This window comes from Triticum aestivum, chromosome 7A (genome assembly GCF_018294505.1).
Source record: "Triticum aestivum cultivar Chinese Spring chromosome 7A, IWGSC CS RefSeq v2.1, whole genome shotgun sequence".
Taxonomy (NCBI): domain Eukaryota; kingdom Viridiplantae; phylum Streptophyta; class Magnoliopsida; order Poales; family Poaceae; genus Triticum; species Triticum aestivum.
In genome coordinates this window covers 99,057,165-99,201,343 of record NC_057812.1, presented here as the reverse complement: position 1 = coordinate 99,201,343, position 144,179 = coordinate 99,057,165, and positions in this window count along the sequence as shown.

The window sequence follows — 144,179 nt, the reverse complement described above, 5'->3', positions numbered from 1 at the left end:
GCGTGCTTTCGCTAACCGCGCTGCTACTAATTAGCAGCAGCGCCTCTTTTTGTGCCGCGCTGCTGCTAAGATTCTATGTATAAGGTTTTCCGTAGTAGTGGTGGGTGAACAAATTACTATCGAGCAATATATAGAATTAAGCATAGTTATGAGAATATCTAGGTATGATCATGTATATAGGCATCACATCCGTGACAAGTAGACCGACTCCTGCCTCCATCTACTACTATTACTCCACACATCGACCGCTATCCAGCATGCATCTAGAGTATTAACTTCATAAGAACGAAGTAACGCTTTAAGCAAGATGACATGATGTAGAGGGATAAACTCATGCACTATGATATAAACCCCATCTTTTTATCCTTGATGGCAACAATACAATACGTGTCGTTTCCCCTACTGTCACCGGGATTGAGCAACGTAAGATTGAACCCAAAGCTAAGCACTTCTCCCATTGCAAGAAAGATCAATCTAGTGGGCCAAACCAAACTTATAATTCGAAGTGACCTGCAAAGATAACCAATCATACATAAAAGAATCCAGAGAAGATTCAAATATTGTTCATAGATAATCTTGATCATAAACCCACAATTCATCGGATCTCGACAAACACACCGCAAAAAAGATTACATCGGATACATCTCCAAGAGAATCAAGGAGAACTTTGTATTAAGATCCAAAGAGAGAAAAGAAGCCATCTAGCTAATAACTATGGACCCGAAGGTCTGAGGTAAACTACTCACACATCATCGGAGAGGCTATGGTGTTGATGTAGAAGCCCTTCATGATCAATGCCCCCTCCGGCGGAGCATCGGAAAAGGCCCCAAGATGGGATCTCACAGGTACAGAAGCTTGTGGTGGTGGAATTAGGTTTTCGTGGTGCCCTCTGATGTTTTCAGGGTACGTAGGTATATATAGGAGTAAGAAGTAGGTCAGTGGAGCCACGAGGGGCCCACGAGGGTGGAGGGCGCGCCCAGGGGGGTAGGCGCGCCCCCCCGCCTTGTGCCCTCCTCGTTGATTGCTTGACGTCCCCTCCAAGTCCTCTAGATAACATTTGTTCCAAAAATCACGCTCCCGAAGGTTTCATTCAGTTTGGACTCCGTTTGATATTCTTTTTCTGTGAAACACTGAAATAGGCAAAGAAACAACAATTTGGGCTGGGCCTCCGGTTAATAGGTTAGTCCCAAAAATAATATAAACGTGTATAAATGAGCCCATTAAACAGCCAAAACAGAATATATAATAGCACGGAACAATAAAAAATTATAGATACGTTGGAGACGTATCACTCCTCCGAATACTCCAAAGAAGTTGATCAAAAGAACTATATCCGGCCCTGTACAATAGTTACAACCCTGGTCCACGAGGGCAAAACACTTTAAACAAAAATAGGTTATGTCTTCTGACAACTTTTTCGGCGAGGTATTGTGATCCAACTTTATTATTATTTTGAACCGTTTTCCAGCCTCCCGTTTCGTGTTTCGAGACACGGTATTCATTGACACGTCTTGTCAAAGCAGAGATCGTGTCCCCTTATTGCGGGATTCTCATCAATATGGATTTGGATAATCCAACCGTGCCACTCGCACGACTCCTAGGGAGTAGGCAAGTTTTAAGGCTCGTGGGGAGGGGACGCTTGATATTCACTGCCTTTATAAGGATACAAGGATCCACCTTTTTACCCCACACCTTCTTCCTCCTCAGCCCATCTGCTCTCGAGCTCCAGCGCCCAAGCTTCAACCCTTTCCGTCCCCAGCAAACGCTTCAACCATGTCCAGACTGGAGCACAGGGCAAGTGGATGGCCTCCTCCATCATGGAGGAGCACATCAAAGAACTCCGGGATGTGGGGTATTTAGCCAAGGAAATCGCCCATCGGCTCCCTGCCAAAAAGCAGGTCATTCCCACACCAGAGCCCAATGAGAGGGCAGTATTCATTCCCGACTTCCTTCGCAGGCTAGGGTTTCCTCTCCACCCTTTTGTCCGTGGACTCATGTACTATTACGGGCTAGATTTCCATGATCTAGCCCCAAATTCGTTCCTCAACATGTCAGCGTCCATCGTTGTTTGTGAGGCGTTCCTCCGCATCCCCCCACTTCGGCCTATGGCTCAAGGTATTCAATGTGAAGCCTAAGGTGGTCGAGGGTCAACACGCGGAGTGCAGCGGCGCCATGGTGAGCAAGCTCCCTAACGTCACCTGGCCCAAGGGGACCTTCATAGAGACCGTGAAGGGGTGGAAACAGGAGTGGTTCTATGTTACGGAACCTCGCGACGCCACATGGGCCGCCACTCCTGAGTTCAAAACTGGTCCACCAATGCGGCTCACATCATGGCTCAAGAAGGGCCTAGATTGGGCGTCATCCCACGAGGTGATGACCCTGCAAAAGTGCATCAAGAGCATGGTGGACAAGAACACCAGCCTTGCCAGCATGATCCAGGTGATGCTATTTCGCCGGTGTCGGTGTCAAAACCGGCGGATCTCGGGTAGGGGGTCCCGAGTTGTGCGTCTAGGCCGGATGGTAACAGGAGGCAAGGGACACGAAGTTTTACCCAGGTTCAGGCTCTCTTGATGGAGGTAAAACCCTATGTCCTGCTTGATTAATATTGATGATATGGGTAGTACAAGAGTAGATCTACCACGAGATCAGAGAGGCTAAACCCTAGAAGCTAGCCTATGGTATGATTGTTGTTCTGTATGTCCTATCGACTAGCCTGGCCCTGGTTTATATAATGCACCAGAGGCCTAGGTTAACAAGAGTCCTAGCCGAATACGCCGGTGAGGAGAAGTCCTTGTCTTGATCGCCAAGTCTTGTGGAATCTTCCTTGTATGCGGCAGTTGTCCGAACTGGCCCATGAGTATACGGCCACGGGGGTCCTCGACCCAATCTATCAGATCGGGAGATGACGTGTTGAGTACCCCCTAGTCTAGGACACCGTCAGTAGCCCCCTGAACCGGTCTTCATGTTAGGGACGCTCCTCGATTATTCCAAACTGTTCTTCATCTTCGGTCGTCGGTCTTAAAAACTGGTTCAACAAATCTTCTTTATCTTCGATCTTGAGGATCGCCGAAATGCATTTGACGGGTTTACACATCGGGTATCCGAGGAGCCCCTTTAAGTTTCCGTCCTTTATCAATGCCTTGTTATTTTTATGCCACACCTCGGGTTTGAAGTTGTTCTCGGGCGGCAGCGTCCTCTTGCGTCCGAGCTCCAATGCCGGACTGTATTCGAGGTATCTTTTGCAACCGAGCACCAACGCCGGACCGCTTCCCAGCTCTAACGCCGGAATGTATCCGAGCTCCACCGCCGGACTATGTATCCGAGCTCCAACGCCGGACTGTATATCCGAGCTCCAACGCCGGACTATACCCAGGTGTCGTAAATGACCTTGGTTCAAAGAAGTTTGAAGGAGTTTAGCCGAGCTTAATGCCGGAAATTCCCTCTATGGTGCCAGCCACTAGCGCCTGAGCTTTATGCCGGGCTACTTCCGAGGTGGTGCACCACCCTGAATGTGGGCCGATTTTTGTGAATATTTTTTATTGGTGCAATTTATTCTCTGCCGAGATATATAGCCAGTAGCCCTCAAGGTGTGTATCGGTCTAAAACCCGAGATGCACCTGAAGGATGACGTAAGACCGCTGATCCCAGTAGCCGCTGAGACTCAGGTTGATTTGGAAAATCGGCCTGAGGATCAAGTCCAAGCTCGCCAGAATACTTCGGGACACTAAAAGCGGCGTGCTCAGTCCTCGAGACTCAGGTTGGGTGCAGCCGACCAACCTGAGGATCAAAATCTCCTCAGAAACTATATTGCACATAAAATTTTCTGCATTGGACAAGCAATGCAGTAGCCCCCAAGACACTGGTCGGGTGGTAACACCAGATCAGGGTATCAATGTGCCCCTTTAATATTTGTAAATAATAAGCCCGAAGCCCAGTAGCCCCGAGCCTTAATGCGGGCACGGGTGGCCGAATTAAGGATCAATATCCATAGTAAAATCACAAATTATGTGTAATGACTCTATGTATCCAAGTACTTTACGTCATTAATGCTCAGATCCGCATTGTACAAAACTTTGTTGACCGACCATCGGCTTCCACCTCCTCGGCCAGTAGCCGAGGAGTGTTTGTCCTACTTTATAAAGCCTTTATGAGGGCAAAGATTTACAACAAACAAGGCAATCTGGCCATACGGTTTTATAAACAAAGGTACGCAGAGAGTTATATTACTGTTTAACAGAAGAAATGTCTTCCAATGAAAATAGTCCCGCTATCGGTTCCTTTATTTGGGTTGTCACGCTAAGCATGATCATTAAACCTCAGCTCTAATGTAAGAGCAAAATATTGAGGATTTAGTTTGGGAGGCCAGTTAATAGCCCCCGGTAGTGTTTGGCGACAGTCGGGGTCAAGCCATAAACACTTCGGCCAATGTTATGAATGGCCCATCATTTAACATAGTCATCGGATCGCTGACCAGTTTACGCTTATTGTGAAAGTCAGTTTTCGGCTTTCTCCACTAAGGTGCTTAACCATGTGAGCTGGAAGCACAATTGCAGTGGTTCTCCCTTTGCACGCCTAGCCGAACAAAACGGAACGTAGGAAGCAAGTGCAAGAGCCGGGCAACCCAACTATTGACCGAAGACACAATTCGAAACCGACGCATATATAGCAATATCTGAGAATGTTTTTGCCGAATCCCTAAAGGTGTCCGGCGTTGCACTGCGAGACTAATGCTGGAAAAGCACAAATAGTTTAAAAGTGCCAAAAAGCTTGGAAAACCAGGAAACGTCAGTAAAAACATGACGTCCGAACAATATCAAGTGTTCGGTGCCAATCCGAAAGTTGGTCTTAGAAAAAAGAAGTGCTTCTGTCGTGCTTTAACATGATACATCCTATCTCAAGACTTCGAGCGGGTCAGCCTACGGCTTCAACCTCCTATCCTGAGGGCGGAGTACTTCTCATCAGGCCAGTTTAGCAAACTAAACTCTAGCGGATTTGAGAGAGAAATTAGGCTCCCTGGCTAGTGACCGCACACTCGTGTCGAAAAAAGGAGTGATAAATAATAATAATAAAACTTTGCAACGACTAAGAAGAAGAACACTTATTATGAAACGGCTCAGATAAACTTAAGAGCCCCCAAGTGACTTGGGTAGAAGAATGATTGCATGTACCGAAGTACTTACATCATATCTATGTTCAACCGAACTTTAAATGCGTCTTAACCAACCGTCAGCTTCTCCCTCTTCGGTCAAGGACCGAAAAGTGTTATGTACTCCATCGGTCGAGAATATCGACAGTGTTTCCAATAACCGGGCAATCAGGCCATAAGGCTGTAATAGACAAAGCGCGCTCAGGGAACTTATGCTATATTACCGTGAAGTGTAAGAAGCATCTTCGAAGAAAATAGTACCCCCACCGATACCTTTCTTCGGTGCTCATTGTTATTATGAGACTTGTGCAATAGATTTTTTGTACTCATGAGTTCCATTGTGTGTCGACCATCATTGAAAACTATAAGAGCGCTAGCTTTCGGCTTCACCCAGTCTGAGGTCCGGCTCGGGCGACCCGATCGTGACAATCGCAGAGGTGCTCCCTTTACTCCCTAGCCGAACAATCGGGAACGTAGGGGTAAACACAGGAGCGAGGCAACCCAGCTTGCAAATCGCTTAAGTCAATATGGTGCATATTGTGGCGTAATACACGAACAAGGAGCGAAGCTGTACAAGTATAATCATATGCAAGTGGAAAAGCTTCATGAAGGAAGCCCCCAAATGAATTGGGTATTTGAATTTATGCGTCACAAACAAAGTTTGGACAAGGAAATTTTTTACAAGCAACTTTTTTCCAAAAAAGTATAATGCTTGGTCGAACCGAACACAAGTTAGAAATTAAAGCTTTGAGCATGAAAGCAACTTAGCTGGTTAATGTGTTCGGTATTGATGACGTCGTCCGAGCTTGATGCGGGGCAAGGTTCCATCCCCCAAGATGGTCCCGAGGTGGTAGAGCGGGGAGCTCGACACGCCAAAGTGGTGACATAGCACTGTCAATGTAGACCGGCAGAGTGACGCCGAAGTCCCTGGATCATTTTCCTGTGCACAAAAAATAGTGCAAACCGGAGATAATAGTAATAATGATAATAAAAAAATGTTGCATAATAAATAATTTATAAAGTGAGGAATAGAAGAAATATGGCCTGGCACCGAAGTCAATGTCGATGCAGCGCATCGGCGTGATGCAGTAAAGGCGTGGCAAAGCCTGAATTCACAGGTCAGTCGGAGCTCCGGATGCGGCATTCGCCGGACTATGTACGAAAACTGATCGAACTACCACGCGACCATCGTTAATGCAGTCACCATTTGATAGACCTGTGTACATATCATGGACAAACCAGAGTAATAATTCGTTGGGAAAAATGAACCCAAACAAGCAAAAAATACTGGGATTAATGGCACCTGGTTTATTTGTTGTAGCAATCCGAAGGAAGGTGATTCCCAAAATTGGGACTCACTCCGCACACCCATTGCCTGATGGGCGATAAAACGACGGCATGGCAATGCTGGTAAAAGTTGACTCGCCGAGGCAAAGCCCTCGGCCCAGCTAATGTGACGGAGCTGGTCGGCTAGTGACGCCGAAGTGTCCGGAGTAGGTTGATGAAAAGATGGCGAAGCCCCCGGTCCAGCTGAGATGTCGAAGCCTCGACGTCAGCCGATGAGTCGAAGTAGGTCGGCGTGATGGACACCATCTTGAAGAAGCAATAGTGCGGCCCTGTCGATGCAGGTCGTGACGTGGTCGATGCCGGCTTGATGAAGCGACCGTGCGGTGATGCCGGTATGCCCGCTCCGTGTAATCCGTGGGGCGGCGATGTTGATGATGATTTATCCTTCGCGATGCCGGACTTTTGTTCGGCTTGCTGAGATGATGATCCAAAGAAGTTGAGCTCGGCTAAAGTGACGACGTGTCTAGCGCAGGTTGGCAGCCGTGGAGTAATATTGCCGGACTGGTTTGACACCAGCATGATGTTGAAGATCATGTTCAAAAGATCTTAAAGTTAGTGGGATGTGTTCGGGAACAAAACACAATACCCCATACAAAACTTCCTTCAAAAGGGATGTCCGAAATCCCGTTCATAAAAAAGATGAACTCGGGTCGGATTCGTTTTCGCGCAGAAAACAGATCCGAAAAGTGATGCACTAATCGGAAGGTTTCCGGAGTTTGGACTGTCGGATCGAGCTGAAATTTTGAAAGGTAGTAGATATAGGAATTCCGCAGCCGATCAACGGTTGGATCTTCCAAAGGAAGTCCGAGCTAGAAGCTGGACACCACGCCCTAAACTCATCCAAATTCCCGTCCAGATTTGACAGGGCTACGGTATATCGTGCATTGCCAGAGATTACTCCATCGGAACTCGACGAAATTTTCCAGGGTTGTTATAGACTCAATTCCGCACAATTCCACCAAAGCGATCGTCAAAGCGATAATCGAGGAGGTGGTGGCGGCAGATACGAGTTCGCTGTCTAAAAAACCAGCACGGTCGCTTGAGGGCAATGTTGACGTTGAGCCCCCGAGCTCCATAAATGATTCCTCCGTGATCTTGATAGAAATCGGAGTTGATGTTTGATGAATGCCCTCGTCCGAACATGGTGATCCGAACACGGGGCACAATTCTTGGTCGAACCAAGGTGACCAGTCGAACTGGTGACGAAGACGCTAAAGTCGCAATTGATCTGCAGGCGAGCCATCGATCCTTTTGTCGATCACATAGCGGAACTCTCAATGAAAGCACCAATGTCGGTGTCAAAACCGGCGGATCTCGGGTAGGGGGTCCCGAACTATGCGTCTAGGCCGGATGGTAACAGGAGACAAGGGACACGAAGTTTTACCCAGGTTCGGGCCCTCCTGATGGAGGTAAAACCCTACGTCCTGCTTGATTAATATTGATGATATGGGTAGTACAAGAGTAGATCTACCATGAGATCAGGGAGGCTAAACCCTAGAATCTAGCCTATGGTATGATTGTTGTTCTGTATGTCCTATCGACTAGCCTGGCCCTGGTTTATATAATGCACCAGAGGCCTAGGTTAACAAGAGTCCTAGCCGAATACGCCGGTGGGGAGAAGTCCTTGTCTTGATCGCCAAGTCTTGTGGAATCTTCCTTGTAGGCGGGAGTTGTCCGAACTGGCCCATGAGTATACGACCACGGGGGTCCTCGGCCCAATCTATCAGATCGGGAGATGACGTGTTGAGTACCCCCTAGTCCAGGACACTATCAGCCAGATTCTCCCCTGCCAACGCCAGACTCCCCATATGTGGGAGCTTAATCCAGCAAGTCCCCGGACCTTGCAGCGATTCTTCGGCACAAAGCACGAAGATATATGGAAACTGCTGTTCAAGGCCCAAAAGTCGTGGCCGCCAATGATCGAAGACCTCGGCCATGACTGCGCTCACCCAGCCACTCCAGTAAGTTTTTCGGATTCGTAATCATATCCTTGATTTGCAGATTCAAGGAGTAAGTTTAAACCTTCCTCTTGTCTCCCAAGGCTGGACAAAGAAGGGAGAGCGGATCAAGTGTCCGGCTCCCGTGCCCGAAGACCCAGCTATTCCTCTTCTGACGAAGATGCTGGTTCCGGCACCGTACCAGGTGCCAGAAAATAAGGCCAAGAAGAAGAGCAAGGAGGTCCGAAGTGGCCTTCGCCACAAAGGTACTTCGGACATATCGTCCGAAGATACCAGAGTTGTCTCCTCCCACGATGAAGACGAGGAGGAAGTAGAGGATAACAATTCTCCCCCTAAGGGGGAAAGAAGAAAAGGGGGGCTTCCACAGATCTAGAGGCAGAGGCGTCCAAGAAGGGGAAACTCCCCCTTTCAGACGATTCGAAATCGGACGCCGAAGCTGTCCCCGAATGGAACCCCAGGCCGAAGCCTTCGGCCGAATCATAAGCATTTAAGGATAATGCATGTATCCGGCTTTATGCCTTGTGATCCTAACACACAGAATCACGCATTGTAGTTTGGCCCGCGATCTCCCCCGACAATTATCATCTTCTGGGAATTTGCTGGGCTCACACATGATGGAGAGCGAGTCACCTCCGCCAGCGTCCCCACCTACTGCTACGAACAACACCGAAGTTTTTCCCCGAGGGACCTTTCCTGGCCATGGAGAGGTGCGGGAAGCCGTCAAGGTGGCGCAGAGGGTAATACCTCTGCTGCCGAAAACATGGGGGAACTGACCCCCATGGAGGCCAGCGACGGGGCCATGCCCAATTCAGCTCCCAACCGAATATCATTCCGGAGACCGATACGACTCTCGAATCAGGCAAGCGGCCTCCTTAGAAAGTAGGAGGTGCGCCGATTCCACCGGCGACCTCTATCAATCTAGAGGCGCTGGACACTCTGATGGAAGCACTTCAGAGCGCCTCCATTATTGAGGAACATCGTACCCTTATGGGTACGGTGGTTGAAAAGGTTCGGTCCGCTAAAAGCGGATTGAATGAGGCCTACACTAGCCTTCTGACATGCTTTGAGGTACGTTCTGTAATATTTTTTAACTATAAAAAGAATGCCTGTGTATAGTCAATAGCCCCTGATACTCTGTTCGGTGTTCGTTTAAGAAAAGCCAAATAGAGGATTAAATAGTTTTCGCAGGAGATTAACATACACGTGTATTTGAACAAATAGGCGTCAAAGTTGGCGGCAGCCGCCCATGCCGATGAGGTTTCTGAACTGAAGTGGCGGCTAGAGCGGGCCGATGAAGAGCTCATCTGCACCAATGAACTATTGGCGGAGAAGCAAGGTATGCGATTCACATTTGACATGATATGGCTTGTTGTTATGCTATCTTGCTAAGTTTTGCAATTATGCTCACAGGTGACGCGTCTGAGGTCAAGACCCTCAAAAACACGCTGGCCGAGGCCAAGAAGGAGGCGGAGGGGAAACAAGGCACCCACCAAAAGCATGAATCACGGGTGGAGGAAGTCCAGCAAGAGCTCCGGGATGCCATAAACAAATGTGAGTCCTTGCACTACAAGAAATATGTCAACTTGTGACCTTCACTATTGGTCAGTGAAAGGTCATTGTTTTTCATTTGCGACCTTTTTTGACCAAAAACAGAAGGTCAAAAGCTGGCGGTCGTAAGCTGAAATTAACGACCTTCTCTGTGAGAAGGTCGTGGACGTTTACGACTAAAATATGCCTACTGTTTTGTTTTGGTCACTAGCAGCCTCCCCAGGCCACGTATGCATCCACCGTGGCAATCTGATGCAGCACAAGATTCAGCCCGGTCCGATTAGGTGTTTTACATGGGCCGAGCCCAATAATTCAACCTATTTGTGTTTTTTCTGTCAATTTTTGGTCAGGTTCATGGGCCAAGCCCTACAATTCGGCCTTTTTATTTTCTAGGCTTAGGCCATTTTGCATTCCGTTTCATTCAACCTTTTGTTTTTGTTTTTCATAAATCCACAATATTCCAGTCCATTATTGTTTGGGCCATAGCCTTTTTAGAGCCCAAATATTATTCGATCCAATAGACGAACATTCAGGATTTTTCATTCATAGATTTCAATTTTACACATTTCAACAGCAAGCAATCAATAATTCTCACAATTAAATGATCAAATCCAAAAATCACTCTATGAAACTCAGAACAGCACATCTGGACGATCCATCAAGTATACATACAATCAGAAACAAATACAGAGGCACCAAAACTATTATGCACATCTCCAGGCTTCTTCTGATCTTCGGTCACAACAGCAGCCACCTCGGTCGCTTGCCTCGCGCTGGCGGAACTTGTTGGTCGTGTTAGTCAAGCATCATCCTCTTGTACTCGAAGGCCTATACAATAAAATGGATAAGTTAGATTGATTACTGTAGGTGCAGCACATTTTCTGGAAGAGGCATAAACATGAATGGAGCATTATACTTGGAAGGAAAAAACAACATCCTGTCACCAAGCAAACACTACTTGACAGGAAACTATGCATTTCGTCCTTGTATCCATTAGTAGCAGGATAGCAGCAATGATTCACATGGCACGAATAATTCATTATGAGGAAACATGTTGCTAGGTATGAAACAAACTATTTACAGAGGTAAAATGGACACATGTACAATACATAGCTTGCTGTAAGCAAGAAACACTAGTGCTCATATACCAAAATCATGGCTATACTTATGGACGATAGTAACAAGGTTAAGCATCAAAGAAAGAACTTGCTAAGATATTGAATACAAGGGAAACAATCACACTAAAGAAATGAAAGGCACGCACTGTGAAAAATTTGACAGCACGAATATTTTTTATATTAGCATAACAAACAGAAATGTAATCTGATTGCACAAGACACATGGCATTATCACACACCCGGATGAGCGAAGCATTAACTTGTGAGGATCAGACAAACAAAGCATTCACGCTGATGATTAACTTATAAGCCCGGCCACCCTCAATCCTCAATACAACACTAAGTTTTACTACTCTTGCCAACCTAATACACTACAGTCTAGACTCTAGAGGCACCTCAATTCGACCACCGACCTTGGAGCATAATAGAATCATGACGTCCATTTGCATCCAGGGCTGAATTTGACCACGAAACAATAGTGATTGAGTAAATCATAAAGCAGAACAACAAAATCATAATTAATTCCGTCAGTGATCATGTCGCGACACCACGCTGGCCACCTTAGTACAAAAATTTAGGCTTTGCACAAGTCTACACAACTACTGATCTTTTCTACAAAGGAAGCTGTGCACAGCACCAGTTCTCTGTGGTTAGCTGAAGACATTCCTCCAGCAGCTTATGCATGTAATGCTCAAGTTACTGGTTATCTGATGTGAGCCATCTAAATGTTTGAAACAAGTTTAGCTTGCTGAGCTCAAAAGTATGGAACTGAAATGCAGAGACATATGAAATATTGTTTTTTCCTTTCTCTTTTGTGAGGACATATGCTGTCAAAATATACAGTATACGAGGAACTCGACCAAATTCACGAAAATGATTTGTTCCAGATGATTTATATATCGCAAATAAGACATGAAGGCGCGTGTGTTTGCCCTGGTAAGAGCAGCCCGCGTTCCTCAACATAAAAATAGGACTCCACACATGCACATGAAGGCCTGCAGTACAAGGGGGTTCTGAGGAGGTGGGAATCATACCTAGCATTAGCGTGGCCGGACTCTACCCAGCAGCAGCAGTAGGCCTGGCCTGGCCTTGAGGTCCGGTGCGTCCACATGAGGGGTGACGGTATGAGTACCCCTCCTGATTCCTCAGCCGCCTTGTTAGGGCTTCGGGGTGGCAGGCCAGGCCATCCCTTGTCGCTGGGCGTCGTCGTCCACAGCCAGCTCTAGCCACTCCATGGCGCCGGGGCAGCGGATGAAGCGGCCATCACGTCCATGGCGCACTGCATCAAATGAATGATGACCGACTCCTAGAACAATCAGAGAATGAATGAATGAATGTGAAGGCATAGCAACACATTAGTACAACAAGCTGCATTATCCTACTATTACTAGTACAACAAGATGCAGGTTGGCATAGTTAATGAAGAAATATTATTCATTATCCTGCTACAACTAGTTCAACAATGTATGTAGTAACACCAGACACATTACACCTAAAGAATTATTATTCATTCAAGAGACTAAAGCTAAACTACGATGACTGAACCAGATTTGGGTTTTCAAGTTCTGAAGTTTCGTACGGCATATATAGATTAAATTGAAGAACTGGATTCAACCAAATCATGGACAGTTCAAAACCAATAATTTTCAAATCAACTAATTAGCTTCAGACCACTGTATAGCATTCAACTACTTCTACTTATATCAAACACAACAGTTCAGACAAACTCCCAAGTTTTAACTGAACCAGAGTAGCAGAAGTTTCAGTAAACTGTTTTTGGAATTAATTAATAGTTTCATTACACAAGCTGAATAGCACTCCATTAAAACAAAACCGAAGATGCATCGACCAGTAGGAAGCTGGGGACATAGAGATGAGTAGGCCTGTCACCTAGGACGACGACGATGTAAAGAGTCCGCGTGCCGCCCGTTAGTTCCTATTGATGTATGGAAATTTGAATTTTAGAGTTCATCGGATTTTACTACTGAAGGATAGTGTGTAAATTCCATTAGTAGTTTACCGCTTAACTTTGTTTCTCACCAGTTCAGAAACTCCATAAATGGGATCTTATATTCAGTTAACATGCATACGATGTATGGAATTGGAAACAGGTATGTTCAGTATGCGCACCATCAAATGCGCCTGATTGCAGAACAGACATACACATGCAAAATCCTTTACACATTTACAAGGACAAAATCCACCCAGGCAATCTGTCACATACCTATCTCAAATTCAGGTAACACAGGACTACAGGAGTGGTATATAAGATCAGACCAAATCCCTTCACCCTTTGCACCTACCCCGAAACTGTCAGGGGATTAAACTGAGCAAGAATAAGAGAGGAGACAACGTACCCATCTTGGTCTGCAGCAAGCTCCTCCTCCCGGCGATCCAGTGCTGGCCTGGGACACGCTGTCTGGTCAAGCACCAAGAGAACAAAACAAACCTATCACAATCAAATTCGCGCAAATTCGGGAAGAATCAAGAAGCGGGTTCACCTCAGGCATGCCCTCCCTGGACGGGATGCGCTCCATGACCCAGTGAGTCATCGTGCTAACGGTGTTGAAGTCGTCGACACTGGCGCCATTGTTTAGGGGAGGCACTTCCTGTTGGCGCGGAGGAAGCGGCCGCTGGCGTGGCGGAGCAGGATGTAGACCCTGGGCACGAGCCTGACGGGCTGCCATCTGACGTCCTCCTCCTCCCGTTTCTCATAGTCGCGCTGCTCAACACGGCGCCCGCGGTGGCCTAGCGATGCCGGTGCATCCATGGCCGTCAGGTAGCCGCCTACGGCGGCGCTGTGGAGGGCGAGGCAGCGGCCGAGGGTGCAGGGTGGGACGCGGGAGAGGGGAGGAGGAGACGCGGCGGATCGAGATCTGAGGGAGGGAGAGGGCGGGTTGTGTTAGGATCTGGATCGGGGAGGAGGCGGCGGCGCGTTGGATCAAGGAGGAGGCGTTTCGCGTGTTGTGGGACGGAAGCGAATGGGAGAGGAGAGGCCATCGGCGGCGAGCTATGGGAGGGAGAGGCAGGGAGAGGAGTGGATCGGGACGGGGGCGGCGGCGGCGAGGAGATGGGAGGGAGAAGGGTGTGACGGGGGGATGGATCTGAGCTAGGGTTTGGGCTGCGGGTGGGGGGTATCTTTTCTTTTTTTTCTTTTTTTCTGTAGAAAGATGGATGGATGTGGGATGGAGAGATGGATGGATGGATGGATGGACGCCATGTCATCAATCCGTGAGAAGAGTTTTGATTGGTTCAGAAAATCAGTGACTTAAAATAGTTTTCAAGTACTGAAAACAGAGGGATTTTGTGAAGTAGCTATAAAAAAATTGCAAAAGAGCACCACACAAATTTTCACTAGAGTTAGACCACTTGTATGCATTTCTGATCTTTCTAGCTATTTTTAATCATTTTCTAGTGGCAAAAATGATTTTTTTGTGAAGAACCTACCAAATATTTGTTACAAAATTGGACCAAATCAATTTTATAAAATACTAGTCCATATTTAATATACAATTGACCAAATGGGTGGGTGACAAAAGCTTTTATCCACCTCTCGTGAAAAAGACAAATTTCCGCCGGTTCAGCTGAAAGCGGGTCAAATTTGAACTGCAGCTGCCTCATAGTTTGCTCTTTATTTTTTCCAAAAATCATTTCTAGGTACATAAGTATCTATTTAATCAGAGAAACATCAAAAGTTTTCCAAGATTCAACCACTAGTTAGGAACGGTCAAGCCTGCCGTTTTGACCGCATTTTGAAACGGGCATAAAAAATTCAAAAAAAATCAAAAAATTGGAAAACCTTGGCATTGTGTCATTATATGTGACCAAGTATCTAGGGAAAATAATAAACTTGTAATACGACAATTATTTTAAAAAGTGTTATCATAAATGAGCTATCATGTGTGAAGATTCATGACTTTCAAGCCAAATGATCAATCTTATGGCCACATTCATGGCATAGTTTGTTCAAATGGTCTCATATTGTGCACAAGGGTGCATCTTGGAATTCCAAGCAATGTTGCCTAAGGGGGTTTTCATTTTCTTTGCATGGAAAATTCATTTTCCATTTTCTGAGTGCCTGAAATGAGTTTTTTGTGAAGGACCTACCAAATAATTCTTGCAAAATTGGACCAAATCATTTTTCTATACTAGGACATATTTAATGCACAATTGACCGAATGGTTGGGTGTAAAAAGTTTTGATCCACCTCTGGTGAAAAAGAAAAAATTTCGCCGATTCAGTTGGAAGCGCGTCAAATTTGAACTGCAGCTGCCTCATAGTTTGCTCTTTATTTTTTCCAAAAATCATTTATAAGTACATAAATATCTACTTAATTAGAGAAACATCAAAAGTTTTCCAAGATTCAACCACTAGCTAGGAACGGTCAAGCCTGCCGTTTTGACCGCATTTTGAAATGGGCATAAAAAATTAAAAAAATTAAAAAATTGGGAAACCTTCGCATTGTGTCATCATATGTGGCCAAGTTCCTAGGAAAAATAACAAACTTGTAATACGACAATTATTATAAAAAAAGTGTTCTGAGAAACGAGCTATCACGTGTGGAGATCAATGGCTTTCAAGCCAAATGATCAATCTTATGGCCAAATTCACGGCATAGTTTGTTCAAATGATCTCATATTGTGCACAAGGGTGCATATTGGAATGGAAACAATGTTGACTAAGGAAGTTTTCATTTTCTTTGGACGAAAAAACCACTTTCCATTTTTTGAGTGCCCGAAAGGAGGGTTTTTTTTGTGAAGGACCTTCCAAATAATTGTTGCAAAATTGGACCAAATCATTTTTATAAAATACTAGGACATATTTAATGCACAATTGACAAAATGGTTGGGTGTAAAAAAATTTGATCCACCTCTCGTGAAAAAGACAAATTTCCGCCGATTCAGCTGGAAGCGGGTCAAATTTGAACTGCAGCTGCCTCATAGTTTGCTATTTATTTTTTCCAAAAATCATTTCTAGTTACATAAGGACCTGTTTAATCATAAATACATGGTTTGGTGGCAATACGTCGAGGTTTGGGCGGTGGCAGAGGGCCCCAACTCTAGAGCGCGTAAACTCGCATGCCCGCCGCGTGGTCACCGCGTGACCGTGGCGTTGCCATGTGTTCTGGGCGGCCTAGGCATGTCTAGTGGGTTGGGCACTCCCCAGGTTGGTGCTAGGAAGAAAATTACAACATAAGATTCTCACGAGGAGACCGATCGATGCTCGAACATGAATTAACAGCCAAGTGTTTGATTAGCGGTACGGGAAATGTACATGGCTAATGGGCGTGAGTTTTGGCTGAGGATGATCAGTTACTAAGAAGACCGTCTTCACAAATTTTCAACTCAAAAGGAGGAGCCTAGGTGGTACTTGCTTTGCAAACTACCACACTGGACATAACTACGAATGTTGAAGCTCGGCTCAAAATAATGAATGGATTGAGCTGGAATTAGGTGGAGGATGGTTATTTGGGCATAGGAAACCACTGTAGAAAATGGATACTATTTGGACATGCCAAAGTGGTACTTTCTTCACAAACTGTTGTTCGGAAAAGAATAGGAAAATGAATATTTTTGAATTATTTTTGAACTAGGCAAGGAAGGTTTTTACATATTTGACGAAGATATGACCCAAAGAATTTATGAGATTTTTTTGGGAATTTTGGGAATGACAGAAATATAGGTTGCTTCACAACCTAGGGCGAAAACTGCCACATGGACATGACACATAGGCAAAACTGATGAGATGGCGCCTAGTCATCGCAACCCACCACAATTTACAAGGCTATGACCATCTATATTGGTCATTAACAACTAGAAATAAGGCAGCGGACTAGCGTTGTTTGCTTTATGACCATTTCATGTAAGGAAATTACGACCTTTCTGACCAAAATGGTCGCAATGGTTTAGGGTTTGGAGCCCCCCGAACAGCTTTTGACCAATTGGTCTGAAATGGTCATAGATCTATGACCATTTCTTCCAGGGTCATTGACAGAAGGTCACTAGTTGACATATTTCTTGTAGTGTTGGAGCGCAAGATTACAGATCAAGATACCGGACTTGCTAAGGCCCTCCAAAGCGCGGAGGAGGCCCGGGTTGAAGCCCAAAGCGCCTGCCAGGAGATTCAAGAGGCCAAGAAGATTGCGGCGCGTAAGGCCTTTAACATGCAAAGCAAGTTTGTAAGGAGGAGGTACATATTACTGACCTGCGTTTGGAGTTCTCCAGGGGCGTTTGTGGATCTACCTCGGAGTACAGCCGATGCTGCGAGTTCTTCCGAGCCGAAGAGGGGAGTTCAATGGTCGCAGTACCTTGCACCAGAGCATCCGGTTCCCTTCAGCGATCAACTGAAGCAGCTGACCGAGCTGCATAGGGTGGCCGAACTGGCCATGAAGGATGTTATAGTCCGACTTTGGCCAGCCGAACCCATACCCGGCAGTTACTTCGGGCTCGTGAAGCGGCTCGTCAGCGCCTGCCCCCGGCTTGATGCCATAAAGCGGCCGGACTGTATCGAAGGTGCCCGGATGGCCTTCGCCCGTGTGAGGGTGTAGTGGGCGGAGATGAACGTTGTCAAGCTGGCAACCGAGGGACCACCCACGGGCAAAGACCACTGCATGCCGGAGCGGTATTTTGATGAAGTCTTGGAGGGTTCCCGCATTATAGATGGCCAGTGTTCAAAGGACACTATTTTCAAATGAATGTACCTGTAATGCCTGTACTTTTTATATATAAAACAAGGCTTATGTATAATGTGTTGCTTGTTTTACTTTGAAATCCTTTCCTCCTGTGCGGCCGTTTTACGGTATCTGAGAGTTGGCCAGTCGTCAGCCTCATCCCCCACGTAGGTAGTACGGGGGTGTTCCGAATGGCACCTAGACACACTTCACCCAACTGGCGTGATCCTTGAAGGAGGTGTCAGTGCAACGAACCAGGCAATCAGACTATGTGGCTTTATCGCTCTCACTTAGCCATAGGAGTTTGACAATGAGGTTATAGGGGCACCCCCTGGTGTTGCTCGATTATCCGAACTTGGGTGTTGTAGACGCCTAACCAGGCGTAGACTGGTCCTTCGCATAATACAGGAAAATCGCAAGAGATTTGTAGCTAGTCACCGAATAGCTGACCAGCTCTTGCCGCACCATGACAGTCAGTTTTTGGCTTTCTCTACTGAGGTGTTTATCCAGATGAGCCAGAAAACAATTGCAGTAGTTCTCCCTTTACTGCCTTAGCCGAACAAACGAAACTTAAGACAATAACCACAGGAGCCGGCAACCCAACTATTGACCAAAGACATCATTCGGAGCCGATGCATATAATGCTATATTCGTGACGCCGAATTTGCACTGTAAAAGTGTTTCAGACTTATTTTAAGACATGTAAGTGGCCGAATGGAGCCCCTGGCGATTTAGGTCGTACCAGGGTGTACATGACAATTAGACAAGAAAAAAAGAAGGAATACAGGTTAGGAAATAAGCCAATACCGAATAGGTTGGGCGAGAAACTGTTTCCATTATGGTCTGATTGATACGTCAAAACATATTTTTACAGATGATGCGGCAAGCCTCGAGGCTGTTTTACACGCCATGCACCAGGGAAAGCTGTGTACGGGTCCTAAAGATCCGGTAAATGTTCTGCCACATGTCTATGCTATTTTTCCTCCTTGGTGTATTATCCTTCGAAAGGATCAACGAGCGGGTTCTCATGAGGGACCTAGAAAAGGGCCCTTGGTACCGTCGGAAGGTGATGGTGGTTGTAAGGAACCTGGAAAAGAACAAATAAGAGAAAAGAAACATGAGGGTCCAGATAGGGTCGAGCCGTATTTTGGGCATTGTTTTTTACTATGCCTCTGTCTTGGCCCATGGTATCTTTACTGCGTAGTTATGTACGCGTGTCACATATGCCACAATTCGGTTGGGGCTGAGACGGATGCCGAATTGCTAATCAAGCTCCGGACGAGCTGGACTGTCACTCTGCTGAGTAGTCCGGACGCGTTTAACAGTGTCCAGTTGCTTGACTGCCGATGTAGTGTTTGTCTTGATAAGGCCGCCCTGGACTTCCGCTGCAAGGGCCGTGGTGTGCTCCTCAGTACGGAGGGAGCTCTCTGTGTTTCCATTGACTGTTATAACACTGAGTGGTTTGGACATCTTCAGTTTGAGATACGCGTAATGCAGGATCGCATTGAAGCGAGCGAACGTGGTTCGTCCGAGAAGTGCATGATAGCCGCTACGGAAGGGGACAATGTCGAAGATCAAGTCCTCGCTTCAGAAGTTGTCCGGTGAACTGAAGACAACTTCCAATGTGATTGAGCCCATGCACCGGGCCTCTACACCAGGTATTACTCCTTTAAAGGTAGTTTTGGTGGGTTTAATTCTTGACAAATCAATACCAATTTTGCGGACCGTGTCCTGATAGAGCAGGTTAAGGCTGCTGCCGTCGTCCATGAGGACCCGCTTAAGGTGGAATCCGTCGATAATTGGGTCGAGTACCAACACGGCTGAGCCTCCGTGATGGATACTAGTTGGATGGTCTCTCCGACTGAAAGTGATCGGACGGGCTGACCATGGATTGAATTTTGGGGCGACTGACTCTATTGCATAGACGTCCCTTAGAGCGCGCTTGCGCTCCCGCTTGGGGATGTGAGTAGCGTATATCATATTCACCATTTTGACCTCGAGGGGAAATTTCTTTTGTCCGCTGGTGTTCGATGGCGAGGGTCATCGTCATCGTCCTCACAGGGCGACCCCTTCTCCTTTATGTCTGGTGTTTAGCTTACCGACTTGTTTAAAGACCCAACAACTTCTGTTGGTATGGTTGGTAGGCTTGTCGGGGGTGCCGTGAATTTGGCAAGGTCAATCGAGTATTCGGTCTAGGCTAGATGAGCCGTCGTTATTTCTTTTAAATGGCTTCTTCCGTTGACCGGATTGGGAGCCACTGAATCCGGCATTAACCGCCGTGTCTTCGGTAGTATCATTGTTGCTTTGACGCTTGTGTCTGTTGCATCGGGGCACTACTAGGGAAAAGGCTAGCAGCAGCGCGGGTTTTAGGTGTATCAGTAGCGCGGGGACTAGCGCTACTAATAAGGCGCTACAGCTAACACGTAGCAGTAGCGCGTGCTCACCCGCGCTACTGCTACACAAGTGTAGCAGCAGTGCGCTTAAAGGAAGCTCGCTACTGCTAATAGCTATAGCGCGTTTCTCCTGTGCGCGCTACTGCTACTACCGCGCTGCTGCTAACTTTTCTCCACTCGCTACTGCTTATTTTAGTAGTTTTTTGTTTTTTTCGGCATATTTGTTTTGTATTTGAACAGGTTTAATAGAAGAATCTTTAGCAGATACAAATGTCATCATGATACACATACAAATGCCTGCGAGACCACAAATGTAATCATAGCATATACATACAAATAGTCTCGTCATAATCATCATCCAACACAAAGTGGTATCTTGTCATCATCTCGAAAATAGCGATACATGCAAGTCTCGAATACTTGCAACTACAACATCATCCATCTAAACAAAGCTATACGCGAGAAGAGCTATCACTATGAGTGAGAGCGGAACTATGCAATACATGAGATGGCGGTTACGAGTCCTCTCTCGCTCTAGCGTGAACCTCAAGTAACTAGCTTCTCCTTCTTGTCTGCTTTTGAAGCCTTTATGGCTGGCGTCCGAGAACCCATTCACTTGCGCCTGACACTCATGCCACTCATTGTACACCCCCAGAACCTTCCCTTTGTACACGACATAGCAGTTCCATCTCGCCATCAAGAAACTAGGTACCTGTTAGAGATGCATGTTCATGAAGAGGATGTACAATCATATATATGCAACAAAATATACTAGAAAACACCGAAAAAGAAAGAGTTAGCAACTAGATGCAACATACAGTGTGCAAATTAATTAACTAGAGGTACGCAGGTCATCGTACGCAAACTAACAAAGTAGCGTTACACAAGTTCGGCAGGGATCATGGACATCACAAAGTTTCATCGCTACAAATAGTATACAAGTTCAACCGACACATATCATCATCATCGGCATCATAAATCACTAGAAGTTCCATCCTTCCATATCATCGAGGATGGACCCTAGCTTCTTGAACGGCGTGAGGTCTAGACGTTGCATGCCTATGCGAGTTCGGACGTCAGCTCGCGATATAGGGCCGTGGTGGAACATCCCCTTCTCATCGACGACTTCTTTCATGATGATCGTCGCAATGTCGCTTTGGATGCGAAAGAAGTCATCTGTAAGTTTATAATCCGCTACTCCATGAGATTCTAGCCACTTGTGGATATGATCATCATTTCTGCTTCTCATGCGAAGCTTTTGGTGATCCATGTTGAACTGAATCATGAGATGGAGGATGTATAATCCATCCTTCTTGCTTGGTTTTGGGACATGGATGCAGGAGAAGTTAGTTTTATGCGCGAAACCCATCTTCTTGTTCCTTTGTTTCCTGATCTGCATGTGGCCACCTCTAAAGCTGAAGCCTTGGAGAGCATCATCTAGAATATTCATTATGTGGGTGTAGTCTTTTTTCTCGTAGTCTCTAGAAGGGTCAAAATACACATGCTGTACTGGAGGAGGCAAATCCTCATACCCGGTTTTCACACTTGACAAGCTAACCCTGAAGTGCCCAGCAGGGATCGGCTGGTTGTGGAACGTGTGTTGCAAGGGGTCCATTATCATCCCCTTTCCCACGTCCACCATCTGGCCTTTGATCAAGTAGAGTATGGTGCACGGGGTTTCTTTCGCCTGCAAACACATATGTCTGTGGCGTAAAACATCCGAAAGGCAACAAAAATGGAATATTATATATATGGTGGTGCGACCTGTAATTACCGTGATGGCGTCGAGCTCAGCCAAAGACGAAGGCCCACCGAGCGCGCCAGAGACTGAGGACGGGCTGCTATGAGCGGGAGCGGCTGCGAGAGGAGGCCCGGTTGCATGGGCAAGTGATGGTGTGATGAAACTGGGCAACGGGAAATCATGTACCGTCTTGTTAGGATTTTCCTTCGTCTAGTTGATGATAACTGGAACCAGGTTAGTAGCAAAATCATTTCTGCAGGCAGTTACAGCTGCATTGACTGCCTGCTGTAACAACTCATATTTGTCCTTGGCTGCTTTTTTCGCGTCCTCAGCTGCTTTTTTCTTGACCACAAGCTTCACCTTCGCGTCGATGTCTGCCTGACTAAACTTCTTTTTCTGCTTCTTGGCCTCTGGGCCCTCGTTGTAAAACACCTTCCACGTGGCGCCGTCTCCAGCTCCGTGCACACGACCATATTGCGGCCGCTGGCCCAAAGGGAGCCCCTTAAGTTCGTTCAAGGCCCGGTTGAGAGGGGTGTCCCACTTGGGCCTCATCGGAGAAGTAGGGCTTTCGGCTGCAAGCTGGTGTTGCTTCTCCAGTAGTCTAATCAATTTCCTCGTGATCTGGTCCGTGTAAAAAACCTTTTTCTCCTTGTCCCACTTGTAGCGGGCCCTGATGAAGTCACGCTCCAAGGGGTTGGTGAACTTCGCGAAGGGGTCTGGGAGACCCGCAGCTTCACGTTCCGCGTCCTCCTTATCCCGTATGGGCCTTCTACCAAGGTAGCCACGGCTTCTGAGGCGATGCTTCCCCGTGTTCCTTTGCTGAAGGCTCTTGAATTTCGCAGCCTTAGCCTTTGCGTCCTCGGTAGCGCAAGTGTCCTTGAACTTTTCGAACTCCTCTTCCGTAAGTGTCAGATTTTCCTCCAGAATCTTGGACAGGGGTTCCTCAGCCTCAATAGCTCGTTTCACCCTCCCTTTCCAGGAGGCCAAATCATATCTGAACATGCCCATGGCGTGATTTTCAATCTTTTTCATCTTCGGATCATCCCACGATTGTTCTATGTTATCATCCCGGTCGGGGAACTTGAATCTCTTGTGCAACTTCGTTAGGAGCAACTACGTCAAATTTTATTTACTCCTTAAGTCATCGTCGTTGATGCTCGCACATTCCCATAGGATGCATCCTACTTGGTTCCCATAGCACTTGCGATGTTCTTCCGGCTCTAACGGCTCAAACTTGCCAAGTGCCATCTTTGTGATCACAAGTCGTCCAATCCCTAGTTTGTTAGGTTTTCGTATCCTCTGCTGCTTATGCTTCCTCTTTTTGGTACCGGCATCGGCGCAGGTACCTTCCCCGCCGGTATCTTCCCCGCCGGTACCTTCCCCATCGGTCTCGGCGCCGCCATCGGTGCCGGCACCGTCGGTGTCGATGTCGGCGTCAGTACCATCATCGAGGCGGACCTGCAAACCTTGCTTAGTAGTCAAAAAGTCGAGGTAGTCTTGTTCACCCTGATAATCCATCTCGTATGCATCTTGGTCAGAAGGCCCAGTTTCTTCGTTGTTCGACATGTTTCCTATGAAGAAGTGTCCTCATTTATTTCTAAAAGTATGAATAAATGAGAAATGACATAAAAAAGTAATCTATGTGCCAGCACTCGATATGCCAACTATGTAGCACAAATCATGCCTTTATTCACGGCAAATTTTGGCATGACCTTTGCTAAAAAATGGACATATCGAGCGCCTGAAATTCATCGGAACGGAAATGAATCAACATTGTAACATAGGCCACTCGGATCATTTACCAAAACATGACATGTCCAAAACATGACATATCCACATATCACATGTCCAGTTCAAAATTGCATATAAATTCAGCTAATTTTGAAACCTATCTAAATTCATAACTAAATAGATAACCTAATTAACATAACTAAAACCTAAGTAAATTAACCGAAGAACCCTAGCTAGTAGAGAGAGGGGGGGGGGGGTTTACAAAGGGTGCAGGGGCGAGGAGGCAGGCCTGACGACGACCGAGGTTGGGAGGGGAGGAAGCAGAGGAGGGAGGCGAGGGCCGACGGGTCGGGGGCGAGCGCGCCGGGGTCAGGGGCGAGTGCCAGCGCCGGGGGCGAGCGTGCCTGGGTCGGGCGCGGCGAGGTCGGGGGCGAGCGCGCCGGGGTCGGGGGCGAGCGCGCCTGGGTCGGGCGCGGCGGTGCGACGGGGCCGGGGAAGAGAGTGGGGATTTGGGGGAAAAGAGGTGGGATGAAGTAGGGAGAGTGCGAATTTTGGGTTAAGTGGATGTAGCAGTAGCTTCTTTACACGAAGCGCACTACTACTATTATGGGCAGCTATAGCGGTTTTCTACAGAAACCGCTACTGCTACCTTGACTAGCTATAGCTCTTTTTCAGTAAAGCGCTACTGCTATAACCAGTTTCCCTTTTTCTTTTCCTCAGCGCTGAACGAAGGGAAGGCGATATATATTGCATCATTTGACGGTTAAATATGTATGAAAAATAGGAACATATATATTACATCATTGGACCCTTGCATAATAATGGCTAAGTGTGTATACAAAATAGGAACATATATATATATATAACATCATTGGACCCATGCATAATAATGGCTAAGTGTGTATACAAAATAGGAACATATATATATATATATACATATATATATATATATATATATTACATCATTTGACTGATTCCTCAGCACTGACGTTTTCGTTTTTGAGTCAGCTTCTTTCCCTTCTTGTTCGTCGAAGAATAATTGAGCCCCTCATTGTGACTTCGCCTTTTCCATGGAGTACGATTTTTCTTTGGTAATGTAGTATTGTTTGTTCTTTTGACGTACACTTCATCATACTGATCATAGTCTTCCTCGTTGGCGACTCCATCCATTCCAATGATGTTTCTTTTGCCTTTCCTCACGACAACACGACTGGGATTGCATGGGTCGGTTATGAAGAATCATTGTGTCACGTGCTTAGCGTGTACCCATGGCTCGTTTTTTGCGATAGCGTTCACGGTAGCGCTCTTGGCGTCAGGTATAGTCATGGTAGTGAAAATCTGGCTTTCTCTTTCGACATTCTTGGCCCATCTAACACGGAACATCATCGTGTCGTGCAGTACAGAGTAGTAAAGCTCCCAGATCTCCTCGACCCTTCCATAAAATCGTTCAGTTGCGCCGTTGTCGCTGCCGGTCATGCATTCCATCGTCACCCCTGAGTTCTGATCATCACTGTCCATATCTTTGGCCTCCGTGTAGAACGTGTATCCATTGATATCATATGCCTGATAGGTTACGAGGTTGGGTGAGGGGCCATGTGCTAAGGCGTATATGAGCAATCCGTCCTTAGAGCCCTCCTCCAGGGGATTAGCAATAATATGCTCTTTGAACCAATGCAGGAAAGTGGAGTTGTGCTCTCTAGTAACTTTAGCGTCCGTCCTGCATACCCCCCGGCCACGATACTTCTTTGCGATAATTTCTTTGTGCAGTGCCACGAAAGGATCTACCACGTCTAGGTGTTGTAGCACTACCAAGTTTGCTCTGTCAAAGTCGCTGCATCGATCTGAGTATGCCACGTGCAGTTCCCTGCGACCATTGCAGTGACCTTCTCCTTTGAGCCTCCCATCGTGCTTGTTAACGGGAAAACCAACACTAACACCAGGCGGCTGGTCTGCGCCATATAGAAAATTCTCACAGAAAGAGATGCACTCTTGTGTCAAATAGCCCTAGATGATGCTTCCATTTGGACGGGACATGTTACGAACAAATCCTTTGATGATCCCATTCATCCTCTCAAACGTCATCATGTTGTGCAGGAATGACGGCCCCAGGTCTATTATGTCATCCACAATATGGACACACAGATGCACCATCACGTCAAAGAACGCGGGCGGGAAGTACATCTCAAGCTCATTCAATATCACAACGATCTCTTCTTGTAGCCTTCGGAGCTGCTTCACACTGATCGACTTTCGAGAGATGACGTCAAAAAAGTTGCAGAGACCAATAAGCGTGTCACGGACGTGCTTGTCCATTATCCCTCTAAGGGCAACAGGTAGTATCTGCGTCATCATCACATGACAGTCATGAGACTTCATCCCGCTGAACCTTTTCTTGTCCGTGTCTAGATATCTACTTATCTTGCCACAGTAACCGGAACTAACTTTGACTCCGGTAAGGCACTTAAAGAATTGATTGATCTCAGCCTGACTTAAGGTGAAGCAAGAAGGGGGGCAATAATCCTCATTCTTTATTTTCTTGCCCTTCTTCTCCCGTGCCTCTGTCTCCGTCTCTGTCTCGTCTGACATTTTACGGGGTGACATGTGTAGATCTTCCCTGATTTTCAAATCTTGCAAGTCTTTTCTTGCCTTTGGCCCATCCTTGGTCTTATCCGGCATGTTCATCAGTGTTGCGAGCAAGCTCTCAAGGACATTCTTACAGATATGCATTTGATCAAGGCAATGAGGTGTATCGAGTTTGTGCCTGTACTCCAAGTCCCAGAACACAGACCTCGTCTTCCATACCTTCAGTAGCGGCTCCGGCGCCTTTCTCATCGTCTTTCCCGGTGCGGGGCACTCCTTCCAGTTTTTCAACAGCTCATCGATTTTGGCACCGCTACGCTTACGTGGAGGCCCTCGATGCTCAGCGTGACCATTGAATAGATCTCCATGGTTTCTCCACGGGTCGTCCTGTTCGAGCCATCTTCGATGCCCCATGTACATGATTTTCCCAGACCCACCATCTTTCCTTGACGTTAGCTGTTGAGACATTGTATCATCCATGCACCACGTGCATCCGCAATATCCATGGCACACCTGGCCTGCCACATATCCGTAACCGAGATAGTCATGCACTGTCGTGATCAGCACGGCTCTCATGTTGAAATACTCGCCTTTGCTGGCGTCCCATGTCTTGGCCGGTGTTTTCCATAACATGTCTAACTCCTCCTGAAGTAGCCCCAGATACAAATTAATATTATTTCCTGGTTGTTTTGGCCCTTGAATAAGCATGCTCATGTGAATGTACTTCGATTTCATGCACAACCAGGGGGGGAGGTTGTACATCCATACAAACACAGGCCATGTGCTATGGTTGGTGCTCTGGTTGTCAAACGGATTCATGCCATCGGTACACGCACCGAGCACGATGTTCCTTGCATCACATTCAAAATACCAATAGAAGCTATTCAATGCTCTCCACTGGCTTCCATCCTTGACGTGTCTCAGCTTCGGATCATCTCCATCGCCGGGCTTCCTCCTCTCCACGTGCCAGCGCATTAGCTTTGCTTCCTTGGGATCTACAAAATACCTCTGGAGACGAGGAGTGATCGGTAAGTACCATACCACTTTCTGGGGACATTTCTTCCCAGCCTTCTTGTATCGAGAAGCATTGCACACCGGACAACTTGTTTTTTCCGCGTGCTCCTTCCGATAAATTATGCAATCGTTGATGCATGCATGGTATCTAACATGTGGCAGATCAAGAGGGCACACGATCTTCTTGGCCTCATTAACACTACTAGGACATAGATTACCCTCAGGAAGAACATCCTTTAGGTACTTGAGATGCTCATTGAGGCTAGTGTCGGTCCATTTGTTTTTAGCCTTCGTCTCCAGGAGTTGGAGCGTGAAACTCAAGCGGGTCACCTCAGGATTGCAACCATCATACAATGGAGTGTTCGAGTCTACCACCAGTTGCTCCAGCTTAGCCTCCTCTCTAGAAGCAGCTCTCTCAGTACTCGTCTCCTTGCGAAGCAATGCTTGAACATGAGGGTCCCGCACGATTGAACTTAGTACCAACGAAACTCTACTGCATGGAGTCCATGTCGTTCTCTCCGCCGCCATGTCCGGCCTCTTCCCCGCCGCCATTATCGATCATCCCTTCGTCTTGCCCCGTGTCATCATTGCCTGCCCCGTCGGCATCCTCAACATCGTCATCCTCATCTTCAATTATCCACCGAGTATAGCCATCCATGAAACCAGTCATGAGCAGGTGCGCTTCGACACGACCATCGTCATGGGGGTCAAGCCAAACTATTCCTTTACATTTTTGACACGGACATAAAACCTCTGTCAGGTTATTTTCCTTCATGTCCTGCACCGCCGACCGCAACCACCTGTCCACCATCGTTCCACTGACCATCGTCAACTCTGCACGGTAATAATAAACAAATTAATTATAAAAATGCGTGCATTCATCAAAGTCATACAAAAATTCGGCATGACCTTCCTTAAAAATAGGACATATATAGATCTAGAGTTTGCCCGGAATTCGCCGAAACGGAAATAAATCGACATTTCGGCAAAACATAGGCAACTCAAAAGCACAATTTGGCGTCAACTCATGCCACACACACAATTTCCATAAACATATCACACACACATAAACATATTTCCATTTTGCAAAATCATGAAATATTAATCACACCACTATCTCGAGATCGAGCACACGGTGGAGATGATGATGTAGGGAGGTCAAAAGTGCACAAAGCTCTTCTTGACAAAGAAAGATCTAGTTAGGGGGCAAATAGGTCACTTAACTAAATGCTACATCTACCTAGCTAGCTAATTTGGGAGGAGACAACTTCAACTAGTGGACGGGGGAGGAAAAAGAGAAAGGAGATGAATTAATGGAGGTGGTGTAGTTATAGCTAGGAGTAATGAAGAGAGAGAAAGGTAGGTAGAAGAGGGAGAGTAATGGGGGGGAGAAGTATTGAGGAAGAAGAAGAGTGAGAGAGGGAGGATGTGGGAGGTAGGGGAAAGGGAGGAGAGGAGATGGGGAGGGGGAGGTGGAAAAAGGTGGTGGGTGTTGTGTCTTAGCAGTAGCGTGGGAGCAAAAGCGCGCTGCTGCTAAGAGCGTAGCAGCAGCGCGCTTTCCTGTCACGCGCTACTGCTAAACGGGCCAACCCTGTGCACAATTTCAAAATTAGTAGCAGTGAAGTGACAAAAAAGCGCGCTACTACTATGGCATTAGCAGCAGCGCGCTTCCTGACGTCGTGCTACTGGTAAACTTATGTCGTTGTGTACTGTCGGTGTATTTTTGTAGCAGCGCGGTTTAAGCATCACGCGCTACTACTAAGTTTGCACCAGTAGCGAGCTTTCCATAGCCGCGCTGCTACTATTTAGCAGCAGCGCCTCTTTTTATGCCGCGCTGCTGCTAAGATTCTGTGTATAAGGTTTTCCCTATTAGTGGGGCTTGCCATTGCCGTTTCAGGTTTCAGAAGTACCAGGGTCGCTGGTGCCGTTGTTGCTACGGGCTAACCAGCTATCCTCTCCCGTGCAAAAGCGGGTCATGAGTGTTGTAAGTGCTGCCATGGATTTTGGCTTCTCTTGGCCGAGGTGTCGGGCGAGCCATTCGTCACGGATGCTGTGTTTAAAGGCCGCTAGGGCTTCAGCGTCTGAACAATCGACGATTTGGTTCTTTTTGATTAAGAACCTTGTCCAGAATTTTCGGGATGACTCTCCGGGTTGTTGGACTATGTGACTAAGGTCATCGGCGTTCGGGGGTCGTACATAGGTACCTTGGAAGTTCTCTCTAAAGGCATCTTCCAAATCTTCCCAGTTGGCAATAGAATTTTCTGGGAGGCTGTTTAACCAGTGCAGAGCTAGTCCCTTAAGCTTTAGGGGGAGGTATATGATGGCATGTAGATCGTCACCGCGGGCCATGTGAATGTGGAGAAGAAAATCTTCAATCCATACCGCGGGATCTGTTGTACCATCATATGATTCAATGTTCACGGGTTTAAACCCTTCTGGGAACTGGTGCACTATTACCTCATCGGTGAAGCATAGGGGGTGTGCGGCGCCTCTATACCGGGCGGCATCATGGCGTAATTCGTACGGGGGCCGTACACGGTGTTCGGCCTATGCGAGGTTGTGTCTGTCCCGCCAAGTCTGAAGGCCGCCCTCGCGCATTGGAGCACGCCCCCTGGATCTGTAGATTGATCTTGTCAGACCAGCTCTATTGTCCAGGTCCTTGTGTAAGTCGTAGGTATAGCCCAGGGCCGTTATCTCCTTGCCTCGAGGCCGGGGTGGTGCGGGCTGGTGTTCGGCATGAGTAGTCGGTCTGTCCCGTCCCTGTTGGGGTCAGTCGGGCTCGTCAGCAACTTTATGCTTTGGCGGTATGGGATCAAGGGCCTCGTCATCGAATTGAGGCAGTAGCTTGCGCTTTGGGTAACTCTTAGTTGGGCGCTCGAGGCCATATTCCTCGGCCACCAGGACGTTAGTCCATCTGTAATTGAGTATATCCTGATTAGCTTGAAGTTGCTTCTGCTTCTTTTTAGGATTCTTGCAGTGGCGATTAACTGGCATTTGAAGCATTCTAGTTCGAGGGGTTCCTCCGGCATGATGAAATTTTTGTCGCTGAGGCTCACATCCTCTTCGAAGATCGGTAGGTAATTACTGTCCTCCGAGTCTTCATTCCCGATAGGACCGTCTCGATTAACTTGCCCATCCTCCCACTCATCCTATTCGGATGTTGGCTCGACAGGGGCTTCGGGGTCTTCGATGTTCTCCGGAGTGTTATTCTCTTCGGTGCCGGTATTGCTGTCTCTTTGGCGACGCAATTTTGAGCGGCGCTGCTGACATCGATGTTTTGGAGGTGCTTCGGCAGGCTTGTCCTCAACCAGATTCTACTTGCCGTTGTCGCCGTCCTATTTGGGTGTGTCCACCATGTACACGTCATATGTGGAGGTACTCGTCCATCATCCGATAAACGGAGGGTTTTGACCTTGTTCGTCTCCGGCATCGTCGTCCATGCCGTTGATACGTCTCCAACGTATCTAATTTTTTTTATTGTTCCATGCTATTATATTTTCTGCTTTGGATGTTTAATGGGCCTTAATATGCTCTTTTATATTATTTTGGGACTAACCTATTAACCGGAGGCCCAGTACCAGTTTCTGTTTTTTTGCCTATTTTAGAGTCTCGCAGAAAAGGAATACCAAACGGAGTCCAAATGGAATGAAACCTTCGCGGTGATCTTTCTTGGACCAAAAGCAATCCAAAAGACTTGGAGTCGAAGTCTGGAACTCCATGAGGCAGCCACGAGGTAGGAGGGCGCGCCTAGGGGGGTAGGCACGCCCCTACCCTCGTGGGCCCCTCGTAGCTCCATCGACGTACTTCTTTCGCCTATATATACTCTTATACCCTAGAAACATCGCAGAGAGCCACGGAACCACTTTTACGCTGCCGCAACCTTCTGTACCCGTGAGATCCCTTATTGGTGCCTTTTCTAGCGATCTGCCAGAGGGGGAATCGATCACGGAGGGCTTCTACATCAACACCATTCCCTCTCCGATGAAGCGTGAGTAGTTTACCATAGACCTTCGGGTTATTAGCTAGATGGCTTCTTCTCTCTCTTTGATTCTCAATACAAAGTTCTCCTCAATGTTCTTGGATATCTATTTGATGTAATACTCTTTTGTGGTGTGTTTTCCGAGATCTGATGAATTGTGGGTTTATGAACAAGATTATCTATGAATATTATTTGGTTCTTCTCTGAATTCTTATATGCATGATTTGACATCTTTGCAAGTCTCTTCAAATTATCGGTTTAGTTTGGCATACTAGATTGATTTTTCTTGCAATGAGAGAAGTGCTTAGCTTTGGGTTCAATCTTGCGGTGTCCTTTCCCAGTGATAGTAGCGGCAGAAAGGCATGTATTGTATTGTTGCCATCTAGGATAAAAAAGATAGGGTTTATATCATATTGCTTGAGTTTATCCATCTACATCATGTCATCTTGCTTAATGCGTTACTCTGTTCTTATGAACTTAATACTCTAGATGCATGATGGATAGCGGTCGATGTGTGGAGTAATAGTAGTAGATGTAGAATTGTTTCGATCTACTTGACACGGACGTGATGCCTATATTTATGATCATTGCTTGAGATATCTTCATAACTATGCACTTTTCTATCAATTGCTCGGTAGTAATTTGTTCACCCACCGCAATACATGCTATCTTGAGAGAAGCCACTAGTGAAACCTATGGTCGCCGTTTCTCTTTCTTACTATATTGCATCTCTTTTATTTACATCGCATCTTGTTTACTATTTTGCAATCTTTACTTTCCAATCTATACAACAAAAATACCAAAAATATTTACTTTACTATCTTTATTAGATCTCACTTTTGTGAGTGGCCGTGAAGGGATTGACAACCCCTTTATCGCGTTGGTTGCAAGGTTCTTGATTGTTTGTGCAGGTACTAGGTGACTTGTGCGCTGTCTCCTACTGGATTGATACCTTGGTTCTCAAAACTAAGGGAAATACTTACGCTACTTTGTTGCATCACCCTTTCCTCTTCAAAGGAAAACCAACGCATGCTCAAGAGGTAGCAAGAAGGATTTCTGGCGCCGTTGCCGGGGAGATCTACGCCAAGTGAAGACATACCAAGTACCCATCATAAACTCTTCTCCCTCGCATTACATTATTTGCCATCCGCCTCTCATTTTCCTCTCCCCCACTTCTAAAATGATTTTCGAAAACCTTTGCCCTTTTCTTCGCCCCTTTTCCGTTCGTCTCTTTTCGCTTGCTTCTTGTGCATCTTTGTGTTAGATCGTTTGTTTCGCCTTCATGGCTAGTCCTCCTATCATTGTTAATACTCCTGATAATGAAGTTCTTAATTTTAAACAAAGGGAGGGAGAAAACTTAAAAGATGCTTGGTATAGAATTTGCAATGCTCAAAATAGATCTACTAGAAAGCAATCTACTTCTGTTCTTCTTCGCAATTTTTACGTAGGCATCACTCCTTGGAATAGATATGTTCTTGACACCATTACTGGAGGGAATTTCTTGGAAGCCATACTTTTGATTCTTATAATGCTATGATAGATTTGTTAGGCCCACCACCTCTTTTGGTCAATGGAACTATTTTAACTTTGGAACATGTGATGCAAAGGCTTGATATTATTGAAAATAAAATTGCCACTGTAGAGTTAATTGAAAATTTAGATAAAAAGATCCACAACCAAATTACCCAATACGGATCTAAGGTAGGAGTTACTCTGAAAAATCTTAGGGAAAAGGAACCTTTTGCTACAAATGAATTTCTTGATTTCTTGCCTAGGAGTTTGATCATTAACAAAAACAAAGAACCTCCTAGGGGTTATGTGTGTTCAATTGAAGAATTGCATACCAAAGATGGCAATACCTAGATCTATTCTTTTTTTATGCCTAGCTAGGGGCGTTACATGATAGCGCTTGTTGGGAGGCAACCCGATTTTATTTTTTTCTTTGCTTTTTGTTCCTGTTTAGTAATAAATAATTCATCTAGCTTCTGTTATGATTCTGTTTCTTATGTCTTAATTAGTGTTTGTGCCAAGTAAAGCCTTTAGGATCTTCTTGGGTGATTGTTGTTTGATCTTGCTGAGAAAAACAGAAAGTATGCGCTCACGAAAATAATTATCATTTTTTACCACAGAGTGATAAAATACCAATTCAAACAGCAGTAGATCAATATACTTTTTATCCTGGTCATCCTATTTTTTCAGAAATTTTGGAGTTACAGAAGTATTCAAATCTCCAGATTGCTATAGATTGTTCTGTTTTTGACAGATTCTGTTTTTCGTGTGTTGTTTGCTTATTTTGACGAATCTATGGGTAGTATCGGGGGGTGGGGGTATGAACCATAGAGAAGTTGGAATACAGTAGGTTTAACACCAGTATAAATAAAGAATGAGTTCATTACAGTACCTTAAAGTGGTGGTTTATTTTCTTATACTAACGGAGCTCATGAGATTTTGTGTTGAAGTTTTGTGTTGTGAAGTTTTCAAGTTTTTAGGTAAAGATTTGCTGGATTTTGGAATAAGGAGTGGCAAGAGCCTAAGCTTGGGGATGCCCAAGGCACCCCAAGGTAAAATTCAAGGACAACCAAAAGCCTAAGCTTGGGGATGCCCCGGAAGGCATCCCCTCTTTCGGTAACTTTACTTGGGGCTGTATTTTTATTCACCACATGATATGTGTTTTGGTTGGAGCGTCTTGTATGATTTGAGTCCTTGCTTTTTAGTTTACAACAATCATCCTTGCTGTACACACCTTTTGGGAGAGACGCGCATGTGTCGAAATTTATTAGAATACTCTATGTGCTTCACTTATATCTTTTGAGCTAGATAATTTTGCTCTAGTGCTTCACCACTACTGTAGGATGCTGCTAACGCGACACTACGATCAGAGACCCTTAGACGAAACTGTGTGCGATGCCATAATTGCAAACAGTGGTGTAAAAAACCCATCAAAAAAGGTGCTAAACTTTTGCAATGGAGGATGCATCAAACACGGTTCAGACTTTAGTTGCGTGTGTGATGCAGGGCATATGGTTCAGCTCAATTAACTGTTTGCGATGAGGAGGAACAAAAGAAATGGGCAGCCAGATGAAGGTGTGTGCGATATACAGCATACGGTTCACTCGGATGAACTCTTTGTGATTATGCAACATAAAAGAAACAGGCAGCCAGATGAAGGTGTGTGCGATATACGGCATGCGGTTCACTCGGATGAACTGTTTGCGTTGAGGCAAGAGAATAGAAACGGTTCAATATAACAAGATGCTTGTGATACGCGGCAAATAGGTCTGTAATCAGAAATGTGTGCGAATACCGATAATAACAGAAACGCTTCCCTAGTGTGGTTTGTGTTCATCTGATCATCATCTCCTTCTTGTGCTAGCTCGATGTTCCTTCTATGCTAAGTTTCCATTAATTGATGGTGTTTTATGAACACGCCACCATTTCCCGCCATTTCCTCACCTGTCCATAGGCTCGACCACCTCCTTGTCCCAGGTGTCCATCTGGGCGCAGTAGAGGAACATGGTTGTCGCATCATCGAGCTGGTGATCTCTGATGAAATAGCCAACTTGGAGCTCGAGATCGCGCTCCAGATGTACCGTGAGCTTGCCGACCACTTGGATGAACGCCTGCACGAGTTCAGGTAGGGCCAAGAGCTACCGTAGGCAAGGGCTACTGGTCATGGTCTCATGGACGCGTTTTATTTTGAAAAGTTGTTTCGACGTGGATAGCTATGTATTAATAGCAATCATACTATTGCTCTGTTTCAATGTGTGTACTCTGTTTTCCATTCTTATATGTTCTGTTTCAATGTGTGTATATACGCTTTTTATTCTGTGTATATGGATGATAACAGCTAGATTCAATTAGTATACAAAAACATATAGAAAATAGAATTCATAATGAAATTGAAAACGCATCGTATACATGATGATACTTAACTACTAGATACAATGCATAAAATTGAAAACGAACAATAGCAAAACTAATAATCCCTCCTGGGGCTAGTATTCCAGCAGCCCCTCGCCAGCAGCTCCCTGGTGCGTGGCGTCTTCGCAGTGCGGAGGCAGTACTCTGCCTCCTCTGCCTCGCAGCGCTTGACGTACCGATCTGCCTCTTGCTGGCGGACGCGTGCGACCGATCTTGCCATTTCGTTGGGTGCCCATCGGAGCTCCTCGTCGGTGGCACGCTGGAGCTTATTGGCCCACCTCCATGCAGTGACGAGGCGCCCAGCGCCTATGACCTTCCCTGCGAAGTACCCGTCTTCGTACACCTCCTCGGCATGATGACGCGCCCGCCCCCAAAGCTCCGCCGCCTCCTTTTTCCAGGAGGCATCACGGGCTTCACAGGCCGCCTGGTACCTAGCTTCCTCCTCCGCTATCTCCTTCTTGAACGCCACTTGCCTGGCTTTCTCAGCCGGCGGCAGCGACCTCCACAAACAAAGATTGTACTGGCCCCAAAACCAATCCAAACTTGGGGGGTCCGGCGCAACCTCGTCAGACGGCGCGTAGGGGTCCTCGTCGCTGCTAATCAAGTGAGCGTCCTCGAGAGGCGGCGACTCCTTATCGGTGCGTGGGCAGACCGGCGGTGCCATGGCATATATTTGAGAGAGAGAGATAGAGAGAGATAGAGATAGATAGGGAGAGAGAGAGGGCAAGCGAGGGGAGGATGTAGATGAGAATGCAGGCGGGACGACGTGAGCAAGGTAGTATTTATTGGCGGCCGGAATCTAGATCGACGGGGACAGTACACACGCCGGTCGCCGGAATTTACGAGTACTATAGTTTGAATTACACACGATTCCCGCAGCAAAATTTGTGTGTGAACATAATAGCCAAAAATCCATGTGTGAACATAATAGCTGACGGTTTCCAATGCAGAACCGTTTCTGATTGATGATCCCCGCTACTCACCTACCAAACTTTGAGCCGCGAGATAGAGTGCCAATCATGTGGGGGCCGGTTGTCTTGCCAGATCTTTACATTTTCTTTTTTGACACCAGATATATTACTTAAATGTCTTTAAAAGGTCAAATGACCACTGAAATTTTCCAAATTTTCACATGACAGTTGTATTAGTGCATGTTAAACATAGAAAAAAATTTGAAGGCCGTAAGAGGAAGCTATATCCCGTTCGTCATCAAACATGCATTGTTCCCTCTCGGAACCACGAACCTTCTAGTGAGTTGCTCCGGTTTGTGAGGGGTGTGTGTCCAAACTTTCATCAAACAGGCCAATTTTTTTACCACATCATCTTGGTGGCATGACATTAAATCAAGCAAGGTTTCATGTTTTTTGATCATTTTTTAATTTTTTTGGAATTAAAATGCCATGGCACTCCATGCATGTGTGCCTATGCCTTGAGACCAATATGTTGGAAAATTCCTTCTAATTTACTGCACATGGAATTAACTCGCACACAAGTACACAAAAATATGATTTTTCAAACCGTTATGGTTAGGCATTGCATGTAGATGTAGTTCAAATTTGAATTACGGTCATTAAATGGCTAGAAAATCACTTAAATGTCTTTAAAAGGTCAAATGACCCCTGAAATTTTCCAAAATTTCACATGACAGTTGTATTAGTGCATGTTAGACGTACAAAACAATTGAAGGCCGTAAGAGGAAGCTATCTCCCATTCGTCATTAAACATGCATTGTTCCCTCTCGGAACCACGAGCCTTCTAGTGAGTTGCTCCGGTTTGTGAGGGGTGTGTGTCCAAACTTTCATCAAACATGCCAATTTTTTTACCACATCATCTTGGTGGCATGACATTACATCAACCAAGGTTTCATGTGTTTCTGATTTTTTTATTTTTTTGGAATTAAAATGCCATGTCACTCCATGCATACATATGCATGTGTCCATGTCGTGAGACAAATATGTTTGAAATTTCCTTCTAATTTACTGCACATGGAATTAACTCGCACACAAGTACACAAATATGATTTGTCAAACCATTATGGTTAGGCGTTGCATGTAGATGTAGTTCAAATTTGAATTAAGTGGCTAGAAAATCACTTAAATGTCTTTAAAATGTCAAATGACCCCTAGAATTTTCCAAATTTTCACATTACAGTTGTAGCAGTGCACGTTAAACATAGGAAAATTTGAAGGCCGTAAGAGGAAGCTATCTCCCGTTCGTCATCAAACATGCATTATTCCCTCTCGGAACTACGAGCCTTCTAGTGAGTTGCTCCGGTTTGTGAGGGGTGTGTGTCCAAATTTCGTCAAACATGCCAAATTTTTTTCCACATCAGCTTCGTGTTATGACATTACATCAACCAAGGTTTCATGTGTTTCTGATTTTTTTTAATTTTTTGGAATTAAAATGCCATGTCACTCCATGCTCAATTAATTGTGTCATAGCCTTGAGACCAATATGTTTGAAAATTCCTTCCAATTTACTGCACATGGAATTAAATCGCACACAAGTACACAAAATATGAGCTTTCAAACCTGTATGGTTAGCTGTTGCATGTACATGTAGTTCAAATTTCAATTACGGTCATTAAATAGCTAGAAAATCACTTAAATGTCTTAAAAGGTAAGATGACCCCTGAAATTTTCCAAATTTGACATGACAGTTGTATTAGTACTACAAATTTTTTCGTATATTTAAAACACCATCCGTTGCCACTGTACTCCAAATTCTTCTTTCACAGCTAATAAAAAATATCTACAACATCACACATAGTTGTTTTCTAGGAACCGTTTGCGATGAAAATACCTGGGTCTATTTAAGTCTCCCTCCTTAAGCTTCGCCGGCTCGTCTGCTCCAGTGCCGGGAACCCCCGAATCCAGGAATCCCGGCCCCCATTCCCGCACCCCCTTCTTGCAAAGACGACGCCGTGGAAACGCTTCGTGAAGGCTCATACGATGGCCGCGTCCCCCCGAGCGTGGCCACCTGCGCCGAGAGCGTGGCCGCCTACGCCGAGAGTGCCGCCGCATCCGCATTGAGTGCGTCCTCTTTCATCGAGAGGGCATCTGCAGCAGCTGACAGGGCAGCTGTAGCGGCCGAGACGGCTGCAGCTGCTGCTGCGACGACGGCTGCAAACGCCAAGAGCGCTCGAGCTGCCGTCCGTGCCGCTGTTGTCGCCCTGGCCCGGGTCGAGGTCATCCATGCCAAGATAAAGGATGCACATGCCAAGATATTCCAGGCCACCTCGGACTCCAGCATGCAAGCCACGTCTGAAAAAGGCGGTAGTGTCCATGGAGCACCTGCTTCCTCATGAGGTCGCCGAGCAGGAGCTGGAGATGCAGGAGGCGGCGGAGATCGAGGAGCGCCAGGAGGAGGAGTTGCGCGTGGCCATTGTCGAGGTAGAGAAGAGTCTGTCCGTCGATGAATCGGCGGTCGAGTACCAATGCAAGCTCTGGCGTAGCCACTACTACGAGTACTACAACCTTGAGGGCGGCGTCAAGGATGAGGACGCGGTCGACTTCAGTAGGGGGGACGCGGAGTCCACCAATGGCGGCATGTCACCAGGACAAGTCATCGATGTCTCATCTCACACCGGCGATGCATAGGCCGGCGCGGCAGCAGATTTGTTAAAATTATGCGTACTTAGGCTTTGTTTTTAATGCTAGTCTTTTGTTAGAAAATGTTTAGGTCAACTGGCTTTGTTTAATTACTAAAATTGCTCGATTCAGTAAGTGTGGTCTGTCTGCTGTATGCTCTTTTGTGTGCCCAAATTAGCAAGCAATGTTAAACTATGCAATGATGTACCCGGAGAAATTTCCACCAAAAATTTGAATTATCAAACTCATCCCATGCACGTAGAGCAGAAGAATCGTTTGTGATGCACACAATCGTTCAAAGTGAATGGTCCGGCGGCACCGCGCGCAAAGTTTCCCTCCACATTTCCAAAATTTTGGCCTACCACCAAAATATCAACCGCCGCCCCCCTTCCCCCCTTCCCCACCCCTTTTTATCCCCGAACACAAGTCACATTTCCCCTGTTTCCTCCTTCCTTCCTTCCTTCCTTGCTAAGCTATAGCCGCTTCCTCGCTCTCGTCGTCTTGCATCCTACCACCGGGGTCGCCATGGTCTTCTTCAAAGACCTCTCCAGCGGTTCCTCCTCCGGCGACTACTCCTTCACCAGCTGGGTATGCCTCTCTTCTCTCTCTCGGGCTATGACTTGGAATGAAGGATTTTTACCAGGCGGTAGATTTGAGTCATTTCTTCCTCTTATAGTCCCATAAGACCATCACTAGCAACGAATGGAGTGGGGTGGCTGAAGATCTATCTGCTCGTTGTGACCATCAATCTCCATGGGTGAAGCTAGTTGCGTTTAATTTTGTGGATAGTGGGAGGAAGTTTCTGGCATGTGCAGAGAAGGTTAGACCCTCTTTCGTTGTTACAAATCATTTGTTAGATGTGATTCAGACACTATCACGGTCCCAACCCATTCATACCGCACCTTCAACCAAACACGTCCTAAGACAGTGTCACAGTTTGTACCTACACTGGTACAATGACGTCCTAAACAAACGGTTTAAAACCCATTTCCGCGACAGAATTTGGAAGCCAAGTGAGTGTGGGTGATAGGGGGTCCTTCCCACATGACCCAGAAATCGTCGGGGATAGGCCCTCGCGGGACACAGGCTGGGGTCGTGTGCGAACGGGTGAGGCATGGAAACCCAATCATTTCCGTAGGTATGTACATCCCACATGGTGAACCCCAGAAATCATTTCCGTAGGTTTGTACATCCCACACGGTGAATCCCAGAAATCATTTCTGTAGGTATGTACATCCCACACGGTGAATCCTAGAAATCACTTCCGTAGCTATGTACATCCCACACGCTGAATCCTAGAAAATCATTTCCGTAGGTATCATCCCACACAGTTCTTTGTGTGGAAACATTTGTGCAAGGTGGACTAACGCAAAATTTTCACTGCTGAAAGCCGTGTGTGATTGTTAGTTGGTCGAACACGCCTACTTTCTAGAAACCGTGCGGGTTGTTTGAGTTCATCGCCCACGGTGCTGTCTGAGTAACCGTTTGCAATAGAAAACCCCAATAAGTAGGGTAATTAACCTATTATTGATAATCCATGTACTAATCAAACTGATATTTCTTATAAAACACGCCAGATACTTCATATTCATATAAAAGCAACCAGGATTTCATAATCGAATTACATCAGATAGCTTCGGCACTCAGTTACGCCATTACACAACAGCGCCAAGTTTCACATGCAGCATAAAAAACCTTTGGAAAGTTGCATCATATACGGTAAATAGACAGATGAATCTCATCTGGGAAACTGCAGAAGCGAAAGGCAAATATTGAGCCTTCAGTGATGTTGAATCTCCTTGCAACTTTAAGCCAGTGGCTATGGATAATTGCCCGCCCAACCTTCGTCCTCTTCAGCAAGACTTCAATATTGTACCGTGGGTGTTGAATGAATACCTTCCTCGCCTCTTAACCAAGCAGGTGGTTTGAGAGGTAATCATCGGTGAACTGCTTTGATAAGTACTGAAAACCAAGGTATGCATAAATCGCTATTGTAAATTTTGAAATGGTGCAAGGGGTGAAAACAAGGTAAAAGAGTTGGTACCATCCTATAGTTGATTGATGTCTTCTTCATTGTGCAAACAAAGATCTTGCTATTAGTCGTCACAAGTTTCTTCATCCTAACAATCTTTCTGAGTTTCTTGACTTGACTGATATTCATGGACATCTCATTTCCCCTTATGCAAAATGGGTTGAACAGTGGGTCTAAGCCTCTGACAGCAGGAACTACATGTGCAAGACCAAATTGTAAGAAAACTAAATATTAGAATGATTGCTGCAACTGCACAATAATGTGCTATTAGCCAAAGGACCCTACTTGAACAAACCTCGATGGTAAACCGCAGTGTCTCCCATTGTTTCCCTGCAACACACATAAGGAAGATCTTGATCAGTGTAACCGAGAGTTGCCATACTATTAGTAGAATATGTATTGAGTACATCCAAATTCGATTGGTGTCACATGCATAACAATACAAAATTGTACCCACATCAAATGAAAATCAAATTGCAGAACTGAACCAAACAGTTAAATGGACATCAGACCAAATGAACCAAAATAGTTAACTAAGCACGACATTGCAGAATAGAACATGTACTAGAAGATAAGATAGTTAACAAAACAAAGAATGCTTGAGAACAGTACTACAAAATGTAGCAATTGTTGGACCAAAGTGTTAACTGGACATTACATTTTAGAGGACCAAACTTCACTAGAATGCATTGGCGGTGGCCTCGAGAAAAGATCACGAACTGTATTTTAAAGTAGACAACCGTGCGGTGGTGTCAATGGTGGCCTTGAAGACGAGGTGCTCCTCCAAGATCTAGCGGTCGACACGCATGTTAGCCATAGCAACCTCGTCCGCACGTGCGGCTGCATGCTACTCAGCTCCATGTTATACTGTGTGTAAAATGGCTGTGGGCGGAGCTAAATTGGAGGAGGCGGGAAGTGATTTCGGTGGAAGGTGTCGCTCCGTCAGTCGGGGCATGTGGGATGGGAAAGGAGGAGGATGGTGTGGGTGGGGTGTGGATTACCTGACCATATCGACAAGGCCACGCAGCAAGAAGAGGGTCGCCGGCGAGGAAGCAGCGCTGCAAGAAGAAGGGTCACCGGCGAGGAGTCGGCGCTGCAAGAAGAAGGGTCGCCGGCGAGGAGGCGGCGCTGCAAGAAGAAGGGTCGCCGGCGAGGAGGCTGAGCTGCCAGTAAGCAGAAGTGAAGGTTTGAACTTGGAAAGCAAGGAGGAACAATGGAAATGCGGCTTTTGGTAGGAAGGAGGGGGCGGGGAGATAGATATTTCCGCGGTGGCAATATTTTTTTTCTCGGTGCCGTGAGAAACTGGCGCGCAAGTGTCGTTCAAGCGGGGACGGTGGACTGTATACGACAAAGCTTCCTGCGTAAGCCAGACAAGACGGTGCACCAAGATATTTTATATTGCATCCCACACGATTCTTTCTAGTAAACTGTTTGTGGTATACCTGATTTTTTAATTATGTTTTGAAAGACAAAATGGTGTTACGGAGGGAAAGGATGGTGTTTGAATTGCTAGAACATTTACGTACAGTGAACATGCAACTAGTACATGAGTGTCGTGTTTAAATTTGGAATTATTCCAAGTTCGTTTGGCATTTTTATGCATTAATTGAGGTTTTGGGCATTTATTGTGCATAATTCAAATTTGAACTACAAGCACATGCTCCAATGCACCAAAGTTTGCTGAAAAATCACATGCGTGTATTTGGGTGAATTTATAGGTCCCATGCAAGAAATGGGAATAAAATTCAAACATCTGGGTGTTGTGGCTCGACTGGAATGATTGACAAACTTGGTTTTTTAATTCCTATAAATCCAAAACACGGCTGAAAATCATGAAACTTGACATGGTGTCATGACATGGCACCAACATGCTGCAGTAAATTTTCTGGCCGAATTGGGACAAGCTTTGGTGTAAGCTTCTTGCAAAGCGGAGCTTCCCTCAAGAAGGTTCGTGGTTCCGAGAGGGAGCGTGTCACCTCCGTGTGCGAACCGACATACGTACACTACGTTCTCCCGCCTTAATTTTTTTACACAGCCAGATTAGACCAAATAGAAGTACCGTGCTAAATTTTGGAATTATTCAGGGCTCGTTTCGCCTTTTTATACATTAATTGAGTTTCTGGGCATTTAATGTGCATAATTCAAATTTTAGCTACAAGCACATGCTCTAGTGCACAAAAGTTGTTTGAAAAATCACATGTGTGTCCTTGGGTGAATTTCTAGGTCCCATGCAAGAGATGGGAGGGAAATTCAAACATCTCGGCGTCATGGCTCGGTCGGAAAGCTTGAGAAACTTGGTTTTTTAATTCCTGTAATTCCAAAACACGCCCGAAAATCATGAAACTTGGCATGGTCACATGACATGGCACCAACATGCTACGGTAAATTTTTTGGCCAAATTGGGACAAGCTTTGGCGTTGGCTTCTTGCAAACCGGAGCTTCCCTCAAGAAGGCTCGTGGTTCCGAGAGGGAACGTGTCACCTCCTTGTGCGAAACGACATACGTACACTGCCTTCTCCCGCCTTATTTTTTACACAGCTAGATTAGACCAAATAGAAGTATGGTGCTAAATTTTGGAATTATTCCATGTTCGTTTGGCCTTTTTATACATTAATTGAGTTTTTGGGCATTTAATGTGTAGAATTCAAACTTGAACTACAAGCACGGGCTCCAGTGCACCAAAGTTGTTTGAAAAATCACATGTGTGTCCTTGGGTGAATTTTCTAGGTCCCATGTAAGAGATTGGAGTGTAATTCAAACATCTGGGCGTCGTGGCTCGGCCGGAAAGATTGAGAAACTTGGTTTTTTAATTCCTTAATTCCAAAACATGCCTAAAAATCATGAAACTTGGCATGGTGTCATGACATGGCATGAACATGCTGCGGTAATTTTTTGGCCGAATTGGGACAAGCTTTGGTGTAAGATTCTTGCAAACCGGAACTTCCCTCAAGAATGCTCGTGGTTCCGAGAGGGAACATGCATGTCACCTCCGTGTGCGAAACGACATATGTACACTGCCTTCTCCCGCCTTAATTTTTTTACACAGCCATATTAGACCAAATAGAAGCAAGTGCTAAATTTTGGATTTATTCCGGGCTCGTTTTGCTTTTTTATACATTAGTTGAGTTTATGGGCATTTAATGTGCATAATTCAAATTTGAGCTAGAAGCACATGCTCTAGTGCACCAAAGTTGTTTGAAAAATCACATGTGTGTCATTGGGTGAATTTCTAGGTCCCATGCAAGAGATGGGAGTGAAATTCAAACATCTGGGCGTCGTGGCTCGGCCAAAAAGATTGAGAAACTTGGTTTTTTAATTCCGTAATTCCAAAACACGCCTGAAAATCATGAAACTAGGCATGGTGTCATGACATGGCACCAACATGTCGTGGTAATTTTTTTGGCCGAATTGGGACAAGCTTCGATGTAAGATTCTTGCAAACGGGAGCTTCCCTCAAGAATGCTCGTGGTTCTGAGAGGGGACGTGTCACCTCCGTGTGCAAAACGATATACATACACTGCCTTCTCCCGCCTTAATTTTTTTACACAGCCAGATTAGACAAAATAGTAGTACCGTACTAAATTTTGGAATTATTCCGGGTTCATTTGGCCTTTTTATACATTAATTGAGTTTCTGGGCATTTAATGTGCATAATTCAAATTTGAACTACAAGCACATGCTCCAGCGCACCAAAGTTGTTAGAAAAATCACATGTGTGTCCTTGGGTGAATTTCTAGGTCCCATGCAAGAGATGCGAGTGAAATTCAAACATCTGGGCGTCGTGGCTTGGACGGAAAGATTGAGAAACTTGGTTCTTTAATTCTTGTAATACCAAAAGACGCCTGAAAATCATGAAACTTGGCATGGTCTCATGACATGGCACCAACATGCTATGGTAATTTTTCTGTCCAATTTGCGAAGGCCCACACATTAACAATCAACAAAGTCATTTTGGAACAAGTGCTGTCACGTTACAAATCAGAAACACAAGTATTATTGAAACCATGGGCATTCGACTTACCAATTACGTGCGGCCACGCGTCACCTTTTTTTATTGGCTAGGAGGTGCCGTGCGGGGTAGCTATTTGAGTATGGGAGGCGTGCAATCAGACCTCTACGCGTGCTCATTGGGAGGAGAGCCCTTTGACCGCTACCCGCCGCGCACCTCCCACCCAACGTCTCCATTAATGGCGCTCGAGCACCTGTTCTACGACGTGGCTATATGTTAGCACACGTCTTGTTCCAATAACCGTGCGCGCTCATTATTACCATCGTGCATGCTTCTTTTAATTAGAATGGGTGTGCCCGTCTAGCAAACACACGTGGATCTATCTAACAGTTTCAGTTTGTTGTGGCTAATCGCAAATAGTTCATCCATGTGAAGTGTATGCCATCAATCGCAGAAACTTTGATCTGGCTTACCCATTTCTGTTCTGTTGCCTAATCGCAAACAGTTAATCCTTCTGAAGCGTATGCCCTCAATCACACACACCTTGATCTGGTTGACCATCTCTTTTGTGTTGCCTAATCACAAACAGTTCATCCGAGTGAACCGTATGCTGTATATCGCACACACCTTCATCTGGCTGCCCGTTTCTTTTGTGTTGCCTAATCACAAACGGTTCATCCGAGTGAACCGTATGCTCTATAACACTTACGCCTTCATCAGGCTGCCCCATTTCTTTTGTACCGCCTCATCGCAAATAGTTCATTGGACTGAACCGTATGCCCTGGATCGCACACGCAACTAAAATCTGAACCGTGTTTGATGCATCCTCCATTGCAAACGTTTTGCACCTTTTTTGACAGTTTTTTTACATCCCCTTTTGTGATTGATGCATCACACACAGTTTCGTGAAAGGGTCTCTAATCGTAGTGTCGCGTTAGCAGCATCCTGCAGTAGTGCTAGTATCTTAAATTGTTGCCATCTCATCAGCCGTGCCATTAGAAAATTATTTGGCACCGCTTCAACAGTTTTTGCAGCCAACTTTGGTCCACACATCGGAGCAGCCAAGCAGTAAAATACTAAATCTTTATGGCATGAAGGAACTGGGCATCGGAGCAACTACGTGCTCCCGAGTCCAGGTCCCTAATTTTTTTCCGCTGCATCGGCTCGCCAGTTCAGGGCACCGGTGCGAGATGTAGCAAGAGTTGTCTTTACCCTAGTTTGGGCATACATAGTGGACGGCCTCAGTGCTATTAGTTCTATGTTACTAAATTTGTGCATGTACACACCTGTTAGTATCAATTTGCTGTCATCCAAACACTGTCGCTATGTTGTTGTAGTTATATTTACCTTCCTCATAAAATGTTCAATTTGTTATTTATTGTACATGAGTAAGAACTTGTAGCGTCGTTGTAGTTAATTATAGCTTCTGATGTTCCAGAATTTGGTTGTTGTCTCAATACCAATTATTTCATTTGCACATTGACCTTTTTGAGAAGATATGACATAATTAACATGTTTCTTCAGTTTTTCAAAATAAGCATAGGTGATTTTCTATATTGCTATAAACCCATTTCCCCTACAATTGTTACTGATCTAGTTTTAAATATTATAGGATGAACGGAAGTGTTCTTACTTGGAGTGGGTTGATCAAGAGTGGCCACAGTCTTTGAAGATGTGCCTAGCGAAGCTCTGGAGCATGTATGAGGAAGAGAACACACGTAGGCTTAGAGAAAGTATTGTCAACGCTGAAGCATATTTCAAGATGGGGGATACAAAGTTGAAGGTAGAGAATGAGCTCAGATTTTTTAAATCAGACTTTGCTAAGATGGTGTTGGCGAAGGAGGCACTTTCCCAGTTGGCCCGTGCAAAACGGGTTCTTACTGAACTGAAAGCAGAGGTGGATAAGACGAGCCTGGATAATCTCGATTAGGGAAATGAATATATTGTTCTTATGAAGTTGAACTAGCTATATGTTGTAGTGTGCTGTTTTCATGTAGCTACCGTACTGTGATGTTATAATATATTTATGTGTCTGATATGAAATTGGCAAACAACTATTCGATATGAAATATGAATTTGCGTAATACTTGAATTATTAATTGTAAACTAATAAACCTGCTAAATGTGTCATGGATCTTTGCAAATGGTTCTAGCAGTAAAAGCGCTTGTGATAGATAGCCCAATACCACACGGTTTTCTTCATCAAATTGTGTGTGATATAGTTGATAAAAGCAAACAGTTAAGCATGGCAAACCGTGTATGATAGTTACACCTTTCACACACGAGCCTACACATAAAACTGTGTGGGATATACATACAAATAGAAACGTTTTCCCTGGATTGACTGTGTGGGATGTACATAAGAACGGAAACGTATTCCTTGGATTGACTGTGTGTGATATACATACCTACAGAAATGTTTTTCTGGGAGTCACCGTGTGGGATGTACATACCTACGAAAATGATTTTCTCGGATTACCATGTGGGATGTACATACCTACGAAAATGATTGGGTTTCGATGCCTCGCCCGATCGCACACGGCCCCAGCCTGGGTCCCAGGAGGGCCTATCCCCGATGATTTCTTGGTCGTGTGCGAAGGACACCCTATCGCACATACTCACTTGGCGACAGTTCCAAATGCCGTCGCGGAAAGGGGTTAAAAACCGTTTGTTTAGGACCGACGTGCACCAGTGCACTTATATCTTTTTAGAGCACGGTGGTGGTTTTATTTTATAGAAATTATTGATCTCTCATGCTTCACTTATATTATTTTGAGAGTCTTTTAGAACAGCATGGTAATTTTCTTTGGCTATAAAATTAGTCCTAATATGATGGGCATCCAAGATGGGTATAATAAAAACTTTCATATAAAGTGCATTGAATACTATGAGAAGTTTGATTCCTTATGATTGTTTTGAGATATGAAGATGGTGATATTAGAGTCATGCTAGTTGAGTAGTTGTGAATTTGAGAGATACTTGTGTTAAATTTTGTGATTCCCGTAGCATGCACGTATGGTGAACCATTATGTGATGAAGTCGGAGCATGATTTATTTTTTGATTGTCTTCCTTATGAGTGGTGGTCGGGGACGAGAGATGGTCTTTTCCTACCAATCTATCCCCCTAGGAGCATGCGTGTAGTACTTCGTTTTGATAACTAATAGATTTTTGCAATAAGTATGTGAGTTCTTTATGACTAATGTTGAGTCCACGGATTATACACACTCTCACCCTTCCACCATTGCTAGCCTCTCTAGTACCGTGCAACTTTTGCTGGTACCATAAACCCACCATTTACCTTCCTCAAAACAACCACCATCCCTACCTATTGTGGCATTTCCATAGACATTCCGAGATATATTGCCATGCAACTTTCCACCTTTCCGTTTATTATGACATGCTTTATCATTGTCATATTGCTTTGCATGATCATGTAGTTGACATCATATTTGTGGCAAAGCCACCTTCATAATTCTTCCACACATGTCACTCTTGATTAATTGCACATCCCGATACACCATCGGAGGCATTCACATAGAGTCATATTTTGTTCTCAGAATCGAGTTGTAATTCTTGAGTGGTAAGTAAATAAAAGTGTGATGGTCATCATTATTAGAGCATTGTCCCATGTGAGGAAAGGATGATGGAGACTATGATTCCCCCGTAAGTCGGGATGAGACTCTGGAGGAAAAAAGGCCATAAAAATGGAGAAAGGCCCGAATAAAATAGAAAAATGAGAGAAAAAGAGAGAAGGGGCAATGCTACTATCCTTTTTCCACACTTGTGCTTCAAAGTAACACCATGATCTTTATGATAGAGAGTATCCTATGTTGTCACTTTCATATACTAGTGGGAATCTTTCATTATAGAACTTGGCTTCACTAGTAGAAAACAGGGCTTTGGTCCAGGCCGGGTCAGCCCATTAGTCCCGGTTTAGTCCAGAACCGGGACCAATGTGGGCATTGGTCCCGGTTTGTGAGCCCAGGGGGCCGGCCAGGCCACGTGGGCCATTGGTCCTGGTTCATCTGGACCTTTTGGTCCCGGTTGGTGGGATGAACCGGGACCAATGGGCCTCGCTCCTGGCCCACCACCATTGGTCCCGGTTGGTGGCTTGAACTGGGACCAAAGGCTCCCCTTTAGTCCCGGCTCATGTCACCAACCGGGACCAATGAGATGCCTATATATACCCCTCGCCCGCGAGCAGAGCACCTCAGTGCTCTATTTTTCTCTAGCCGAGGGGGAGAGGGCTTGGTGGTGCTCTAGCTCACCTCCTATGCACACAAGGTGTTCGATGGAATGCCCGAGCCACACTACTTAAGCTTTCTCCTCTCCAAGCTCGACCTCCAAGCTCCATTTTCCATAATATTTGTCTAGGTTTAGCGGTCCGTCATGCCCCGTCCCCGTCTTCACCGCCGTCGATCACCCGCACCGAGCTCATCGCCGGCACCACCGTGGTGAGCCTCTTGTTCTTATCTTCTTTCTGAAAGGAAAAATATTCTTACTTGTATGTTTACATAGATACTTGTATTATTTTCTTACTTTTATTATTGCATCTTATATAGTGCGATGGTTTTGGTATCCGCCCCCGTCGGCCCTCGTCCTGTCTATGATTCGGATGTGGTATATATATTATCTTTATAACTATTGGTTCATTTATTGTTTATGAAAATTATGCCGACCAACGTGACATAGATTTTATTTATGTAGGATGTATGTGAATCGGAAATGCCAACCGACCCTATTGTCGAGAGGTTAAATTTAGTTGAAGAAGAAAACAATTTGTTGAAGGAAAAAATAAAAAAAATTGAGGAGGAGAAGATGATATTGGAGTTGCATGTTGCGGATGTCGTCGATGATCACAAGATCAAGATGGATGCAATGCGCTTGAAGATTAGAAAGATTAGAAAATATGCCATTCATACCGAGGCTTGGTATCATTATGCCGTTGGATCAATTGTTACCTTGGTTGCGATTATGATCGCATTTGTTTTCGCATTGAAATGTTTTACATAGTTTCAATGTATGGTTTAATTAATTAGATGCTCTGGAGAGCTATATGTTGTTAGATGAGAACTATGTATGCACTTTGGTTTTAATGTGATGATGAACTTCTATTAATTTGGACACTTAATTATATATAATGCACGCAGATGAACCGGCAATGGATGTACGGTGACAGACACACCCGCGAGTACATTAAGGGCGTGCATGAGTTTCTCGATGCGGCTGAGGCAAACAAGCAGAATGGTTTTATGTGTTGTCCATGCACTGAATGTGGGAATACGAGGTCTTACTCTAACCGGAAAATCCTTCACTCCCACCTGCTTTACAAGGGTTTCATGCCACACTATAATGTTTGGACGAGGCACGGAGAAATAGGGGTTATGATGGAAGACGGCGAAGAAGAAGAGTACGATGACAACTATGTGCCCCCTGAATACGGTGATGCTGCAACGGGGGGAGCTGGTGAAGATCAAGAGGAACCAGACGATGTGCCCAATGATGCTGCAACGGGTGAAGCTGCTGAAGATCAAGAGGAACCAGACGATGTGCCCGATGATGATGATCTCCGCCGGGTCATTGTCGATGCAAGGACGCAATGCGAAAGTCAAAAGGAGAAGCTGAAGTTCGATCGCATGTTAGAGGATCACAAAAAAGGGTTATACCCCAATTGCGAAGATGGCAACACAAAGCTCGGTACCGTACTGGAATTGCTGCAGTGGAAGGCAGAGAATGCTGTGGCTGACAAAGGATTTGAGAAGCTACTGAAAATATTGAAGAAGAAGCTTCCAAAGGATAACGAATTGCCCGACAGTACATACGCAGCAAAGAAGGTCGTATGCCCTCTAGGATTGGAGGTGGAGAAGATACATGCATGCCCTAATGACTGCATCCTCTACCGCGGTGCATACAAGGATCTGAACGCATGCCCGGTATGCGGTGCATTGCGGTATAAGATCAGACGAGATGACCCTGGTGATGTTGACGGCGAGCCCCCCAGGAAGAGGGTTCCTGCGAAGGTGATGTGGTATGCTCCTATAATACCACGGTTGAAACGTCTGTTCAGAAACGAAGAGCATGCCAAGTTGATGCGATGGCACAGTGAGAACCGAAAGAAAGATGGGAAGTTGAGAGCACCCGCTGACGGGTCGCAGTGGAGAAAAATCGAGAGAAAGTACTGGGATGAGTTTGCAAAGGACCCAAGGAATGTATGGTTTGCTTTAAGCGCGGATGGCATTAATCCTTTCGGGGAGCAGAGCAGCAATCACAGCACCTGGCCCGTGACTCTATGTATGTATAACCTTCCTCCTTGGATGTGCATGAAGCGGAAGTTCATTATGATGTCAGTTCTCATCCAAGGCCCTAAGCAACCCGGCAACGAAATTGATGTGTACCTAAGGCCATTAGTTGAAGAACTTTTACAGCTGTGGAATGGAAACGGTGTACATACGTGGGATGAGCACAGACAGGAGGAATTTAACCTTAAGGCGTTGCTGTTCGTGACCATCAACGATTGGCCCGCTCTCAGTAACCTTTCAGGACAGACAAACAAAGGATACCACGCATGCACGCACTGTTTAGATGACACTGAAAGTATATACCTGGACAAATGCAGGAAGAATGTGTACCTGGGCCATCGTCGATTTCTTCCGACCAACCATCAATGTCGAAAGAAAGGCAAGCATTTCAAAGGCGAGGCAGATCACCGGAAGAAGCCCGCCATGCGCACCGGTGATCACGTGCTTGCTATGGTCAATGATTTACACTACGTAATCTTTGGAAAGGGTCCCGGTGGACTAGCTGTTCCGAATGACGCTGAGGGACACGCACCCATGTGGAAGAAGAAATCTATATTTTGGGACCTACCCTACTGGAAAGACCTAGAGGTCCGCTCCTCAATCGACGTGATGCACGTGACGAAGAACCTTTGCGTGAACCTGCTAGGCTTCTTGGGCGTGTATGGGAAGACAAAAGATACACCTGAGGCACGGGAGGACCTGCAACGTTTGCACGAAAAAGACGGCATGCCTCCGAAGCAGTATAAAGGTCCTGCCAGCTACGCTCTTACGAAAGAAGAGAAAGAAATCTTCTTTGAATGCCTGCTCAGTATGAAGGTCACGACTGGCTTCTCGTCGAATATAAAGGGAATAATAAATATGCCAGAGAAAAAGTTTCAGAACCTAAAGTCTCATGACTGCCACGTGATTATGACGCAACTGCTTCCGGTTGCATTGAGGGGGCTTCTACCGGAAAACGTCCGATTAGCCATTGTGAAGCTATGTGCATTCCTCAATGCAATCTCTCAGAAGGTGATCGATCCAGAAATCGTACCAAGGCTAAGGAGTGATGTGGCGCAATGTCTTGTCAGTTTCGAGCTGGTGTTCCCACCATCCTTCTTCAATATCATGACGCACGTCCTAGTTCATCTAGTCGACGAGATTGTCATCCTGGGGCCCGTATTTCTACACAATATGTTCCCCTTTGAGAGGTTCATGGGAGTCCTAAAGAAATATGTCCGTAACCGCGCTAGGCCAGAAGGAAGCATCTCCATGGGCCATCAAACAGAGGATGTTATCGGGTTTTGTGTTGACTTCATTCCTGGCCTTAAGAAGATAGGTCTCCCTAAATCGCGGTATGAGGGGAGACTGACTGGAAAAGGCACTCTTGGAAGAGACTCAATAATATGCAGGGACGGATATTCTTGGTCTCAAGCACACTACACAGTTCTACAGAACTCTACCTTGGTGACCCCGTATGTCGATGAACACAAGAACAGTCTGCGCTCCAAACACCCGGAGCAGTGCGACGACTGGATTACATGTGAACACATCAGGACTTTCAGCAGTTGGTTGGAAACACGTCTCAGAGGTGACAACACTGTTTGTGATGAGTTGTACTTGTTGTCCAGGGGACCATCTTTGACTGTATTGACTTACAAAGGATACGAGATAAATGGGAATACATTTTACACGATCGCCCAAGATCAAAAGAGCACCAACCAAAACAGCGGTGTCCGCTTTGATGCAGCAACCGAGAGCGGAAAGGACACATATTATGGTTACATAGTGGACATATGGGAACTTGACTACGGACCTGATTTTAAGGTCCCTTTGTTTAAGTGCAAATGGGTCAATCTGTTAGGCGGCGGGGTACAGGTAGACCCACAGTACGGAATGACAACAGTGGATCTGAAAAATCTTGGGTACACTGACGAACCGTTCGTCCTAGCCAATGATGTGGCACAGGTTATCTATGTGAAGGACATGTCTACCAAACCGAGAAAAAGAAAAGATAAGGAAGCGAATACATCATACGATGAGCCAAAGCGCCACATAGTTCTTTCAGGAAAAAGGGACATCCTGGGAGTGGACGGCAAGACAGACATGTCTGAAGATTATGAAAAGTTTCATGAAATTCCTCCCTTCAATGTCAAGGCTGACCCAAGCATCCTGATAAACAATGAAGATTATCCATGGTTACGGCGCAATAAGCAAATGACACAAGCGAAGAAAAAGTGAAGACTTTCTCCCGCAACTATTATGATGATACCATGCCAACTTTGTAACACACGAACATGCTACCATTGTCCGTTTTGTACATGCACATGCTATGTGGGTGAAATTATGATACCATCCCAACTTTCAACTTTTTCAGAGTTCATTTGAAATGCTTTCATGTCTTATGGTTCAAGGTTTTATGTGTTGAGGCAAATGGATCAATATGTCAGGAGGCGGGGTACAGGTAGACCCACAGTACGGTATGACAACAGTGGATCTAAACAATCTTGGGTACACAGACGAACCATTCGTCCTAGCCAATGATGTGGCGCAGTTATTGTCCGAAACTTTGATACTTCGAAAGTGATTGTCCATTTTGTACACGAAGTGCATCAAGTTTTTGTCGTAACCCTCTCTACTTTTTGGAACATGCTATGTGGGTGAAATGATGATACCATGCCAACTTTCAACCTTTTCAGAGTTCATTTTAAATGCTTTCCAATTTCAGGGTCATTTAGCTCAAAGAATGAATTAATAGCAAACAGAATGAACTACAAAACTTTTATGAAAATAAAAACAATCAATTAAAATATTATGTTAGGATCAACTAAAATAAAACTATAATATTCTTCAATAGCAAAAAGAATATAATTTTTGTGACCTAAAATCAAACTATAAGTATTTAATTGTAAGTATAAATAAAAAATAAATAGCAAAAAAGAAAAAAAATCTATTTTTATAGTAAAGTTATTCATAAACTAGTGATTCACACAAATTTTAAAAAATACAAATTTAAACTATTCAAAATTTTAAAACTAATGGCACTAACAGAAAGTTTATAATTTTTGTGACCTAAAATCAAAAAGAAATCACTAAAAAACTATAAGTATTTAGTTGTAAGTATAAATAAAAATAAATAGAAAAAAAATTCTATTTTTATAGTAAAGTTATTCATAAACTAGTGATTCACACAAATTTTTAAAAATTCAAATTTAAACTATTCAAAATTTAAAACTAATGGCACTAACAGAAAGTTTATAATTTTTGTGACCTAAAAGCAAAAAGAAATCACTAAAAAACTGTAAGTATTTAGTTTTAAGTAGAAATAAAAAAAATAAAAAACCAAAAAAATGTAGAAATAAAAAAGAAAAAACCAAAAAATGCCACCTACTGGGCCTCCACGGCCTGAATACGACTAGAAACCCTACATGGGCCAGGATTCAGGCCCACAGAAGGCCCAATAGGCCCACAGGCAGTAGCAAGTTTAGGCCCGAAAGCCTGCATAAGAGAGGAGCTCGAATGGGGAGGCACACCAGCGCTTATAAACAAGTGCCGGCGCCCTTCAGCTAGCGAGGTGGGACTAAACTTTCGGCCACGCCAGCGCTAGCACAAGGCCATTGGTCTCGGTTGGAGGCACCAACCGGGACCATAGGGGGGGCATTGGTACCGGTTCGTGGCACCAACCGGGACGATTGCCCCCAAATGGTCCCGGTTCGAGCCACCAACCGGGACCAAAGGCCTCTGCTTCCTGCCCTTTCGGCTGCTGAAAAGAGACCTTTGGTCTCGGTTGGTGGCTCCAACTGGGACCATAGGTAGGCATTCGTCCCGGTTCATGCCACGAACCGGGACCATTGCTCTGGGTATATAAGGTAGCACTTGTGAAAATTTCGCCAACCGCTCCCATTCCCCCCCCGACGCTGCCAGGCCGTTCGTCGTCGTCGTCGCCGCCCCGAGCCCGTCGTCGCCCGCTCCCCGTCACCCCGCGCCGCCGCAGGCCTTCTCCCCGTTGCTGTGTGCGCCGTCGCCGGCCTCCTCCTCGTCGCTGCGTGCGCCATCTCCGGCCCCCTCCCCGTCGCCCCGCGCCGTGTCGCCGGCCTCCCCCGCGCCGTCGCCGGCCTCCTTCCCCGTCCCCGGCCTCCTCCCCGTCGCGCCCCCAGTGAGCTCCCCCCTTCCCATCGATCCCTGTCGCTCTGACCATCGCCGCCGCCGCCGCTGCTCTCTGTGTGTGATAAAATTTTTCATATGTGTATATGTATATGCTCATATTTATTTGGATTTGGCTATGTATGTATGTATATGCTCATATGTATGTATGTATGTATATGCTCTCTGTATATGGACTTGGCTATGTATATGCTCTCTGTATATGCTCATATGTATGTATGTTCATATAGAATTTTTTCTATATATGAATTATTTTTTTGTTCATGGATATATGCTAAAGAAAATGAGGGGGGTGATAGATGATGATGATGAGGGGCCGAGAGGGGGACGAGAGGTCGAGAGGGGTCGAGAGGGGGACGAGAGGTCGAGAGGGGTTGAGGGGAGAAAAAAAATGTTATCAGGGACGAGGGTCGTCGAGGGGTCGAGAGAGGGACGAGGGGTCGAAAGAAGAAGAGGAGAGGAAGAAGAGGAGAAATAAATAAGAAGAAGAAAAAAGAAGAAAAAGAAGAGGAGAAGAAGAAAGGAATAGTGGAGAAGAAGAGAAAATAGAATATATTCTATTTTTTCTTCTTCTCCACTATTCCTTTCTTCTTCTCCTCTTTTTTTTCTTCTTTTTTTTCTTCGATCTTCTCCTCTAGCTATTCCTTTCTTCTTCTCCTCTTTCTTCTTCTTCTTCTTCTTCTTCTTCTTCTTCTTAATTTTTATCGAGAACGAGGGTGTCGAGGATCGCCGAGGGGTCGAGGGTCGGGAACTAGGGTAGAGGGTCGAGGGTCGTTAAGGGGTCAAGGGTCGAGGGTTTCAAGGTCCAGGGTTCGAGGGTTCTATAGGGTCGAGGGATCGAGGGTCGAGGGTTCCAGGGTCGTCTAGGGGACGAGGGTTCCAGGGTCGTCGAGGGTTCCAGGGGTCGAGAATCGCTGAGGGGTCGAGAGAGGTTTCGTAGTGTCAAAGTATTGAAGAAATCCATGGCTTCATCATTAGCCGGAAGTAACCAGGGCATGACGAAGTCCTCCAAAGTTATTTTGGAATGGTGTCCCAGATAGGATAATTTGCCTTTTTGTATGAATTTCAGCAAAGGCCTTCCAAATAACGATATCTGGAAGGTTCTTGCTGAACTTTGTACCAAAAAGCGAATTATCCTATCTAGGACTCCGTTCCAAAATAAGTTTGGAGAGCTTCGTACCATCATGCACCTGTTACTTTCGCCTAATGATGAAGACATGGTTTTGTTGAATCCTTTGACACTAGGCAACCTCCCGACCCCTCGGCGATCCTCTCGAACATGAGAGGAAGAAGAGGATCGCCGAGGGGTCGAGGGTTCCAGGGTCGTCGAGGGTTCGAGGGGTCGAGGATCGCCGAGGGGTCGAGAGAGAGATTTCCTAGTGTCAAAGTATTGAAGAAATCCATGGCTTCATCATTAGCCAGAAGTAACCAGGGCATGACGAAGTCCTCCAAAGTTATTTTAGAATGGTGTCCCGGATAGGATAATTTGCCTTTTGTATGAATTTCAGCAAAGGCCTTCCAAATAACGATATTTGGAAGGTTCTTGCTGAACTTTGTACCAAAAAGCGAATTATCCTATCTAGGACTCCGTTCCAAAATAACTTTGGAGAGCTTCGTACCATCATGCACCTATTACTTTCGCCTAATGATGAAGACATGGTTTTGTCGAATCCTTTCACACTAGGCAACATCCCGACCCCTCGGCGATCCTCTCGAACATGAGAGGAAGAAGAGGATCGCCGAGGGGTCGAGGGTTCCAGGGTCGTCGAGGGTTCGAGGGGTCGAGGATCGCCGAGGGGTCGAGAGAGAGATTTCCTAGTGTCAAAGTATTGAAGAAATCCATGGCTTCATCATTAGCCAGAAGTAACCAGGGCATGACGAAGTCCTCCAAAGTTATTTTGGAATGGTGTCCCGGATAGGATAATTTGCCTTTTGTATGAATTTCAGCAAAGGCCTTCCAAATAACGATATTTGGAAGGTTCTTGCTGAACTTTGTACCAAAAAGCGAATTATCCTATCTAGGACTCCGTTCCAAAATAACTTTGGAGAGCTTCGTACCATCATGCACCTGTTACTTTCACCTAATAATGAAGACATGGTTTTGGTTTTGTTGAATCCTTTGACACTAGGCAACCTCCCGACCCCTCGGCGATTCTCTCGAACATGAGAGGAAGAAGAGGATCACCGAGGGGTCGAGGGTTCCAGGGTCGTTGAGGGTTCGAGGGGTCGAGGATCACCGACGGGTCGAGAGAGAGATTTCCTAGTGTCAAAGTATTGAAGAAATCCATGGCCTCATTATTAGCCAGAAGTAACCAGGGCATGACGAAGTCCTCCAAAGTTATTTTGGAATGGTGTCCCGGATAGGATAATTTGCATTTTGTATGAATTTCAGTGCAGGCCTTCCAAATAACGATATTTGGAAGGTTCTTGCTGAACTTTGTACCAAAAAGCGAATTTTCCTATCTAGGACTCCGTTCCAAAATAACTTTGGAGAGCTTCGTACCATCATGCACCTGTTACTTTCGCCTAATGATGAAGACATGGTTTTATTGAATCATTTGACACTAGGCAACCTCCCGACCCCTCGGCGATCCTCTCGAACATGAGAGGAAGAAGAGGATCGCCGAGGGGTCGAGGGTTCCAAGGTCGTCGAGGGTTCGAGGGGTCGAGGATCGCCGAGGTGTCGAGAGAGAGATTTCCTAGTGTCAAAGTATTGAAGAAATCCATGGCTTCATCATTAGCCAAAAGTAACCAGGGCATGACGAAGTCCTCCAAAGTTATTTTGGAATGGTGTCCTGGATAGGATAATTTTCCTTTTGTATGAATTTCAGCGAAGGCCTTCCAAATAACGATATTTGGAAGGTTCTTGTTGAACTTTGTACCAAAAAGTGAATTATCCTATCTAGGACTCCGTTCCAAAATAACTTTGGAGAGCTTCGTACCATCATGCACCTGTTACTTTCGCCTAATGATGAAGACATGGTTTTGTTCAATCCTTTGACACTAGGCAACCTCCCGACCCCTCGGCGATCCTCTCGATCATGAGAGGAAGAAGAGGATCGCCGAGGGGTCGAGGGTTCCAGGGTCGTCGAGGGTTCGAGGGGTCGAGGATCACCAAGGGGTCGAGAGAGAGATTTCCTAGTGTCAAAGTATTGAAGAAATCCATGGCTTCATTATTAGCCAGAAGTAACCAGGGCATGACAAAGTCCTCCAAAGTTATTTTGGAATGGTGTCCCGGATAGGATAATTTGCATTTTGTATGAATTTCAGCGAAGGCCTTCCAAATAACGATATTTGGAAGGTTCTTGCTGAACTTTGTACCAAAAAGCGAATTATCCTATCTAGGACTCCGTTCCAAAATAACTTTGGAGAGCTTCGTACCATCATGCACCTATTACTTTCGCCTAATGATGAAGACATGGTTTTGTTGAATCCTTTGACACTAGGCAACCTCCCGACCCCTCGGCGATCCTCTCGAACATGAGAGGAAGAAGAGGATCGCCAACGGGTCGAGGGTTCCAGGGTCGTCGAGGGTTCGAGGGGTCGAGGATCGCCGAGGGGTCGAGAGATTGAGATTTCCTAGTGTCAAAGTATTGAAGAAATCCATGGCTTCATCATTAGCCAGAAGTAACCAGGGCATGACGAAGTCCTCCAAAGTTATTTTGGAATGGTGTCCCGGATAGGATAATTTGCCTTTTTGTATGAATTTCAGCAAAGGCCTTCCAAATAATGATATTTGGAAGGTTCTTGCTGAACTTTGTACCAAAAAGCGAATTATCCTATCTAGGACTCCGTTCCAAAATAACTTTGGAGAGCTTCGTACCATCATGCACCTGTTACTTTCGCCTAATGATGAAGACATGGTTTTGTTGAATCCTTTGACACTAGGCAACCTCCCGACCCCTCGGCGATCCTCTCGAACATGAGAGGAAGAAGAGGATCGCCGAGGGGTCGAGGGTTCCAGGGTCGTCGAGGGTTCGAGGGGTCGAGGATCGCCGAGGGGTCGAGAGAGAGATTTCCTAGTGTCAAAGTATTGAAGAAATCCATGGCTTCATCATTAGCCAGAAGTAACCAGGGCATGACGAAGTCCTCCAAAGTTATTTTGGAATGGTGTCCCGGATAGGATAATTTGCCTTTTTGTATGAATTTCAGCAAAGGCCTTCCAAATAACGATATTTGGAAGGTTCTTGCTGAACTTTGTACCGAAAAGCGAATTATCCTATCTAGGACTCCGTTCCAAAATAACTTTGGAGAGCTTCGTACCATCATGCACCTGTTACTTTCGCCTAATGATGAAGACATGGTTTTGTTGAATCCTTTGACACTAGGCAACCTCCCGACCCCTCGGCGATCCTCTCGAACATGAGAGGAAGAAGAGGATAAAAAAAGAAGAGGAAGAAGAAAAAAAAGAGGAGAAGAAAGAATAGAGGAGTTCTTCTCCTCTATTCTTTCTTCTCCTCTTTTTTTTCTTCTTCTTCCTCTTTTTTTTATCAGGAACGAGGGTCGTCGAGGGACATAGATGTAGTGTCGTCGTTGTCGATATATACCCCCTCCCGATAGCTTCAACACGTGGGGGGGTCGATATTACCCCCTCCTTGAAGCGTTCTCGAGGCCACCCCAAACCCTTGAAGCGTTGTCGAGGCCACCCCAAACCCTAGAGAAGCAGCATCGAGGCCACTAATTAATATATATGATTCCTTACTATGATTAGGTAGCTAGTTCTATGTTTGCCACTAATATATCCATCTGTCATGTTTGAATAATAATTGCCATGTTGTAAATATTTGTAGAAACTATGGACACCGCCCGAGATGAAGTAAAAGAAGCGTTGTTGAGGGACATAATCGCAGAAGGAAGTGATGCCGTCTCATTGTTTCTCAACGACACCGATGTTCTGAAAGGAGAGGGTGAAGAAGCTGGCTACGGTGACCTAATGCCGGTGCAAGAAGAAGAACATGAGGACGGCTCCGGTGACCCAATGCCGGTGCAAGAAGGAGACTGTGATGACGGCTCCGGTGACCGAACCGAGTCCGGCCAGGTATACATATTAGTTAAGCCTGTGCTGACTAGCTGATTGATGCATTCATTGTTTTGGTATGTCCACATATTAATTAAGTCTTCGTTCTTTTTTCTAGCCCTCCGGATCGAGCACAACTTCGGTAAAGAGACAAGGCCCGAAGAAAAAGTTGAGCTCGGATGAAAAGTTTGAGATCATAGCAATCGCGCCCGATGGCCAGCCGATTGAACCCATCCGAACAAAGAACGCATTTATTGCTCAGTGCGGGGTTCTGGTTAGGGACAAGATCCCGATAAGCATCCAGCAATGGTTTAAGCCGGCTACAGAAGACCCTGAGGTGTCTTATGTCAATGATATGCAGAAAAATGATCTTTGGACCGAGCTGAAGTCAAATTTCACCCTACCGCCAGAGGATAATCCAGAGAACCCAGTTAAAGAGCAATTAATCAAGTCTTTTGCTCTTAATAGGATGGCAGAACTATTCAGGAGATGGAAGAAAGAGCTGAATAAGTTTGTCGAAAATAATGAGACACCAGAATTCAAGGGCAGATATGAGAAGATTAGAGATCACTGGCCCACATTTGTGGCCCACAAGACATCGGAAAGAGTAAGAAGATGTCGGCGACAAACAAGCAAAATGCTGCGAAGAAGAAGCTTCACCATCGCATGGGGTCAGGTGGCTACCTCGTAGCCCGGCCTAAGTGGGCCAAGACTGAGAATGATCTGGTTGATAAAGGGATCGAACCAGAGACAATTAACTGGCCAGACCGTTGCCGGACTTGGTTCTTTGGGGCTGGCGGAACCTTGGACCCTGTAACAGGGAAGTGCATTTGGACGAACGATCAAATGGACATACCAGTCAGGAAGCTTAAGCAGTATATCGAAGCAGCGCAGCAAGGGATGTTCTTTCCAGAAAGAGAGAACGACGAGCTCACAATGGCCCTCGGGAATCCTGAGCACCCTGGACGGACACGAGGCATGCCAGGCTCCATTATGTGGAAGGTTGGGTTTCCGAACGCAGGCGATTACAAATCCCATGAGAGGAGGAAAAAAGTGCAGTAGACCCAAATGCAGGTGCTGCAAGCAAGGGTAGACGCGATTGAGGAACGAGAAGCAAATCGCAGCAAACGTACTGCCGAAGCTTCCCCCGAAGCTACCCCGCCATCTCAGCACAGAAGCAGCATGGCTTCCACCAAGCTGCTTCAGACGGAGCATGCCTTGATGGCTCCTGCCGGCTATCCCGTGGATGCTATCACGGAGTCTCAAAATTGCCACCTTATGATGCAACAGATGAATTTGAAGGTCAAGGCGGCAGTTGGCTCTGTTTATCCTACTGAACCCGACGCAACTTTTCACTGCCGGCCGATTCCAGAAGGATATGCTAGGGTGATGGTGGATGAAATAACGGAGGGATTTGAGGACCTCCAGCTTGACCACCCTACCGGTGAAGGGGAGACTCGGCTGGGGTCTGCTCTGAAGACTCCATGCCTATGGCGGAAGGAGCTCATCAACCTTCCGAACTAGACGCCTCCGCCTCCTCCTCCTCCTCCGGCGAGTCAGGGCACTCTGCCTCCTCCTCCAACGAGTGACGATCAGGGCACTCGACCGGCTCCTTCTCCAGCGCATGGCGGCACTCCGCCTCCTTCTCCGCCTGCGCCGGCGCGCCCGAGCAGCCAGCCTCGTCCTTCTCCGCCTCGTCAGCAAGGGCGGAAGAGACCTGCCGCCGCTCCGGCTGCTCCGGCACGTCGTAGTCCTTCTCCTCCGCCTCGTAAGCAAGTAAAGAAGACAAACGCTCCGGCTGCTCGGCCGGCGTCTAGAAGTACAGCCAGAGGCGGGAGGACATACATATTCGGTCCTTCTCTGAAGACTCCAGAGAAGTTACCATACGAGAGGACCCCGGAGGAGAACGCCGAGATCGCACGAACCGAAGTGGATGACTGGTTTCAAGGGTTGAAAGCAAAGAGACATCCACTTCCGGAGGAGAAGGTAGATCCGGTGAAAGCGAAGCGCACTCTGGCTGCCCTGACAAAACCACCGAAGTCTCCGCCGAAAGGAAACTATGAGCGCATTATTGGAAAGGAATTTGCCGAAGCGGAGCGGTCGGGAAGTACTGTCAGTGATCAAAGGCTGAAAGAACGACGAGCTGGGAAACAAATTGCCCAGCTCGGCGAACAAGCGAAGCAATCATGCCCCCCGCTCAAGGTGCCTAGCCACAACGTCGCTAATGATCCAAGGATGGTGCCCGGTTATAGCAATCTTGCAGATTACCTGCCCGACGATGTACATTATGAACCCATGGACGTGCAGATACAAAGATACGAGTACGGGAAGCCTCTCGTCAAAGATGAAAGATCTCTATCAACGATGATGCGAAGATTGCATGATTGGTACTTGAAAATCTGCAGAGACTCTGGGGGGAGGAGTACTTTGTATGTGAAAGTTAAAAAGGAGCATGACCTCGTTGGAATTGAACTGTTGCCTGTTCCATTTGAGGAGTTCTATCAGTTTTTCAATCAATTGGCCCTCGATAAAACAACGGTCGCCTGCTACTGTCTGTAAGTAGTACTACTTCTGTCATTAAGTCTCTCTATATAGCTCAGCTCTTTCATTGCATGTATTTATAATCATCCTCACTATATTATGCAGATTGAAGATCGCCGAATTGAATAAAAGACAAGTCGGTGATATTGGGTTCATTAACACATGTCTCATAGATGCAACTCAGGTTAAATTTCATGCCGCAGCTACTGAGGCCAACTTGCTACGATCGTTCGTAATAAATGAAAACAAAGATATAATACTCTTTCCTTACAACTTCAAGTGAGTGTTACTGTCTTGTGCGTATTCGGTTTCCCTTATATATTAGTCAAGGTTATAGTAATGTAATTGATGAGTTATGCATGCGTGTGCAGTTTCCACTATATTCTCCTAGAGATTAAGCTTGAGCAGGGACTAGTAACCGTCTTAGACTCAAGACGAAAAGATCCCCAGGACTATGCAGACATGACTCAAATACTCGAGAAGTAAGTTAAATCGATCATTATCCACCATATCAGCAACTTTGTTCATTTCCTGATATATCAAGTAATTGTTTTCTTTGTCCGGTAGGGTTTGGAGAAAATTCACCAGAAAAGCTCCGGGACTGCCGAAGGAGCTGCAATTTAGACACCCGAAAGTAAGTACTATAGTAGCATGTTCCGCGCATCTACTAGTCATTCAAGCGCTAGTTTCATCAATACCATTTGGCATTCTTGCTTATCAGTTTGATTGACCTCTATTTCTTGTAAAGTGGTTGTGGCAGGAACAAGGGAATGATTTCTGTGGATACTACATTTGCGAGTCCATCCGCCACACGACCTGTGAGCGGGGCTACACTGACGAACAATATGAAGTACGTAAATAACAACATTCACAATTTTATTTTATTACCATCATTTGTGTTGAGTTTCATTCATTCATATATATATATGTATTGACCCCCTTCTTTAAATTAGATGTTTCAGAAGCGGGATGAACTCCTAGCACCAGCTCGCATGCGAGCAATTCAAGAGGAATTGGCGGCATTCTTTCTTGACCACGTGATCCCTGAAGACGGAGAATTCTATCTGGACCCTGAGTCCGTATGATTATATTTGTAAGACATAATTATTGTATATATCTAGCCGGTAGTGTCGGATAGGTTCGACCAATCTCTCGGAGAAGGAGAGGTGGTCGATATCACTTCTCTCTGTATGCATATATGTTCATGACGATCTTCTGTTTCCTTCGTTTGCTTACTAGCTAGCTAGCGTGTCTAGTCCTCTCTATACATATGTATAGTACGTAGCGTAGACCAAGAACGGACATAAGAGAGGACACTTCTTTCTATTAATTATAGCTAGCTAACACAATATATGAAACACCTAAATTAACCCCCCAAAACCCCCAAACCCCCCCCCCTTTCAAAAAAAACAAAAACCCTAGCCACAGAAATGCTGACGCGTGGATGCCTATTGGTCCCGGTTGGTGCCACCAACCGGGACCAAAGGGTCTCCTGCCTGAGCTCCGCGCACAGGCCACGTGGAGGCCCATCTGTCCTGGTTCTAGATTGAACCGGGACTAAAGGGATAGGGCATTAGTACCGACCCTTTAGTCCCGGTTCCCGAACCGGGAGAAAAAGCCCTTACGAACCGGGACAACAGGCCCTTTTTCTACCAGTGCTTGTATATTCCAATGATGGGCTTCCTCAAAATGCCCTAGGTCTTCGTGCGCAAGCGAGTTGGATGCACACCCACTTAGTTACTTTTTGAGCTTTCATACACTTATAGCTCTAGTGCATCTGTTGCATGGCAATCCCTACTCACTCACATTGTTATCTATCGATAGGCATCTCCATAGCCATCGATACGCCTAGTTGATGTGAGACAATCTTCTCCTTTTTGTCTTCTCCACAACCACCATTCTATTCCATCTATAGTACTATGTCCATGGCTCACGCTCATGTATTGCGTGAAGATTGAAAAAGTTTGCGAACATCAAAAGTATGAAACAATTGCTTGCCGTGTCATCGGGGTTGTGCATGATTTAAATATTTTGTGTGATGAAGATAGAGCATAGCCATACTATATGATTTTGTAGGGATAAGCTTTATTTGGCCATGTTATTTTGAGAAGACATGATTGCTTTATTAGCATGCTTCAAGTATTATTATTTTTATGTTAATATTAAACTTTTGTTTTGAATCTTTCAGATCTAAACATTCATGCCACAATAAAGAAAATTACATTGATAATTATGATAGGTAGCATTCCACATCAAAAATTATGTTTTTATCATTTACCTACTCGAGGACAAGCAGGAATTAATCTTGGGGATGCTTGATATGTCTCCAATGTATCTATAATTTTTGATTGTTCCATGCTATTATATTATCTATTTTGGATGTTTAATGGGCTTTAATATGCTCTTTTATATTATTTTTGGGACTAACTTATTAACCGTAGGCCTAGTGCCAGTTTTTGTTTTTTTTCCTATTTTATAGTGTCGCGGAAAAGTAATACCAAGCGGAGTCCATACGGAATGAAACCTTCGCGATGATCTTTCTTGGACCGAAAGCAATCCAGAAGACTTGGAGTCGAAGTATGGAACTCCACGAGGCGGCCACGAGGCAGGAGGGCGCGCCCAGGGGGTAGGCGCGCCCTCACCCTGTGGGCCCCTCGTAGCTCCACCGACGCTTATACCCTAGAAACATCGCAAAGAGCCAGGAAACCACTTTTCCGGCGCCGCAACCTTCTGTACCCCTGAGATCCCATCTTGGGGCCTTTTTCGGCGATCTTCTGGAGGGGGAATCGATCACGGAGGGCTTCTACATCAACACCATTGCCTCTCCGATGAAGCGTTAGTAGTTTACCATAGACCTTTGGGTCCATAGTTATTAGCTAGATGGCTTCTTCTCTCTCTTTTATTCTCAATACAATGTTCTCCTCGATGTTCTTGGAGATCTATTCGATGTAATACTCTTTTGCGGTGTGTTTGCCGAGATCCGATGAATTGTGGGTTTATGAACAAGATTATCTATGAATATTATTTTGTTCTTCTCTCAATTCTTATAGGCATGATTTGATATCTTTGCAAGTCTCTTCTAATTATCGGTTTAGTTTGGCCTACTAGATTGATCTTTCTTGCAACGTGAGAATTTCTTAGCTTTGGGTTCAATCTTGCGGTGTCCTTTCCCTATGACAGTAGGGGAAGCAAGGCACGTATTGTATGGTTGCCATCGAGGATAAAAAGATGGGGTTTATATCATATTTCTTGAGTTTATCCCTCTACATCATGTCATCTTGCTTAATGCATTACTCTGTTCTTATGAACTTAATACTCTAGATGCATGCTGGATAGCGGTTGATGTGTGGAGTAATAGTAGTAGATGCAGAATCGTTTGGATCTACATGACATGTACGTGATGCCTATATTCATGATCATTGCCATAGATATCTTCATAACTATGCGCTTTTCAATCAATTGCTCGGCAGTGATTTGGTCACCCACCATAATACATGCTATCTTGAGAGAAGCCACTAGTGAAACCTATGGCCCCCGGGACTCTTTCTTATTATATTGCATCTCTTTTATTTACATCGCATCTCGTTTACTATTTTGCAATCTTTACTTTCAAGCTATACAACAAAATTACCAAAAATATTTACTTTACTATCTTTATTATATCTCACTTTTGCGAGTGACCGTGAAGGGATTAACAACCCCTTTATCGCGTTGGTTGCAAGGTTCTTGATTGTTTGTGCAGGTACTAGGTCACTTGTGCGTTGTCTCCTACTGGATTGATACCTTGGTTCTCAAAACTGAGGGAAATACTTACGCTACTTTGCTGCATCACCCTTTCCTCTTCATGGGAAAACCAACGCATGCTCAAGAGGTAGTAGCCGTCGATGTCCTCGGAGGCATAGTCCAGCATGTCGGTTAGATCTTCGATAGTGGCTATGAAGTGGGTGGTGGGTGGGACGTAAAATTCCCTGCTCTCGGCCCCTAGTCTGGGTTGGGCATAATTCGGAAGCGATCCTTCCGTAATGGCGATTAATCGCATTAAGTCAAGAGCCTCGTTTAAAGGTGAGGGTTGGACAGAGAAGCGAGAGTCCGTGTGGCTGTCTGAAGTTGGAGCCTCCTGGCGGCGCCCGCTCAACACAGACCTCGAGAGTTCGAACTTAGAGTCCGGTGGAGTGTCCGATCCTTGAGGGACAAGGGGAGTTCGGTTTGTCTTTGGGTTCGCCGACGATGCTGTCCCCTCCGGATCTCCGGTAACAAGTTCCGTAATTGCAGAGGATCCGGCGGGCTCTAAACTCCCGTCTTCGAACCCGACAGCCTGCTCCGGATCTAGGGCTGGAGCGGTGATCAGGGCCGCGAACCTTTCAAAGATCAAATCGCCTCGGATATCGGTGACATAGTTTAAGTTCCCGAATCCGATCTGATGACCAGGGGCATAGCTGTCGATCTGCTCGAGGTGGCCAATCAAGTTGGCACGCAGTGCGAAGCCGTCAAATATGAAGATATGGCCAGGGGAAAATATTTCCCCCGAAATAGCATCATTGTGGATGATTGAATGAGCCATCGAATCCTTTGTCGATGATACAGAGGAACTCTCAATGAAAGCACCAATATCGGTGTCAAAACCGGCAGATCTCGGGTAGGGGGTCCTGAACAATGCGTCTAAGGATCGAAGGTAACAGGAGGCAGGGGACATGATGTTTAACCAGGTTCGGGCCCTCTTGATGGAGGTAAAACCCTACGTACTTCTTGATTGACTTTGATGAGTATAGGGGTTACAAGAGTTGATCTACCACGAGATTGTAAGAGCTAAACCCTAGATGTCTAGCCTCTATGATTATGACCGCCTTTGTGGACTAAACCCTCCAGTTTATATAGATACTTAGGGGGCTAGGGTTTGTACAGAGTCGGTTTACAGAGAAAGGAATCTTCATATCCGAACGCCAAGCTTTCTCTCCACGCCAAGGAGAGTCCCATCCGAACACGGGAGGAAGCCTTCTATCTTGTATCTTCACGTCCCACCAGTCCGGCCCACGTCACATAGCCCGGACGCCCGGGGACCCCCTAATCCAGGACTCCCTCAATGACAACTTGGGTTTCTTGCCAAACCATAGTTCATATGGTGTCATCTCAATGGATTTCGATGGTGCCCTATTTAACGTGAATGCAACCGTCTCTAAAGCATAACCCCAAAATGATAGCGGTAAATCGGTAAGAGACATCATAGATCGCACCATATCTAATAAAGTGCGGTTACGACGTTCGGACACACCGTTACGCCGTGGTGTTCCAGGTGGCACGAGTTGCGAAACTATTCCGCATTGTTTCAAATGAAGACCAAACCCATAACTCAAATATTCACCTCCATGATCAGATCATAGAAACTTAATTTTCTTGTTACGATGATTTTCCACTTCACTCTGAAATTCTTTGAACTTTTCAAATGTTTCAGACTTATGTTTCATCAAGTAGATATACCCATATCTGCTCAAATCATCTCTGAAGATCAGAAAATAACGATACCCGCCACGAGCATCAACACTCATCGGACCGCATACATCAGTATGTATTATTTCCAATAAGTCCGTTGCTCATTCCATTGTTCTGGAGAACGGAGTCTTAGTCATCTTGCCAATGAGGCATGGTTCACAAGTATCAAGTGATTCATAATCAAGTGATTCCAAAAGCCCATCAGCATAGAGTTTCTTCATGCGCTTTACACCAATATGACCTAAATGGCAGTGCCACAAATAAGTTGCACTATCATTATTAAACTTATATGTTTTGGCTTCAATACTATGAATATGTGTATCACTACCATGAAGATTCAATAAAAATAAACCACTCATCAAGGGTGCATGACTGTCGGTGTCAAAACCGGCGGATCTCGGGTAGGGGGTCCCGGACTGTGCGTCTAAGGTCGATGGTAACAGGAGACAGGGGACACGATGTTTACCCAGGTTCGGGCCCTCTCTATGGAGGTAATACCCTACGTCCTGCTTGATTGATATTGATGAATATGAGTATTACAAGAGTTGATCTACCACGAGATCGTAATGGCTAAACCCTAGAGGTCTAGCTTGTTTGGCTATGGTAATGAGGATTTTTCCCCCTCCGGACTAAGTCCTCCGTTTTATATAGACACCGGGATGATCTAGGGTTACACAAGGTCGGTTATAAAGAAAGGAATCTACATATTTGGTCGCCAAGCTTGCCTTCCACGCCAAGGAGAGTCCCACCCGGACACGGGTGCAGTCTTCGGTTTTCGGTCTTCGTATCTTCATAGCCCATCAGTCCGGCCCATAGTTAACAAGCTGGACGCCCGAGGACCCCTTAGTCCAGGACTCCCTCAGTAGCCCCCGAACCAGTCTTCAATGGTGAGGTGTTTGGTGCATAGATTTTCTTCGGCATTGCAAGGCTGGTTCCTCCACCAATGACCTCCAAGTAGTGTATTCGGCCTTCCATTCAATGTATGTACCCTTCGGCTTCTGTGGATCAACAACTTCAGCTTCCACGTGTCGAGCGGATGCGAGAGGTCAGGTTGTTTTTGCACATAACACCCTGGTCGTGCGAGGGACAACATCTATTTAACTAGACTGGATCCTAGATCCATTCAACCATCTCGCAGAGAAAATCCCCAAAGGTTGCCAGGAAAGAACATGTCTAGCGTTCCTAGCTCCTCCTCCTGTCCCTGTGGCCCAGAGAGAGGCGAGTGGGAGAGGTGCTCCGCATCCCACGGTCAGCTGGTGAAGCTGCAAACGCAAGGGTTTCTCCCCCCTGCGGATCTGGTCCCTATTCGAGCAGGGTTGGCCTCCCTTGACGGCAAAACCCAGGCAGAGGATTTCCCCAATCCCTCTGGGGGAACGAGTGTGTTTCGTCCCCTATCTGCTAAGGGGCGTAGGATTTCCAATTCATCCATTCCTCCAAGGGCTTCTGGAATATTATGGCCTCTAGGTGCATAACTTTACTCCAGCCTCCATCCTGCACATTGCGGGTTATGTCGCTTTATGCAAACTATTCCTGGGTTGTGAGGCCCATTTTGAACTACGTAGAAAGTTATTCTGCCTTGTCCCGCGTAACCATGAGGGATCGATATTTGAAGTGGGGGGAGCCGATATATGGCGCATTGCCGAGACCGGATACCTATCTGGCACGCCGAAGAAGGCGTCTGAAGAGTGGACTTCTGAGTGGTTCTACATCGAGGACGTCGTACTCCCAGACCCAGCCCGGAGGGGTCTTCCTGAGTTCACAAGTTTTCCCTTGAAGAAACCTCACAGCTGGCGCCCTCGGAGGCTCGAGGAGGAAGATAGTGCGGAGGTTCGCCAACTCTTGAGCAAAATAAGGATGCTCGCCCAGTCCGGATACACGATGGTTGAAGTAATGGCGACCTCCATAGTGCGGGGGTCCAGCCACTCCAATACAGAGGACTTCCCATATGGCATGATAACCCACAATTATAGGGGATCGCAACAGTTTTCGAGGGTAAAGTATTCAACCCAAATTTATTGATTCGACACAAGGGGAGCCAAAGAATACTCTCAAGTATTAGCAGCTAAGTTGTCAATTCAATCACACCTGGAAACTTAATATCTGCAGCAAAGTATTTAGTAGCAAAGCAATATGATAGTAGTAGTAATGGTAGCAAAAGATAACAATAGTAAAAGTAATGTTTTTGGTATTTTGTAGTGATGATAGCAATAGCAACGGGAAAGTAAATAAGCGAAGAACAATATATGGAAAGCTCGTAGGCAATTGATCAGTCATAACCTAGGGTGACACAGAACTAGCTCCAGTTCATTGATATAATGTAGGCATGTATTCCGAATATAGTCATACGTGCTTATGGAAAAGAACTTGCATGACATCTTTTGTCCTACCCTCCCGTGGCAGCGGGGTCCTTACGGAAACTAAGGGATATTAAGGCCTCCATTTAATAGAGAACTGGAACAAAGCATTAACACATAGTGAATACATGAACTCCTCAAACTACCGTCATCACCGGTAAGTATCCCGATTATTGTCACTTCGGGGTTAACGGATCAAAACACATAATAGGTGACTATAGACTTGCAAGATAGGATCAAGAACACTCATATACTGATGAAAAGATAATAGGTTCAGATCTGAAATCATGGCACTCGGGCCCTAGCGACAAGCATTAAGCATAGCAAAGTCATAGCAACATCAATCTCAGAACATAGTGGACACTAGGGATCAAACCCTAACAACACTAACTTGATTACATGATAGATCCCATCCAACCCATCACCGTCCAGCAAGCCTACGATGGAATTACTCACGCACGGCAGTGAGCATCATGAAATTGGTGATGGAGGATGGTTGATGATGACGATGGCGACGGATTCCCCTCTCCGGAGCCCCGAACGGACTCCAGATCAGCCCTCCCGAGAGGTTTTAGGTCTTGGTGGCGGCTCCGTATCGTAAAACGCGATGAATTCTTCTCTCTGATTTTTTCTCCACGAAACACAATATATGGAGTTGGAGTTGGAGTCGGAGAGGCAACAGGGGGCCCACGAGGTAGGGGGGCGCGCCCTAGGGGGGCAGGCGCGCCCCCCACCCTCGCAGAGGGGTGGTGGCCCCCCTGGCCTTCATCTTTTGCAGGTATTTTTCATATTTTATGAAAATTTGCTCCATGAAGTTTCAGGTCATTCCGAGAATGTTTGTTTCTGCACATAAATAACACCATGGTAATTTTGCTGAAAATAGCGTCAGTCTGGGTTAGTTCCATTCAAATCACACAAGTTAGAGTCCAAAACAAGGGCAAAAGTGTTTGGAAAAGTAGATACGACGAAGACGTATCAACTCCCCCAAGCTTAAACCTTTGCTTGTCCTCAAGCAATTCAGTTGACAAACTGAAAGTGATAAAGAAAAACCACATTCGTTGTTTGCTCTTGTTGTTCTAAATATGTAAAGCCAGCATTCAAGTTTTCAGCAAAGATTATAACTAACCACATTCGTAATAACGCTTAGGTATCAAGTTTACTCATATCAATAGCATAATCAACTAGCGAGCAATAATAATAAATCTCGGACGACAACACTTTTTCAAAACAATCATCATATGATATAACAAGATGGTATCTCGCTAGCCCTTTCTGAGACCACAAAACATAAATGTAGTGCACCTTTAAAGACCAAGGACTGACTAGACATTGTAATTCATGGTAAAAGAGATCCAGTCAAGTCACACTCAATGTAAATTAACAGTAATGAATGAAAATGACAGCGGTCCTCTCCAACTCGTGCTTTTTTAATAAGAGGATGATGACTCAGCATAAAATTAAATAGATAGGCCCTTAGCAGAGGGAAGCAGGGATTTGTAGAGGTGCCAGAGCTCGGTTTTAAAATAGAGGTGAATAATATTTTGAGCGGTATACTTCCATTGTCAACATAACAACCAAGAGATGGCGATATCTTCCATGCTACACACATTATAGGCGGTTCCCAAACAGAATGGTAAAGTTTATACTCCCCCTTCCACCAACAAGCATCAATCCATGGCTTGCTCGAAACAACGAGTGCCTCCAACTAACAAGAGTCCCAGGGGGAGTTTTGTTTGCAATTCTTTTGGTTTAGTTTGCATAAAGCATGGGATGGGGCATCCCGGCGACCAGCCATTTATCTCGTGAGTGAGGAGCGGAGTCCACTCCCCTTGATAATAACCCGCCTAACATGGAAGATACAGACAACCATAGTTGATACATGAGCTATTCGAGCATACAAAACAGGATATTTATTTGAAGGTTTAGAGTTTGGCACATACAAAGTTACTTGGAATGGCAGGTAGATACCGTATATAGGTAGGTATAGTGGACTCATGTGGAATAACTTTGGGGTTTAAGGAGTTTGGATGCACAAGCAGTATTCCCGCTTAGTACAGGGGAAGGCTAGCAAAAGACTGGGAAGCGACCAGCTAGAGAGCGACAACAGTCATGAACATGCATTAAAATTAATCAACACCGAATGCAAGCATGAGTAGGATATAATCCACCATGAACATACATATCGTGAAGGCTATGTTGATTTTGTTTCAACTACATGCGTGAACATGCGTCAAGTCAAGTCACTTAAATCATTCAGAGGAGGATACCACCCTATCGTACCACATCATAACTATCTCAATAGCATGTTGACATGCAAGGTAAACAATTATAACTCATAGCTAATCAAGCATGGCATAAGAAACTATGATCTCTAGTTGTCATTGCAAACATGTTTATTCATAATAGGCTGAATCAGGAACAATGAACTAATCATATTTACAAAAACAAAAGAGGTCGAGTTATACCAGCTTTTCTCATCTCAGTCAGTCCATCATATATCATCATAATTGCCCTTCACTTGTACGACCGAATGATGTGAATAATAATAATAGTGCGCGTGCATTGGACTAAGCTGGAATCTGCAAGCATTCAATAAACAGGAGAAGACAAGGCAATATGGGCTCTTTTGTCAGATCAACATTTATGCATATAAGAGCCACTTCAACAGTTTAATTATGGTCTTCTCCTATCGACCCCCAAAGAAAAGAAAAGAAATAAAACTATTTACACGGGAAAGCTCCCAACAAGCAAAAGAAGAAGAGGAAATCTTTTTGGGTTTTCTTTTTAATTACTACTACAAGCATGGAAATTAAACTGATTAAAAGCTACAACTAAATTTTTTGTTTTTCTTAAGGTTTATTAAACACAAAAGAAGAAACCATAAAAAGGAAATAAACTAGCATGGATGATACAATGAAAAAGTATGAGCACCTACATCTAGCAATGAGTGTGTGAACATAAATGTAATGTCAGTGGGAAATACGTACTCCCCCAAGCTTAGGCTTTTGGCCTAAGTTGGTCTATGGCCGCGGCTGGCCTGGCAGATATCCATAATAGTAGTTGGGGTCGTACTGAGAAGAAGCGGCTATCGCCTGCTGAGCTGCAGCGTGGCGACGAGCGGCCTCCGCTCTCCTCTCGTACTCATCAGCCTCCTCTCTGGTAATAGTATATCTTCCTTTTGCCTGATGATCAAAGAAGGTAGGAGCAGGGAGAGTAATATGGACAGCACCGCATCTTTCAAAGATTAGTCGATACTGGAGAGGTAATTCATTTCTCTCAACAAACTGGTGGTGAACCATAGCATTAAAGTCTAGGTAAGCAGGTGGTAATTCAATATCATCTTCGCGTTTGGCTACACCAAGAAAATTAGCTATGCGGGTTGCATAAATTCCTCCAAAGAAATCTCCATTAAATCTATTAAGATGCAACCTACGTGCAACAATGGCCCCCAAATTATAAGATTGGTCTCCTAACATAGCACTCCTAAGAATACTGAGATCGGGGACACACATGTGACATGCCTCATCTTTACCATTGATACATCCACCTATGAAGAGAGCAAAATAATGTATAGCAGGAAAGTGAATGCTCCCTATGGTAGCTTGTGTAATATCTCTAGATTCTCCCACAATTATGCTAGCAAGAAAATCTCTAAATTCAGATTTGCGAGGATCCCTTATACTACCCCATTGTGGAAGTTTGCATGCAGTGGTAAAATCCTCTAAGTCTATAGTGTAAAAATTATCATAAAGATCAAACAGGTCAGTTGTAGAATTACATGAAGTTGAAAACTCAAACCTCCTCACAAAGGTACTAGTGAGGTTGTGATACTGGCTGCACTTCTCTTCCTCGAAGCTCACAAGATCAGCGTTACACAAATATGCGTTGAATTCTTCCTTAATTCCTGCTCAATCCATAAAGTTCTCAGAAGGCCATTCACAAGGACGTACTGTAGCGTCTCTTGGTGGCTCGTCATCATCACGCATTGCAAGCCTGGGTCCTTGCTTCCTTGAAGAACCACCTTGGAACAATTTCCTAAGCATATTTCTTCCTCAGAAAAATTCTGAATTTTTTTAGTAACTTCAAAATAAAGATAAACCAAACTCAATAATATTGATAGCAACTACTCCTACAAGTGCCTAGAGCCTATATCATGCATCAAAACTACTTTTGACCATATAAATTTGACATGCAAGCTCAAGAATAGGGTCACCTAAGCAGCAAAATTTTGCAATGAATAAAGCACTAGAACAAAAACTAATGGACCAATGGAGGAGTCACATACCAAGGAACAATCTCCTCAAGCAGTTTTGTGAGAGGTGCTTTGAGCAAGGAGATCGAAAATGGCAGCAAAACGAGCTTGGACTCGGGTTTGAGCTGGATATTCGTGTTTGTGGGAGGAAGAAGAAGTGTGTGGGTGAAAGGATAAGTGGAGGAGGGCCACCGTGGGCCCACGAGGCAGGGGACGCGCCCAGGGGGGTAGGGCGCGCCCTCCACCCTCGTGGGCAGGTGGTTGACCCCCCTAGTGTGTTCTCAGTGCCAAATATTCTAGAAAAAATCATATTTAAATTTCAGGGCATTTGGAGAACTTTTATTTTCGGGGTATTTTTTTATTGCATGGATAATCAGATAACAGACATAAAAATATTTATTTTTATTTTATTTAATATAAATAACAGAAAGTAAAAGTGGGCTACAGAAGGTTGTGCCTTCTAGTTTCATCCATCTCATGCTCATCAAAAGGAATCCTCTAACAAGATTGATCAAGTCTTGTTAACGAACTCTCATTCCGAATAACATGGAACCGGAGAAATTTCGAATAACACTATGTTGCCTCAACGGGGATATGCACATCCCCAATAATAAGAATATCATATTTCTTCTTGACAGTAGGAAGAGGAAATTCAAAACCTCCAAATATAATCGATGAACTTGAGGTTGTTTCCTCGAAAAGTGTACCGTGTGCTCATTACCATTAACATGAAAAGTGACATTGCCTTTAGTGCAATCAATAACAGCCCCTGCAATATTCAAAAAGGGTCTTCCAAGAATAATAGACATACTATCGTCCTCAGGAATATCAAGAATAACAAAGTCCATTAAAATAGTAACGTTTGCAACTACACCAGGCACATCGTCACAAATACCGATAGGTATAGCAGTTGATTTATCGGCCATTTGCAAAGATATTTCAGTAGGTGTCAACTTATTCAAATGAAGCCAGCGATACAAAGAGAGAGGCATAGCACTAACACTGGCTCCAAGATCACATAAAGCAGTTTTAACATAGTTTCTTTTAATGGAGCATGGTATAGTTGGTACACCGGGATCTCCAAGTTTCTTTGGTATTCCACCCTTAAAAGTATAATTAGCAAGCATGGTGGAAATTTCAGCTTTCGGTATCTTTCTTTTATTTGTAATGATATCTTTCATGTACTTAGCATAAGGATTGGTTTTGAGCATATCAGTTAATCGCATACGCAAAAAGATAGGTCTAATCATTTCAGCAAAGCGCTCAAAATCCTCATCATCCTTTTTCTTAGATGGTTTGGGAGGAAAAGGCATGGGTTTCTGAACCCAAGGCTCTCTTTCTTTACCATGTTTCGTAGCAACAAAGTCTTTCTTATCATAACGTTGATTCTTTGATTGTGGGTTATCAAGATCAACATCAGGTTCAATTTTTACATCATTATCATTACTAGGTTGAGCATCATCATGAACATTATTATTAACATTATCACTAGTTTCAGGTTCATTACCAGATTGTGTTTCAGCATCAGAAATAGAAATATCATTTGGATTCTCAGGTGGTTCAATAACAGGTTCACTAGAAGCATGCAAAGTCCTGTCATTTTTCTTTTTCTTCTTTTTAGAAGAACTAGGTACATCTATATTATTTCTCTGAGAATCTTGCTCAATTCTCTTAGGGTGGCCTTCGAGATACAACGGTTCCTGAGTTATTCTACCAGTTCTAGTAGCCACTCTAACAGCATTATCATTATTCTTACTATTCAATTCATTGAGCAAATCATTTTGAGCTTTAAGTACTTGTTCTACTTGAGTGGTAACCATAGAAGCATGTTTACTAATAAGTTTAATTTCATCTTTAACATTAGCCATATAATCACCCAAGTGTTCAAGCATATTTGAATTTTATTTCAATTGTCTACCAAAAGAAGCATTAAAATCTTCTTGCTTAGCCATAAATTTATCAAACTCATCTAAGCATGGGCTAGCAAACTTAGTAAATAGGATTTCAACTTTATCATATCTATAGAGAGAATTTACCTTTACTACCTGTGTCGGGTTATCAAGACCATGAGTTTCTTCAATAGGAGAAGGATTTGGATTATATGTTTCTTCAAGAGGCGGTAAATTAAGACCATGTATTTCTTCAATATGAGGTAAATTCTTAACATATTCAGCTTTAATACCCTTTTCTTTCATAGATTTCTTTGCCTCTTGCATATCTTCAGGACTGAGAAATAGAATACCCCTCTTCTTCGGAGTTGGTTTAGGAATAGGCTCAGGAATTGGCTCCGAAGGTGTCCAATTATTTTCATTTGTCAACATATTATTCAATAGAATTTCAGCTTCATTCAGTGTTCTTTCCCTGAAAACAAAACCAGCACAACTATCCAGGTAATCTCTGGAAGCATCGATTAGTCCATTATAAAAGATATCAAGTATTTCATTTTTCTTAAGAGGATGCTCAGGCAAAGCATTAAGTAATTGGAGAAGCCTCCCCCAAGCTTGTGGGAGACTCTCTTCTTCAATTTGCACAAAATTATATATATCCCTTAAGGCAGCTTGTTTCTTATGAGCAGGGATATATTTAGCAGAGAAGTAATAAATCATATCCTGGGGACTACACACACAACCAGGATGAAGAGAATTAAACCATATCCTAGCATCACCCTTTAATGAGAACGGGAATATTTTGAGGATGTAAAAGTAACGAGTTCTCTAATATTTAGTGAATAGGGTGGCTATATCATTCAATTTAGTAAGATGTGCCAAAACAGTTTCAGATTCATAACCATGAAAAGGATCAGATTCAACCAAAGTAATTATATCAGGATCAACAGAGAATTCATAATCCTTATCAGTAACAAAGATAGGTGAAGTAGCAAAAGCAGTGTCAAGTTTCATTCTAGCATTTAGAGATTGCTTATTCCATTTAGCTAATAACCTTTCGAGTTCATTTCTAATTTTGCAAGCTAAAATAGCGAAAGAAGCTTCTTGATCAAAAAGATAACCCTTAGGAATTACAAGTGATTCTTCATCATCACTTTCATCAGTATCATCAGATTCAATATTTTCAACTTCTCCAGCCCTAGCAAGTTGTTCATCAAGGAAATCACTAAGTGGCACAGTAGTATCAGGCATAGAGAACCGGAACAAAGTATTAACACATAGTGAATACATGAACTCCTCAAACTACGGTCATCACCGGTAAGTATCCCGATTATTGTCACTTCGGGGTTAACGGATCATAACACATAATAGGTGACTATAGACTTGCAAGATAGGATCAAGAACACTCATATATTGATGAAAACATAATAGGTTCAGATCTGAAATCATGGCACTCGGGCCCTAGTGACAAGCATTAAGCATAGCAAAGTCATAGCAACATCAATCTTAGAACATAGTGGACACTAGGGATCAAACCCTAACAAAACTAACTTGATTACATGATAGATTCCATCCAACCCATCACCGTCCAGCAAGCCTATGATAGAATTACTCACGCACGGCGGTGAGCATCATGAAATTGGTGACGGAGGATGGTTGATGATGACGATGGCGAAGGATTCCCCTCCCCGGAGCCCTTAACGGACTCCAGATCAGCCCTCCCGAGAGGTTTTAGGGCTTGGCGGCGGCTCCGTATCGTAAAACGCGATGAATTCTTCTCTCTGATTTTTTTTCTCATCGAAACACAATATATGGAGTTGGAGTCGGAGAGGCAATAGGGGGCCCACGAGGTAGGGGGGCGCGCCCCCCACCCTCGTGGAGAGGTGGTGGGCCCCCTGGCCTTCATCTTCTGCAGGTATTTTTCATATTTTCTGAAAAGTTGCTCCATGAAGTTTCAGGTCATTCCGAGAATGTTTGTTTGTGCACATAAATAACACCATGGTAATTCTGTTGAAAACAGCGTCAGTCCGGGTTAGTTCCATTCAAATCATGCAAGTTAGAGTCCAAAACAAGGACAAAAGTGTTTGGAAAAGTAGATACGTTGGAGACGTATCAAGGCACTATAATGGGGAAGACGACGCCTCCCGCTACGGCAGGAAGGGTCCAAACACCCCTGCTGCCTTGGCCAAAATATTGGCCGAACTGTTCAAAGGGGAGGAAGAGGAGTTCCTGCGCGTCAAGCACAGAGAAGGATATTCCATGAATAGTCTTCCTAGCTGGGTAAGTCCCCAACACCTCTGCTCTACTCATTCTACTCCCTAAGCTATGTTCAACGAACACTAACCCATCCATTTACAACAACACTGGCGAAAGATTTCCAAGGGGCTTTACAGCCCTGCCCTGCAGCCCGATGGTCACAATCGAGACCTCGACCACGGATTCGAAGAGGATCCGGATATATTCGTGGTGCTCGCGAATGGGGTATTTTACCAAATGAGCTATGATGGCACAGAAGTGGCCATCATCGCCAATTATCCCGGTCTTCTCCCCGCTTCGCACGTAAGTAATCCAGAGATATTTCATCCGAAAAAGTTTTCTCATACTGCCTCACCCACTGCACTGTCCTGTGCTCAAAAGGGGAGGTGCTCGGCGCGTGATGCTGCCCCAGGGGCATCTTTGAAGTGAGTGGCCCCCACGACCGTTTATGTTTACCCTGTATTAGGAAAGAGGTGTGTCGTACTATATCCGAGGGTCCGGCCAGTCATGCTTCCCGCAGCCAGGATCCAGATCCTACCGTGAAGACGGGGGCTAATGGGGGGGTGACACCGGACTGTCCTCCAGCCGAGGATTCAGATGATGTATCCATCACCAACTCGGAAGTGGAGAGCGCCATGAATCATCGGCGCCGCAGGGCCGTTTTACAAGACCATGGTTTTTCAGAAGAGGCATTTAACACCTTCAGCTCGGCTAATGCATATATCCGAGCTGCTCGCGATGGGCTTAGCAGAGCCACAAAGCAGCATTTAAAAGATGTGCAGGTAAGTTTACTTTGTCTGACTATGATAACCATATGTCATTAGCCCCCGAGACTTGAAGCAGTTGTTACAAATGATTTAAGGATCATTGTGTAACCAGGTTGTTATGGAGAAGAACGACCTGCTAGCCCAAGAGCTAGAAAAGTGCCTGACACAGCTATCTGGTGCTACCGCCGAACTGGAACAGCTCAAGAATGCGTCCTCTGGTAATTTTTCCCTCCATTGAGAAACAAAAAAATGATATGCCAGCTATGTTGAAACTGTTGCTTTGTCTCATAACAGGGTCGTTAGACCAACTAGAAGAGAAACTGAAGGCCGCTCAAACGAGCAAAAAAGAGGAGAAGAGACAACATGCCGCAGGCGAGCACGTTTTGACCCGGGTTAGAGACGAGAAGAACAAACTCCAGGATTCAAACACCAAACTGGACGAAGAACTAAAAGATGTGCGAGCCCAACTAGCCGACTCCGTGAAGGGGAACAAAAAGCTGCGAGGCGGCATATTCAGTACGTGGTCGAATTTACCTTATAATAGTTTGGAGGTAAAAGCAGCTGATATAGCTATGATTGCAGGTATGTTGACGGGCCGTCCCGAAGAGGAGGTGTCCGGATCATCAAGTGATCTTCTGCAAGGGCTGTCGCAATTGCACGAGCAAGCTCGGCAGGCAATGCAGAGTGTAGCCAAGGCCTTATGGCCATCCGCCTCCCCTCCAGGGAATATGGAGAAGCTTGTAGAGCTGTTCAAGGGAGCGCGGCGGCGTATCCGACTATGGAAGATATCGGCATGCCGAGAGGGTGCGCGAGAGGCCTGGGCCCTGGTGAAAACATGGTATACGAAGCTGAATCCAAATCACATGGCCTGGGTCGGACCGCTAGGGTCAAATGGGGAAGAAATTCCCGTTAGTTTAGTATATGACCAAGTAGAGGTGGCCGCTAGATATTCCCAGCAGGATTGTAAGTTAGATAGCCTGCTGGAGGGTATAGAGGAGGAAATTCTTGAGTCAAAATGACTGTGTGTTTTTCTGTCTAGCTGAATTGTAAAATGATTGTCATGGCAGACCCGAAGGCACGAAGTGTTTCCGAATACCCGTGCGGCCGAATAGTCCAGGGTATGCGTGGAAACCAGGCATAGGGGTCATAGTTGCTTCAACAGACAAGTTGTATCCGGCTAGTTATGTTATATTACATTATGTAAGAAACATCTTCTAGAGAGAATAGTTCTGTTAAGGGTTCCTTTCCCTGGGTGTGCATGCGTTAGAGCACATGTCCGAACTGTGATTGAAAAAAATCGCAGTATATATATATATATATATCTTCTGGGGGTTCGCAGATGGAGATAATGCAAAAAACATCTGTAATTCACCGACCGAATATTCCCTTAAGAACGCTAGCTTTTGGCTTCACCCAGTCTGAGGTACACACCCGGATGACCCGGCAGTAACAATCGCAGAGGTGCTCCCTTTATGCCCTAGCCGAACTAGCAGGAACGTAGGGCATAAGCACAGGATCCAGGCAACCTAGCTTGGCCAAAAATTAAGTCATATCGACGCATATAATGGCCAAGAAAAGGTACGTATGGGGAAAAACGCATATGTGACGAGCTTGATGCTCGGAAAATAATAATAGCAAGCTTCTGTACATGAAGCCCCCAGGTATGATAGACGTACATACTTGAAGATGTATGCGTCGGGGGTGCGCCGTCTAACTGCATGAAACCTTTAAAGGATAAAGACAAAAAATGAAAAGAGAGAAAAATGATTGAAACAAAAGGAGGAAGGAGACGAACAAAGAGTTCGGCGCTAAGCATAGAATCTTCGGAGTCTGGCCGCGTTCCAGGGGTTCGGCTCTAGTCGATTGTCTAACGCATTATGCAAGCGGTACGCCCCTCCTTTGAGAACTTCATCGATGATGAAGGGACCCTCCAACTTGGGCTTGAGTTTGTCCTTTTTCTTCTCCGGCAGGCGTAGAACGAGTTCGCCGACGTTATAAGTTTTGGCCCGCACATCTCTGCTTTGATACCTGCAAGCTTGTTGTTGATAAAATGCGGAATGGGCTTTTGCGATGTTGCGCTCCTCCTCCAGGGCATCTAAGCTGTCCTGCCGATCGAGCTCGGCCTCTCTCTCTTTGTACATGCGCACTCGAGGTGAGTCATGAGTAATGTCGCGGGGTAGCACTGCCTCTGCGTCGTACACCATGAAGAAAGGTGTGTATCCGGTAGTGTGTTTGGGCATGGTCCACAGCCCCCAGAGTACATAGTCGAGCTCCTCAACCCAGTGCTTGTCTGATTCTTTCAAAGACCGCACTAGTCTAGGCTTAATGCCGTTCATAATAAGACCATTGGCTCTTTCGACTTGACCGTTTGTCTATGGATGATAGACAGAGGCGTAATCGAGCTTGATGCCCAGATTAGCGTGATACGTCTCCGTCGTATCTACTTTTCCAAACACTTTTGCCCTTGTTTTGGACTCTAACTTGCATGATTTGAATGGAACTAACCCGGACTGACGCTGTTTTCAGCAGAATTGCCATGGTGTTATTTATGTGCAGAAACAGAAGTTCTCAGACTGACCTGAAACTCCATGGAGATTATTTTTGGAAATAATAAAAAATACTGGCAAAGAATCAAGGACAAGGGGCCCACACCCTAGCCACGAGGGTGAGGGCACGCCCCCCTGCCTCGTTGGCCCCCTGGAGCTCCACCGACCTCAACTCCAACCCCATATATTCGTGTTCGGGGAGAAAAAATGAAGGAGAAGGATTCATTGTGTTTTACGATATGGAGCCGCCGCTAAGCCCTAAACTCTCTCGGGAGGGCTGATCTGGAGTCCGTTCGGGGCTCCAGAGAGGGGAATCCATCGCCGTCGTCATCATCAACCATCCTCCATCACCAATTTCATGATGCTCACCGCCGTGCGTGAGTAATTCCATCGTAGGCTTGCTGGACGGTGATGTGTTGGATGAGATTTATCATGTAATCGAGTTAGTTTTGTTAGGGTTTGATCCCTAGTATCCACTATGTTCTGAGATTGATGTTGCTATGACTTTGCTATGCTTAATGCTTGTCACTAGGGCCCGAGTGCCATGATTTCAGATTTGAACCTATTATGTTTTCATGAATATATGTGAGTTCTTGATCCTATCTTGCAAGTATATAGTCACCTACTGTGTGTTATGATACGACAACCCCGAAGTGACAATAATCAGGACCACTCCCAGTGATGACCATAGTTTGAGGAGTTCATGTATTCACCTTGTGTTAATTCTTTGGTCCGGTACTCTATTAAAAGGAGGCCTTAATATCCCTTAGTTTCCGCTAGGACCCCGCTGCCACGGGAGGGTAGGACAAAATATGTCATGCAAGTTCTTTTCCATAAGCACGTATGACTATATTCGGAATACATGCCTACATAACATTGATGAATTGGAGCTAGTTCTGTGTCACCCTATGTTATGAATGTTACATGATGAACCACATCCTGCATAATTCTGTATCACCGATCCAATGCCTACAAGCTTTCCATATATTGTTCTTCGCTTATTTAATTTTCCGTTGCTACTGTTACAATCACTACAAAAACCCAAAAAATATTACTTTTGCTACCGTTACCACTACTATCATATTACTTCGCTACTAAATAATTTGCTGCAGATATTAAGTTATCCAGGTGTGGTTGAATTCACAACTCAGCTACTAATAATTGAGAATATTCTTTAGCTCCCCTTGTGTCGAATCAATAAATTTGGGTTGAATACTCTACCCTCGAAAATTGTTGCGATCCCCTATACTTGTGGGTTATCAGGACTATTTTCTGGCGCCGTTGCCGGGGAGCATAGCTCTATTCTTTGAGTCACTTGGGATTTATATTTGCTGGTCACTATGAAGAACTTGAAAGACGCAAAAACAAAAATTTATCCTTTAACTACGAGGGGAGGTAAGGAACTGCCATCTAGCTCTGCACTTGATTCACCTTCTGTTTTGAGTAAGCTTGCAGCACCTAAACCTGCTTCTGCTACTAATTCTGATATGTCGCATATTATTGATGATGCCACTTCTGCTATGCATGATACTTATGATGAAACTACTTCTATGCTTGATACTACTGTGCCACTTGGTGAATTTCTTAATGAACAACTTGCTAGGGCTAGAGAGAATGAAATTATTGAAACTGATAATATTGATGAAAGTGATGATGAAGGCTCTCCTAATAAATATGGATTGCCTGTTGTGGCCGAGGGCTATGTTACGGATGAAGAAACTAAAAGAGACTTTCTTGCATGCAATGATATAAGTGATCTTAAGAAATTATTAGCTAAGCTTAACCAAAAAACTCTGAATGCTAGAATGAAATATGATCCTCCTTATGCTACTTCACCTATCTTTGTTACTGATAAGGATTAAGAATTCTCTATTGATCCTGATATAATTACTTTGGTTGAATCTAATCCTTTTTATGGCTATGAATCTGAAACTGTTCTGGCACATCTTACTAAATTAAATGATATAGCCACCCTGTTCACTAATGATGAGAGAAGTCACTACTTTTATATCCTTAAAATATTTCCATTCTCATTAAAGGGTGATGCTAAGATATGGTTTAATTCTCTTGATCATGGTTGTGTGCATAGTCCCCAGGACATGATTTATTACTTCTCTGCTAAATATTTCCCTGCTCATAACACTACTAGGAAAAGGGCTATAGATAGGATTGATTCTAATGGCGCACCGTGGAAGCAGTGCGCCACTACTATATACTAATGGCGCACCTGTTTGTGATACGCCATTAGTGTGGAAGACACTAATGGCGCACCGTAAACAGGGTGCGCCACTAGTATGAATTATTTTTTTCCATTTTCCCATACATACTAATGGCGCATCGGGTCCAAAATGCGCCATTACTATCTATAACTACTAATGGCGCACCAAGCAGGCAGTGCGCCATTACTGTAAATTTTGTTTTATTCTTTTTTTTGCAAAACTACTAATGGCGCATCGTGGCACAGTGCGCCATTACTAGTTTAAACTAGTAATGGCGCACTCAGAGGAGATGCGCCATTAGTATATATACTTATTATTTTTACTTTTTTGCAAAACTACTAATGGCGCACCGTAGGCTGATGCGCCATTAGTAACCAGGGTTACTAATGGCGCATTTTCCTACGGTGCGCCATTAGTAACCTGGGACCAACAAGATATTTTGCACAGCCCACACCTACCCACTCACTTTTCCCACTTCATTCCATCCACCTCCTTCTCCAAGCTTTCGGCCATCTCCTCCTCCTCACCTCATTTCCACCATAGATTCAACAAAATTAAGTGGTGAAATTACCTTTTTTTGATAGGTAAGTAAGGGAAAGCTATCTTCATGATATAGATCTACTTTTTTTTCTCCCTAGCTCGCTCCAACAACGTGCCCATGCACTTTTTGTGGCCTAGCTAGATCTATGTATGTTTGTGGTGTTGCATGTGTTTGTGGTGTTGCATATATGTTTGTGTTTGAAGGTACCGGTATTTGAAATATGCGATAGTTGCCAATATTTTGCCGGAATGTTTTGATTCATTTCCGTTTCGGCGAGAATTTTGGCACTATGCATTCTTTTTGGTCCTATTTTTAGGGAAGGTCATGCCAAATTTTTTCTTGGTTCTAACATATCGTTTTGCTCTACCCCGCAGGCGACCATGGTCCGCATGATGACTGAAGGCATCGTGAATAGGTTTTTGAGCTCCGCGAAGGCCGAGATGCTTCAAAAGAATGAGACGGAGATAAGATGTCCATGTCGAAGATGCAAGCTGAAGAGCCTTATTGCGGACCCGGATTCCGGGCAGGTGCGGGACCACCTGCTCTTGCGTGGTTTCATGGATGGCTATCGGTGGCAAGGTGATGAAGATGACTATCAAGTCGTCCATGGCCGGGGCCGGGCAAGAAATGAGGAAGGGCAACAAGACAAGTACCACCGCGGCGAGGGCGGGCGAGAAGACGAAGAATCTCCAGGACATGATCACGATGGTGATGTTGTACACAGTCATCATGTAGAAGATGTCGTACATGATGATGAGGAAGATCAAGACGAAGGGAATGATCATGAAGATGAAGATGCCGGAGCAGACGACGATGGAGGCTGGGTGCAGGACCCTCATATTCAAGAGCTGCTTCTCAAGCGGACGGATAACGCAAGAGCTGCCGCCCGAGAGAAAGCCAAGCTGGATCAACTGGAGATAGACGCGGTTACTCCATTGTATGAAGGATGCAGGCCCGAGGATACCCGCCTGAAAGTAACGCTCATGGCTCTGGAGATGAAGGTAAAACACAAAATGACCGACGCATGCTTCGACGAGAACATGTCATTCTGGCACGAACGTCTTCCCAAGGGGAACAAGTGCCCGACCAGTTTCGAGGAGGCGAAGAAAATCGTGTGTCCTCTGGATTTACCGCACGTGAAATACCATGTGTGCATGAAGAATTGCATCATTTATCGGGACGAGCACGCAGAGTCTACCATATGTCCGGTGTGCGGCGTCACTCGATACAAGAAGAGGAAGAAAGCTCCTCGAAAATCGGTGTGGTACTTTCCGATCACTCCTCGTCTGCAGCGGTATTTCGCGGACCCTAAGGTAGCAAAGCTCCTGCGTTGGCACGCGGATAGGGAGGAGAAGAAGCGAGAAGATGACGCAAATGATCCGGAGATAGATAAAAAAGACAAGATGCTGAGTCACCCTAAGGATGCGAGCCAGTGGCAAGCGTTGAACTTCGAATACCCAGAATTTGGGAACGATCCAAGGAACATCGTGCTGGGTGCGAGCACCGATGGAGTCAATCCGTTTGGCAGCCAGAGAAGCACACATAGCACCTGGCCTGTGTTTGTGTGGATGTACAACCTTCCCCCCTGGTTGTGCATGAAGAGGAAGTACATTCACATGAGTATGCTAATTGAAGGGCCGAAACAACCAGGGAACGACATCAATCTGTATCTGGGGCTGCTGAAAGAGGAGCTTGACACGCTGTGGAAAACGCCAGCCAATACGTGGGATGCCGCAGAGAAAGAATATTTCCCTATGAGAGTCGCACTGCTCACGACGGTGCACGACTATCTCGGTTACGGATATCTCGCGGGGCAGGTAGTCCACGGATTTTCTGGATGCATAAGGTGCATGGATGACACAACGTATCGCCAGCTAGATAGAGATCCCGTGTCTTTGAAAACCGTGTTCATGGGACATCGAAGGTGGCTTCGCGACGATGACCCGTGGAGGAAACGCAAGGATCTGTTCGATGGTGAAACCGAACCCCGAAAACGCCCGTGTACGAGGAGCGGCGAGGAAATAGACAAGCTGTTGAAAAATTGGAAAGACTGCCCACTGCCGGGAAAGAAGCGAAAGGCGCCAGAGCCGCTGCTGAAGGTATGGAAAACGAGGTCTGTTTTCTGGGACTTGCCGTACTGGAAGATCCACCGTGTGCCTCACGGCCTTGATGTCATGCATATCACGAAGAACGTGTGCGAGAGTCTGCTTGGTACCCTGCTCAACATGCCAGAGAGGACCAAAGATGGGCCGAAAGCAAGGGCAGACTTGAAATCAATGGGCATCAGGCAGGAGCTTCACGCTAATGATGATGATGATGATGATGAGGCGAAGCAGGACACGGAAAGTCGTCGCAAAGGCAAAAAGGCCAAGAAGACCGGAAATGACTACCCTCCCGCGTGCTTCACTCTAAGTCAGGAGGAGATCGAGTAGTTTTTCACCTGCCTCCTAGGAGTAAAACTTCCTTACGGTTACGCGGGGAAGATAATCAGATACCTAGACCCAGCGAAGCAGAAGTTCAGCGGGATGAAGTCTCACGACTGTCACGTGCTGATGACGCAGATACTTCCAGTTGCAATCCGTGGGATCATGGACGCGCACGTCCGTGAAACGCTATTTGGCCTATGCAACTTTTTCGACGTCATCTCTCGGAAGTCGATTGGCGTGAGGCAACTCAGAAGGCTACAGGAAGAGATCGTGGTGATACTATGCGAGCTTGAGATGTACTTCCCGCCCGCATTCTTCGACGTTATGGTGCATCTGCTGGTCCATATAGTGGAGGATATCATCCAACTCGGGCCGACGTTCCTGCACAGCATGATGCCGTTCGAAAGGATGAATGGTGTCATCAAAGGATACGTTCGCAACATGTCACGTCCAGAGGGAAGCATAGCTAGGGGCTTTCTGACCGAAGAGTGCATCTCCTACTGCACGAATTATCTAGGCATCGAGAACCCCGTTGGTCTGCCCGTCAACAGGCACCTCGGCAGGCTCGCTGGATGGGGTCACCATGAGGGTCGCCGCGAAATGCATGTCGACTTCGAGGGTCGACTCGCCGACTTTGAAAGAGCAAACCTAGTCGCGCTACAACACATAGACGTGGTCGATCCTTGGGTGGTAGAGCACAAAACCTTTATTAAGAAGACGTACAATGACCGAGGCCAACAGAGGACGGACGGAGATATACTCAAAGAGCACAACTCATGTTTCACGCGTTGGTTCAAGCAGAAGCTTCTGTCGTACCCTTTACATGAGGATTCTTCCGCGGAAGAACAACTCATATTCGCCTTGTCACAGGGCGCCGAGCACAACCTGATGACCTATGAGGCGTACGATATCAACGGCTACACATTCTACACCGAGGACAAGGACATGAAGAGCGATGGTTATCAGAACTCCAGGGTAACGATGGAATCCTACACCGGTAACGACAAGGACAGATACTACGGAAGAATCGAGGAGATCTGGGAGCTAAGCTACGCTGGAGAGAAGGTCCCGATGTTCCGTGTCAGATGGGCCAAAAACGTCATAAAAGAAGACCGGTATTTCACCACCATGGTTATACCCGAAGCCAAATCCAAGACTGCGGGCGCAAACGTCACCGCGAAAAATGAGCCATGGGTACTGGCTTCCCAAATGGACCAATGCTTCTTCATTACCGACCCGCCAAAGCCCAGTCGTGTTGTCGTGAGGAGAGGCAAAAGGAAGATCATCGGAATGGATGGAGTAGCCAATGAGCAAGACTTCGACAAGTACGGCGACCCGAAGATCGAACATGACGACGACGATGAAGTAGCAGCACACACCACAAGAAGAAGCAGGACGACCCTACCTAAAGGACGTCCGTTCCACAGAAGAACTCCGTTTGCGAAAAAGAAGGGCAAGAAGATTGTGAACAGATAGCTAGCTAAGACCGATTGTATTTAAATCGTAGTCTTCATTTCTCGATTGTATTTCATGGGCACCTTTTGATATCATGAATATTTTTAAATTTCATGGGCACTTTTTGAATTCATGAGGACACTTGATCTCGATTCCCCCTCCATCTTGATCTCGATCCCCCTCCATCTCGATCGCACCCGCACCCTCCCCCGCTAGCTCCACCCATCGCAACCCTCCCCCGCTCCACCGCCGGAGCACCCGGCCCCCCGCACCCGCACTTTTTGAACATATTTTTTTAATTTTTTTTACTATTTTTATAAAAAATATTACTGTTATAATTTAAACAAGTTTGAACATATTTAAACACAAATAAATATAAAAACAGCATTTAAAATGCATAAAAAATATTACTGTTATGATTTAAACAAGTTTGAACATATTTAAACACAAATAAATATAAAAAACACCATTTAAAATGCATAAAAAATATTGGGGATCCTTGGAATCGAACCCAGGACCTCCTGGTGTGTGTGCTGCATGCTGACCAGTCGGGCTAGTGCGTGGGTTCTATTGTAGATAGGGTTGGGCTGTAGATATGGCTACTAGGCTAGGTTAAAACAAAATTCTAATGGCGCACCGAGGGGTGGTGCGCCATTAGAACAGTCGTACTTATGGCGCACCTGCGTGTGGTGCGCCATTAGAAAGCTTCCCTCCACCTATTCCCCTCTAGCCTCTCTCCCTCCCTCGCCAGATCCCCCCCCCCCACTCGACCTAACTTTGCCCCCGCGTCGTCGCCCCCGCGCCGTCGCCCCCCGACGCCCAGCCGCTGCCGGAGCTTCAACGCCGGTGTCTTCCTCAGTCCGGGCACGGGGTGCAGGACGACGACCGCGGCCGCCGGCCTTCCCACGGCCAACTGAGGCATCCCTTCGACGACGCCGCCGCCGCCGACCCCGACCCCAACCCCGACCCTGACCCTCCGGCGACCGGCCGCGCCTGCCCAGGTACCTCTCCTCCTTCCTCCTTCCTCCCTCTCCATCCTTCCTCCCTCCCCAACCTATGCAGGCTTCTTGCTCCCTTGTAAGAACATCCTCTCTGTTGGCCTACATGTATTTCAGAGAACAAATTCGTAGTTCATTTCATTCTGTTGGCCTGCATTAGGTAAGCATCAAGTGGATTTAACTATTTTAGATAGTTTCAGTTAACTGTTTTGCGTTTCCTGAAGAGGTTCACCTATAGTTTCAAAAATTCAGTCACTGGATATATGCAATAATTTACAAAGAGCAAGTGATGTAGAGCAAAAATTCAGCAAATGATGTATAGTTTCAAAAATTCAGTGAAACTGAACCTACCCTATTGCTTCATGTAGCAAAGGCGGCAATGCAAGCAAGATCATGCTTGGCTTAGCCAAATTCATGTTACTGAATTTTTTTCAACATGATAAAATTGTCATGCTACTAAATGTTATAGAAATGCAAGGGAACACAGAAATACTAGGGCACACAACATTTAGAGTACTCTGAAATTCAGTTCTGAAATTTTTTGTTAGATAGTGGCTACACTAATCTAGAGTAGTATCCCAATCTGATGGAGTACTTGATTTGGGGGACTGAACTTATGCTTATGTATGCCATCAGAAGCAGTTCGAAATCATTATTCTCTCTTTTCCTTGCAGGTTTGGGCAACTTCAGTCGGTTGATCTTGAATCCATTGAGCCTTCACTTAGAGCTGGTACTCATCCATGTAACTCTTCACATTTCCATGTAGGATGGTTGCCTATCACTTACTAGTGTGCTAGTGCCCCTTAGTCCAAAGACTAATAGCTATGACAAAGTATAATTCCTTGTAGTGTTTAAGTATAACAAAATTCAGAGAAATGCATGCAGAAGCTAGATCAGTACCAGCTAGCTAGCTAGCTAGTAGTAGTACTACTGCTACTGTTCTTTCCTTTCTTTTGGTAGTACTACTGCTAGTAGTAGTACTACTGCTACTGTTCTTATGTGTGTTGTCCACAGATTGGTGTACAGTCCTCCTTCGAACCCAACTTTTTCACCAGGTGGAACCAATGTGATTAACTTTAGGATCATTCTGTATGCATTTTCGCTGTTAAGAAGGCGCGCCCACAAAGCCATCTTCCACGTGCTTGACCATCCAGGTCCATCTTCCCCTAGTAAGAAACAACGATGTATTAACTTTCGATTTGAGGAGAAATGTCCCTTTACTAGTAGGTGAGATAAACCAGTACTAGGAAAATATTTCTTGTTGCACCCTTTCTTGGCAAAACACATACAGCTAAAAGTTTGTGTCTTATGTTTTCACTTGATAAGCGATGCTCCTAAGGCACATCCCGATAGTAAACCATTAATTCCAGCAATGAAGTTCAACAATGTGTATTCTTATTAGACTAGCACAATGCCCGTTTGCTACCACGGATTAAAAATTACACTGCAAGATTAAGATGATTATACTGCTATCTGTGCCAGACCACACCATCCATATCTGCTCTTATACACCCCCTTTGTGCTAGATCGAAGTCCAACAGTGGGTGTGGCGACTGTCAACAGTCATGATGATGGACAGATTGCCACAACCATTTGATTTTCTTTTGCATTCATCCTATTGTCAAAACATGCACAATTATTTGACTAATTCCATAGTATTGCTCGATACGGTTGATTCAAAAAGCAGGACAGACAAAAAGGACATATCAAATGTGGACATGTACTGTAAGGAAAGCATAAGCTATTTTATACCGAACAAGTAAAATCATAAGACTAATCTGCTGTATCCATTACTATATTTGGTCCATAGATGTTTATGACTCTGAGCCATGATCTGTAAAAATACATTTGTCATTCTTTCTGTGTTTGTACAGACTTTCTAAACTATTGATGATTTTTTGTTGGGAGACATATTATATCTGGAATGGAAGCTCACATAAGTTGAGCTGATTTTTGTCCATATGAAAGCAGAGGACCATATGGTCTGTGGCTGGGTTTTGTCTCCGACCATCGTGTCGTGATGAATTTGCAGGTACCCCGAGAGGCCCTTGAGTTTGCCGGAATGTCGATTAACTTCCGTTCCGGCAAATTCGGGTACTCCATATGTCCTATTTTCAGCAAAGGTCATGCTGAAATTTTCCGTGAATTTTAGCATGACTTTGCTAAAAATAGGACATATGGGGTACTTGCGACTAATGCATGGGCCGGGCTATCTTAGTACTTAGTTAAGTAGGATCAACTGCCCTGCCATTCTTGCTGCATTAAATCATAGGTGGCAATAGAGCCAAGTGATTAGGCCCAACTTAGAATTATCCTTAGCATCGATAAACCCTAGATGATAAACCCAACATAGGTGGCAATAGAGCCAAGATTAGGCCCAACCTAGGGTGCCTCGGCATCGATAAACCCTAAATGATGAAAACTTAACTTGGTTGCCCCGGATGCCTCGGTGTCGATGAGAACCTAAATGATGAAAGCTTAGGCTTTTAGGGTGCCTCGGTGTCGACAAACCCTAAATCATGAGACCATGATCTTGTTCCTTGACAATAACCATCTTTTTGACCAAACTTTTTTCCTATTTAGAGAGAAACATGGCCCACAACGATGAGGCCGGTGGTTCGGGCGGCAAGCAATTCTGGGAGCTGTCCCAAGAGATGGAGGAACAACCTCACCGCTATGATGACGCCGCGGAAGACACCGATCCTGATTACACAACCCCTAGTGGCGTCGGGGATGACACCACTGATGGTGCCGCCGAGGATGCCACCACTGATGATGGCGGCGCACACACAGATGGTGGCGGCGCACACACAGATGGCAGCCAACCGAAGAAGCAAAGGAAGGACCGGCGCCCGAATGCGCTCCGCACCGTCAAGGAGGAATTCACTCAAGTGGACTCCGACGGGAATCCAACGGAGCCCAAACATATAGTCAAGGGGTACTCGGTTCAGCTCGGGTGCATTCTCCGGAGCACCGTCTCGATCAACACCGAGAACCTTAGGCATAAGGACCGAGGGAATTTGCGCAACCTCCTCTTCACGAAGCTGCACGAACGATACAAGTTCCCCGCCGAATTTGAAAACACACGCCTCTCAGGGAATAAAGTGAACAATGCCGCCCTCACGAAGATGAGCACGGCCCTGTCTACTTGGAGAAGCGCGGTGAAGAGAATGATTGATAAAGGTGATAGTTATGACAAGATCAAGGCGAAATATCCTTTGATGAGCGAAGATGAGTACAAGGAGTTCAAGATCAAGTGCCAGAGCCCCGCAACCTCCGAATCAAGTCAGTGGGGGAAAGAAATGCGGGAGTTGAACTTAGGGGAACACAAACTCGGTCCCGGCGGTTATAGAGTGGCGGAGCCTATATGGGACAAGGAGGACGCGGAGCGTGCCGAGCAAGGCCTACCGCCCCGCTTCGAGAAATACAGCGGTGACAAGCAGACCAGGAACTATGTCAGGGCCCGGTACAAGGAGGACCCGATAACAAAGGAGCTTACCACGGATCCGAAGACCAGGGCGCTTGAGCTTGTTCTGGTAAGGAATACACCCCCGCGTAATTAGCTCCATATGGTTGCACTCTAATTAATCCCCAATATTTCTAAATGGTTCATGTTCCTTTCGCAGGACAATGAAAGCAGTAGCGCGGGGTCGTCTAAGAGCTCCCCTTTCGACACCCCTTTAAATAGGGCGTTGAACGTAATGAAAAAGAAGGATAAGCTCGATAAGCCGACGTCAGCTGGTCGTGTGGCCGGCAAAGGCTTGTCCACAAAATGGGGGTCATACTATACCGCTGGTGTGCGGAAGGAGAAAAAGACCAGCTCGGAAAGCCAGATGCGCGAGGTTGAAGAACTCAAGGCACAAGTGGCGCGGATTCCGGAGCTTGTCCATGAGCAAGTGCAACAACAACTTGGAACGACGCTCAACGCCATGGTGCCTACGTTGATTCATGGGCTGACAACGTGGATTGCAGGCGGCCAAAAGGGGCCTCCCCCGGTTCCCAGCTTCACGGCCAGCAACTCGCACAGCGCGGCGGCGGCACCATTGGTGTCTCCGGCGGCGGCGCCATTGGTGTCTCCGGCGGCGGCGCCATTGGTGTCTCCGGCGGCGGCGCCATTGGTGTCTCCGGCGGCGGCTCCATTGGTGTCTCCGGCGGAGGCACCATTGGTGTCTCCGGCGGTGGCGCCATTGGTGTCTCCGGCAGAGGCGGTATTCGTGTCTCCGGCACCGGCACGGGCATTGGAGCTTAATGCACCCGGGTGTACGCCGACCGGCACCTCGCCAGCAAGCGCCCCCTCCGTCAGTTGCACGCCCGTCGTTGGCGGTGCCTCGACATTAGCCGAGCTCGACGGCATCACGGTAACTAAGCCTCTCGGCCAATGACTTCATCTCCTTGCCTTTGACTGGGCATCCCTAACGCCCTATACATGTTCTTCTAGGGCACCGCCGACGTTCCTTGCACTCTTCTGCACTTCGTGGGTGCCGAGTTGGTCGATGTCGCCAAGGGCAGAATCGTTCAACCGGGCAACCCCATGTTCCACGGTAATCCGATGCCAACCACAATGTATAGGGTTGAAGTGGTCCGGGTGCTGCCAGGCTGCGACGAGCTATTACCTCCGATTCGACCCGCTGGGGCCGACGAAGAAGATGAGATGACCCTCGGCACCTGCGTAAACTGGCCCCTGCTATCGCCGAAGAGCCAGATTCGTTTGGGGGCGGGGGACACCACCCCACAGACAAGACCACCAGTCGTGCCGGCGCCAAGCCATGGCAAGAACGCCGCAACGCTACCGGACCTGCCGGACATCCCTATGGCACAGGATCCGGACAGCCCTATGGCACAGGATCCGGACGGCGACGACAACGACGACGGTACATTTACCAAAGTTGATAAGTACTTTGCCGAACATGGGTACGCTGACGAGTTCTGCGGGCCTCTTTCTCAAGAACCCAACCAAGACCACCGCGATCTAGCTGGTACGGCGGAGAAATCCAATTGCAACAAGCGTCGTCTGGCGTTCAGTTCTCAGGACACGCCTCCAGCTCCCGCCTTCACCGAGCCTCAGATAGCTGAGGCGCGAAATATTATCAGCCCCAACACGCTGAAGAAGGCGGTCTGTGAGCAGAACTCGGTCCCATTACAGGAGATCAAGAAGAAGGGCCGGAAACGAAAGACTAACAAGGGCGCCGGTGCGAGCCAGCCGGCACCGAGTTCGATCCGTGCTCAGGACGGGCCACCTTCACCTAAGGATATCTCGAGGAGGGTGCATGTGGCGGGTAGGGCGATGCTACCGCCAAATATGCTGAATGCTGCAACCGGTGCTATGCGGAGTCTGCACGACAGTGTTCTGATTTTGGAGAAGCGGCGTCTCAGAGAGAAGGATGTGGCATACCCGGTTTTCGTGGCCAAGGTGCCAGAGAGCAAGGGCTTTGTGGATGGCGACATCGGGGGTATGATCGTCCTGCGGTTTGATGACATCTTTGCTATGTTTAACCTTCATCCGTTGCACTACACCTTCGTTCGGCTGTTTTCGCTGAGCATGCAGATGCGGATCATTAGAGACAATACCCCGGACATCGTGATAGTCGACCCCTTCTACATGCGTGCCAAGCACTTGAGCAGCGCTGGGGACCGCCAAGTTGCGAGTTCACACCTCGAAGGCGTCATTCTGGCAAACGCAGATAAGGATAACTTCCTTGTGCCTTACTTTCCCGAGTAAGTCATCCCTTAACCGCCCCGTAACATATGATTTCTTAGATTTCGATCGTTCTTTTTTTTCTAACATTCCGTGTTCTGTGCAGTGACACACATTGCACACTCATCCTCTTAAGCCCGAAATATTCCATGGCCACGTATTTCGACCCGAACCGTAACTCCATGATAGACTACACAAATGTGAAGAAAGTTCTTGATGATGTTCTCCCCGGCTACGCCCAATCTGGAGGCACCTTCACCAGGCCAGTTCGTAAGTACGGCAAGCACATCTTCTCACACAATACGAAGTTCTGCTGCGTCAAGCAGCCGCCTGGCGGTCAGAAGGATGCCTACTACGCCCTCCATCACATGCGGGCGATCGTAAGGGACCATCATCACCTTCTGCTACCAGATAATCTCAAAGATTGGGCCGCGAGCTTGTCGGCAGTCCAGGACGCGGACCTCAGACAAGAATTCTTTCGCATCCAGTCGGAGTTTGCGGACATCATCCATCAAGATGTCCTTCATACCGCGGGGCAGTTCTTCCTCAGATATCAACCGTCCAACAGTGAGATAGATGAAACGCTACAAATGCAGGGTGACAACGACCGTGATTTCATGACCATCACGACAGACGGCGGCTTCACCCACGCTCCTGTCCGATGAGTTGAGTCGAAAGTAGTGATGTGTAGTTCTGAAACATTGATTGGCTCATGTTGTAATTAAACTTTAATGAATTCGGATGTCTCTTTGGTTTGGACGGTTGTTCAACTTAGATGTAATCGATGCTATTTATTAGTAGGACCATGAATCGTGCTATTAATGTCTTGCTTTTCTCTTCCGATCCTTTTGTTGCATACTTACACATTGCTTATGTATTGTCTGTTGTTTGGCTTGTGCATAGAGATGCCGTCGTATGTCGTGTACAAGGGTAAGGTTCCCGGAGTCTACGATGACTGGGAGGAGTGTCGGAGACAGGTTCACCGTTTCAGCGGTAACAGTTACAAAGGGTACACCACTAGGGCGGAGGCCGAATCTAGATACGCCCGCTATCTAGCGGGAGAGAGGAGGGAGCGTTGGAGGAACCGGATGAAGACCAGTTTGATCGCGATGATGCTCATCGTGATGACCACAGCTCTCTTCTATGTGATGGTAGTTTAGATGATCGATATCGACTTGTAATGTGAAGGCAAACTCGATACTCGCGGTCTTGAGACTTGTAATGTTTTATCTTTGTCCGGTCTTTTGAATCCGGAGACTAATATGATGAATTGTATTCGGAGACTAATCTTCTATTGTATTTGATGAATCTGATGTTGCTGTGTGCTGCTGTCTATATTCTATGCAATAATATATTTTGTAACCTGTGCAAAAATCAGAAAAGCAAAAAAAATAAAACCTAATATTCATACTAATGGCGCACCACACAAGACACTAATGGCGCACTGTGATCATCACACTAATGGTGCATTAGCTGCTGGTGCGCCATTAGAATGCCAAAGCACATTTGTACATATGGCCCCTGGGAGGCATTCTAATGGCGCACTGCAGGCTATACTAATGGCGCACTACGCGGTGCGCCATTAGAACACCAGATACTAATGGCGCACCAGTAGTGCGCCATTAGAATTTAATTCTAATGGCGTGATGCCAGTGGCGCACCAGTAGTGCGCCATTAGAAGGCAAATTCGGTGCGCCACTAGCATGCCTTTTCCTAGTAGTGTAAGAAATAAGCTGCTTTAAGGGATATATATAATTTTGTGCAAATTGAAGAAGAGAGTCTCCCACAAGCTTGGGGAGGCTTCTCCAATTACTTAATGCTTTGCCTGATCATCCTCTTAAGAAAAATGAAATACTTGATATCTTTTATAATGGACTAACCGATGCTTCAAGAGACCACCTGGATAGTTGTGCTAGTTCTGTTTTCAGGGAAAGAACACCGGATGAAGCTGATATTCTATTGAATAATATGTTGACAAATGAAATAATTGGACACTTCCTGAGCCAACTCCTAAGCCTATTCCAAAAACAACCCCGAAGAAAAGAGGTGTTTTATTTCTCAGTCCCGAAGATATGCAAGAGGCAAAGAAATCCATGAGAGAAAAGGGTATTAAAATTGAAGATGTTAAGAATTTACCTCCTATTGAAGAAATACATGGTATTAATTTACCGCATGTTGATAAAATATATGGTTTTAATCCATCACCTATTGAAGAAACACATGGTCTTGATAACCCGACACATGTAGTAAAGGTAAATTCTCTCTACAGATATGATAAAGCTAAAATCCCTCCTACTAAGTTTGCTAGCCAATGTTTGGATGAGTTTTATAACTTTATGGTTAAGCAAGAAGACCTCAATGCTTATTTTTGTAGACAATTGAAACAAAATGCTTATATGATTGAACACTTGGGTGATTATATGTCTAGAGTTAAAGGTGAACTTAAACTCATTAGTAAACATGCTTCTATGGTTACCACTCAAGTAGAACAAGTACTTAAAGCTCAGAATGATTTGCTCAATGAATTAAATAGTAAGAAAAATGATAATGTTGTTAGAGTTATGACTAGAGGTGGTAAAATGACCCAGGAACCTTTGTATCCTGAAGGCCACCCTAAGAGAATTGAGCAAGATTCTCAGAGAAATAATATAGATGCACCTAGTCCTTCTAAAAGGAAGAAAAAGAAAAATGATAGGACTTTGCATGCTTCTAGTGAACCTATTGCTGAACCACCTGAGAATCCCAATGATATGTCTATTTCTGATGCTGAAACACAATCGGGTAATGAACATGAACATAATGAAAATGTTAATGATGATGTTCATGTTGATGCTCAACCTGGTAATGGCAATGATGTAGAAATTGAACCTGTTGTTGATCTTGATAGCCCACAATCAAAGAATCAACGTTGTGATAAAAGAGACTTTGTTGCTAGGAAGCATGGTAAGGAAAGAGAGCCTTGGGTTCAGAAACCCATGCCTTTTCCTCCTAAGCCATCCAAGAAAAAGGATGATGAGGATTTTGAGTGCTTTGCTGAAATGATTAGACCTATCTTTTTGCGTATGTGTTTGACTGATATGCTTAAAATGAATCCTTATGCTAAGTACATGAAAGATATTGTTACTAATAAGAGAAAGATAGCGGAAGCTGAAATTTCCACCATGCTTGCTAATTATACTTTTAAGGGTGGAATACCTAAGAAACTAGGAGATACAGGAGTACCAACTATAACATGCTCCATTAAAAGAAACTATGTTAAAACTGCTTTATGTGATCTTGGAGCCGGTGTTAGTGTTATGCCTCTCTCTTTATATCGTAGACTTGATTTGAATAAGTTGACACCTACGGAAATATCTTTATAAATGGTTGATAAATCAACTGCTATACTTGTCGGTATTTGTGAGGATGTGCCTGTTGTGGTTGCAAGCGTTACTATTTAAACGGACTTTGTTATTCTTGATATTCCCGAGGACGATAGTATGTCTATTATTCTTGGAAGACCCTTTTTGAATACTGCAGGGGCTGTTATTGATTGCACCAAAGGCAATGTCACTTTTCATGTTAATGGTAATGAGCATACGGTACACTTTCCGAGGAAACAACCTCAAGTCCACAGTATCAATTCTATTGGAAAAGTTCCATCGGTTATTTTTGGAGGTTTTGAATTTCCTCTTCCTACTGTCAAGAAGAAATATGATATTCTTATTATTGGGGATGTGCATATCCCCGTTGAGGTAACATAGTGGCATTCGAAATTTCTCCGGTTTCATGTTACTCGAAATGAGTTTGTTAACAAGACTTGATCAACCTTGTTAGTGGATTCCTTTTGATGAGCATGAGATGGATGAAGCTAGAAAGCAAAACCTTCTATACCCTCTTTTTACTTTCTATTATTTATATTAAATAAAGCAAAAATAGTAATTTCTGTCTATTTTCTTAATTATCTGCAATATAAAAATGACCCGAAAATAAAAGTTCTCCAAATGCCCTGCCAATTTAATATGATTTTTTCTGGAATATTTGAGAATATTTGGCACTGAGAACATAGCAGGGGGAGCAAGCACCTGGCCACGAGGGTCCAGGGCGCGCCCACCCCCCTGGGCGTGCCCCCTGCCTCGTGGGCCCACGGTGGCTCCCCTCCACTTATTCCTGCACCCACACACTTCTTCTTCCTCCCAAAAAAATCACCACCCAGCTGAAGCACGAGTTCTTGCTCATTTTGCTACGATTTTCGATCTCCTTGCTCAAAGCACCTCTCACAAAACTGCTTTTGGGGATTGTTCCTTGGTATGTGACTCCTCCATTGGTCCAATTAGTTTTTGTTCTAGTGCTTTATTCATTGCAAATTTATGCTGCCTAGGTGACCATGTTCTTGAGCTTGCATGTAAAATTTATATGGTTCCAAGTAGTTCTAATGCATGATATAGGTCCTAGGAACTTGTAGGAGTAGTTGCTATCAATATTGTTCAGCTTGGTTCACTTTTATTTGAAGTTACTAAAAATTTCAGAATTTTTCAGAAAATAATGAAGAGATTTTTTAGGGGTTCATCGAGCCGAAACTCGAAGGAAAAGCAAAATGAATAAGTAGAGAGGCCCAAATATAATCTGCTTCGCACCGCGGAGGTTCGGCCGTGTGAATGGCTTCCGATGATTTCTTGAGAGCAGCCGAGATTTATGATGATTTTTATGAATTGGCTAAGAATGCAGGCCTCACCGACTTCCTCCGCGACCAACGCGAATAGTATCTCTTACTCACCAATAGTTTTGTGCAAAACTTCTACTATTATCCTAGGGAATCCCCTCCTTCAGTAGAGTTTCATTTATATGATGTGGTTAAGAAGATGTCACTATATGAATTTTGCAGGGTTTGCAAAATACCTTTCGAGGGTAGCTTAGAGGAACCACATCGTAGAGATGTGGACGGGTTTATTGACACTATTACTGTAGGGGAAACTAGGAAAGTTTCCGATGCAAGACTCACTAGCATACATTTTCCTGTTTTACGCTACTTTGCAATATTTGCTAGTTGTTGCCTAATTGGTCGCGGAAACTGTGGAAACCTTAGTGTTCTTGATATTATTATTTTGTTCCATGGTTTATTCCGTGACGACTCTGTTAGTATGGGCGGTATTATTGCTAAACGATTAAGTCTGAACCGTACAAAGGGCCCCATCTTTGGAGGTGTCTATGCTTCCTGCATACTATAACATACCTATTAGGCACTATGAAAAGGAAGAAAAATTGTTGCCTACTGTTTATTTAGATTACAAGAGTATGGTAGCGCATGATTTTATTGTAAAGAATAGGGAAAGAGAGCTTAAATACAAATTGTTCTTTGATAAACATCATCCTGATACTATTACCCTGCCTGCTCCTTCCTTGTTTGATTTATCTGCAGGCAAGTACCTTATTTCATTTGAGGCCATTCACGCCTACCGGAACCCTACATCAGCTGCAGAGCCAGAGCCGGAACCACAATTTGATCCTCCACGACAGTCTGATTACCAGTGGGATCCGGAGGTGATTGCCAGCCATTGGCAATCTGAGTATCCATCTCAGTACGACCCCAACTACAACTTTGGATATCCGCCAGACCATCCGCGGTAATAGACCAACTTAGGCCAAAAGCCTAAGCTTGGGGGAGTATGTACTTCTCACTTACACTACATTCATGTTCACACGATCATTGCTAGTTGTCGGTGCTCAGACTTTTTCATTGTAATATCCATGCTAGTTTATTTCTTTTTTACACTTTATTCTTGTGTGTTTGATAACCCTAAATAAAAACCAAAAAAAATAGTTGTAGCTTTTAGCTAGTTTTAATTTACATGCTTGTAGTGGTAATTAAAAAGAAAACCCAAAAAGATTTCATGTTCTTCTTTTGCTTGTTGGGAGCTTTCCCGTGTAAATAGTTTTATTTCTTTTCTTTTCTTTGGGGTCGATAGGAGAAGATCATGATTAAATTGTTGAAGTGACTACTATATGCATTATTGTTGATTTAACCAAGAGTCCATATTGCCTTGTCTTCTCCTTTTTATTGAATACTTGCAGATTCCATCTTAGCCCAATGCACGTGCACTGTTATTATTATTCACATCATTCAGTCGTGCAAATGAAAAGCAATTATGAAGATATATGATGGACTGATTGAGATGGGAGAAGCTGGTATGAACTCGACCTCTTGTTTTTGTAAATATGATTAGTTCATCATTCCTAATTTAGCCTATTATGAATAAACATGTTTGCAATGACAATTAGAGATTATAGTTTCTTATGCCATGCTTAATTATCTAGGAGCTTATAATGGTTTACCTTGTGTGCCAACATGCTATTAAAACTAGTCGCTAACCCGTGCGAATGCACGGGCTAGCATGCAATACAGCTTTCTATGGTATGGGAATCTACAATAATTTTTGTGCAATTGATTGTCTCCTATAAAAGAACTACAAACGTACAGACAAACTAAAATTACAACTATTTAGTAATTACAAAAGATGACGATATGAAAAGGTCGCATGCATTTGAAGTATAATCATTACATAACTTTTGAAATATAATCTTCAACAATATAATATTGGCTATATACAGTTTTTGCATAATGTATGAAATTATGATAATGTTATCAACGGTTACTTTCCATAATGAAAACAGTAAATTGCAAATTTACTATGTATTTAAATATAACATATAGAAACATTTCTTGCTATTTTTGCTCAGATTTCTAATGTAAACGCCTAGACACAAATTTCTATTCTCATGGGAGACTTATCTTGTTCCATGTTTATTTTGACAGGTCTACACCCATATTTTAGTTATATTTTGAAATACTGAGGCTAATTAAGTTCACATTTGTACTTTTTATAGTATTAGAATTGTGAAAGCTAACATTTGATAGGTTGAAGTGATGTGTCGTTACATATTAACTTCTGTCTTGTCCGTCAAGTCTTAAAATAATCTAGTTAGTTTTTTCTTACAATTTTTTTTGATTTATCGTTAATACTAAACATAAATAATTTTGAACTGGTATATCTAGCCGGTGTTCTGAGATGGTTAAGTCAAGCAAACTTTCTCACAAAAGCAGTCAAATATAGTAATACACAGTATACATTCGATATAATTCAATGAGATCGCATAATATTCCGCTGGAAAATAGACTCCACATTGTTCTTTTCACCACGACAGATCCCACAATATTCTTAAATATAGAACATTGTATTTTTTAGATCAGTGGTACAATCGCTTGTTTTTGCATATTGAATATTGCACATTTGATAAGAGAAAATGAATTTTTAGTTGTATTTTATGCAAATCACTCAAATTTCTAAATTTTGTAGTTGTAAAAGAAAGTTACAGAATAAAATAAACATTCTCTCACTTCGTATATTTATCCACAAAAATGATACAAATAGTCCTTAAATATAGAATATACTATTATAAATAAGAATAGGGCCTTTTATATTTGCATGATCTAAAAAGAACATGGTCAACAATAAAAAATCATAAGTAGGAATGGCATACCAAAGAAAATCGAAATGTGTTGTGTACATTGACCCAACATACCGTCACAACCTAAAGGATTTGAGATATCAGGACTAATTCAAAAGGGAATATATTTCTGTGAATAAGTAATGGATATGTCTGACTGACCATAAACTGAATTGGCACAAACTATATATCTTAAGATAGCATGCTGACATTATTTATATTGTTTAGGTTTCCACTATATGAAGGACAGAAATTAATAATCAAAAAACCATTTACTATATTTTTGTGCAAAAAAAACCATTTACTATATGGCTAGTCACTTTAAATGGTGGAAACAATGGATGGGAAATAGTAACAGACATTTATTGAGGATACCATTGGATAAGTATAGAAACATATGAGAGATCGGATCCCATTTTGTTATCCTACAATCTGCAAAACCATTTGAAACATAAGATGTCACCTTTAAGAATTGTAATTGTAGACAATTCGGTGAATCAAAGAGGCCTTATTTTAGAGGCTAGTTAGAGAGGCGCTCTTTTATTTATTTTTCTTTCTTTCCTTTTTTTCCTCCCCATTTGTAACATACTATTATTTTAATGAAAATATACCGTAGAACTATTGTTCTATGGTTTGCGGCTAAAAAAGGCCCGTTTTTGTAAAAACATTTAGATGGATGAACCAATATTTTAGTAGACGCTCTAAACAAGAGCTCCAAGTTATTTTATTCATGGATCAAGCATCTCCTATCCCATATAAAGTGGTACTCGTCTGAGAGATACTATCAAGGTCCCTGACAACACTATCTATTAATATGACTCATCTTACTTACCTTGAGAGTTGCTGGGAATTAAGGCCACAAATTTTCTTTTTGCTCACCTTACATACCATCCTGGTAATGCAGAATTAACGACAGACTCTCCTTTCTAATACTTCACCAAATGTCTGCGACATAAGATGTTAAACTGGATGCTACAGAACTAATCAAAACATATCACAAGGAATCGAAAACTTAATGCACAACACACACTTACTTACGGATCAGACATGATATAGTGTCTATCATCACCTGCATGCATCCGTATTTATAAAAACTATTGGGCTGCTATATTACAGAATTTTTTTCAGCTATTTTCATTCAGGCACTGGAATTGAATATCTCATATTAAGTTATTAACTCTTTTTACTACAGCTGCATGTGCATGCCTATTATTGTACAAATATATCTTCCAGCAACCATGTTAGGCCTTCTTATAGCTCTTGCGTTGTACACCTGTCCTTATCTTAAGAATCCACCTATTGTTGAAAGACATTCTGCTTTCATGTCACTCTAAACTAATCATGTTTTACTTCGCCGCTTTTCCCTTTATTGGACACCATCTTCTCCATGTATTTCGTAAATATGCTTGTTCCTAGGCTTCCTTCATCAGCATATACACCATGTGCGCATCCTCAAATGCTACAGAAACATCCGATGTAGGTGATGTTAATACGTAGATTTTAGAAACATCCTGCCAGGGGATTTTAAATTGAGGAAAACACATCAAATATTAGCATCAGGCTAGCAATCAACCAACATGGATATTCAGAGTCGCTGTTAGGTTAGATGTCTGGTGTCTAAGACCCCTTTGCCTAAACATGACACATGGTGCTATCTGGGTAGCTCTACTGGGTCGTAGTTTTGCCGAGTGCAGAAAATGGCAAAACTATGGTGCCACGTGGGATGGTCATTGACTCATCATTCGGTCTGTGTCATTTGTTTACCGAGTTACCCTTGTTCTGCACTAAACGAAGTTTTTTGCAGTTGTCTACTTAGTGCCTGTAGAAAAGAACCCGACAAAATAAACATTGTCGGCAGACGTCCAATATAGTCATGTTTTCCTAGTGCTGCCGTGTTTTTTTTGGCCTTTGCCGAGTGCATTTGGCACTCAGAAAAATTGGGAATTCCAGTAGTGAGCATGTCCAGTGTCCTAATATATATTGTACATGCATAGAAATAAAAAAGACTTTGTAAATATACTTTAAAAATTACTCTTTGCAACATGTGCGTGCCAAATTGTATATATTATATCAACCGGATTTTGTTCAAATCTCTATTGATTGATAGAATTGTGAAGACCATTAAAATTTTATATCTATATACATGAGTAGCAAAACAAATCTTCACTGTCTCAAGAAAATGAGCACAAAAGTGAATTGGCTATCCAACGTAAAGGGAAAATGTATATTAGAGGACCAAAAGAGGGAACAAATAGTTTTGAAAAACCATAAGTTTTGACGTACATGTATTGAATCCAACAACTCAGCAGCCTTGTTATAATCATTTCTGAATTTATAAAGTCAGAAGAAATAAAATCGATAAGCTAAGAAATTATGCAGTTGGGAGTGCATTTATAGAAGTCTGAATAATGTGAATAATATAATGGCGAAAGTAGCAGGAGCAACAGTGTTACATATCTCGGGGAAGTTCTTTTAACAATCTCAAAGGACAATTGGCGCAAAATAACCATAGGTATTTAGCCTTGTTGGCGAATTGGTCAAGAAATTAAGAAGACAAACTGAATATACACATGTTTTAGTTGAGCGAAATGTGTGGAAAATATGATGAAATAACTTGTTTAAGTGAACATCATCAGATCAAGTGTATAATGGCGGGTAGGGGTGAGTACATGCTATAGAAACTGAAATACTACATACATGTACACTTAAGAGCATCCATATTGGACTGTCTTCCATAGGTAATTGATAGAATTATGCTCCAGTGTACCTGCATATGTCTGTACATAGCATAAATGTGAATTTTGAAGTGCATTGTTCAATAAGTGGAACTTAAAAATCAGAAGATACTTTATGTTGGAGCATCGTATGGTTTTTATGGTGTTTCCAAATCACGTGCCACAACTTTCAGACTGCAATTCCATTTGTGATTCATGGCAGGAATTAGATGGCATTTAGCAAAATGTGCACATGTGAAAAAGGGAAGACCCGATCGGACCTGAATTCATCTAGTGATAATAAATATATATGAAATCTGGAAGATAGTAATGATGGGTTACGTTAGCCGTAGAAGCAGACCTGCAATTATTCTGATTTGAAGGAAAAACATCAAACACATGCTATCCAATTTCTAACTTAGTAATAAGATAAAACAAAACAGAGATGCTGTCATTTGGAAAATTACCAGTCATTGGCTTCAAACTGCAGTTAGTGCATCTACACCTTGGATCCATAAACCATCGTGGCCTACAAACTTTCAGAAAATTAATACTACAATTCAGCTGGAGCACACAAACAGAATGTTATATGTCTAACATAGCATGATTCTTTTAGTTGTTTTCGACAAATCATAGTGTTCATGCTTACCCTGCTGTTGCGCTGAGTGGATGGTCAATGTCTTTGCGAGATAATTGTTCTTCAAGATTACCTTCCCTCCATGGGACAGCATGGTCAACATCCACCATTTGCGACGGCACCAACCACAACAGGAGCTCCGTCCTTCTCCATATCCCCCGCCCCCTGCCCATCTTGGTTGAGGGATTGAGAAAACTATGATTGGGGAAGCCAAATCACAGCAGAGAGTCAATGATAGGGTCAATTAGTGAGAAAATAGAGATCCACCCGTATTGGAAGGATTGGAGTTGTACTTGGACGTGTCTTTTTCTACATATAAGGTACATGTTTCTTTTCTGTGCGCTACAGAAAGATTTTTTTTGTTTTGTTTTTTGAGGGATCGAGAACACTGATTTTATTTTGCCATGGCAATCATCAGCTTCAAGAAGACACACGATAAAGGAGATTGAATCCCTAGACAACACTATTAAAGGGCACGATGACAACAACTGAATCTGAACTGGCAAAAAGACATTCAAAACAAATTAGTGTGAGGACTGAGAAGACGAACCTGAAAAGAATTGAATCTAGACCGGCAAAAAGAAATTGAAAATAAATCAGTGCAAGGACTGAGAATACGAACCTGATCTAGATGAGGAAAATAATTTTACTGTAATAAGCTCCATGAGCGCAGGAGATGGATGCCCTAAATTCCTTGCTGCAATTTGGGAGAGACACGATCTGTTTCCATGTGGAGATAAGCGCAGAATCCATGCACTAACGTCCTTGCTACAAATTTGCAATTGGGAGAGACTCAGATCTGCTTGTGGAGAGGAAGAGAGATGAGAGTTTGAGGGAGAGAGAGCGAGAGAGAGAGAGAGAGACATGAGAGATTGAGAGTGGGATCGATGACCAAGTTCGTTGTACCAATCTAAGAGAGACCTGGGTCTCTTTTCCATGAGAATATGAATAGAGACGTGAGAGATAATATGGCTGCTTTAGATTTTTTTACCGGGAAAGGAAGAATCGGTGGATGTACGCCGCTCCTAATTTTTCATTAACGTGAGAATTAATAGGTGTCTTTTTTTCCCAGAGAGCAATAGATAGATTAGATCTACACCGTAATAACTCGGTCCCATCAGATTAACGGCTCCTAATTACTGATTAACATGGGAATTTGTAGGGAGTCTAGGATTAGTATAGGTATATAGAGGTATAGATAGATAGATGGTTGTGATGTGGTATGATAGGGTGGTATCTTCTTTGAACGATTCGAGTGGCTTGACTTGGCACATGTTCACGCATGTAGTTGAAACAAAATCAACATAGCCTCTACGATATTTATGTTCATGGTGCATTATATCCTACTCATGCTTGCATTCGGTGTTGATTAATTTTAATGCATGCATGTTCATGACTGTTGTCGCTCTCTAGCTGGTCGCTTCCCAGTCTTTTACTAGCCTTCACCTGTACTAAGCGGGAATACTGATTGTGCATCCAATCCCATAAACCCCAAAGTTATTCCATATGAGTCCACTATACCTTCCTATATGCGGTATCTACTTGCCGTTCCAAGTAAATTTGTATGTGCCAAACTCTAAACCTTCAAATAAATATTCTGTTTTGTATGCTCGAATAGCTCATGTATCAACTAGGGCTGTTCGTATCTTCCATGTTAGGCGGATTATTCTCAAGACGTGTGGACTCCGCTCCTCACTCACAAGAAAATGGCTGGCCACCGAGATGCACAGTCCCATGCTTTATGCAAATCAAATTAAAATAATTGCAAACAAAACTCCCCCAGGACTGTTGTTAGTTGGAGGCAATCGTTGTTTTGAGCAAGCCATGGATTGATGCCTGTTGGTGGAGGGGGAGTATAAACTTTACTATTCTGTTTGGGAACCGCCTATAATGTGTGTAGCATGGAAGATATTGCCATCTCTTGGTTGTTATGTTGACAATGAAAGTATACCGCTCAAAATATTATTCATCTCTATTTCAAAATCGAGCTCTGGCACCTCTACAAATCCCTACTTCCCTCTGCGAAGGGCCTATCTATTTACTTTTATGTTGAGTCATCGCCCTCTTATTAAAAGAACCGGTTGGAGAGCACCGCTGTCATTTGCATTCATTACTGTTAGTTTACATTGAGTATGACTTGACTGGATCTCTTTCACCATGAATTACAATGTCTAGTCAGTCCTTGATCTTTAAAGGTGCTCTGCATTTATGTTTTGCGGTCTCAGAAAGGGCTAGCGAGATACCATCTTGTTATATCATATTATGATTGTTTTGAGAAAGTGTTATCATCCGAGATTTATTATTATTGCTCGCTAGTTGATTATGCCATTGATATGAGTAAACATGAGACCTAAGTGTTATTGTGAATGTGGTTAGTTCATAATCTTTGCTAAAAACATGAATGCTGGCTTTACATATTTACAACAACAAGAGCAAACAGAGTTTGTATAAGTTTTTCTTTATCACTTTCAGTTTGTCAACTGAATTGCTTGAGGACAAGCAAAGGTTCAAGCTTGGGGGAGTTGATACGTCTCCGTCGTATCTACTTTTCCAAACACTTTTGCCCTTGTTTTGGACTCTAACTTGCATGATTTGAATGGAACTAACCCGGACTGACGTTGTTTTCAGCAGAATTGCCATGGTGTTATTTATGTGCAGAAACAAAAGTTCTTGGAATGACCGCTACCTCTTGAGCACTGCATTGTTTTTCCCTGAAGAGGAAGGGATGGTCCAGAAAAGTAGCGTAAGTATTTCCTCAGTTTTTGAGAACCAAGGTATCAATCTAGTAGGTGGCTACGCGCGAGTCCCTCGTACCTGCACAAAAGAAATAAATCCTCGCAACCAACGCGAATAGGGGTTGTCAATCCCTACACGGCCACTTATGAGAGTGAGATCTGATAGATATGATAAGATAATATTTCTGATTTTTTGTGATAAAGATGCAAAGTAAAATAAAGGCAAAGTAAAAAAGCAAAGGAAATAACTAAGCAGTAGGAGATTAATATGATAAAGATAGACCCGGGGGCCATAGGTTTCACTAGTGGCTTCTCTCGAGAGCATAAGTATTCTACGGTGGGTGAACAAATTACTGTAGAGCAATTGATAGAATTGAGCATAGTTATGAGAATATCTAGCTATGATCATGTATATAGGCATCACGTCCACTAGTGCAGAACCAGGCAATAGCACCGGTTTGTAAGGCCCTTTAGTGCCGGTTTGGTAACCGGCGCTAAAATGTAGGCACTAAAGGCCACCCCCCCTTTAGTACCGGTTCAGCATGAACTGGTGCTAAAGGGCAACCACGTGGCACGAGCCAGCTTCGGGGGCAGGGAGCCCTTTAGTACCGGTTGGTGTCACCAATCGGTATTAAAATGTTGGGGGGGGGGTTGGGTTTATGATTTATTTTTCATTTAATTTTGTGTTTTCCATTTAATTATTTTTCGTTTGCTGGTATTTTATGATACTACATATTGTACACGTTATGCATATATATAGATAGAATTTCTAGTAGAACCGATCATAATATATATATATATATATATATCATCGAATGTCTCACAACCACCATTAATTAATTCACACATATATATACACATGTATATATATATACAATTTCTCCTAATTGGTGCCTTCGGAGCCAGTGGCATTAGCCTAGCTAACTGGTGCCTTCGGAGCACAATAACAATTGGAAGTGGTTCATGGGGGCGGTAGCGGGTAATAGTATTCTCCTTTGGGATCTATGACCTGGTCAAGCAAAAATCCCTCTATTTCCTCTTGAATTGCTTCTATGCGGTCCTGTGCTAGGAGCTTGTCCCGCACCTCTTTGAACTGTTAAGAAGGAGATCAATATGCATGTGTATTAGTTGTGTGACTAGATATCGATAATGGTGTAAAAATTGTGAATAGTGTTCTGACAATCGATATCGTACCCACTCCTGTCTTTGAGATTTGCTCCTTTTGGACGCCATCATGCGAATGTGCTCGCAAACGTAGTATGCACATAGACCATTCCCCGGCGCCTGCTTCAGGGCCTTTATGAGAATGGAATTTGATCAGATAATAATTAATCAAGCATGATAATTAAAGAGATGGCAGCTAGCTAGTACTACTTAATTACTTACCTTGGGTCGATACCATTTCAGATTTTGTTTCCATGGGCCTGGAGTGACCCTGATGAACTTTGCCCAAGCCCTGCCACGCCGACAAAGAAAATGAATAAATGGGTTATTAAATAGTTGTTATTAGGAAATGACGAACTAATTAAATAGGCCGAGATATAGTTAATAATGATTGAAATTACCTGTTGACTATCCCCTTCACGATGGTGTAGTCACTTGCTTTCTTAAGTAGTGAGTCTAGTACTTCAACTGTTCCTTCATCAACTTTAATGATTAACAAGATCCAGTGAAATCTGCATGCGCACACGTTTGAATGTCTTAATTAAGAGGGCATATGTAAGCAAAAACATGTAGCTATAGCTAGTAGGGAAAAACAGAATTTGTAGTACAAGACAGTGTGACTCACTGGAAGTTGTAAGGAAGTAGTATATCTTCATTGTATTTGAGTTCCTTGAAGAACTGTAGCATGCTTTCCTCTACACTTTTTTTGTGATATGGATCTATTTTCCATGTGTATTCACTAATGGTATTTGGGTCAACGAACCCAATGCCATAGCGTCCACCTTTTTTCATTTCATAAATCTTCATCCTGCATAATACCACAGAAAAGAATATAGTGAGGATAATTACAGGTAATGATTGATCAAAATGATCACTACAGCTAGCTTGAGACTTAAATTACAGAAAGAAATCACTTACAGACAATAGCAACTGAGGATAGATTTGTCGAGTGCGTCTTTATTGTATAGCTGAAATAGTTTTGAATACTCAACGGTCACAGCTTTCTCATGGTAGTAATGCTCCTTGTTGACATTCACCATGAGGGACTCTCGATTGGAAATCTTGGTAATGTCCATGTACCATTGATGCAATTCATACATTCTCGTTGGGAGCTTATTGACCTCCTCTGGCTCGACCAAAGGTTGGCCCCGGGCATATTTCCGTTTTATTTCCTCCTCTCTAATCGGAGACATGGGCTCGATATCGAGGAGTTGTCCAATAGTGATCCCGATCGATTCAGCCTGCGCAATATGCTCCTCGGTTATTACCACATCGCCCACCCCGGGAACGTTAACGGTTTGCCCACAATAATATTGGGCGCGCCTACTCTCATGTGTTGTTGGCACAACAAGCGGGAGGATTGATTGCGCCGCCTGTTCTCCCAGCTGGGGAACGGTTTTACCGCTCCTTTTGCCAGCTGATTTGCTCAAGCTCGAGCTCGCCTCTTTCTGTAGACGTGCTCGATTTAACTTCCTGAGGTGGCGCTCATAGTCAGTGTCAAATAGGGTTGGGAGCTGGTGGTCTAGCCATACGAATGAAGTGGTCAATCTTTTCCACAGGCACTTTCTCCCTTGGCAGCGGTGGCGGTTTCGGTGCAAAATGGGCTTCCACCTCAGCCTTCGATATGGCTACGTTTTCCTCCTCGGACTTGTCGTAAGGCCTCCGCGGAAGAGGCGCGAGGCTTGGACCATATTGAAATCGCTTGCCTCCACCTGTACCTGCAGTACTACCTTGACTTGTACCGCTACGCACCATAGCTGAGGCGACTCTCTTCCGTGATTGTTGAGGCGGCGAAGACGGCTGACGTGGCTGAGTTGGAGGAGGAGGAGTGGCCTGAAGCTGTGCCGGACTTGGAGGAGGAGTGGCCTAAAGCTGTGCCGGACTTGGAGGAGGAGTGGCCTGACGCTTTGCCGGACTTGGAGCAGGAGTGGCTTGAAGCTGTGCCGGACTTGGAGGAGGAGTGGCCTGACGCGTTGGTGGACTTGGAGGAGCGGGAGTCTGCTGACTCGGTGGCGGACTGCGACGAGGAGTCGGATGACGTGGTGTCGGTGGCCTTCGAAAGATGATGCAATCCTTTCTCCATAGGATGATACGATGGTTGGCCTCTCCTAGTGTGTGCTCATCGTCACCTCCAGGAATGTCAAGCTCTATCCCTGAATATTGGTCCACCACCTCATCAACCAAGACACGAGCATAGCCCGCTGGAATCGGGTTGCAATGGAAGGTTGCCTCGGGGGGATTTTTAAAACCAAGGGCGTCCGCCACCTTCATGGATATGTTCTTCATTTTGAAGTGTAGCTCGCAGTTAGTGTTCTCCATGATGTCATCCACAAGGTAGCTATCCAGCAATGCGTCGCCCGGGGCAGAACCCACGCTGCTTCTCGGCATGGATGGGATGGTGCTATCCATTGGTGGATCATCCGCTAGCTGCTGAGACCCCCTTTGCTGGCTAAGTGAGTCGATCTACTCCTGCTGCCACTGGAATTTGATTGCCAAGTCCGTGTGCGCTGATTCTAGGCCTTGAAGGCATTCATAGTCTAGCTTCCTCTGCTCCTCCTCCATCTTCCTCTTCTTCTCCTCCGCAATCTTCTTTCTTGCACGGGTTCTGTAGTCAGCGTTCCAGTCCGAAAACCCCTCATACCACGGAATAGAGCTCATGCCTCATGTTCTTCCCGGGTGTTCAGGATTTCCCAGGGCACGCGTAAGCTCGTCATTCTCTCTGTTGGGCTCGAACAACCCCGATCGAGCCTCTTCTATTGCATCAAGTAGCTTATCTTCGGCTCCGTCCAGACATGTCGTCTTCGAAACTTTGCCTGTCTTCGGGTCCAACTCCCCTCCATGCGCATAGAACCAAGTCCTGCACCTGGGGGGCCAGCTCAATGTTTCTGGAGTGACACATGCATCCAACATCTCTTTCTCAGACTTATCCCACTTAGGCATTCCCACCGCATAGCCACCTGGCCCCAGCTTATGGAACTTATCCTTTTTTGCGGCATTGGCCTTGTTTATTCTGGACCGTTCCTTAGATAATTCCGAATCCTTGAATTTCACGAAATCGTCCCAATGAGCACTTTGCTTCTCTAGTGTTCCCTCGAATACTGGAGTCTTCCTTCCTCCCTTGACGTACTTGGTCCATTCACGAATCTTGTGGTTCTTGAATGCAACCGACATCTTCCTAAGAGCAGCGTCCTTGACTTTCTCCACATCTGCATTTGTGAAATGATCTGGTAGGGTGAAATGTTCCATGAGCGTTTCCCAAAGCAAATGTTTTTGTCTGTCATCGACAAAAGTAACTCCTGGATGTGGCTTTGCTAGCTCTCTCCATTCTTGAAGGGAGATCGGGAGTTGGTCCTTCACAAGAACTCCGCACTGACGAATGAACTTGTCCGCAATCTTCTTAGGCGCTAATGGTTCGCCATTAGGTCTGATTGCCTCGATATTATACTTTACGCCCTCCTTCAACTTTTTCTCCGGGCCTCGTTTTGTCATGTTGCCTGAAGATTTGCTCGATCCGGATGGCTAAAAAAAGAAAGATCGATTCGTTAATATATCTCCAAGTCATTTAAAACATGTGATGATCACCAGATGCCTGCTTATATAAATATATATACCTCGTCGGTCTTTGTTGTTTCAAGATCAACATTTTCTTCGTCATGTTCATAGTTCATGACTTCATCAATTCGGTCGTCGCGATCGAATATCATATCACCCTCCCCAGTGTTGTTTAGATATTCGGAGCCGTCATAATCTTCTTCATTCTGATAATCATCTGGCCCGCGAGGATTGCGTATGATATTGAACAGGGCCTCTTCTCCCTCTCTGCCGGTATTGTCCGTCATAGGTTTTGTTTAACTAATCCAAAAGAAATATATTCAAATTACAATGCATGGATGCAATCAATTAATAAGGTGAACTGAATCAATCATAGTACATAATAAGCATCATCGAATATAATCTCGAATACGTCGTCTCGAATAATAGATATAATCTCGAATACATCGTCTCGAATAATAGATATAATATCGAATACATCGTCTCGAATAATAGATATAATATCGAATACATCGTCTCAAATAATATATAATCTCGAATACATCATCGGATCATGCGGCGCGGGCGGTGGACACCCAATGAGAAGGAACCCTCACAGGATCATAGCTGAAGTGAGATCCCTGAAGAAACTGCCAGATATTGGAGAACCTGCCGCCCTCTAACGCAACCATGTAGCGATGGACGTGCTCGTCCTCCTCCCTGACACGATGACGTACCACCTCCGGCGGGGCCAGCTCCCTCCGCACCGAAACTGGCCCACGCGAATGACACCAAACGAGATCAGGGTCGACAACCGGGCCCGGGTTCCTCATCAAGCGGCGCGCCCCTCCAGGCAGCACCTCCCAGTGCCAGCCCGGCGGAGCCCAGTCTCCGACATGGGTCAACCGGACGTCGTCGCGGATGGGTCGACGGCGAGGATGCGGGCCGGGCATCGTCGAGAACAAATAATAGCTATATGCCCGCAAAAAGTAACATTTTTTTAATGATTGGATTTTGATAACTAAAATTTCTAACATTTTTATATAACTAGCATTCCTATAACATTTCTAACAATGCTATATAACTAACATTTCTATAACATTTCTAATATTTCTATAACTAAAAAACAGAAAAAAAAATTATAACATTTCTATATATGTAACTAACATTTGTATAACATTTCTAATATTTCTATAACTAAAAAAAGAAAAATTTCTAACTTTTTTATAACTATTTCTATAACTAAAAAAAGAAAAATTTCTAACTTTTTTATAACTATTTCTATAACTAAAAAACAGAAAAATTTCTAACAATTCTAATATTTCTATAACATTTCTAACAATGCTATATAACTAACTTTTTCTATAACTAAACAAAGAAAAATTTCTAACATTTTTATAACTATTTCTATAACTAAAAAACTAAAAAAATGTATGTGTGTGTGTGTGTGCTCACCGGCGAGGCGAGAGGCGACGGGGACGGCGATGGGCGTGGCGACGACGGGGATGGCGATGACGGGGGCTGGGACGGGGCGGCGACGACGGGGACGGGTCGGGGCGGCGACAACGGGGACGGGGCGGCGACGACGGGGACGGGTCGGGGCGGCGACAACGGGGACGGGGCGGCGATGACGGGGACGGGGACGACGCGGGACGGGTCGGGACGGCGCGGCGGTGACGACGGGGACGGGGACGACGGGGCGGCGACGACGGGGACGGGGGCGGCGACGGGGGCGGCGACGAGGGATATGGAGATGGGGGCGGCGGGCGACGGGGCAGAGGAGAAGAAGCAGATGAGAAACTGAAATTTTTGAAGTGTTTAGTTATATAGGATGGACCTTAAGTACCGGTTGGAGCCACCAACCGGTACTAAAGGCCTGTTTTGGCCACGCCAACCGGCGGGAACCGCACACCCTTTAGTACCGGGTGTTGGCTCCAACCGGTACTAAAGGGGGGGCTTTAGTACCGGTTGGAGCCACCACCCGGTACTAAAGGGGGTGCGTTGGCAAGGTGCGGTGCAGCAAGTATAGTCCCACCTCGCTAGCCGAGGGGCGTCCGCACTGGTTTATAACCCCCCGTGCGGTAGCTCTCTCGAGCTCCTCTCCAAAGCAGGCCTACTGGGCCTACATGTTCTGTGTTGCCCTGTGGGCCTACTGGGCCTTTGCGGGCCTGCATCCTGGCCCAACAACAGGTTGGGTTTCTAGTCGTATGAAGGCCGCTCTGGCCCAGTAGGTGGGCTTTTTTATTTTTTTTTGCTTTATTTATTTTTGAGTTGTTTTTTTGTGTATTTATAGTTTCTTTGTGAAAATTTTTGCTTTAGGTACAAAAAATTACAAACTTTCTGTTAGTGCCTGTAGTTTTCAAATTTGAATAGTTTAAATTTTAAATTATTTGAAATTAGTGTGAATCACTAGTTTGTGAATAACTTAACTTTAAAAAATCAGTAAAGGCATGAAAGAATTTGTTTGCACATAAAATTTCTTCGCGTTTCAAATGCCAAAACACATAACTACCCTAACTATTACAGAGATTCCCTCCTGGGTGTGAAACACAGAAGAAAGTGGTGATAGTGAAGCCGATCACATCCCAGATCTTTGGGTGTGAAACTTTTTCTTTGCGTGTGTCCCTTTGCGCCGTAACCATGGAAAATCTTCATCATTTAACGGGATGCTCGGGTCAATATTCACTGTGAATGGAGCAATTTCATCAAACTTTTCATAATCTTCTGACATGTCTGTCTTGTCATCCACTCCCACGATGTTTCTCTTCCCAGAAAGAACTATGTGCCGCTTTGGCTCATCGTACGACGTATTCGCTTCCTTATCTTTTCTTTTTCTTGGCTTGGTAGACATGTCCTTCACATAGAAAACCTGTGCCACATCATTGGCTAGGACGAATGGTTCGTCTGCATACGCAAGATTGTTGAGATCCACTGTAGTCATTCCGTACTGCGGGTCTTCCGTTACCCCGCCTCGTGTCATATTGACCCTTTTTCACCGAGATAAAGGGACCTTCAAACCACGTCAATAGTCAAGTTCCCATATGGCCTGTATATAACCATAATATGTTTACATTCCCATCTTAGTTTATGCATCAAAGCGGACACCACTGTTTTGGTTGGTGCTCTTCTTATCTTGGGCGATCGTGTAAAATGTATTACCATTTATCTCGTACCCTTTGAAAGTCATTATATTCGAAGATGGTAACTGGGACAGCAAGTACAGGTCATCTTCAATAGAGGTGTCATGCATGGTACGTGTCTGCAACCAGCTGGCGAAACTCCTGGTTTGTTCACGTGTAATCCAGTCATCAGACCGCTTTGGGTGTTTGGAGCGTAGCAAATTCTTGTGTTCATCCATATACGGAGCCACCAAGGCGGAATTCTGTAGAACTGTGTAGTGTGCTTCAGTGAGAGAATGTCCGTCCATACATATTATTTGTTCCCCTCCTAGCGTGCCTTTTCCATCCAGTCTGCCCTTATGCCGCGATTCAGGAACACCAATCGGCTTAAGGTCAGGAATAAAGTCAATACAAAACTCAATGACCTCCTCATTTTCATGGCCCTTGGAGATGCTTCCTTCTGGCCTAGCACGGTTATGAACATATTTCTTTAAGACTCCCATGAACCTCTCAAAGGGGAACATATTGTGTAGAAATACAGGACCCAAAATGTTAATCTCTTCGCATAGGTGAACTAGGACGTGCGTCATGATGTTGAAGAAGGATGGTGGGAACACCGACTCGAAACTGACAAGACATTGCACCAAATCATTCTCTAACCTTGGTATGATTTCTGGATCGATTACCTTCTGAGAGATGGCATTGAGAAATGCACATAGCTTCACTATGGCTAATCGAACGTTTTCCGGTAGAAGCCCCCTCAATGCAACCGGAAGCAGTTGCGTCATAATCACGTGGCAGTCATGAGACTTTAGGTTCTGGAACTTTTTCTCTGCCATGTTTATTATTCCCTTTATATTCGACGAGAAGCCAGGCGATACCTTAATACTAAGAATGCATTCAAAGAAGATTTCCTTCTCTTCTTTGGTAAGAGCGTAGCTTGCATGACCCTGATGTATGCCGTCTTTTCCGTGCATATGTTGCTGGTCCTCCCGTGCCTCAGTTGTATCTTTTGTCTTCCCATACACGCCCAAGAAGCCAAGCAGGGTCACACAAAGATTCTTCGTCACGTGCATCACGTCAATTGCGGAGCGGACCTCTAGGTCTTTCCAATAGGGCAGGTCCCAAAATATAGATTTCTTCTTCCACATGGGTGCGCGTCCGTCAGCATCATTCAGAACAGGTTGTCCACCAGGACCCTTTCCAAAGACCACCTTCAAATCCTTGACCATATCATGTACATCAGCACCAGTATGGTTGCGAGGCTTCATCCGGTGATCCGCCTCACCTTTGAAATGCTTGCCTTTCTTTCTTACAGGATGCCTGCTCGGAAGAAATCAACGATGTCCCAGGTACACATTCTTCTTACAATTAGCCAAATATATAATGTCGGTATCGTCCAAATAGTGTGTGCATGCGCGGTATCCCTTGTTTGTCTGTCCTGAAAGGTTACTGAGAGCAGGCCAATCATTGATGGTCACGAACAACAACGCCTTTAGGTCAAATTCTTCCCCCATGTGCTCATCCCACGCACGTACACCTGTTCCATTCCACAGTTGTAAGAGTTCTTCAACTAATAGCCTTAGGTACACATCAATGTTGTTGCCGGGTTGCTTAGGGCCTTGGATGAGCACTGGCATCATAATGAACTTCCGCTTCATGCACAACCAAGGAGGAAGGTTATACAAACATAGAGTCACAGGACAGGTGCTATGGTTGCTGCTCTGCTCCCCAAAAGGATTAATGCCATCTGCGCTTAGACCAAACCATACGTTCCTTGCGTCATCTACAAACTCCTTCCTGTACTTTCTTTCGATTTTTCTCCACTGCGACCCGTTAGCGGGTACTCTCAACTTTCCGTCTTTCTTACTGTCTTCTCTGTGCCATCGCATCGCCTTGGCATGCTCTTTGTTTTGGAACAAACGTTTCAACCGTGGTATTATAGGAGCATACCACATCACCTTGGCAGGAATCTTCTTCCTGGGGCGCTCGCCCTTGACATCACCAAGGTCATCGCAGCTGATCTTATAGCACAATGCACCGCATACCGGGCAAGCATTCAAATCCTCGTACTCACCGCGGTAGAGGATGCAATCATTAGGGCATGCATGTATCTTCTGCACCTCTAACCCTAGAGGGCAGACAGCCTTCTTTGCTTCGTACGTACTCTCAGGCAATTCGTTGTCCTTTGGAAGCATATCCTTTATCATTACCAGCAACTTTCCAAATCCCTTGTCAGATACACCATTCTCTGCCTTCCATTGCAGCAATTCCAGTGTGGTGCCCAACTTTTTCTTGTCACCTACGCAATTCGGGTACAACAATTTTTTGTGATCCTCTAACATGCGCTGCAACTTCTTCTTCTCCAAATCACTTGTGCAGTTTCTCTTTGCATCGGCAATGGCCCGACCTAGATCATCAATGGGCTCATCCGATGCCTCTTCTTTAGCTTCTTCCCGCATTGCCGGCTCAGCTTCTTCCCGCATTACTGGCTCAGCTTCTTCCCTCATTGTTGTATCATCGTATTCAGGGAACCCATGGCCAGGATAGCTGTCGTCGTCCTCTTCTTCTTCATTGTCTTCCATCATAACCCCTCTTTCTCCATGCTTGGTCCAAACATTATAGTGGGGCATGAAACCGAACTCAAACAGGCGGATGTGAATGGTTCTTGACATAGAGTAATTGCGACCATTCTTACAGCCAGCACATGGACAATGCATAAAACCATCCGCTCGCTTGTTTGCCTCAGCCGCAAGCAGAAAAGTACGCACGCCATTAATGAACTCGGGAGAGCATCAGTCATCGTACATCCATTGCCGGCTCATCTTCAATACACAACACGGAAAACATCAAATTAATACAATACATAAAGTTCATACATAAAGATCATACAACACTTAAATGCAACAAACAAATAACTCTCTAGCTAAAGAATTTAAATGCAACAATAAATGCGATCAAGATCGCAACTAAGGTAACAATTGATCCAACAGCATAATGATACCAAGCCTCACTATGAATGGCATATTTTCTAATCTTTCTAATTTTCAAGCGCATTTTCTCCATCTTAATCTTGTGATCATCGACGACAGCGGCAACATGCAACTCCAATTCCATCTTCTCCCCCTCAATTCTTTTCAATTTTTCCTTCAAATCGTCGTTTTCTCTTTCAACTAAATTTAACCTCTCGACAATAGGGTCGGTTGGAATTTCCGGTTCAACTACCTCCTACATACAAATATCTAAGTCAACTTGATGGGCATAATTTATCATAAACACGAAATGCAATGAATAGTTTTAAAAGAGAATATACCACATCCGAATCATAACCTGGACGAGGGCCGACAGGGACGGATATCAAAACCATGGCACTATGCATAACAAACAACGTATGGGTAAGATAATTATATGAGTAACTATATATCCAAACCACACAAACATCATTTTTTATATAAAACTTCATGAACAAGAGGCTCACCACAAGGTGGTGCCGGCGACGGGACGTTGCGAGCGATCGACGGTGGTTACGACGGAGATTTAGAAGGTACTAAGTAAACCACACCTACATATGCAAAACTAAGTGTTATTTTTGACCTCAAATTGCATATAAATCAAATACTAGCACATATATATAATTCCTCCCAAATTACTAAACTCAAAAATCAATCACTATATAAAGCATTGCACAAGCTAATCTAGCAATGAGAGATGAAAGGAAAAAGTTGCTAACCTTTGTGATCATTTGGCTGGATGGGGGCCTTGAAATCTTGGGCAAAATGTGTGATGAGCTTGAGAGGAAGAGGGAAAAGAACAAAGAGGAGAGGGGAAAGGGGAAGAACAGAGCGAGCTCGGGTGGACGAAGGGTCTATGTAGGACGACCTTTAGTACCGGTTCGTGATACGACCCGGTACTAAAGGTGCTGGAGGGGCGCCAGACTGACAACATCCTGCCACCACTCACTTTAGTACTAGTTCGTGGCACGAACCGGTGCTAAAGTTTTGCCACGAACCAGTACTAATGAGAGCCGCCCGGCTAGCCGTTGGAACCGGCACTAATGTACACATTAGTGCCGGCTCAAATTCAAACCGGGACTAATGTGCTTCACGTTTGACCCTTTTTCTACCAGTGGTCCGAGACAAGTAGACCGACTCCTGCCTGCATCTACTACTATTACGCCACTCATTGACCGCTATCCAGCATGCATCTAGAATATTAAGTTAAAAACAGAGTAACTCCTTAAGCAAGATGACATGATGTAGAGGGATAGACTCATGCAATATGATGAAAACCCCATCTTGTTATCCTCGATGGCAACAATACAATACGTGCCTTGTTGCCCCTACTGTCACTTGGAAAGAACACCGCAAGATTGAACCCAAAGCTAAGCACTTCTCCCATTGCAAGAAAGATCAATCTAGTAGGCCAAACCAAACTGATAATTCGAAGAGACTTGCAAAGATAACCAATCATACATAAAATAATTCAGAGAAGATTCAAATATTATTCATATATAGACTTGATCATAAACCCACAATTCATTGATTTCAACAAACACACCGCAAAAATAAGATTACATCGAATAATTCTCCACAAGAGAGGGGGAGAACATTGTATTGAGATCCAAAAAGAGAGAAGAAGCCATCTAGCTAATAACTATGGACCCGTAGGTCTGAGGTGAACTACTCACACTTCATCGGAGAGGCTATGGTGTTGATGTAGAAGCCCTCCGTGATCGATGCCCCTTTCGACGGAGCTCCGGAACAGGCCCCAAGATGGGATCTCGTGGATAAAGAAAGTTGCGGCGGTAGAATTAGGTTTTTGGCTCCGTATCTGATCGTTTGGGGGTACGTAGGTATATATTGGAGGAAGGAGTACGTCGGTGGAGCAACAGGGGGCCCACGAGGGTGGAGGGCGCGCCTGGGGTAGGCAGGCGCGCCCCCTACCTTTTGGCCTCCTCTCTTGTGCCTTGACGTAGGGTCCAAGTCTCCTGGGTCTTATTCATTGAGAAAATCACGTTCCCAAAGGTTTCATTATGTTTAGACTCCGTTTGATATTCCTTTTCTTCGAAACCCTAAAACAGGCAAAAAACATCAATTCTGGGCTGGGCCTCCGGTTAATAGGTTAGTCCCAAAAATAATATAAAAGTGGATCATAAAGCCCAATAATGTCCAAAACAGTAGATAATATAGCATGGAGCAATCAAAATTATAGATACGATGGAGATGTATCAATGACCTGAAACTCCACGGAGATTATTTTTGGAAATAATAAAAAATACTGGCAAAGAATCAAGGCCAGGGGGCCCACACCCTAGCCATGAGGGTGGGGGTGTGCCCCCTGCCTCGTGGCCCCCTGGAGCTCCACCGACCTCAACTCCAACTCCATATATTCGTGTTCGGGGAGAAAAAACCAAGGAGAAGGATTCATCGTGTTTTACGATATGGAGCCGCCGCCAAGCCCTAAACTCTCTTGGGAGGGCTGATCTAGAGTCCATTCGGGGCTCCGGAGAGGGGAATCCGTCACCGTCGTCATCATCAACCATCCTCCATCACCAATTTCATGATGCTCACCGCCGTGCGTGAGTAATTCTATCGTAGGCTTGCTGGACGGTGATGGGTTGGATGAGATTTATCATGTAATCGAGTTAGTTTTGTTAGGGTTTGATCCTAGTATCCAATATGTTCTGAGATTGATGTTGCTATGACTTTTCTATGCTTAATGCTTGTCACTAGGGCCCGAGTGCCATGATTTCAGATCTGAACCTATTATGTTTTCATCAATATATGAGAGTTCTTGATCCTATCTTGCAAGTCTATAGTCACCTACTATGTGTTATGATCCGGCAACCCCGAAGTGACAATAATCGGGACCACTCCCGGTGATGACCTTAGTTTGAGGAGTTCATGTATTCACTGTGTTAATGCTTTGGTCCGGTACTCTATTAAAAGGAGGCCTTAATATCCCTTAGTTTCCATTAGGACCCCACTGCCACGGGAGGGTAGGACAAAAGATGTCATGCAAGTTCTTTTCCATAAGCACGTATGACTATATTCGGAATACATGCCTACATTACATTGATGAATTGGAGCTAGTTCTGTTTCACCCTATGTTATGATTGTTACATGATGAACCGTATCCGGGATAATTCTCTATCACTGATCCATTGCCTACGAGCTTTCCATATATTTGTTCTTCGCTTATTTACTTTTTCGTTGCTACTGTTACAATCACTACAAAAACCCAAAAATATTACTTTTGCTACCGTTACTTCTGCTACTGTTACCACTACTATCATATTACTTTGCTATTAAATACTTTGCTGCAGATATTAAGTTATCTAGGTGTGGTTTAATTGACAACTCATTGACAACTCAGCTGCTAATACTTGAGAATATTCTTTGGCTCCCCTTGTGTCGAATTAATAAATTTGGGTTGAATACTCTACCCTCGAAAACTGTTGCGATCCCCTATACTTGTGGGTTATCATAGCGCACCAGGTTTTCACTTCGTCGGCTGTGAAGTTGGAACCGTTATCAGTGATGATGCTGTGTGGGACACCATAACGGTGTACGACGCTGGATATAAATTCTATTACTAACCCGGACTCGGCCATTTTAACTGGTTTGGCCTCTATCCACTTAGTGAATTTATCCACCATGACCAATAGATATTTTTTCTTATGGCTTCCTCCTTTAAGGGGTCCAACCATATCCAGTCCCCAGACCGCAAAAGGCCAAGTGATGGGGATTGTTTGTAGGGCGGTGGGGTCATATGGCTTTGATTAGCGAAGAGTTGGCATCCAACGCAATGTTGGACAAGGTCCTATGCATCTTCTCGGGCCGTCGACCAATAGAACCCTGTACGGAAGGCCTTTCTAAAAAGGGCCCGAGTTGCGGCGTGGTGCCCGCTGAGACCGGCATGAATCTCAGCCAAGAGCTGCCACCCCTCCTCCTCGGAGATACATCTTTGGAGGACTCCGGTCGCGCTTTTCTTATAGAGCTCTCCGTCGTGAACCTTGTAGGCCTTCGAACGCCAGACAATGTGGCGGGCCTCATTCTGATCCTCAGGAAGTTCCTTCCTATTAAGGTAGGCCAAGAAGGGTTCGATCCATGGGGCAATGATTGCCATAATGAGATGCGTCGATGGTGTTATTTCGGTGGCTGAGCCTCCGATGATATCGGTGTGTTCAGAATCTGGGGTTGTGTACGGATCTCGACTAGTGTTGTCGTTTTCCCCCTGCCACACCACGGATGGCTTAAAAAGCCTTTCCAGAAAGATATTAGGTGGGACAGGGTCGCGCTTGGTGCCGATACGAGCAAGAACGTCCGCCGCTTTATTACTTTCTCGAGCCACGTGATGGAACTCGAGCCCCTCGAACTGACCCGACATTTTTAGGACGGCATTACGATAAGCTACCATCTTCGGATCTTTGGCATCGAAGTCTCCATTTATTTGAGATATTGCAAGGTTTGAGTCCCCACGCACTTCCAGGCGCTGTATGCCCATGGAGACAGCCGTCCGCAGACCGTGCAATAAGGCCTCGTCTTTGGCTGGATTATTGGAGTCTGTTTATAGTATTTGGAGTACGTACTAAACAACGTCTCCAGTGGGGGACGTTAAAACGACGCCCGCTCCTAGCCCTGCCTGCATTTTGGAGCCATCGAAATACATAACCCAATTGGAATATGTGCCATACTCTTTAGGGAGTTCGGCTTCTGTCCATTCGGCGACGAAGTCGACCAGTACTTGGGATTTAATAGCTCGACGTGGTTTGTATGTAATCTCAAATGGAAGGAGCTCAATGGCCCATTTGGCAATCCGACCTGTGGCATCGCGGTTGTTTATTATGTCATTGAGTGGTACTTCGGTAGCCACCATGATCGAACACTCCTGGAAGTAGTGTCGTAGCTTTCGAGATGCCATAAAGACCGCGTATGCTATCTTTTGATAATGGGGGTACCGGGATTTGCATGGTGTAAGGACAGTGGATACGGAGTATACTGGCTTTTGAAGCGGGAATTTATGTCCGTCCTGCTCTCGTTCAACGACGAGCACGGCGCTCACCACTTGATGTGTTGCCGATATGTGTAGCAGCATGGGTTTGCCGACGTTTGGCGTGGCCAGGATTGGGTTGCTCGCTAGGAGTGTTTTTATTTCTTCTAGTCTGGCTGTTGCCGCGTCCGTCCACTCGAAGTGATCGGTTGGCCGTAGAAGGCGATAGAGTGGTAGTGCCTTTTCTCCCAATCTGGAGATAAAGCGGCTTAGAGCTGCCACACAACCCTCGAGTTTTTGGACTTGTTTAAGGTCTGTTGGCATAGCCAACTGTGTCAGAGCTCGGATTTTGGCTGGATTTGCTTCAATTCCTCTATTGGAGACGATGAAGCCCAACAGCTTTCCTGCGGGGACGCCAAAAACACATTTTTCCGGAGGTTGTCAAATGTGAGGCATAGGTCATCTATTAGTGTTTTGACGTGCCTTGTCTTGATTACGACGTTGTCAACATAGGCTTCAACTGTCTTTCCGATTTGTTTTTCCAGGCATGTTTGGATCATGTGTTGGTAGGTGGCATCGGCGTTCTTGAGCCCGAAGGGCATGGTGTTGAAGCAGAATGGCCCATATGGGGTGATGAATGCTGTTGCAGCTTGGTCGGACTCCTTCATTTTGATTTGATGGTATCCGGAATATGCGTTGAGGAAATACAGTGAGTCATGTCCTACGGTAGCATCAATGATTTGATCAATGCGGGGGAGGGGGAAGGGATCCTTAGGGCAAGCCTTATTGAGGTCTTTAAAATCGACGCACAGGCGCCAGGAGTTATCCTTCTTTGGTACCATCACCAGGTTTGCCAGCCAGTCCGGATGTTTTATTTCTCTAATGAATCTGGCCTCGATTAGCTTGGCTAGCTCCTCTCCCATGGCTTGACATTTGGGTTCGGAAAAGCACCGCAGTGTTTGTTTGACCGGTTTGTATCCCTTTAATATGTTGAGGTTGTGCTCGGCCAGTTTGCGCGGGATACCTGGCATGTCAGAAGGGTGCCAGGCGAATATATCCCAGTTTTCGCGAAGAAAATCCCTTAGCACGGTGTCAACTGTTGGGTCTAGTTGTGGCCTAATAGATGCTGTCTTTTTGGTGTCCGTTGAATGGACCTGTAATTTGACTATTTCTTCCACTGGCTTGAAGGAGGTGGACTTGGGGCGTTTGTCTAAGATCAGATCGTCCCTGTCCACCGTGGAGCGCAATGCAGTTAATTCTTCGACCGCGAGGGCTTTAGATAATGCCTCAAGGGCCAGGGATGCGGTTTTTATTTTTGGCGCGGAGTGCTATGTCCGGATCACTGGTGAGAGTGATTATGCCTTTGGGCCCGAGCATCTTAAGCTTCATGTACCCGTAATGAGGTACATCTTGGAAGCGTGTAAATGCCTCCCGCCCCAAAAGGGCGTGATATCCGCTGTTGAAAGGGGCCACTTGGAAGGTTATTTCTTCGTACCGATAATTCTCCTGCATGCCGAATACCACGTCGAGTGTTATTTTTCCCGCACACCGCGCCTCCCGACTGGGAATAATTCCTCAGAAGGTCGTGCTGCTTTGCTCAATGCGGCTCATGTCTATTTCCATTTTGTGGAGTGTATCTTCGTAGATGAGGTTTACTCCGCTGCCGCCGTCCATGAGGACCTTGGTGAGCCGAAAGCCGTCCACGATTGGACTGAGGACCAAGGCGGCTGGTGCTCGGAATGTCTAGTATTTTGGTTCGTTGCCGGTATTAAAAGTTATAGCCGTGTCGTTCCAAGGGTTTATTGCTGCTATTTGACAGACTTCGGCGAGTCCACGTAGTGCTCTTTTGCGCCTATTGTTTGAGGCGAATGTATCAAAGACCGTCATTACTTTGTGGTCATTGTCCTCTAGAGGGTGTTCTGGGTTATTGTTGGTGAGGATATCCTCGCCGCTCTTGGCCACTTGTCGGAGTATACAACATGCTCTAAGGCTATGTGTTTGTATGTTATCCGGTGTTGCGTGTATTTTGCATGGCCCATCGAGCCATCCTTCCAGAACGGTTCCGCGCCCCGTACTGGACTTATATTTATTTACAATTGAACCGGGCATGTTGCAAAGGTGCACCCTTTTCGCCTGAATGAGGGGTTTAGTGGGGACCGATGATTCCCAACGGGCTACTTGAGTTTTCCAGGTGCTTTCCATTGCGCTCTACTTCTGTACGATAGTTGCCAAGCCAGCGAAGTGTAGGACGCGACGGTGGTTGATGGCGTTGAGTATTCCTTCGTCCTTGCAATTGTTGCGGAACATTGAGATCGCTTCCTCGTCGCAGCGATCTTTAATCTTGTTTTTAACAAGAAGGAATCTGGCCCAGAAGTGGTGGACAGTTTCCTGAGACTGATGTTGTATGCTCATGAGAGTGCTTGTACTCGGGTGGGTGGACTTAAATCTGAACCCTGACCCAGTTTTGGATCCGGAGTCTGAAGTTCTTCTGAGCTTATCAGATCGGGCTCCGGGATATCCACTGATTTCTTAGACCTGTCGTCCGATTCTATGTTCGGAGGGCAGGATGCATCTCCTCCCAGGTAGGTGTTCGGCTCTTCGAGACCGGAGATCCGGACATAGTCTGTCCTTAGTATGGAGGAAGAGTTGTCGACTCGCTCCTCGACTACCGCTATTTGGTGGGTGATCGGTGGAGATTTGATTTCTCTTTCATCGGGTTTAAGCCCAATTCGATCGCAGTCTGTAGCGACCCCCAGGGCGGCGATGCGATCTAGGAGCTCGTTTAAGGACGAAAGCTCCATTGGATCCATCTGCTTGGAGTGTTCAGAGTCGATACGAAGGGGGTTTTCGATGACCTGGGAGGTCATCGTCGGCTTAACGACTGAATGGGCGGTCATGCTAAAGCCGCCCAGCAGGAGGGTTTGGCCTGGAGCCAGCGTTCCTCCGGTGGTGATATTATCCTTGAGAACAAGGCGAGACATCGATCCTGTCGTTGACGTCACAGTGGAACTCTCAATGAAAGCACCAATGTCGGTGTCAAAACCGGTGGATCTCGGGTAGGGGTTCCCGGACTGTGCGTCTAAGGTCGATGGTAACAGGAGACAGGGGACACGATGTTTACCCAGGTTCGGGCCCTCTCTATGGAGGTAATACCCTACGTCCTGCTTGATTGATATTGATGAATATGACTATTACAAGAGTTGATCTACCACGAGATTATAATGGCTAAACCCTAGAGGTCTAGCTTGTTTGGCTATGGTAATGAGGATTTTTTTCCTCTCGACTAAGTCCTCCGGTTTATATAGACACCGGGAGGATCTAGGGTTACACAAGGTCGGTTAAAAAGAAACGAATCTACATATTTAGTCGCCAAGCTTGCCTTCCATGCCAAGGAGAGTCCCATCCAGACACGGGTGCAGTCTTCGGTCTTCGTATCTTCACAGCCCATCAGTCTGGCCCATAGTTAACAAGCCGGACGCCCGAGGACCCCTTAGTCCAGGACTCCCTCAATGACCATAAAAGATATTACTCATATAAATATAACAACCATTATTCTCTGATTTAAATGAATAACCGTCTCGCATCAAACAAGATCCAAATATAATGTTCTTGCTTAACGCTGACACCAAATAACAATTATTCAGGTCTAATACTAGTCCCAAAGGTAGATGTAGAGGTAGCGTGCCGACCACGATCACATCGACTTTAGAACTATTTCCCACACGCATCGTCACCTCGTCCTTAGCCAATCTTCGCTTAATCTATAGCCCCTATTTCGAGTTGCAAATATGAGCAACAGAACCAGTATCAAATACCCAAGCGCTACTGCGAGCATTAGTAAGGTACACATCAATAACATGTATATCAAATATACCTTTCACTTTGCCATCCTTCTTATCCGCCAAATACTTGGGGCAGTTCCGCTTCCAGTGACCAGTCCCTTTGCAGTAGAAGCACTCGGTCTGAGGCTTAGGTCCAGACTTGGGCTTCTTCACTTGAGCAACAACTTGCTTGCCGTTCTTCTTGCAGTTCCCTTTCTTCCCTTCGCCCTTTTTCTTGAAACTAGTGGTCTTGTTAACCATCAACACTTGATGCTCGTTCTTGATTTCTACCTCCGTAGCTTTTAGCATTGCGAAGAGCTTGGGAATTGTCTTATCCACCCCTTGCATATTATAGTTCATCATGAAGCTTTTGTAGCTTGGTGGCAGTGATTGAAGAACTCTGTCAATGACACTATCATCAGGAAGATTAACTCCCAGTTGAGTCAGGTGGTTGTGGTACCCAGCCATTCTGAGTATATGTTCACTGACAGAACTATTCTCCTCCATCTTGCATCTATAGAATTTATTGGAGACTTCATATCTCTCAATTCGGGCATTTGCTTGAAATATTAACTTCAACTCCTGGAACACCTCATATGCTCCATGACATTCAAAACATTCTTGAAGTCCCGATTCTAAGCTGTAAAGCATGGCACACTGAACTATCGAGTAGTCATCAGCTTTGCTCTGCCAGACGTTCTTAACGTCATCAGCAGCATCTGTAGCAGGCCTAGCACCTAGCGGTGCTTCCAGGACGTAATTCTTCTGTGCAGCAATGAGGATAATCCTCAAGTTATGGACCCAGTCCGTGTAGTTGCTACCATCATCTTTCAACTTAGCTTTCTCTAGGAACGCATTAAAATTCAATGGTACAGTAGCGCGGGCCATTTATTTACAACAACATAGACGTGCAAAATACTATCAGGTACTAAGTTCATGATAAATTAAAGTTCAATTAATCATATTACTTAAGAACTCCCGTTTAGATAGATGTCCCTCTAATCATGTAAGTGATCACGTGATCCATATCAACTAAACCATGTCCGATCATCACGTGAGATGGAGTAGTTTTCAATGGTGAACATCACAATGTTGATCATATCTACTATATGATTCATGCTCGACCTTTTGGTCTTAGTGTTCCGAGGCCATATCTGCATATGTTAGGCTCGTCAAGTTTAACCTAAGTATTCTGCTTGTGGAAAACTGGCTTGCACCCGTTGTATGTGAACGTAGAGCTTATCACACCCGGTCATCACGTGGTGTCTCGGCACGACGAATTGTAGCAATGGTGCATACTCAGGGAGAACACTTATACCTTGAAATTTAGTGAGAGATCATCTTATAATGCTACCGCCGTACTAATCAAAATAAGATGCATAAAGGATAAATAACATATGCAATCAATATAAGTGATATGATATGGCCATCATCATCTTGTGACTTTGATCTCCATCTCCAAAGCACCGTCATGATCACCATCGTCACCGACTTGACACCTTGATCTCCATCATAGCAATGTTGTCGTCTCGCCAACTATTGCTTCTACGACTATCGCTACCGCTTAGTGATAAAGTAAAGCAATTACATTTCATACAATAAAGCGACAACCATATGGCTCTTGCCAGTTGCCGATAACTGTTACAAAACATGATAATCTCATAAATTAGTTTATATAATCACGTCTTGACCATATCACATCACAACATGTCCTGCAAAAACAAGTTAGACGTCCTCTACTTTGTTGTTGCAAGTTTTACGTGGCTGCTACGGGCTTCTAGCAAGAACCTTTCTTACCTATGCATCAAAACCACAACCATTTTTCATCAAGTGTGCTATTTTAACCTTCAACGAGGACTGGGCATAGTCACACTCAATTCAACTAAAGTTGGAGAAACAGACACCCACTAGCCACCTGTGTGCGAAGCACGTCGGTAGAACCAGTCTCATGAACGCGGTCATGTAATGTCGGTCTGGGCTGCTTCATCCAACAATACCGTCGAATCAAAGTATGACATGCTGGTAAGAAGTATGACTATTATCGCCCACAACTCTTTGTGTTCTACTCGTGCGTATAACATCTATGCATAGACCTGGCTCGGATGCCACTGCTGGGAACGTAGTATTTCAAAAAATTTCCTACGATCACACAAGATCGATCTAGTGGATGCATAGAAACAAGAGGGTAGAGTGTGTCTACGTACCCTCGTATACCAAAAGCAGAAGCGTTTAGTAACGTGGTTGATGTAGTCGAACGTCTTCGCAATCCAACCGATCAAGTACCGAACGCATGACACCTCTGCGATCTGCACACATTCAGCTCGGTGACGTCCCTCGTACTCTTGATCCAGCAGAGGCCGAGGGTGAGTTCCATCAGCACGATGGTGTGGTGACGGTGATGATGAAGTTACCGATGCAGGGCTTCGCCTAAGCACTACGACAATATGACCAAGGTGGAAAACTGTGGAGGGGGCACTGCACACGGCTAAAGATCAACTTGTGTGTCTATGGGGTGCCCCCTCCCCTGTATATAAAGGAGGGGAGGAGGTCCGACCTCAAGGGGCACACCTAAGGGGGATTCCTAGTCCTAGTAGGAGTAGGTTTCCCCCTTTTTTGGGGGGGGGGGGGAGGGAGTCCGGTAACCCCCGGTACTCTGAAACTTATCTGAAATGCCCCGAACCATTCCGGTGTCCGAATGTAGCCTTCCAATATATGAATATTTATGTCTCTACCATTTCGATACTCCTCATCATGTCTGTGATCACATCCAGGACTCCAAACAACCTTCGGTACATCAAATCACATAACTCATAGTACATATCGTCAACGAACGTTAAGCGTGCGGACACTACGGGTTCGAGAACTATGTAGACATGACCGAGACACATCTCCGGTCAATAACCAAGAGCGGAACCTAGATGATCATATTGGTTCCTACATATTCTACGAAGATCTTTATTGGTCAAACCGTATAACAACATACATTGTTCCCTTTGTCATCGGTATGTTACTTGCCCGAGATTCGATCGTCGATATCATCATACCTAGTTCAATCTCATTATCGACAAGTCTCTTTACTCGTTCCGTAATACATCATCCCATGACTAACTATTAGTCACATTGCTTGCAAGGCTCATAGTGATGCATTACCGAGGGGGCCAGAGATACCTCTCCGATACACGGAGTGACAAATCCTGATCTCGATCTAAACCAACTCAACAAACACCATCAGAGACACTTATAGAGCATCTTTATAATCACCCAGTTACATTGTGACATTTGATAGCACACAAGGTGTTCCTTCGGTATTCGGGAGTTGCAAAATCTCATAGTCATAGGAACATGTATAAGTCATGAAGAAAGCAATAGCAATAAACTAAACGATCATAGTGCTAAGCTAACGGATGGGTCTAGTCCATCACATCATTCTCTAATGATGTGATCCTGTTCATCAAATGACAACACATGTCAATGGCTAGGAAACTTAACCATCTTTGACTAACGAGCTAGTTAAGTAGAGGCATACTAGGGACACTCTCTTTGTCTATGTATTCACACATGTACTAAGTTTCTGGTTAACACAATTCTAGCATGAATAATAAACATTTATCATGATATAAGGAAATATAAATAACAAGTTTATTATTGCCTCTAGGGCCTATTTCCTTCAAATCAATCAAAGAGCAACCATCATAATTAAAGTCTTTTTAATCCAAAAGAGTGGGCACTTCACTAGCTAAAGTTTTGACCTCTTCAAACCCACTTTTATCAATTTTCTCAACAAGATTTTCACCCTCCGAATTATCAGGACGCCTTCTAGCTAAAGTTGACTCTTATCCAGTCCCTTTTCCATCAATCTTAATTTTACTAAACAAGGAATCAATAGAAGAAACACCAATCATTTTTAGATCTTCATCATTTTTATGAAAGCAATCACTAGAAAACGTTTTTTTCTAAAAATTCTCTTCTAGCTGTAAGCATAGCGGTTCTTTCCTTACTTTCATCCATAGAAAAATAAAGGGTTTTAATTGATTCCTTAACCTTAGGCACAAAAAATCTCATATTGAGATATTCCACATTATGAGAAATTCTATCAACACTTCTAGACAAATCATCAATCTTATTCAACTTTTCTTCCATTGTAGCATTGAAAACCTTTTGAGTGTTGATGAATTCTTTAATATTATTCTCAATATCAGAGGTGTTCCTATTATTATTATAAGAAGGATTACCATAGGAATTACCATAATTATTAGAGGAATTACTAGGAAAAGGCCTAGGATTAAAATTACCTCTATAAGCATTGTTATTGAAATTGTTTCGCGAGATAAAATTCACATCTATGGCATCATTATTTTGCTCAATCAAAGTAGACAAAGTCACATCATTAAAATCAATAGGAGAACTTTTATTAGCAACCAATTTCATAAGAGCATCAACTTTTTCACTCAAAGAAGAAATTTCTTCAAATGAATTAACTTTTTTTACTAGTGGGAGCTCTTTCGGTATGCCATTGTGAATAATTTGTCATGATATTATCAAGCAATTTGGTGGCTTCACCAAAAGTAATTTCCATAAAAGTACCACCCACAGCGGAATCTAAAAGAATATGAGAAACAAAATTCAACCCCGCCTAATTTTTTTTATGATCATCCAAAGATTTAACCCATGAGTTGGGCTATTCCTTAGCATCAATTTCATCCTTTCCCAAGATTGTGCAACATGCTCATGTTCAAGTTGCTTGAAATTCATGATCTGGGTTATAAGGGAAATAATTTTCGCGGGCGAAAAATACTTAGTAATAAAAGTATCCTTGCACTTATCCCAGGAATCAATACTATTGCGAGGCAAAGAAGAAAACCAAATTTTTGCACGATCTCGCAAAGAAAAAGGAAATAATTTCAACTTCACAACATCATTGTCCACATCTTTTTTCTTTTGCATATCGCATAATTCCATGAATGTGTTAAGATGGGACGCGGCATCCTCATTAGGAGTACCAGAAAATTGATCTTCCATAACGAGATTCAGCAAAGCGATATTAATATAACAAGACTCCGCACTAGTGGCGGGAGGAGCAATCGGAGTGCTAATAAAATCATTGTTGTTGGTATTGGAGAAATCACACAACTTGGTGTTCTATTGAGTCATTGTGACTACACAACAAGATTGCACTCAAAAATAGATCCGGCAAGAAAACGGCGAACGAAAAGGAGGGCGAATAAAACGGCAAATTTTTGTGAAGTGGGGAAGAGGAAAACGAGAGGCAAATGGCAAATAATGTAAATTGCAAGGAGGTGAGATTTGTGATTAGGAACCTAGTAGATGTTGATGATGTATCCCCAGCAACGGCGCCAGAAATTCCTTTTGATGTTTGCTTGAACTACGTCGGCATTTCCCCAAAGAGGAAGGGATGATGCAGCACAATAACAGTAGGTATTTCCCTCAGTGATGAGACCAAGGTTATTGAACCAGTAGGACAACCACGCAACACTACATGAATGGCACCTGCACACAAATAACAAATACTCGCAACCCGACGTATTAAACGGGTTGTCAACCCCTTTCGGGCAACGGCGCCAGAAATTGGCAAATGGACGTGAGAAAGTTGTAATAAATTGATAGATAGATCGGCAAATAAAATAAAATGAAGCAAGGTAATTTTGTGTTTTTGGTTTAATATATCTGAAAATAAAGCAAATAAAAATAGATCGCGAAGGCAAATATAATAAAGAAGAGACCCGGGGGCCGTAGGTTTCACTAGTGGCTTCTCTCGAGAAAAACAGAAAACAGTGGGTAAACGAATTACTGTTGGGCAATTGATAGAACTTTAAATAATCATGACAATATCCAGGCAACGATCACTATATAGGCATCACATCCAAGATTAGTAGACCGACTCCTGCCTGCATCTACTACTATTACTCCACACATCGACCGTTATCTAGCATGCATCTATTGTATTAAGTTCAAGGAGAAATGGAGTAATGCAATAAGAACGATGACATGATGTAGACAAGATCTATTTATGTAGAAATAGACCTCGTCTTGTTATCCTTAATAGCAACAATACATACATGTCAGTTCCTCTTCTGCCACTGGGATCAAGCACTATAAGATCGAACCCATCACAAAGCACCTCTTCCCATTGCAAGGTAAATAGATCAAGTTGGCCAAACAAAACCCAAATATCGGAGAAGAAATACGAGGCTATAAGCAATCATGCATATAAGAGATCAAAGAAGACTCAAATAAATTTCATGGATAAAAAGATAGATCTGATCATAAACTCAAAGTTCATCGGATCCCAACAAACACCCAGCAAAAAGAGTGACATCATGTGGATCTCCAAGAGACCATTGTATTGAGAATCAAAAGAGAGAGAGAGGAAGCCATCTAGCTACTAACTACAGACCCGTAGGTCTACAAAGAACTACTCACGCATCATCGGAGAGGCACCAATGGACATGATGAACCCCTCCGTGATGGTGTCTAGATTGGATCTGGTGGTTTCTGAAACTTGCGGTGGCTGGAATAGATTTTTGTCGACTCCCCTAGGGTTACTGGAATATTGGGGATATTTATAGAGCAAAGAGGCGGTTCGGGAGGCCACCGGGGTGGGCACAACCGACCATGGCGCCTGGGCCTCCAGGCACGCCCTGCTGTCTTGTGCTCACCTCGGGCTCCCTCTTTGGTACTTCTTTGGCCCACTAGATGTCTTTTGATCCAAAAAAAATCCACAAAAAGTTTCGCTGTGTTTGGACTCTGTTTGATATTGATTTCCTGTGATGCAAAAAACATGCAGAAAATGGCAACTGGCACTGGGCACTATGTCAATAGGCTAGTACCAAAAAATGATATAAAATAATTGTAAAACATCCAAGAATGATAATATAACAACATGGAACAATAAAAAATTATAGATACGTTGGAGACGTATCACCGATCAATACAATTCTAACATGAATAATAAACATTTATCATGAATAAGGAAATATAAAATAACAACTTTATTATTGCCTCTAGGGCATATTTCCTTCAAAACACCATGTCAAGTCTCATCTTGTTCAGAGCTCATTTGCACACCCAAAGATTTTAGTCATTTTTAGTTGTTGGACAGTCATTTAATGTCGCGAAGATAGGAAAATCACTCAAAAAGTGACAATTTTTAAGAATGGGCTTTCAATGGTGACTATTACTCGTGGGAAAGTTTGAAGTTGAAATGATTATAAAAAAATCAGTATAAAGTTTGAAGTTTTAATTTAGTACAACGACATAGCAATGGCGGGCTCTATGTTTTGCCCGCCGCTGCTAGGCCATGTGGCGGGGTTTTGCTTGCGCCCGGCGTTGCTATTCCTGCGCCAACGACGGTTCGACCCCCCCCCCCCCAAACCACCTCACATGCGACTTGAAAAATTCAAACCGCAACTTGAAAAATCAACCCCTACTCTCTCAAATCACACCACCCTCGCCGCCCAACTCCTCCCCCTTTGCCGCCACGACCGTCCTCCTCCGCTGGGGCCCTCCTTTGATGCCCCCCTCATCGCCGCGGCCCTCCTCTGACCGTCGTCCCGCACCTGCCTTAGATTCACATATGTGTAGATTGTAGATGAATGTTAGTGTTTATAGATTCTATGTATAGATGAACTTTTGATTTGATTCACATGTTAGATTCATGTATTTATAGATTGTAGATGAATGTTAGATTCATATAAAAATGAATATATGGCATTATTGGTAGCCTTTTATAATTTCCTTTGATTATGATACCATCCTATTTCTTTGTTATGGCATTATTGGTAGATTGTAGATCAATATTAGATCCACATGTTTCATATAATTTGCATTGATTATGATATCATCCTATTTCTTTATTATGGCATTATTATTAGCCTTTTATTGCATTCGTCATCGGTTCATGTATGATCTGGATAGTGCATGCCTTGTGATAATATAGATACCAGAATGTTATCCAAAGTTTTGCTTAATTATAGTTGCTTTATTATGGCTGTGTGGTCGCTATTATGCTCATGTTATGGATATCATATTATGTGGCGAAAATGCGTAGGAGCACTCGGCGACTCAGCCCACCGAAATCTAACCCACTGATTAGCCTCGGGATCCACATCTACTATATTAGCCGGTCAGTATTACTAGTTTATGCAACGTGTATCTCTCATATGCTTTCTTGTATCTAGGCTGGTATTCAAATTACTGACATTCTCAGGTACTACTACAGTCCACACACCAGCGATCTCAACAACCAGCATGCAACAATTTCATGCAAGCAATGCGTCCATGCTCCCCACCCACCCCTCTCTTCTGCCCACCAGTGACCTTCTTCCTCAGGAGACCCATTCTTCCAAATCAATCCTTCGCCTGAATCCTCTTCTACAGTTCGTACACGGCTACACCTTCTTCCCCACTTATGCTTGCTACATGTTACAAATCCGGATCAATTAGGAAGACCATGTCCACCCTGACTGTCATCCGATCTTGCCGCGTTCTTCACAGCCACTGTCGGCGACACCATGTTTGCCCTGAGCGTTCTAGCGGCCAGCCACAACTTGTGAGAAGAAAACAAGGAGAAAGACTATGCCATCCATGATGAGGTAGCCGCCGTCTGTACTTGCCGCGTTTTGTGCACCGCGTTTGCACACCGTGCCTGCCTTGGGCGGCGACTGCATATTCCGCATGACCACGGCTAGCGAGGCGGCGACATTGCATCACTTCCTAGCACAACATGAGCTGGCTGCTTCCTCGAGCCACATGTACATCGATCGCATCCTCATCGTCTTGTCGTCAAACTCAACATGGCTGTCGTTCGCGTCCTAGTCAACCCCGTCGCCGTCAAGCTGGCCACGGACGTGCTTCGCCTCACCAACAACAACAGTGTCGTGTACGTCGTGATAGGTCCTTGGCCGGTGTCGTTGGCCTAGGTTTGTGCTTGGCCGGCGTCCCCCCGCCCCAGTCCGTACTTGATATATAGCAATTCCATGAACTTGCTCTCCGTTCACTATACAGGAACAACTTTAGCTTGGGCCTTGGGGCTTACTAGGAACCATGTGCGAACTTTCCCGCTTACTTTTCCTCTTCACTTGATTTCGGATGTTGGGAAGAAGAACAATGCGCGCTTCGAGAGGTTCTTGCTTCTTTCGGATCCGGCAATAGAGTCCGTGCAGCTCGTGGTAAGGCTGGCCACAGTGGGAGTAAGACTAGCCAAAGTGGAAGTAATTTCAGCAGTAACATCGAGTCCAACTCAGCAAATTTGCTTATGTGGCCATGAGTTAATGAGGAGAGAGGTAGTTTCAATAACTTAGCTAGTTACTGTAACATCACATGTCCCAATGAAATATGAGTCTATAACCTAATAAATGAAGCTTTGCATGTTACCACACTTATGTTACTACCCACTATGAAGGTAATAACATAGTCTAGGCAAATGTGTATGTTACTCTCCATTGTGGCTAGTCTAACATCACTAGTAACATCACACTTTTCCAGATAATTTTGCTTATGTGGCACATATTTAATGATGAGAGAGGTGATGGTGGTAACATAGCTAGTTACTATAACATCACACATACCAAGACAATATGAGTCTATAGGCTAATAAATGAACCATAACATGACAACACACATATGTTACTACCCACTGCGGAGGTAGTAACATAGCCTAGTAACATGTGATGTTACTAGTCTAAGTTACTCCCCATTGTGACTAGTCTAAGTTACTCCCCATTGTGACTAGTCTAAGGAAGCAGACGGGAGAGAGTTAATTAGGCCCGCCCCTGGTCTTTACTACACTGTTGGGCAATACACATATATTAAATGGCCCAACACTGGTATGAACTGTTTCATTCTACGCCGGGTCTTGTATTCACACATTAAATAAACATTTAAGAAAAAGTGGCACTGATCCCAAGAGAGTAGGGGAGCCGGGGTGATTTCAGATGGCTGCGTCGCCGAGTGCTCTTAATCTGCTTCCTGTTGTGTGCTCACTATTATGCTCATCTTTGATACATGAACTAACATGGCTTCAAAGGAGTGTTGAAATTATGAAAAAACGTTGATTAATTTCCATTTCACAATATCTACAACACACAATATTTACATTTTTTAGCTTAAGTCATGCTCAATTTTTTTGTCCATCCATACTCTTTAATATTGGTTGATGTTGAATATATTTACATAATTGGTAGCCTTTTATTCTATTCATCTCTTATCCATATGAAGGACTAACATGCATATTTATTTGGAGTGCTCTAACTATACAGGGATTCAAAAGAGTGTCAGAAATATCACAAAACGTTGATTAATTTCTGTTCCACAACATTTCTGACACTCAATCTTTTCATTTTCTAGCACAAGGCATGCCCAATTTTTTTGTCCACCCATACTCTTTAATATTAGTTGATGTTTAATATGCTTAAATAATTGGTAGTCTTTTACTCTATTCATCTCTTATCCGTATGGAGTATTCACATGCATATTTATTTGGAGTTCTCAAACCATACAGGGCTTCAAAAGAGTCTCAAAAATATCACGAAACATTGATTAATTTCCGTTTCTCAACATTTCTAACACTCAATCTTTTCATTTTTTTAGCACAAGTCATGACCAATTTTTTCGTTTATCCACAAGTTTTACTACTTATTTGATTATTCAAACTTTAACTTATAAAACTATTCCATAACATGAATGTAGGAAATGAACTAAGCGTGTCACTTGTGTGGCGACACGGGTCTAGGTGCATGTAATAAGGTTCACCTCACTTGCAATGAAATATGTGTAGATCTTGACGATGACTTTATGGAGTGGGTGGTATGTTTCACTCAGTTAGTGTTATAGCTTATCGTTGCGTAATGTTGCACCCACAATTGTCTAATTTATGTTTTCTTTTTATCATGCTCATTGTATCCCTTTTTGGGGAAGGCTCGAGTTCATGCATGTGGCCAACCTGCCCATCAATGACGAGGGCACAATTTAGTTTGACATGATGCTGTTGAAAAATGGCACACCCTTGACCTTCAGTGTCACCAATGAGTGAGGGATAACATATTTCCATTGCCCAAGTTGGATTCAAAACACAAAAGAATTAGGGATGCAAGATGGGAAGGCGTTCTTACTATTTCTTCATGAATTTGAGGAGGCCCACATTGGCAACAAAATCTATCTATGATACGATGTCCCGCAATCACCATAGTACGTATTAGTTTCGGTGGTGATCCGGATGTTTTACGGGTACTTGTTGTTGGGAAATGTAGTAGAAAACAAAAAAAATCGCGCCTACGATCATCCAAGATCGATATGAAGATGCATAACAGATTGGGATCACGATCGTTACTGTCATTGACTTGCGGCGGAAGAAGAATGTGTCGGTGTAAATCACACTTGGAGTCCCTCAATATTTTGATGAACGATCCCTCGTACCGCCCATGAACAGTCCCTTGAACCAAAGACCAAAATCACGGCTGCTCTACTTGGTTGCAAGCGTGCAACCTTCACGATCCGGTAGCGCTTGATCGTTTAGAGCTAATAGTCACCAGAGAATTAGAGGGAGGATATTCGAACCACACAGAGCTTCTAATTATGAGTACAAGAGGATTAGCCTATCTCTAATTAGTCAACTAGGACCAACTAGAATTAGAATAAATAGAGGAGGCTCCAAAACTTATATCTTCAGTTGTGGCGAATACCTCAAGTATATATAGGTTTGAGGGGAAGAGGAGGGCTGCCACTAAGAAGTGAAAGCCTCCTTGGGGCGCTGGCCTAAAGAGGGAGGAGTTGGACTCGTCCCCTACCCCAATTCGTTCACCTTCCTTAGGGAAGGAGGCATCTCCTCCACTTGAGCCTTTGTGGCATAAGTTGCCTTCCACCTCTTGTCCTTTTTAGACCCATTTATATTACGTTAAATATAAAATAATACTAAATATTTTAGACCATTATATATAATTTAATATCCCCAAATTTTTCCACACACACACACACACACACACACACACACACACACACACACACATATATATATATATATATATATATATATATATATATATATATATATATATATATATCGGTAATACCCGATATTACCCGATATTAATCGAAATCTTTCCCGTGACCCCGAAACGCTTCCGGACCTTCTCGGAACTATACCAAATATTAATGAAACAATTCCAAAAATATATTCACATCACTCTTTTTCTACTAACACTCATCAAATCATGATTGCCTTAATCTTGTGACCCCGTAGGTTCGGTAACTCATAGACATGCACTAGTAGAAAAAGGCCCATTTGTCTCGGTTTGGGACTACAGGATCGGTACTAAATCCCAATACATTTAGTCCCGGTTCTTATACTAACCGAGACAGATGGAGATCCACGTGGAAAATGGGCCTTGCCCAGGCAGGGGGGCTTTTGTCCCGGTTGGTAGCACCAACTTGGACCAATAAGTGTCCACGCGTCAGAAGTTCAGGGGTTGGGGATTCTGTTTCTTTTGAAAGGGGGGGGGGTTGGGGGTTTTGGGTGGTTTTGTAGGGTTAATTTAGGGGTTTCATATATTGTGTTAGCTAGCTAATAGAGAGAAGTGTCCTCTCTTATCTCCGTACTTGGTCGACGCTACGTACTATACGTATAGAGAGGACTCGACATGCTAGCTAGTAAGCAAATGAAGGAAACCCTTAATTACATAAGATCGTCATGAACATATACAAAGAGAAGTGACCGACCTCTCTTTCTTCGAGAGATTGGTCGAACAACAAGTTTTCGTACACAAGATTGTCATGAACGTATACAATGTAAGATCTCTTACAATCCTAATATCTGAACTCAACTTCCACATGGTATTCTCCGGCTTTATTGATGACGTGGTCAAGAAAGAATCCCGGCAATTCCTCTTGAATTTCTTTTATGCGATTTTGTGGTAGGAGTTCATATCGCATCTGCCACATCTAATTTGAAGAAGGGGGTCAATACATATATACGAATGAAACTCAACAGAAATGATGGTGTAATAAAATGAAATTGTGAATATTATTGCTTACGTACTTCAAATTGTCTTTTAGAGTAGCCCCGCTTATTTTTGCAAGTCGTGTTGTAGATGAACTCGCAAACGTGGTATCCATAGTAATAATTCCCAGGTTCCTACCACCACTACGGGAAACAACTAATTTGCCGTGTGGGACGTCTTTGCCGTCTGCTTTTTGTCGGGCAAGACAACAAAGAAAGGGTTTGCCATCATCAGAAGACGGCAAAGAAAAACTAACGGCAAAATAAACTTTGTCGTCTACAAAAAAAACACAAATGGCAAAGAGCTCATTTTGCCGTCTGGCAAAAATACACAGACAGCAAAGATTCTTTGCCGTCTGTGTTTGTTTTGGCAGACGACAAAGTGAGCTCTTTGCCGTCTGTATTTGATCTGCAGACGGCAAAGAGAAAGCACATCATGCGGATAGATCACCTGGATCGATGACATGGCAACATCCTAGACGCACATCCCACCAGCCATCGGACGCCGACGCACGCCCCCACCCACCCACTGACCCACGATGCACGCGCCCCCATGAACCTACCCGCCCCACCCACGACTCCCTTCTCACCATAACTCCCTTATCCCCACGAACCCTCTCCCGTACGCATCTCTCTCTCTCTCACGAACTGCCGCTCGTGCTCCCGATCTAGACCACCACAGCGCCGGTGCCTAGACCTCGCTCCGGCCATCTCGTCGCCAGTTCGCCCCTGCCTCCTCCCACTTTGGCCCTAGCGCCGCCGCAGGCCTCCTTGCCACGAGGCCCCCGCGCGCAGTCGTCTGCGCCCCGGCGCCGCCGGCTCTCTTCGCCCCCTTTGCCTCGCGTGTCGGCCTCCTCGCCACGGATTCCCCGCGCGCCGGCGTCTGCGCCCCGTCGCCCCGACGTCTACGCCCCGCGGCCGGCCTCTGCGCCCGTGGCCCCTTCGCCCACGGCGCCGTCGAGCCCGGCCCCTTCGCCCCGGCAGGCCTCCGCCGTCCCCACCCCCGCCCCCGTTACATTCACTCCTGCAGGCCTCTGCTAGCCCCTGCCCCGTCCATCGTCGACCCCGGCACATCGCCCTCATCGGCCCCGGCCTTGTTCCCCGTCGGGCCCGCTTGCGGTGCATCGTGCCGCAACGGCCTGCACGCTCCGTTCCACGCCGGTCACCGTCGTTCCGCACCGGCCACTGTTGTGCCACGACGGCAATGGCATGGCTCACCCGTACCACGCCAGCCACCGTCTGTAGTCTCTTTTTTTTGTTTGACACCCTTTGTAATTCCTCTGTAATCTGATTTTTTTTTTGTTTGACACCCTTTGTAATCCCTCTGTAATGAAACTTGTATGATGCATACATAAGATGATTGTCAGACTAAGATGGTTGTCAGACTACCAAAGCATGTCACAAACGAATGAATATTAGAAGAAAGAAAAAATGCAAGTGATGATTTTGTCTACACCTTTGACCATTTGGGGTCTCCAATTGGTCTGTTGGTTTAGTTTTTTTATAAATAAAATAAGGTTTTTTGCCGTCTGTGATGTTTCTGGATGACGGCAAATATGCATTTTTGGCTGACGGCACAGGCACATTTCTGTGCCGTCTGTTCTTATCCACCTTGACGGCAAAGATGGTTTGGCTGACGGCAAAGACTTTGCCGTCTGTCCTACTAAAAGCCGACGACAAAGCAGCCTTTGCCACCATCCTCTTTGCCGTCTAACTTTGCCGTCAGCCTGTTGACGGCAAACTCTTTGCCGTCTGTATTTCGCCCTTTGCTGTCTGTACTCACCAGAGGGCAAACTAGCTGATTCCTGTAGTGCACAAGCACTTTACGAGAAATAGAGGTCGATCAAACTGATAATGAAGCATTATAAATGGTATTGATGAAAGTAGCTAGAATCAACGTGATCGAGATGCGCGGGACTAGCTAGCTAGTACTACTTACTTTCGGGTATGTAAATCACAGCTCCCCCGGCAGTCCCGGAGCTTGTGTGGTGAATACTTTCCAAACCCTGTGAGACAAAGAAAACAATTACTTGATATTAGGAAATGAACAAAGTTGCCAATATGGTGCGATAATGATCGATTGAACTTCTTGAGCATTTTAGTCATGTTCGTATATTCCTCGGGATCTTTTCGTCTCGAGTCTAAGACAGTTACTAGTCCCTACTCAAGCTTAATCTCTAGGAGAATATAGTGGAACCTGCGCACGCATGCATAACTCATCAATGGCATTACTATAACCTCGAGTAATAAGGGAAACCGAATATGCACAAGACAGTAACACTCACTTGAAGTTGTAAGGGAAGAGGATTTTATCTTTGTTTTGATTTATTATCAACGATCGTTGCAAGTCGGCCTCGGTGTCTTTGGCA